The sequence below is a fragment of the Chenopodium quinoa genome, unplaced genomic scaffold (assembly GCF_001683475.1).
Source record: "Chenopodium quinoa cultivar QQ74 unplaced genomic scaffold, ASM168347v1, whole genome shotgun sequence".
Classification (NCBI taxonomy): domain Eukaryota; kingdom Viridiplantae; phylum Streptophyta; class Magnoliopsida; order Caryophyllales; family Amaranthaceae; genus Chenopodium; species Chenopodium quinoa.
The window spans coordinates 1,406,664-1,550,842 of record NW_018744092.1 but is presented as its reverse complement, the minus strand read 5'-3'; the positions used below and the strand labels follow the sequence as shown (position 1 = coordinate 1,550,842).

At 37.1% G+C, this 144,179-nt stretch overlaps 10 protein-coding genes and 1 pseudogene across 10 annotated transcripts; 7 read left to right on the top strand and 4 right to left on the bottom strand.

Annotated features, from left to right (window-relative positions):
• Positions 1-5,743: 5,743 nt before the first annotated feature.
• On the top strand, positions 5,744-10,048 carry LOC110691700 (annotated as a pseudogene).
• A 1,802-nt stretch (positions 10,049-11,850) lies between these two features.
• On the top strand, positions 11,851-16,256 carry LOC110691784 (glucan endo-1,3-beta-glucosidase 12-like). Its single transcript, XM_021868732.1, has 4 exons — positions 11,851-12,605; positions 14,225-14,680; positions 15,594-15,624; positions 15,716-16,256. Exons 1-4 carry the CDS (start codon positions 12,533-12,535, stop codon positions 15,876-15,878), a joined length of 723 nt encoding a protein of 240 aa, XP_021724424.1. The 5' UTR covers positions 11,851-12,532; the 3' UTR covers positions 15,879-16,256.
• A 9,935-nt stretch (positions 16,257-26,191) lies between these two features.
• On the top strand, positions 26,192-29,418 carry LOC110691783 (glycerol-3-phosphate acyltransferase 1-like). Its single transcript, XM_021868731.1, has 2 exons — positions 26,192-27,122; positions 28,107-29,418. Exons 1-2 carry the CDS (start codon positions 26,364-26,366, stop codon positions 28,998-29,000), a joined length of 1,653 nt encoding a protein of 550 aa, XP_021724423.1. The 5' UTR covers positions 26,192-26,363; the 3' UTR covers positions 29,001-29,418.
• A 10,362-nt stretch (positions 29,419-39,780) lies between these two features.
• On the top strand, positions 39,781-41,019 carry LOC110691699. The gene is made up of 3 exons (XM_021868635.1): positions 39,781-39,903; positions 40,527-40,713; positions 40,805-41,019. Exons 1-3 carry the CDS (start codon positions 39,781-39,783, stop codon positions 41,017-41,019), a joined length of 525 nt encoding a protein of 174 aa, XP_021724327.1.
• A 6,829-nt stretch (positions 41,020-47,848) lies between these two features.
• On the top strand, positions 47,849-49,718 carry LOC110691782 (protein SENSITIVE TO PROTON RHIZOTOXICITY 2-like). The gene has a single exon (XM_021868730.1). The coding sequence runs from the start codon at positions 48,193-48,195 to the stop codon at positions 49,489-49,491; it is 1,299 nt and encodes a 432-aa protein (XP_021724422.1). The 5' UTR covers positions 47,849-48,192; the 3' UTR covers positions 49,492-49,718.
• A 2,570-nt stretch (positions 49,719-52,288) lies between these two features.
• LOC110691781 (protein SENSITIVE TO PROTON RHIZOTOXICITY 2-like) lies at positions 52,289-54,055 on the top strand. Its single transcript, XM_021868729.1, has one exon. It carries the CDS (start codon positions 52,744-52,746, stop codon positions 53,530-53,532), a length of 789 nt encoding a protein of 262 aa, XP_021724421.1. The 5' UTR covers positions 52,289-52,743; the 3' UTR covers positions 53,533-54,055.
• Positions 54,056-57,354: 3,299 nt separating this feature from the next.
• On the bottom strand, positions 57,355-62,405 carry LOC110691780. Its single transcript, XM_021868728.1, has 7 exons — positions 61,958-62,405; positions 60,999-61,078; positions 59,926-60,046; positions 59,544-59,739; positions 58,753-58,970; positions 57,754-57,988; positions 57,355-57,671 (listed from the first exon to the last, which is right to left on the bottom strand). The coding sequence occupies exons 1-7, from the start codon at positions 62,171-62,173 to the stop codon at positions 57,535-57,537; spliced, it is 1,203 nt and encodes a 400-aa protein (XP_021724420.1). The 5' UTR covers positions 62,174-62,405; the 3' UTR covers positions 57,355-57,534.
• A 3,010-nt stretch (positions 62,406-65,415) lies between these two features.
• LOC110691698 lies at positions 65,416-66,309 on the bottom strand. Its single transcript, XM_021868634.1, has 2 exons — positions 66,286-66,309; positions 65,416-65,907 (listed from the first exon to the last, which is right to left on the bottom strand). The coding sequence occupies exons 1-2, from the start codon at positions 66,307-66,309 to the stop codon at positions 65,416-65,418; spliced, it is 516 nt and encodes a 171-aa protein (XP_021724326.1).
• A 3,757-nt stretch (positions 66,310-70,066) lies between these two features.
• Positions 70,067-70,669, bottom strand: LOC110691697. Its single transcript, XM_021868633.1, has one exon. The coding sequence runs from the start codon at positions 70,667-70,669 to the stop codon at positions 70,067-70,069; it is 603 nt and encodes a 200-aa protein (XP_021724325.1).
• Positions 70,670-93,363: 22,694 nt separating this feature from the next.
• On the bottom strand, positions 93,364-109,639 carry LOC110691779 (mitoferrin-like). Its single transcript, XM_021868727.1, has 3 exons — positions 109,102-109,639; positions 108,070-108,985; positions 93,364-94,055 (listed from the first exon to the last, which is right to left on the bottom strand). Exons 2-3 carry the CDS (start codon positions 108,892-108,894, stop codon positions 93,840-93,842), a joined length of 1,041 nt encoding a protein of 346 aa, XP_021724419.1. The 5' UTR covers positions 108,895-108,985; positions 109,102-109,639; the 3' UTR covers positions 93,364-93,839.
• Positions 109,640-126,710: 17,071 nt separating this feature from the next.
• Positions 126,711-132,678, top strand: LOC110691778 (pheophorbide a oxygenase, chloroplastic-like). Its single transcript, XM_021868726.1, has 7 exons — positions 126,711-127,458; positions 127,641-127,876; positions 128,118-128,244; positions 129,102-129,238; positions 130,000-130,159; positions 130,642-130,914; positions 132,261-132,678. The coding sequence occupies exons 1-7, from the start codon at positions 127,033-127,035 to the stop codon at positions 132,513-132,515; spliced, it is 1,614 nt and encodes a 537-aa protein (XP_021724418.1). The 5' UTR covers positions 126,711-127,032; the 3' UTR covers positions 132,516-132,678.
• The last annotated feature ends 11,501 nt before the right edge of the window (positions 132,679-144,179 follow it).

Below are 144,179 nucleotides of genomic sequence, written 5' to 3'. Positions count from 1 at the left end.
TGGTCGACCTTTCTTTTCTTGCCGCCTGCTGGTGGTGCAGACTCAGGGTCCTTGACATCGTCAAGTTCTATCAGCTCCATGTCCCGGCCAATAGCCGTGGGCTTGACGTCTGAGAAGTAGAACTCTCTAACCGTCTTCTGATCTCCGTTCAAGGAGCCGACAGAGCCATCATCCTTCTCAAATTTCAGCAGCATGAGGAAGGGGATAATGATGGCCTTTGATTCGTTTAGAGTCGGACGACCCAAGATGAGATTATAGGCGGTCAGCTCTTCAACTACTAAGAACTAGACGACCATGTGCCGCCCCTCTCCCTTCTGTCCCAACCGGATAGGTAGATCAATACGACCGACTGGGTGCACAACTCCACCCCCAAAACCAACCAGGGGATGAGAGACCTTACGCATGCTGTCTGGCTTGTACCTCACTTTGATAAACATTGTCAACTGATTATGTCAGACAAATTTTCGGTATCAATGAGGATTCGACCAACCTTTTGGTTAGCCACCTTGCATTCAATAACTATTGGGTCGTCATGCGGCCAGCGAACCTTGCCCTGGTCCTTTTTAGAGATGACGACCTCAGGAAATGTGTCGGCAGACGTCTGGCCTTCGTCAACTGAGTTGACCATTTTTCTGACATGATCCTTGGTGCCTCTGATAGTTGGGCCGCCTGAAGCAAAATCGCCTGCAATTGTGCAGGTCATGTCCGGATCAGTGTCCGAACCACTTTCAGCTTTGGCTGTTTTCTTTGACGGTTGCTTGGGGTCCGTCTGCAGGGTCACCTTGGACTTGAGAATATAGGACTTCAACAATCTCTTCCCAACCAACCTATCCAACAACTGCGTGAGGCTATAGCAGTCGTTGATGTCGTGGCCTATGTCCTCATGGAAATTGCAGTATTTGCTCTTGTCACGGTTCTTGGCTGGACCTTTCATTGTCGAGGGCTTTTCAAAGCTCACCCGGTCTTTGATTTCCATGAGGATGGAATAGCAATCCTTGTTAAACTCGTACTTAGGGACGTACGGCTTAACCTCTTTCTTTTTCTTTTTGGACGGTTGACTGGAGTCGTCAACCGCCCAGACATCTTTTCTCTTTTTGCTCTCTTCGTTTTTCTGAGCCGACTGATCTTGTCGACTCCCCTTCTGTTTGTCAAACCTCTTTGAGTTCGACTGCTTGCTTGAGGAGCAGAGTTCTTGCGCCTGTATATAGGCCTCTACCTCCCTTAACGCCTCTAGAAGAGTGAAGATTCTCTTCCAAAAGAGGTCAAACTTGAATTGTGACCCGTCCTTCAGACCTTTGAAGAAGTCTGTAAAGCAACTTCGTCAAACAGCCCTTGAATCTGGATTCTCACCAGATTGAACCGCCTGACGTAAGAACGAAGCCTTTCACAGTCTCCCTAAACAATTGTACCCAGGTCGATGCTAGTCTTCTTGGCCGGTATGTTCATTGAGAAGTTAGAGGCAAACAGGAACGCAAGCGTCTTGAAACTATTGATGCACCCAGACGGCAAGTTGTCGAACCGCTGTTGGGCAATGCCATTCAGTGTAGCAAGGAAGCACCTGCACCATGTGGCGTCATCCAACCCCTGTAGATACATAAGGTTGGTGTATGCCATTAAATTAGGTGGTCTTCAGAGTTGGTGGTGCCGTCATAGGCACCAACCAAAACATTTTTAACCTTGGCCGGCTGTGCCGCCTCGGTTATTTCCTTGGAGAACGCAATGGGTTCTTCTCCAAGTTTAAGGAGACGGAGCTACCAGTCCAAGGGTTGGATTTGATATGCCGTCTGTCCTCTAAAGAGTGCAGGCTGAGGAAATTGTTGGGAAAACGGCCCGTATGATTGATGGGGTACATACGGCACCGAGCCTATCTCATTGGGACCTGTATGAACGGACTGGCCGCCTGACAGATGCTCTTGTGCTGATTGGGAATACCTCAGTGAGGTATTCTTGAAGTTGTCTAGCATTGTCGGCGTGGATGCCGTGTGAAATAGCTGGTTGTTTCTTCTGTGCTCAATAATCTGCCGAGCATCAATGAAAGTCTTCTTACTTCCATCCGGTTGTACTTGCCAGATGGGCTTCCTCTTCATCGTCTCTGAGAGACGGAATTTTGTCCAATCAATCAAGGGTCGATCCACCTCCTTTTGCTTGGGATGTGGAGTGGGTTGTTTGTCCTTGACCGTCTTGGCCTTCCCGGAGTGAGAAGGCTTCTTGGCCGACTGTCCTTTGCTTGGACCAACCGCCTGACTCTTGATGGGATCTTTCATCTTACATTTGAAGTTCGTCATAAACTTCACAAACTCTTCACGAGTGATGTGAGGCTTGCCGGCTGACTTGCTTGCACCCGCCTGATTTTCACCCCGCTCCTTTTTCTCTTTTTGGTGGATGCGTTTAGAGATAAGGGATCCATCTTCGGTTGTATGTACTTCGACCTCTGGATACGACTCAGTATCATGGTTCGAATGGACCTCTGCTGACGGACGTTTGTCCTCATAAGTTGGTACAGGTTCTCTAGATACCATCTTAGAGAAACTCTCCTCACAGACGGCGCCAAATGTTTCGAGGGTTTTTATGTGTTCTACGAGAGACTTACGTCACCAAGACTGGATCATCTTCGCCTATACCTACAAGAAAACGGAAGCTCTGGTTGTACAGAGTTTCGCCTTCGACGATCAAGTTAGTAAGAGTCGAAGTAGATTAAAATGCGGAAAGTAAAGTGAATCTTCTCGGATCCCGAGATCAGGGGATTTCTTTGTTGTAAGAGAATAGTAAATAATGTAATAAATGAACGTGTCCCCAAAATGGGGTAAATGTCCCTATTTATAGGGCATTGGGCATAGTGCCCTTACGTAGGTCATTAGACCAAGATTTGGTGGGCTGCGTTGTTTTACGGCGCTTTGGGAATTGGGCCCTTGAGGGCCTCCATTTTTCTTCAATATCAGCGTGCCACGTGTCATATCCTGATTGGCCCGTTTTGGACATTTTCGGAGGTGACACGTGTCACATTCTGGTTCGTCCACGTGGCTTGGGTATTTTTACCAAAATCCCCTCCATATTAATCTTCTCTAAAGTGGCTTGTACCTCTTTCTGCCAAGGACCCATGCTGACAGTATGAGAATTCTAATGTAAGACGCTGTACTCAGGTAGCCTACCAAACTTTTCAGTCATCCTGCTATCTTGCACCACTTCAAGTTCCAGCCCATCCCCCACCAATTCCTCACTGGAATGCTTCCCATAAGGTAAAAAAGGAGAACTGAATTGCTATTTACGAGCAGCTTTCGGCGGTCCAAGCTTAACAAAGTTCGGATCATCATAACTTAATCTGGAGACACTAGCCTTCTCCTTCAATTTGCTGAGCATCATCTTTTCTTTTTCACGGACTGCAGCAAAGGATTTCATCCTCTTTAATGGTGATCCTCGCAAGAAAGGACCATATTTGTACACTACCTCCGCCTTGGAGGCATCTTCCTCACTGAAGAATTGACAATCCTTTTCTACATGATTGAAGCGACCACAATAATAACAAAATTCCGTCAATCATTCATACTTCAAACCCACCCACTTCGACGAATTTTGTACCATAACAATTCTGATTCCCCTGCGCAAGGGTTTGTTCAGGTCCAGTAGAAATTTCACTCACATAGTATTTCCCCAACCCAGAGGGTCAGAGTTGTCATATTCTAGGAATCCTCCCATACAGTCACCTAGCACCTTAGCCATCGAGCCATTCCTCTAATTGAAAGGTATGTCTTCCAATTGAATCCAAAAGGGGAAGTGGGAAAATACGATCTTAGAGGGTTGTTCATCGCCCTCTATTTCTTTGAGAACCAAGAGTCTATCATCAAAAAAACCAAGGGCTGCCTTCCATAACCCGTTTCCTCACTGTTTCACAAACAAATTGGAAGATAAACAGGTTTGATTCGACCATTCTTATCACTACATTATCCTTGGCTCTCCAAATTGAAATTAGGGTTCTTTTAAAAGCTTCGAAATTGAAAGATTTCGAAGTCAATAACATACCCACAAAAGACATGGAAATTTTTGTATTTGTTTCATCATTGTTGCAATTTTCTAGATCGCCTCCAATTACCACCGTACCGATACATCATCCGTCAACTTAAACTTCTCAATTCTTTCACCAAGTCAGACTCCATCGGAAACCTCACACCAGAGACGAATTGAAATCACGCTAGCCAAGGGATCAATCAAAGAACAAAAAACCCCAAACGCGGACAAGCAACCGGGGCGACGAGGAACCCTAAATCGAGGGGCAAAATGTGTTTTTCTGGAACCTAGTTAGTATTTTCCATGTTTTAGTTTACCGGATTTCAATCTCTCTATCAATGTTACTCCACAAAAAGGGTAATGTTATTTTTAATAGGGTTGTTTATAAATTTCCTATGAGGTTAGCCAATTTTTTTATTTTTATTTTTTATTTTTATTTTAAAAAAATGAACACTTATGAATTAGTAATCCTGGTTGGAGTTCGCATGTAGTAAAATTGATAATGTCAACTATAATTAATTACGAAGTTCTCAGCAATCCTTGCAAATCCAACCAATATCATCATAATAAGTTTCATTAAAATAATCAAATTAACATAAAAGGAAAAAAAGATGACTACATGATTGAAATAGATGATCATTTGGAGGGAGATCTCTTGGTGTAGTGGCACAAGAGGTTGCCTCGTATACTTGAAGTGCGAGGTTCGATCCTCACTGCATTTTTATTATATTTAGTTTTTTTTTTCTTTTTAATTTCCTATATTATCGTTGTAATATATCTTTATCTTGCATAGCACAGTTTTTATAAAGGGTATTTTGGGCAAACGAAAATTCCCAAAAAAAAAAAATGGGATTTTACTTTAAAGAGTAACATAGATAACATAGATTTTTGCTTCTTAATGGATGTCTTAATTAATTTATTTATTTTTTTATTATTATTTTGTTTTTAAGATGGGGGGTTACCAAAATATTTTATAATCAATATAGCACTCAATTTTACTAAATTTCTTTATTTTACAATCATAAATATTTAAATGATATTTAAACAGGGAAATTTATTTTTTATATTCAAGTATGCATAATATATAGATATAAATATGTCAAGTAATTAGAGGATCGGAGCAAGCCAAAAAATCACCGTGCATGCATTGCGTGCGCCTCTAAGCTTGTCAGCTTTAAATTGAAGAAAGAAAAAAAAGAAAAAAAAGAAAAAAAAAAAAAGGAAGAGAGAGGTTGAGAAGTGAAAACGTGAGAAGACCAAGTCGCTGCTTGTCGCCGGTAAGCGTCGGTGCGGTAAGTAAGAGTAAAGAGAGCTTTTTCATTTTTAAGGGTCTTGCTTTATTTGGGTTCGGTACGTCAAAATTAGGTTGAAACGTCGTTAATTCTTCAGTCAATCATACCTAAAAATCGCCGCTATACCCAAAACCAAGGGGACATATTTGGGCTATACCCGTCCCCTGACCTTGTACCCGTGCATCACAGTGCGGAATCCTAGACAAAAAAAATAACGAAAATGCCACTATATTAACGTATACTCAGTAGTATTTGTAATTGGGTCTGGCTCCTTGATTATTGAATAGTACTTCGTATTGATTATTCCTCGAGTCCTCAAGCCATTGTTAGGAAAAATATAGATGTAATGAAAGTATAAGGAGTTGAAACAATGTGACAATTCAGTTTAATAACGATTCATTAGGTGACTTGCTTTGCAAATTGCATAAATTCCAAATTCCCCTGAAAGCACTATAGATTAAAGTGTGCTCTTTTCTACTTGACTGACCACTCCATTTTGCAACAGCGCCACTCTTTTCTATTCCTTGACTAGAGAAGAGAATATAAGCATATAACTAAAGCAGAAGACTGAAAATCCCCAGCAAACCCAAGAGAAAACAATGGAGAAACCCAACAAGAAGCAAGTGTTGCTCTTTTACTGTGTAGAAGCTGAAGAACTTGCTCGTAAAAATGCTGCTCAATCTGATCTTATCAATCTTCAATCCATCAATTGGAGGTATCTTTCTATTACTCTGCTTCAATTTATTTTTTTTTCGAAATTTTTCTGAAATTTCTTGTACCCATTACCCGGAATTTGTTTAATTTGAATTTTCATTGATGATTCTGACTCATGAGTTTAATTTGGAATTTTATGTTTGTGTAATTTTGTGGTTACTGTAACAATACCCTTTTAATATTTTAAATTACTTGGATTTGGATACGTGTTCAAGTGTCCAAGTTGGCTTTTTTATGAACAATTTCATAATTTCAGCCCAGAATTAAATGCAGAAAATACAAGAGAAGAGTCTATAACCTTGTTGGAGTGTTGAGGATCCGACATGGGTACAAAATGAAATGGAGTATCTAAGAAACATAAATAATTTGTATGTTTTTTTTTCTCCCTTTGTTCGATATATTGTATGTTACAAGTATTTTGTAGCATGTTGTACACAATTTGGCTGCGAATTATATTATTGTTTGTTGGACATGTTACAAGTTCCATTTGCCTGCCTTGAAGTCTAGGCATTTCCTGCTAGGTTTTATCTTGCAAATAGATTAATCTACAAAGTGAGATGTATGGTACATTGCTGCATATTTGAAAATGCAACCTTCATCCTTCGATTGTTGTCTATTGAGCTCGAAAATTATGCACGACTTTGTTAGATTTTCTTTGATAAGGGAAAAAAGACGGTTCTTCATTTGTGGTAGCCTAGTGGGCTTGCTGGTTTATCTTGTTTGTAGACAAATATTGAAGCTGTGTTACACTCCGAAATATACAGCATGTTTACCTCTATAATTCAGTGTTCTATTAGAGATCTGATTTATTATATCATGTATCAGGAGCTTTGATGATAGTTTTCCAAATCTTTTCATAAATAATGCACAAGATATAAGAGGCCAACATTGGCTGCTTTTAGCTCACCAGCAGTCATATTTGAGCAACTGTCTGTTATATTTGCTCTTCCGCGGCTATTTGTTGCATCCTTCACATTGGTCTTACCATTTTTTCCAACTGGATCCTTTGAGAGAATGGAAGAGGAAGGAGATGTTGCCACAGCTTTTACAATGGCAAGGATATTATCCAACATTCCAATATCAAGGGGTGGACCAACTAGTGTGGTCATATATGACATACATGCTTTGCAGGTGAGTTTTATAATCAATTAGAAGCTGGAATAGATGTGTTCTCTATTCTGGTTCCTTATTGTCAATTTGTCATAATACTTTAGTATTGGAATTTCTTTTACATGCTTCGTGATTATATTTGTGTGTATTGAGTATTATGAGGGGGTCTTGTTGAAATTCTGTTACATTTGTGCTTTCTTTTTAGATTTTAAATTTCATATATAACATCGTTAAATGGGATAAAGTGAGTCAATTAAGAATTTTGCCAATAAATATGTGGGTTGACATTCATATAGTCATATTAAAATGAAGGTCTTTGAAATGAAATTTTTTTATTTTTTTGTATGAAAAGAAATATGCTATCAACATACTCTAAAGAGATTGAAATGGGCTGATGGTCACTATGATTAGATTTGTGACAAACTTTAGTTCAACCTCCGCTTCAATGTAATGGTTACATTACAAGTTCAAGTTAAATGATCAATGTGACTATTGATTCCAGCCATAGGAGATATTTTATGTATGAATATGAGTTCACCATTTCCAAGTTAATTGTGTAAACCTAAAAATGTCAAAGTGTTGATGTTGGAGATGGGAGTGAATTGCATTGGTAATTTTTTTTTGTAAGAACTAGTCTTTTGGAAGAGTAGCACTTTGAGTTATTGTTGTAAACAAACAGAAAGTAAGAATGTTACCGTTAAAGTAACTAAGACCAACTTGTCAAAAGTCAGCCTAATAAGTTTTGTAGAAACTAGAAAAGGGTAGTGTATCTCTGTTGAATGTTGTTCATTTCTGTTGCTAATAGAATGAGTTGGAGGTGGGTGCTAGCTTTCTAAATTCTTGTTGTAGGACAACATTCATCATCTGATAATTTTTCATTATATTCCCTGCTCTCCTCTACTACACCTGAAAGTTTGAATTGAAGTGACTGAGTTGCATGATTTTACTCAGCATACTTCGTGCAATTGATTTGGGATTGATTGCCCTATGAAAGTGTGAATGGTCTGAATTGTGGTAATGAATTGAGTCGTCAAACTCTAATTTGTTGGATGAACAGGCCTTGGTCCTCTTGGACAATTATCTGTTCTGAGGTTGTAGTTCCTAGTAGCTGGTGAAGTGCTTGCTCTTTCTCTATTCTCTTCTAAATAAAAAGTGGGGAAACAGGAAAAGATGTAGTATTATCCGTGTAACAAGAGGCTGTAACTTCTAGATAATGTGTGATTGTTGATGGTTGAGGACCAATGTTGTAATATAATAATATATGAAGCAGCTTCAATAGAAGATATATTATTGAGAAACTAGACACATATAGGGCCTGAGAAGTGTTTGGTGGAAATATTAGGACATGACCTTTGTTTTCTATATAATTTAGATGTGTTTGTTCAGTGATTACCATAGCCCATAGGCGGACTGTGGAAAGTTGATAAAGAATTTTTGGGATATATAGGTTACTCTGAGCTCCTAATTTTTGGGTGTGGGGATTTAGTTCCTATTTACTGTTTGGTTTGCCTTTGTCAGGTATTGGCTATAGTGATATGGGTTTGGGTTTGAGTGACAGGGGGTTTTGGATATTAGGGGATCATAAAATATGGGTATTTTGTGATAGTGTCGTGTTCAGAGAGTTTGAAAATTTTCGATATCAGAGGTATTAATATCGTGTAATGAATTCTGGAGAGGTGGCTATTACTTGGATAATTACATTATTGGTTGTTATGGAGCCTGATGTAAGTCATGTAACTACTATAAGTAGGATTAGGATGTGATTATAAACTTTATAAAGAGAAGTTTAAAAAATAAAAAAATCATAGAAAATTTAATGCTAGATATATTTACTAATTGCTTCGAGAACCACTATACTAACTCCTTGGTTACTATGACTATTATCTTATAAACCAGCTGTTTTCAATCATGGGTATTCAAACCGTTTGTTATGTGTTTAACTTGGGTATTGGAAAATGAAAAGTTATCATAGCTTACTATTCTAGAGAGTATTGATAGGAGCATTTTCTTTGGAGTGCAAATTTCTGAAATGTTATCAATAATGCCTGACCTTGGTGAAAGAAGTGATATCATGATATGCCTATTTTGGATTCATCACAAATTTGTGAATTACTTTGTCTGTTCCCTTTATTATTTAAGCGAAATTAGGTTCCCAACTTCCGGCTTGATTATTTATAATTTCTATCATACTTCTTTTGATACTTTAAGATATTCTTATTTGCATTTTGTACGGTCTCCAATGTACACCTTTGACCATTAATACCTTTAAAATTGTTAAAAAGTCAATATTATGACACATTGAAAAGAAATTAACAAGATCTTGCATGATAGTGTTTTTCTTATATACTTCATATAAATTACCAAAGGCCGCCTAGGTTTTCAAAGTTTGACTACATAAAATTCAAATGCGAAGCTTTCTTCCCGGTTCTGTCTACTAACTACTGTCTATCTTCTGTAATACTTGCCTCCATTTTTTTTTAGTTGACATGTATTCTTTTTTAGGAAGTTTTTTTTAGTTAACACGTTTCCTTTTCGGGTAAGACTTATACTTTGCATTTACTAGCTACCCCACTTGCTTTATCATTCTCTTTCACTCTCTCTCTCCTCTTCTTAATATGTGTGCCTAAATTGAACGTGTCAACTAAATAGAAACAGAGGAACATTGTTTTTTTCACGTGTTTGACACTTTATTTTTTGCTGTTTTGCAGGAAAGGTTTTAATTTAGTGACAATGTACTACCATTGTTTGAAACTGGCATCCCCCTGTTGAAGCAGCGCCTTGATCAACTCCCAGATGCTGAAAAGGTTACTATAATATGTTTTCCTTTCTCCACTGGCCATTATGTTAATTCCGCAAAGAATTTTCAACTGTCTTTACAGCTGTATGTTAATGATTGCCCCTTACTCCACAACATTGTTCCAGATAGTAGTTGCATTTCAAGATGAAGGAGTATGGAAGCGATTCCACAAGCAGCTAGATCATTTTCCTACGGTCTGTGTATTTTTATGTCATGTGTGATTATTAAAACTGTTCTGACCAATTCAATCCTGCATATTCCATCGCAATTAAAATTTTCATGTCATCCAATACCAGGTGGTTTGTGCAAAGGTTCGTGAAGGTGATAAACGGATAGTGAGGCTTAAGGAAGGCAACCCTGCTGGCTGTCACGTTGTCATTGTTGATGACTTAGTACAATCTGGTGGCACTCTTATTGAGAGAAAGCAATCATGTCTGTATTACATAAACTTTCATTTAGTCGTGTACATATGCAATACCTCGTTCCTTTTTTAACAAGAGCAGACTTGCTGCTTTCCTTACACAATAACTTTGGCTAGGAACTCAAGAATTCATAAAAATTTGGTCTTTGTGTTTTCTAAGTTCCACTCATCTTTTTAAGTTGAATCTTACTTTTATATTATTATTCATGTTTACCAATCAAATCTGTATGTTTTTCAAGGGTACTTGTACTAGTATATGACTTGGTTCTTGAAACTGCAGAAAGTATTGGCTGCGCATGGTGCAGTGAAGGTTAGTGCTTATGTGACCCATGCTGTATTTCCAAAGGCTTCATATGAGCGTTTCACGCATGAAAATGACCATCGTTAATAATTTATCACATAATTGCAACATAATATCTGATGATTCTTGATTGCAAAGTCCGTAACTAATGATGACTCAAAATATCTTTGTTTATACCTTCTCCCAGGTTCAGAGAAAGCATTTAGTTACTTTTGGATCACGGATTCTTGCCCTCGTACTGTAAAGGCAATTGCAAATAGAGCTCCTTTCGAAGTTCTGAGCCTTGCTGGGTCGATTGCTGATGCTCTTCAAATATGAAAAAGATACAGAGCTATTTGACCGGAATAAGTGATTATGTAAGGTTATGTGAGTTTGTATTATGTCATGGTTACATCAAGGAGATATACTCATTTGAAAAACAGATTTATGAGGCAGAGTTGCTTTGCAACCTCCTTTTCGGCTTCGATTTCATAGGTTCAGTATCGGTATTAATCGTAGCTAGATCAGTTATTGTTAAGACAGGTGAACACTTCATAACTCTGAAGGTGCTATTACTCAGTTATTATTTCCTAGTTGTTGGGTATAAGATGAAAAAAGTATCAAGATAATTTTATTGCTTTACAAATAAAAATAGATACTTTAGTGATCAAATCAAATGCCTTTTATAATCCAAATATATGTTTATCATCATGTCTTTAGATACTCTAAAATTCTGTAATGCAAAATTTCAAAAGTAATGAAATAAAACACAAAAAAGGAATAGAACTTTTGACTAATTTCCCCCTATTTCTTGGACTTTGGGCTTCTAGCAACCTAAGACTGCGGCACCGGCTGTTCAACTTTTTTGGTGTTTTTTTTTAACCATTAATTTACCGACTTTAACTTGGCTAAGATCTCAAATACGAGTAGTAACAAATTAATAATCCAAGCACAAAGCACAGTTTCTATTCACTCTTTTCCAAAAAAATTTCCTTGTGTTTTTTAATACTCATTATGTCCCAAATTTAAGGCTACGTTTAGACTTCTAAATTCTCTTTAACACAATTTTTTATGTTATTTATTATTTTTCTATCATTAATACACTTTCAATTTTTATTCCGTAATAATATTAATATTAATTTAAATTTTTTTTGACGATACATAATGCTACAAAGCTAACATGATTGAGATTGAACAAATGAATGGATATAGAGCAAACGAAAGAATATGAGAATAAATATGATTTTGAATTCACTATCCATGTACTCTGCATTACTCATTCACTTAAGACTAGTGGAGTATGACTTTTGATATCCATACCTCCCCATTAGATCATTTACACTCGTTTCAACTAAGACGTATATGATGCAAAATTATGTACCCACGTGTCATCCCTTAAACGTCACCAAATATCATACTCTACACCTCTACAGTTACTGAATACCAAAGATGAAGACTTTGAAGAGGAAGAAAAGAAAAAGGAGAAACCTGAAAAAGAAGAAGAAAATGGGCACTAATTAAGGTCATCATTACTATCATCACTTAATATTACAAACAATTCTTGCTTTTCTTCTTCTCTCTCTCTTTTCCCCCATTGTTTGCTCCTTCCTTTCATCTTATTTTCTACCACCCACAAATCCCACAATGTCTCCACCACTCTCAACCTTCCCTTTTACTCTTCTCTCTCCTTCTTCTTCTTCTTTGTCTTTTGAATTTCAAACCTTAGCTTCTACAAATATTCAGCTGTCCTATATTTTATCCTATTTCTCTAATCTACCCCTATTTCATTTTCCCTTTTGAATATATTACAAAAAGATAAGGTCAGAAAACTATGGCAGCTTTTTTGTTCTCTTACATTTGGGTAATCAATCACTTATAATTGTTATTGAGGCTTTAATTTCTTTGAAATACTTGAAATGGGTAAAAGGGTATTTTTGTTTCACTTCTCTGCTTCATTCTTCATCATTCTTTCTCTTTTCTTCTCTTCAGGTGATTTTTCTCTGCTTTATTGGTCCACTTTTTGTTTTCATTGTTTTTAGCTATCTTTGTTTTCATCATTATTTGTTTTTACTTGGTCCTAAATTTGGAATTGCCTAGTCTTGTTTTGAGGTTATGCTATATCGTGGCAATTGACAATGATGTAGATGAAATTTGATTCATAAGCTAGTCCTTTGAAAATGCAAAGTCCTGTTTTCGTGAATTGTTGTACAGCCAGGTGGTCATTTAAGACAATGATATAGACGAGATTTGATTTTTAAGTTAGACGTGCATATACCATCGTACCTGATTCATGTTGGGTTTCTACAATTTTTTTGTTCATAGTTTGATTCATGTTGGGTTTGAGTTAAATTTGACTGGAAGAAACCCAGAAAGGTAAAAAAGAAAGTCTGTAAATAGTGTTTTCCTCTGTTTTTATTTTCTAGCTGAACTTAGGATTGAGAGGTGTAATTAATATTTTAGCTATTTTTTTTTTTTTTTGGGATAGTTTGTCGTATTATTAAGATTCTCATGGTCAGAAGTTGCATTTGATTTCCTAATTATTGTGGTCAAATATTCTAGTAATTGGCTAAACTAGGAAGTAAAGCATTTATCTGCTTTGTGATTCGATTTGTTGGTCATTTTTTATGTTATGTTTGTCATCATGTACACTAGAGAACTAAGCATTTGTTAAGTGTACGTCATCATAGAATTGGTCAATTGGTTTTGTACACCTTGTTTCGGTTTATTCGAGTTTAGGCTAAAGCATTTTTAGTCCAATTTTCGCCGAGGAACTCTTGACCAATCTCCGAGACTGGATCATTCGATCTAATCTCAAGTAATCCGAAAAGTGCTCCCCGTTTAATAGGAAAACCACTACATGTCCTTAGATGTACACATCATTTTTTAAAATTAATGAAACTATGATAGTTCAATCTCGAGGATAGATTTATCATTGCTTACGTTGTATATTCCTAAGAAAAAATATGTTAGTTTTCATGTTTTGTTTCCCACTTACTTTTGATCACATGGACTTCTTGAAGAATTTTAGGATTTATACCTGGAATGTACTTGTATAGCTGTACCTAATTGATGAACTGAAGAGTTTGTTCTATTGTACACATCAGAATATATTCTTATGTCATTTGTTATATATGTACCTTAAAGTGAGTTTCCAATCTGCTTCTCGATCTTCTTCCTCCCACCCTTTAGTAGACGCCGAAGTGTTACATTTATATACTTCATATCTAACTAAGGGCAGAATGATAATATTATTTAAACTTCAATTGATCACTTTAAATAAAACTTATTCTTTGAAGTGGGCATAGCGACAGAGGTTTTCATAATACAATATGATGCATTAGATAAATAGCCTACCTCTTTTCACCTATTGTTTCTTCCTTGATGTTTAGCAAAATCATCATAGATTGAACTTACAGTATATAAAGAAACACAGACATTACAGTTGTGTATGCCTTTCTTAGGGATTGAGAAAATCATGAAGTATATATTTAGTTTGCTGCATAATTCCAAGCATTTCATTTGCATATTTCTCATCAATAAAGGCTGTGATTTTACAAGTAAGGCACTATCTACTATCCTCTCATCAGTTTTTGTTTTTGGTTTGTCAGTTTCATGCGCTATAATATGGGGAGGAGTTGGACCTGGTGAGGTTCCTACTGAAGCAACTATCCAAAAGGACATCACATCCCCTCTTACAACTGTACCAACCATAAATTTCACAGGCGCGTCATCTGCTCCCGTATTGAATCCAAACTCAATCCCTGAAGACCCGCCTAAGTGGGTTCCATTTGCTACCCCAACCACATCCTCACCTGTTAACTCAGGTGCTAGCTGGTGTGTTGCCAGCCAAACTGCTGCTCGGTTAGCATTGCAGATGGCTTTAGACTATGCGTGTGGCCATGGTGGTGCTGATTGCACTGCAATTCAATCTGGCGGGAGTTGCTATTACCCAAATACACTCCATGATCACGCTTCTTATGCATTCAACACGTACTACCAGAAGAACCCAATTCCAAATAGCTGTAACTTTGGAGGGACTGCTGTTGTCACTAACACTAATCCAAGTATGATCAACAATTCTTTTTCTCCTATTTTCACTTGTGCTTTTCTTCTTTTGTGCAGCGTATATTTTGTTTGTTCTTTATGTCTGTTTTTTTTATTGATCTGGGACATGTTGAATATAATCTATGTGAAACTAATTGGGCTGTTCATGAAGTAGGATACACGTCAATCAGATTTCCCACAGAAAGTGCATTAGGCATATGTTGCAAATGGAGAAATAATGTGCAATTTTTATTTAGTAACACTAAAACATTGATGATTTCGTCTAGAAATGATTAAGTTATTTGTATTGTTAATACATTTTAGCTGTACAGAAAGTATATGATCATAGTGGGAATTCAATGAACCACGAGAAGGGAGAAGTTAACTAGTCATTTAAAGGAAAGGTTTACCCCAAGTTTCCTCGAGATTTCAACTTGAAAGGTTTCTAAAACAGGATCTGTGGCCTTCGAGACTTCATACTCATCATAGTTTATTGTGAATTGTGATGCAATGTGATTGCACTTAGTGAATAATGGTGCTGCAAAGTGCAAATTTGCTCTCCATGTGCCTGATTTTGACTTCCACTTATCTGAGACCTTAGCCACTAATTATTCTAATCACCCGTGGTACCTTTTAAGTACATTTTTAATAAAGCTGGATTAATTATAGACTCCGCTAACTTTCACTAGAGATAAAGTAGTAAACAACGTTACAACAGTCGGTTACTTTTGGCTAACTTTTGTATATGTTCATTAATTAAATTTACGAATGGAAACTTATCTTTATTGCATAAAATGTTACATCATTTCTGGATGCATTTCTCTGGAATCAAGATTGTTATTATTTCTTATGAATTGTTGTACTACCTTTAATAGTCAGACTTCATATTCGCTCTGTACTGATGTCACAATATACTTCTTGATCATATTTCAGGTACTGAAACATGCCAGTATCCCTCTACAAGGTGAAAATGCATATGTTTTAGTGTATTCTCTTTTCCTTGTTTTATTTTGTCCGAATCAGTTATTAACTGTAACTTGTTTCTATGAGTACAGCACGAGTTCATCTGTGCTAGACACAACAAATCAAAACGTCTCAACAGTTTTTGGCGTGGGACCACCTGGACCGTCTATTTCAGCAGCAGCCCTTGATAGCAAGGTTTCATATTATTCAAGATCCTTATGTTTCATGGTTCTTCTGCTAAGATATGGTCACTAGACATTGTTAATCGTAAAGGAGTAGTTCAAGAAGCTCGGTCACTGTTATCATTCTGTAGAAAATTTAGTTATGAAGATGTTTAGCCGTGTAGGATATGTTTTTCCTTGTATTAGCAATCTGAGGGGCAGCTATAATCGTGTAAGTCAGGTTATGTATTTACTTGTTTCCGGCTGAAGTGCGCTGTTTGATTCTTAGTCCTGTGAAAGCAGGGGCAGGGTGTAGGTTATAATTTTTGAGTTTATAACCACCATTTAGGTTGTGCTTTGTGCCTTTGTGGAATGTATTTATGTGGTAGCTTTGCTTGTAAGTTTGACTGATCAAGAACGAAACATTTTAACCAATTGTTGTAAAAAGGCACCAAAATTGAGTCATGCTAAATTGCTATTTCGGAAGATATGAGATGTGACTTGTAAATTATAAGATGAAATAAGGTGTTTTCTGTAAGTTTTTGCCTTAGAAGTTACAAGTACAGGTATAGAAAGAGTAGTGCAGATGAGACTAGGAGATGGAAGCACTCCTCTTGGGCCTTTGGTATCTAGAGATTAGGGATCGGATCATTGGAGGCCAGGTTTCGACTTTAATTACGCAAATTTTAAGGTGCACCATGGTGCACCTAGAAATAGATGCACCATACCTATACTTTTGAAAATTTAGTGAAAAAATATGAACAATTGCAAATTTTGAACATTTAGTAAAAAAAATCTGAACATCGCAAATTTTGAACATTTAGTAAAAAAAATCTGAACATTCGCAATGCATCACGTCTGTAATTTTGAACATTTAGTAAAAAAATCTGAACAATCGCAACGCACCACGTCTTTACTTTTGAATATTTAGTAAAAAAAATCTGAACAATCGCAATGCACCATGCCTATACTTTTGAACATTTAGTAAAAAAAAAAATCTGAACAATTGCAAATTTTGAACATTTAGTAAAAAAATCTGAACAATCACAAATTTTGAAATGTACTATATTAAATACAACACTATATAATAAACATCAATTTTTTGAAAGATATTTGTCTGACTCGTAATAATTCAATAGTTTTGTAATATAAACTGAACATTTACAGCACATAAAGTGAATTTTACTTTATAAAATATGAACATATAAACTTGCATGTTTATGTTCAGTTTTTGTGACGTGTTCATATTTTTTTACTAAATGTTCATTTTTTGTAAAGTGTTCAAATTTTTTTTACTAAATATTCAAAAGTGTAGAAGTGGTGTACTATTTCTAGGTGCACCATGGTCCATATAATAATTGTTGCTTTAATTAACACAGTTTCATTCAAAAGCTAGGGCCTTGGTCTAGGCCCATGATATCACCATCCAAAACAATAGAAGTAAAAAGGATGGTTGATTATTTAAAAAAGAATAGTACTTGTATATACGAAGTATTTTTAACAATGTGTGTTGGATATAGAGGTGTCAAAACTGAATCGACCCGAAAAAATCATCCGTTTTGAACTGTCACCGATTCGATTTGATTTGAGAAATTCAAGACTCAAACCCAATCTATAACTGAACTGAAATCAACCCGAATCCGATTTGACCCGATTTGAACTTAACCCGACACTGATTTGACCCAATATTGAACTCAACTCGAAACAGATTTGATCCGACTTGAACTCAAACCGAACAAGTTTGATCCGACCTAACTCAATTCGAACCGAAATTGACCCGAAAAATACCCGATTCAATCCAAACTGTTTTCGATCTGAACTGATATTAACCCGACCCGATTTTGATCAAGCTTAATTTTGACTTGACATGATTTCAAACCAACCATAATTTTAAACCCAATCTATTATTTACCTTTTTTTCTTTTACTTAAACATATATTAATGACACAATATGAAAAGATGACACATGAATGACTTAATATCGACCAAAAATAAAAAAAAAATAAAAAAATAAAAAAAAAACTCAATATTACTCCAATTTTAAAAATGTACTTATTTGAATATTAAATTTGGTCAACCCAAACAAAATTCAACCAAACACGAAAAGTATCATAATTAGAATTGACCGAATATTGAATCAACCTTAGTAAGCAAACCGAGCATAACATAACCAAAATCAACCGAACCGAAACCAACCCGATCCAAAGTCGACGCGAAGTTAATCCGGTCAAACCCATATTGAACCCGAGCCGAATTATCCGAACCGAATATGAACTGATCTGAAGTTGATCCGACCCAAACCTGATCTAGACCTGAAAGATCTTGACCTAAATTTGACCCAACCCGAAAGTGATCCGATCCGACTCGAGGTGGGTTAACAGGGTAATTTTGAACCGAATAGATCCGACCCGTCATGGATCAACCCAAACTTCATCCGGTTATCCGAATTGACACCTCTAGTTGGATATAGACATATACCCCCTTTGTCTTTATTTTTGCCTCATTGGACTTTACACGGTCTCTAAGACACGTTTTGCAACGTTTATAACTTTATTTTTATACGCGTAAAAATTATAAAAACTACTTCCTCCGTTTCTTTTTAGTTGACACGTTTCTTTAGTCATGTTTGCCAATGCACAAATTCAATCATTAATATCTTTAATTACCGATAAACAAAAATTATGAAAAGTTGATATTTTGAAAATATATATCGTGACGAATCTAACAAGATCTCACATGACTATATTTTTCATTATGTATAAAGCACAATACACGGTCAAAGGGGAGTGTGCGAATAGTGCTAAAATCAAAACGTGTTAACTAAAAAAAACGGAGGTAGTACTTGATATTAATAAAATACATAATGAGACGAATCCAATAAAACCCCTGACTTCTTATTAATTAATGAAAATTTATGGTCAAAATTTTTGAGATTTGACCCAATTATTTGCAATGGGACAAAAAAATAGGAATATAGGGAGTAGTATAGTATGGTGTTCTTGAAGAATGAATGGAGCATACGGCTAGCATGAAGCAGATGAATGTTGGTTGCTTAGCTTCTGGCTCGAAGGCATGCTGCATTAGATAAATGTTATGCTGTTGAAAGAAGTTTTATGTTTTGATTGTTAAGTCCTTGGGAAGGTCATTAGAAAAATGTTGTAGACTTTCAACACTATGAGTTGAGACTTTGAGAGCAAATATGTTGCAATTAGGGGTTTCTATTTCCAAATTGTTTGAAACAAATCGGACTTTATTTATCCTACTCTTTATAATAGTATAATCTCTCTGTTTCAGATTAGATGTAACAGGTTGACCTTTTTACTATTTATATGTCTTCTTTTGACTGTAAATTTTTACCTAACATATAAAAACAAATGTTAGGATATAATATTGTATATGTTTTCAGATGTATCGCAATGTATATTTTTAAAATATTACTCTTTGTAATTTTTACTCATTTATAATTAGAGATATCGATAGTCTAATTTGTGCTTTAACAAGTGTGTCAACCAAAGTATTGCAATTAACTTAAACGAGATGATGTATGTAAAAACTACAATATTTGATTCAGTCTCTTTTTCATATATAGTGTGCTCCAAAACAGAGCCTACCCAAATCCAACAACATATGATACCTTTCTTTATGTGTGATCCAACTTGAACAGTAGATGAATGTCGAATAATAATTAGAGTATGTAAAGTTTAAAATGAAAAGTGATGGTCACGCAAAGTAGCTTTGAAATAAATTTGTGCATGCATGAGATGAGAGTATGCAGCAGCAGCAAATGTGTGTGAAACATCAAATTTATGATGTCATTTCTTCCAGCTAAATTAAACAGATTTGTTTGTTCACTTTCTACACTGTTTCAACACCCACTAGCATTTGCATCAAATGATTGCTTGTTCTTCACCAAATTATTAACAGAAAATGTGTGACCACGGTAATTACAGTACATTTTACATATACTTTTTTTTTTTTTTTTTTTAATTTATTATGTACAGTATGTAGTCTATTATTAAGTGGAAAATAATTGAGGGGCTCTGAACATCATAAAGATTGTGGATCATAATTTAAAGTTTAATAATTAATAATATCAAACGATGTTTCATTCTAAGTTGTAAGTAGATGAGTATGTTTTTCGTTACGTATATATTCTTCTATCTGCTTAAGAAAGTGGGTAATATATATAAGAGATATAATAAATTATTGTGAATCACCCTTAGAATCTATATGAATAAGAACATGTAAGATATGTGAGATACCTGAAGATTGCAGTGTGAAAAGAGATGGTGAATTTTCGTATAGGGGTATTAAGTTGCGAGAGCTAAGTAATATACTGATCAAGTTGGGTGATTATCAATTGGTAGGATTTTTTAGAAGTTTAGAGTTCGAATAATGTTATTGAGGGTGTATGTTTAGAGGTATAGTTTTCCATGCTTTATTCCTTACTTTCAAGTGTCTGTCTGGTCTATAATGCCTGTAAATATTGGACTAAAACAACAATAAGGGTTGAGCTTTGGCTTATAATCCCTCTAATTTTCTTTCAAAAAAAAAAAGGGCTCATCTCATTACATTGCTCTCATCACTCACATGATCATTTTCTAGATTAATCCATACGTACAATAAATCATAACTTGAGTTTGTATTTTACTTTATTTGGTAATTCATATATACATTTGAGGTAACTATTTGACTATAATTAAGCTTTTCTCATGACTCATACTTTGTGTTATAATCACTCCAATAAACTTCTACAAGTGTACGGACGACGTCTACCGCAACAACACATACATACATACTAGAACACAGAAAGGTTTACAACAATACAAGAGTTAATGAATCACCAACTAAGGTTCGTATAATTTAAGCAATTCTAGCATGAATACTTTAGTGATAATTTGTGACATATAATTCAGAAGAAGACAGTGATTATCACAATTTATGTGTGAACCAACTACTTTCTTGTTTCTTCTCTATAAAGCTCACTACATCCATATATTGCATGCATGGCTCAAATTCAATTATACTTTATTAAAGTTATGCTAATATATTAATAAATTTTCCATCTCTCTTAATAAAAGGGAACAGAAAAAGATACATACTCTCATATTAGTTTAAGATTAAAAAGGTAACTGTTGCCTAATTAAGGATGGAATATCACATGACATAGTACTATGTAGTACATTGCTTTATTACATTGTCAACTGTGACAAACTATTCCTTCAAATTCAATTAGTTAGTCCATATATATTTATTACATCAACCAACTAGATTTGGAGTAAATGTATATCTATATTCTATAAAGTTGTATATAATTTCTTTTTTTTTTTTTTTTTTTTTGACTTGCAATAATTTTATAATATTCCACTTAGTCTAGGTATTATAATATTCTTGTTCATAAAATAGAGAAGAATTCATACAGCTATACAATTTACTGTCTAGACTCTAGTAATTGCATCGGCCCATTTTTTATTCTACGATTTCTACATCATGTGTTCATGCATGAATGCATTTAACTTGGGCACCTCGCTCCCATACTTCTAGGAAGGTTTGGTAGTATTACTATTAATTACAACATAAGAGATTTAATAGAAGTAAAAAGGTAAAATGTCACATGTCATACCGTCTTACTGATTGTTTTTAGTTGGACTTAGCTTGGACTAGTAATAAACTTTTTTAGTTTTTACCATTATATTTGATTTTTGTGTAACTTTTTCTTAATAATATGCAGATTCATTTTGAATGCTAGCTTATTTTATTTTTTATTTAGTTTTTAATATTTTTGTTCTATTTATTTTGATTTGATCAAATGGATCTTGCCAATATACTTTGTATATTTTTATTATATGCTAGAATTTTACAAAATAAAGCATTATGTAAGCTAGCCTTGAAAATCATATACAAGTATCTTCAAGACAAGATTCAAATTTATTAAATAATTTTGAGAATTCATCACAAATATTATTATATCACTAAATTTCTTTTGCATCTAGCATACATACAAACAATATTACAAGAAGCTATAGAGAAAATTAAAGTTTTATGAATGAAGTAGTGTACGTACTTCGTACAATGTCAACCTACACATATATGATACATTTCTTTCATATCCATCCCTCTTACATTTAGAACAATAATGTGGTCACAACACTATAAGTTTTGTACCAAAATATCTATATATTGATCGACATATACATATATGATATATGATACTTTTCTTTCATATCCATCCCTCTTACATTCAGAACAATGTGGTCACAACACTAAAGTTTTGTACAAAAAATATCTAATATATTGATCGATATATACACCTACATTTGTAGTACTCGAATAGATTCGAATGAATTAAGACTTATAATACCTTATCAACAACACCCAACATTGGCTTAAATTAAAATGTATATCACGTGTCATATTGTCTTACAAAATGTATTTAGTTAAATAGCCTAAACTTTGGAAAAGGGCTACATAAAACATTACCCTAAACTTTTGAAAATGATATACATACTCTTTAGGGCTACATATAATTTTATAAAGAGCCAAAATGGAAAAAAAATAAACAAATGAAAATATTATTAATTGCACTGATTTGCGCATGATTTTATCATGTATTTCGAAATTAATACCAAATTAGAAAAGATCTTAAATGCTAATTCATAGCCATAGCCCTAACCCTAGCCCTAAGTAGAGCTTCATATAACATTACCCTTAAACTTTTTACCATTATGTTTAATTTTTTGTGTAATATTTTTTTTGTATTTTTTTTTTTTGTATTTTTTTTGTAACATGTAGTTTATTTGAAATGCTAACTTTATTTTTATCTAGTTTTGTAATATTTTTGTTCTGCTATTTATTTTGATTTGATCAAATGGACCTTGTCAATATACATTGTATATTTTTTATTATTATATGCAAGAATTTTTACAAAAGCATTATACATGTAAGCTAGCCTTAAAATCATATATACTAGTACAAGTATCTTCTAACTTCTAAGTTAAGATTCAAATTTATTAAATAATGTCGATAAATCACAAATATTCTTATCACCAAGGGTATATGCTCTACTCACCTAATTTTCATTTATCTAAACTTATCTTATTTTTCTGAAATTACCTAAATTTATCATAATTTTATAAAACTTATATTAGTTGCAATTTGTACTTGGTAACTCTTTTTAGAACTTATTTTTCCTAAACTGAACTTATTAGAACTTATTGCACCTAAATAAGTGAAAATAAGGTGAACATGATAGGCCCTAAAACCTCTTCATCATTGCATCTAGCATACATACAAACAAACAATCAATTAATCAATCAAAGCCTTAATCCCATAAATGGGATCGGCTACATGAACCAAAAGTGATTATTCCGCATAGTCATCCACAAAAATCTTCTCATCCATCCTTTACGATGAAATGCCTTATTTTCAGATCATGCAAATTCATATGCTTCATATCCTTCCTAACTCATTCCAATCAAATCATTTCGGTCTCCCTCTACCTCACCTAACCTCTCCATGAACTTATAAGAAAGATAGAGAGAAAAGTTGTAAAAATGTAATGTACGTACCTACGTATGTAACAATGTCAATTTCCACGTATACAACACTTTTCTTTCATATCCCTTTTACAATTAGAACAATGGGGTCACAATTCCAAACTTTAGTGCCAAAATATCTAAATATTGATCGATCTATACCAACATTTGTAGTACTCGTATGAATTAAGACCTATAATACCTTATCAACAACACCCAACTTAAAATCATGACAACAACACGGTTAGTTGGTAATAATAAGTGAAAGATAGCGTAGACTTTTAGTAGGATGGCCTCGGAAATACAGCCGCGCCGGTGGTATATTGAATTTTGTAGTCAGCTCCTTTCTCACACGCAAACTAACACAAGCATGTCAACGGGTGCAAGTCTTTATCATCTCTACACCTCTCTTTATTATGTTGCCTCCACTTGGTATCACCTATAACACACATTCCAAGGATAACATTATTTCTTCACGCTATTTTGTCATTAAATTTACTCTCTCCGTCCAATAATACTCTATTTGTCTTCACAAAAATTCTTCGTGTTTGAATTTATTTTTGGACGGTGGTAAGCATCATACAAAATATAACGAATTGAAGTCAAATCAACACGTTACAAAAATTATTCATGTTTCGGTTTTATGTTTGGACAATGTTAGAAGACCAACTCAACGATGTAGCATGCCCCCCCTACCCAGCGTTTAATATTCCACTTTGTAAGGAGGGGTGAATGAGATTCGAACTCGTGACCTTTATGCCACGCTGGATTTGATATCATGTTAGAAGACCAACTCAACCAAAAGCTTAACCTGATGGTTGAATCCCGTAAATGTGTTTTATACTTTATCAAACGATTATCGTCATGCTGAATAAAATTCAAATCAGGAAAAACGTTACAAAGATTATTCATGTTTGGATTTTATGTTTGGACGATGATCATCATGCAAAATAGAAGTCAAATTAGGAAGAACGACTTTCAAAAATGGAGATCAAATATGTGATCATTCGCTAAGTTTGTTTAATTTTATTCGAAAAAAAATGTAAGCTCGTGACAACTAATTCAAGTCATAAGAACCACTCCATTAATTTTTTAAAAATGAACCTTTGCGGCTCTTTTCATGATCTCAATTATACTTCTTCCACGAGGAATGGCAATTCCTGACAATATGATCCTACAATTTTGACAGAATTTATATGCAAATCTACGCGTATCACACATAAAACTCTGATCTTATGCAAACTACTATTTTGCCAACTTATATACTTCATATTTGTGGTGTTGCAACATTGCATGTTATCACACTGCATTATTTTTTGATACTATATATGATCATATGAGTAATAATGTTATATAGGAAATTGAAGAACACTTCGTCTTATAGTGTTTGCATGTTACTTTTTTTTGGAATGTACCAAATTATTCTTATGATTCTTTGTTTCATCAAATAATGTAGTGGGGTATACATCTTTATTTTTAGTAAATTCATCTCATTGTTTCATCAAATAATGTTTATCATAGTTGAAAGCATCATGAATTCATCATACAATCGATTCTTGTTAGTTATTACCTTCTAGAAGGGTAAGGTAGAGCCGAAGAGAAGTTCACACAAAATTAGATGCTTATTAGGCCAAAAGAACTATGCCATATATTAGAAGGATTATTATCATACAACTTGTTTGGGTCCAATTTAGTCCAATTGGGCCTAGGCATTAAATGATCCAATTAAAAGTCCAAGGTCAAGGTTCATCTCTCCAATTGTGCTAAAGTCAAAGATCAGTCCTCAAGGCAAGCCAATTGGGCTAAGGCCCAAATTCTCCATATATGCAAAGGTATAAAAGCCATCAATATTACATTTGTACATTCATTCAAGCAAAGCCTCAAGCAATTAATTCTCTTGCATAGTGTTCTCTTTCTACACACTGTACCGACTTTAGCATCGGAGGGGCCTTCCTCGGCAACACCTCCGAGGCTAGTTTACGTGTGTTTACTGTGCAGGAAACCTTCGGCCCAACATTACTTGGATCGAATCTAGTCTTCTCCACTTCATCGGACCTTCGATAAGGTCCCATTGTTTTCACCCGAAACACAACTTAAGCAAACCATATATGAACTCGATTGAACGTTCTAAGCAAATCCTTGACTAGGATTCAGTATAATCGCCACTACAGAGTTTTAGTAATCGGGTTATTTTGATTTATTTTTTTTAAAAAAAATATATATATATGTAAGGCAATTTATAACCAAGATTTCCATGTTGTCAATTGGTGACAAGAATAAATACATTATCTAGCTAACAAGATGCCGCATCTATAAGCCTTCACATATAATATACTCGTAATGTTTAATGGCTCCTTCATATAATAAGTTTGATATGTGGAATACACCAAGAGGATAAAAGCACAAAAACCTCCATTTAAACGGAGGAGTTTTTTTTTTGCAATTTTCGCCTTTCTTTTTGGAATATTATATTTTTGTCTTTCTTAAAATACAACACTATATAACAGTAATAACACTGAATCGAAATAAAAAATTCTAAAGGGAGTGTTGTAAATTAAAGAAACTAATCCCTCCTATTCAACGATGCTTTTTAACACTCGGATTTTTACGTTTTTTAACTTATAGTTATATAATCATTCATACATGTATTATAATATTATTACACTTTAATTTTAAAAATTCCCATATGCCAAGATTACTTTGCCTAGATTAGTTTATATTATCAATCTTATGATAAATATCCATAGCCTTTAGAATTAATTTAAGTAGCTAGCGTTACCCAAAAACCCCTTAAAACAACAAAAGGTAAACATTGAAGAAAAGAGATTTTAAAACGCAATTAATGCATGCGGTGTGGCTAACCAAATGTTGCATTTTTTCAGTCAACTTGAGTTTTTATTCTCTATAAATTGTCTTCCTTACCATATCCCTCGTTAGTTTCCTTCTCACACATCACACAATAATCTCTCTCTTCACTTTCTCTCTCTAAAATTCACTTCTAAGAATTTTGAAAAACACAACAACAACAAAACAACTCAACAACCATGTTGTTCCCAGCAGTTGTTTCTAGAGTTGTAGAATGGCTTGTTTATCAACTCTTTGGCAACTCTTGTTTTCCCGTTGCTAGAAAAATCAGAAACTATAGTTTCCATCTTTTGAAAAACCCGTCTTTTAAGTCCACAATCCACCAACACCAACAACAACCATCTTTAGCGTCGTACCAAAGTTTATCGAAACACTTAAATAAAATAATGGACCGACATTTTAATACTATGGTTTGTGATTTTAATGGAACATTATTAAGATCACAATCTTTCTTCCCATTTTTCATGTTGGTTGCTTTTGAAGGTGGTAGTTTAATAAGATCATTTCTTTTGCTCTTATCATACCCCTTTACTTATTTTTTAGACTATGATTTTCAACTTAGGGTTATGATTTTTATAACATTTTGTGGGCTTAAGGTAAAAAATATGGCTTGTGTTGAAAGGACCGTTTTACCCAAATTTTACCTTGAGGAGGTAAATTATCATGTTTATCAAGCTTTAACTAGGACAAATTATAAGGTTATTTTTACACGTGTCCCAAGGGTAATGGTTGAAGGGTTTCTTAAGGATTATTTGAAGGTTGATCAAGTTTTTGGGACTGAGTTAAACGTAATTGGAAATTACTATTCTGGCCTTTTATCAGATGAAGGTTTGCTTGTTAAGTATAGGTCAATTAAGGAATGTTTTTCAGATGAAAGACCTGATTTTTGCATTGGAAATTCAACCTTTCTTGATCACTTCTTCATGCAATTTTGCAAGGTAAATATTTATTTACTTACTTTCTTTTTTTTAAAAATTAATTTATGCATCAATTATCTTTATTTATTGATAATTTGTTTAATTTTTTAATATTTTTGTATGTATGTTTGTTTTTAAGAATACATATTTAGGAAAAACAAACCATAGATAGTATAGTCAAAGTTAGGTAATGTCACAGTACAAGTACAAAACAAACAACAACAATTGTAGTGATTGCTAATTAAAGTAGGTGTCCTTATAGTAACATCAATAATGCATGAAAACAAAAAGAGAAATGAGTTAATTCACTACATTATTTATGCTTCTTGGATTTTCCAATTATTTAATTTATTAATATTATAAATAATATAGTACTAAATTTTGATTTTCCCTAACCTTAAAAATAAGAGAAAAATAAATAAAGTTGTTTATTTTAAGGTTTTATTATGTATCTACTTTATTTTTGTGTCTACTCCATTCATATCGTTGTAAATGTGATGTGATACTTACCAAATAATTAGTTTAACTCGTCAAAATAAAATTAAGAATAATTACTTTACTCTTTTTACTTAAAATACATGGAACAATCTTTGTGCTAGAGATCTTTCATGTAATTTATAAGATTTATATTATAGCTAGTCATGCATGCCACTGAGTTTTTATGAGTTTCCTATGTATTTTTCATTTTTACCCCTATTTACAATAAATAAGCATCAAAAGGCCACTCTTTACTTACGAGGCGGTATAGTAATAAATTTAAATTATCATTATTATATATGTTGTGTTGGTGTTCAATTGTTCATGAGGCAACAAATCATGCATCTAGTAATTCAGGCTCTTGACATGTTTCATGATTTCAGTTTTGACCAAGAAAAGAAATAATAATTGATTTAAAAGAAGATAAATATCATTGTCACACACATAGCATTTAATGATATCATAAATATATATAGTGTATGATAAATATTATAGTAATGTAATTAGATTTTTAAACTTATGTTGCAGGAAGCATATGTTGTGGACCTACAAGAAGATGACAAAATCTGCAAAAATGAGGAAGTAACATCATCAAAAATACTGCCAAGGGACAAATATCCTAAGCCCTTAATATTTCATGATGGAAGATTAGCTTTTCTTCCTACACCATCAGCTACTTTTTGCATGTTCATGTGGCTTCCCTTAGGGATTCTTCTTGCCATTTTTAGGGTTGTTGTGGGTGTTTACTTGCCTTTTAAGCTGTCCAATCTATTAGGGCAATTAAGCGGCATACGCCTACGAATCAAGGGAACATCCCTTAATTTAAACCCTAGTGACGGCCACAAAGGTGTCCTATACGTGTGCACGCATAGGACACTTTTGGACCCTGTCATCCTTAGTGTGTGTCTTAAGAAACCCTTGACTGCGGTCACTTATAGTCTGAGTAAAACATCAGAAATCATCGCACCGATTAAAACCGTCCGGTTAACACGTGATCGGAAAATTGATGGCGAAACAATGGAGAGGCTCTTAAGTGAAGGTGACCTAGTGGTGTGCCCCGAGGGAACCACATGTAGGGAACCCTACTTGTTACGATTTAGCTCATTGTTCGCAGAATTAGCAGATGATATTGTACCGGTCGCCTTAGAGACAAAGGTGACCATGTTCTATGGGACGACCGCGAGTGGGCTAAAATGTTTGGACCCAATATTCTTTTTAATGAACCCAAGTCCTATTTACTACCTAGATGTGCTAGGGAAGGTGCCAAAAGAAATGACTTGTGCTGGTGGCAAATCATGTTTTGAAGTGGCTAACAATTTGCAAAGACAATTGGCTAATGCCTTGGATTTCGAGTGTACATCCCTTACTAGGAAGGACAAGTACTTAATGTTGGCTGGAAATGAAGGAAATGTCGGTCCATGATCGTTTAGTATTTCTTTATTTTTATTTCGATGTTTATCCAATTTTTGGATGAATTTTAGGATATTAGAAATATTAGTTATTATAAATAGTAGGAGAATTTTTTTTTTTTTTTTTTTTTCCTCCTTTGGATCATGTGTGTATCCCAACCTCATTTTTTTTTTGGCTATATTCCAATGTACTAACACAGACGAAAATGCACTATTATTATTGTAGTAGGTGGGATTTTATTATTTGGATGTGTAATATTCTTTTATTTAATATATTTTAATTTCATAATGGAGTATTTTATGTCAAAGAATTGACTTATAACTGTAAGTGAACAGACAGTTTTATCATAAAGTTCTTATTCTTCTCGATGTAATGCTGTTTCCATTCTCAATACTCAGTCATCTCATTATATATTAATTAATTATTATTTTTTGATATTAGGTTAGAATACTTGGTAAATATAAAGTACTTTTTTTTCGTTTTTTTTTTTTTGGTGTTTAGAGAGCCACAAGAATGGGGGTGAGAATCAATCTCAGGATCTCTTGAAACCGGGAGGAAAGCTCTAACCACTTGAGCTATCCCTCACTCTCAATCCGTAAAAATTTATTTGAATCAGTAAAAACATGATTTAACAATAAATTTTTTTAAAAAATACGTATGCACTAATGAATTAGTAAGGAAATTAATTTAAGTGAAAATAAATATTGATAAGTTTTCAAAAAAGAAATGAAACAATTAGTTTTCTTTTATTCACTTTTTCATTTTTTGTATTTCTATTAAAAAAAAAATAACTTATCAAATGCAGAAACAATACTACATTAGGTCCAAAATGACTTGGTGTGAGTTTGAGAGGTCTGGTCTAAATCCAATCCTAGCATTATTGTCTAGTCTCCAAGTCTTGAATTTCAAATTTCAATAATCATTCCGATCTAATTTTGTCCAGTTCACCAATGAACACCTTAGTTTGAGGACTCATTGTGTACGGATTTTTTTTTCTTCTTTAATTTAAGTGAATGCCTAGCTAAGTAGCTATTCAATGTAATTTAAAAAACCACAAAAACACCAAAGATGAAACTTTTCGAATATTGTAATTTCAAATGCTAAGTCATCCCCATAAACGTAAAAAAGGATTTAGTCATGAATTTACGTATAATTGTTGATTTCATGTAATGAGTCCAAGCTGTTCTAACTTTAATTTCGTGTAGTACTAACATTTAAGCTAGTGTAGTGTGTACCCAAGAGAAATTATATTGAGTCAATTATCTTTATTATCAGGAGATAAACTGTGGCTTATTGGGCTAGGCACATAATTAGTTAAGAAAGCCAATAAGCATGCAACAATCTTAATTAATGGGCTTCAGTAAGACAGCCATTTGGTGATTTTATTGAAATTAATTAAACATTATACAAACTTTGCTCTTTATTGTTCTATTGCCCCACCTAACTCTGATACTCTATTATTCATATACACTGATACTAATGAAGTTTTCCTGTTACGTTGTTTTGCCGCATTCTTTTCATCTATCTTCTGGATACAAATTAATTGTGTTTTTTAATCTTCAATTAAAAAAAAAAGAAAAAAGAAATGGTTATAGAACTCCATTCTGTTTTGTTGTACTTAATGAGTTGACTTTTGTTTGTTATGATGGGTTGACTTTCACATCTTTTATTTCGGAGGAGTATGTTTTTTCTTAAGAGAATGTCGTCAAAATAATCTAGGTAAAGTAGGTGAATAGTGCAATAATAAAAAAAAACAAGCAACTTAAAAAGGATTTTTTTACCAAAATGAGCTAATTTGGCAAAATATTTACCAAATTGGTCTCGTGGCAAAAGTATTTCCCAAACTAAGCTTTTGGGGTGAAACGCTGTCTCGAACAACGTTTTACACCCAGATTTTTTTAAAAAAAATTCAAGAAGTAAAACGCTGTCTCAGACAGCGTTTTACCTTGTTTGACTTTTTTTGGCCAAACTTCGTATTTCATAATTTATTTAAAAAAAAACCCCAATACTGTAAAACGCTGTCGGTACAGGAATAAAACACAGCCTGAAACAGCGTTTTATTTCTGAACAATAAACGCTGCCTGAGGCAGCGTTTCTTGCGGGGCATAAACCCAGTTTCTGGGCGTTTTTCACATTCTCACAACCAAATTTTACACTCTTTCTCTCACTAAAGCAACCCTCATTCTCACAAACACCGAAACCACCTCCGCTGCCGCCGCCCCTTCCGCCGCCGCCCCTGCAACTCTCATTCTCACTCTCTCACTCACTCACTCACTCACTCTCTAATTCCAAGTAAACCCTAAATTGGTAGTATAATTTTACATTGAATATTTGGTAGTTTTTGTATGTTGTAGCAAAATGTGATGTAGATTGTATTAATTTGTTGCTAATTAGTAATGAAAATGTGAGAAATTGTTGATAATTGTTGATGATAATATAGTACATTATTGAAGAACAATGTAGACGAAATTGTTGATTGCAATGTGATAGTTGGTGATGAAAATAGTTTGTTGATAGTTGTATGCAGTACTAAGAGTTAATGAAATTGGTGATGAAAATGTTGATAGTGAGAATGGGCTTGTCTCGTTGTTGTCATATTAGCTAAACATGTAGGTTCTTGAAATTTGATATAACTTTCCATTATCAAAGCTATGTATGCTGTGCATTGTTAAATTAGGGGTTTTTTACGTTGTTTTAGCATTCGATTATCCTTAAATGTGTTATGGTTGTTATGTAAAATATGGCTACACAAAATGTAGTGTTGTTATGCCGGTGGGGAGGTGAAATTATGTGCGATGGATCAAATGTTGAGTACAGTGGAGGGAATATGGAACTTATAACAATTGAACCGAACATGACTGTGAATGATCTGATGAATGAGGTTCACGGTAGTATTGGCTCAAACCCAATGAATGTTGAACTGAACCTTAAAATGAGGTGTGAGACTGGCCATGGGGTTCAAGTGTTACCTGTCTCCATAAACAAACATTTAAAAGCTTTGAGAAGCATTGTTGCAATGAAGGTTGTTCCCAATGAGATATATGTAGAAACGGTGCCTATATGTACCCAACAAAGTACTTGGGCAGAACAACATCCTACATATGTCTCTGATTACAACACCGCTTCCTTCCAAGGCCCCTCAATCCACATTCCATCGAATGAATATGGGATGGGAACGTTCAGTCGCTTGCTGCATGACGATCAATTTCATATGCCGTTTAGTCCTCATATAGCATAACCTGCACATGCGGGGGGCTGTGTGACAATGTTCGGCCAATCCGGTCCTTCGACATCACACACCGTGGCTCCATCACCGATGCGAGATGAGGTGCAAGCATCACCGTATCAAGAAGAGCCAAGTAATTTTGATAATATTGTGAATAACGAATTATCGGTGTACGATGTGTATGCGAATACAGATGATGAGGACGATAATGGGGAGGAGGATGATGGACTTGATGACATGGATCTTGAAGCCAGGTAGATGGAAATCGATGAGCCCTTGGTTAGAACTGCAGTACCCTGGTTTAGTCAGATAAATGAGAATTATGAAGTTGATGAGTATTGGGCCGCTTCGGGTAGTCATACATCATTTGTTCCAGGGGGAGAATCGAGAAGGGAATGTACTTTGACAGTAAGAAAACGCTTCAAGAAATGGTGAAGATGTATTCTATACAGAAAAATCAATTCTACACCACAGTGACCTCAAATGAGAGTGTCCTTCATCTGCGTTGCAAGAAGAAATGTGGATGGTCTCTAAGGGGTACCAGGACAAGTGAGCACTTGCGTGGCTTCACCATAGTCACATACAAAGGCCCGCACCGGGAGAACTGTGTTACCGAAGTACTATGTACTGATCACCGACACTTGGATTCGTCCATAATATCTGAGTATGTGAAGTCCTTTGTGCAGAAAGATCCGACTCTAAAAGTTGAATTCATACAGGAACTCATCTCTAAGCAATTCCATTTTTAAGTTCCGTATAAACGAGCATGGTATGCCAAGGACAAAGCCATCACTCAAATTTTTGGGGATTGGGAGAGTTCTTATAGCAGACTTCCTCAGTTCATGCAAGCAGTGCAACAGTCAAACTAGGGAACCGTGGTCATATGGAAACACAAAACTCTAGTGGAGGGTATGTATACCAGCAACATGGAAGTGTTTGAACGACTGTTTTGGGCATTTGGTCCTTGTATCGATGGTTTCAAACATTGTATGCCTGTTATCTGTATCGATGGGACACACTTGTACGGGAAGTACAAAGGAACACTTTTAATTGCTACAAGTGTGGATGCAAACTTTCAAGTATTTCCACTAGCTTTTGCGTTGGTTGAGGGGGAAAACATTTCCAGCTGGTCTTGGTTTATGAGCTGCCTTCGGGAAAGAGTTACGCAACGAGATGGCTTATGTGTTATATCTGATCGACATGCAGGGATCATTGCAGCAATGAATGATCCTAACATTGGATTCACTCAGCCCAGAGCCTATCACAGGTTTTGTGTTCGTCACTTGGCTTCAAACTTGAAATCTCACGTGCGAAGCACAATCACGAGAGATACGTTCAAGGCTATTGCGTACCAAAGGCAAGAAAGAAAACTGCAAGATGATTTGTATTCGATTGGTCAGGCATGTACCAAATCGTCACAATATATTGCCCAAGTGTCGTTTCCTATGTGGTCTTTGTTTCACGACGCTGGTCGCAGACATGGGATATGTACAACAAACTTCTCTGAGACATTTAACAATGTTTTGAAAGGTGCTCGGTTCATGCTAGTTATGTCCCTTGTTGAGTTAACTTTTCACAGAGTTAACAGGTACTTCACCTTGAGAAGAGAATCTGCTGAATCCAGCGCCGAACATGGACTTACATATCCCCCAAAGGTCACTTCTATTTTGGAAAAGAACACAACAAAAGAAAGATACCACAAGGTGGATCCCTATAACCGTCGGCTGCACATTTACCAAGTGACGACACATAGGTGGGAGCGAGTTGGTAGAAAGGGAGACCATAGACACACTGTCAACTTCCAGTTGAGAACCTGTACATGCAACAAACCCCTAATATTCCACATTCCATGCTCTCATGTTCTAGCAGTGTGTGCGACTTATTCACTGTCAGAGAGGCCGTGGGTGGACCCTTTCCTGCAATCGGATGCGTATATGAACACGTATGCACCACAGTTCTGGCCTATTCCATGTCAGACCACTTGGACACAGTACACATGACCTAGACTCATCCCGGACGGCAGCATGGTAAGAGGAAAAGGTCGGCCAAAGTCAAAGCGCATACGCAATGAAATGGATGAGAGTAGCCGACCTAGGACTAAATGCAGCCGCTGTCACCAACAAGGTCACAACCGCAAAACGTGCCCAGCTAGATCAACCGAAACATAAGCTTGTAATAGTTTTTAGCTGTAGTAGTAGAACAGTAGATTCATGTAGAAGATGATTGTTGACGTTATGTAACATTTGTAACGCTTGGATCATGTGTAAGTTAAATTTCAGTTTGGTGACCTATTTTTCGACTTTGCCTTTTACCTGTGTTAGTCATGTCAATTTCATAATATAGTAATTCTGTTTTTTAATTGGTTTGGTCATATTGTTTTAAATGAACAGATATCATGGCCGGACACGACCGGATACCTGGAGCACTTGACCCTTCTGTCCTTACACTGCAGGATAGTCATTGGAGTGTTGACATATGGGAGCAGATGGTAATTTCTCACGTGCCATTTCGTGTACAGATTTGTCTTGTTTTGATGTATACTTGACCCTTATTTACGGTTTTTACATAAATTACCAGGTGGACATAGCGGAAATGTTGGGGTGCAAGCACTTGAGGTCCGGCTGGGCAGTCCATCCACGCGTTCTTCAATACGTCGACTGGGCTGGCTTCGGTGGTATTCATCGCGTGGGCTACAGAGAAATAGATTGAGGGCTTATCACTGCATTAGCTGAGAGATGGAGACAGGAAACACACTCCTTCCATCTTCCTGTGGGGGAGGCGACTGTCACGCTGCGGGACGTCGCGATACTCACACGTTTTCCCATACATGGGAATGCGGTGACAGGGGGTGTGGTGGTTGACCCCGCAGGTTTAGTAGGTCGGGTTTTAGGGGTTCAGCCAGAGCCAAACGAGATCAGGGGCAGCGCGCTGAGGATCGGTTGGCTACCCGACACTTTTGGACATTTACCTCAGGACGCTGACGACGCCACAGTGCAGAGATACGCCCGAGCTTACTTGTTCCTGCTCATCTCGGGCGTGCTCTTTGGAAATAAGAGCGGAAGCCATCTTCAGATTATTTGCCTGCAGCTGTTAGACCACGACTGGGATGAGATCCGTGGATACAGTTGGGGTAGTGCTTGTTTGGCGGTCTTGTATCGCCATCTGTGTAGAGCATCACAGCGTGGAGCACAGCTGATCGTAGGTCCTTTGGTTGTGCTACAGGTAAACCTCATCATTATCCTTAAGCCTAGTTTGATAATGACTTGACGTTATTTATGCTTTACCTTTTTATTTTATTTTTAAAACAGCTATGGGCTTGGGAGCACATCCATGTAGGGAGACCAGGTAGGCCTGTTGTACACCGTCCGGGGCAGCTGGACCAGGACGATCAGTACGCAGCATACGATGCTCCCCCGCTCCCTGAACCCGATCAGGCATACGGTTGTAGGTTCGTAACATTACACTTGTGTTGCCGCATTTTGTTATAATTAGCTAGTACAACTTCTTAAATAATTTGTTGCCACAGGTGGGTGGTTCCCAGACTGACACATGCGCATACAGCGAGAGGTCTTCTCTACTACCGTGACGCCCTCGACCGAGTCACGGATGAACAGGTGGAATCTTGCAATAAATTTGTAATCGTTTGTTTACTCTTTATACTGTTTATTGGCATTACCCTAACCTATTTACGATATTTCCTTATTGCAGATGACATGGGATCCCTATTCTGTTGTGTTGGTAGAGGCCATGCCGGAACACTTGCTCGAGCATCGTGCTGAGTGGCTTGCCAGGACCCCCATGATCTGTTTCGAGGTCGTGGAGAGCCACCTACCGGACCGAGTGTTGCGACAGTTCGGACTTCACCAGCCTATCCCCATGCCCTGTGACACTAATATTCGCCTCCACGACATTGACCGTCGTGGAAAGTTGGAGACAAACTGGGCACTAGAGCATCATCAATTCATTGAGCTTTGGGACCAGCGGTTGGAGTCCGTCGTTGACGGTCACCTATTTCAGGGTGTTATGGATCCGCGTGATCCTTACATGGTATGGTACAGGCAGATTACACGCCTTTTCATCAACCCTGCCTACACTCCACCGTCCACGCACTACCATCCAGCTTATGATGTTATCAGCGGACTTGTAAGTTTATTTCATTTTCTTGTTTTCCAAAATTATTTGAAATTCTATATCATATTACTAAGTCATGGATGATTACTGCAGGCGGGGGATATGGGTGCGATGGTTGATGCACTTTCAGATGCCTTAGCAGCCGTGCCCACCAGAGCCCAGGTTGAGCGGGTGCGAGATATGGGCATACATAGCTTGCAGAGATATGGCCATGGTCATCTCGTCCACCCCAGGGACGATCATGACCCCAACTCCTTCCATTCACAGTTCGACTTCGGACAGAGTAGTGGTGGAGGTCATACTTCGAGCTCTACGCAGGCAGAGGATTACTTCATCCATAACACCGCTCCCGGCCACAGCCATGATGACTCATCCTCTCGCCAGGTGACTCCTCCACCGTCCCGAGACCCATTCACCACCATTCAGCATTACACGAGGCGTCCGAGGCGTGTTCGTAGACGGACAAAGGACACACAGGATGAAGATCAGTTAACTCCAATACATGAGTCTGGATAGTATTAGTTAGTTGATCTTTTTATGGTACTCAGATATTTAACAATGTTATATATAATGCTTACATTATTAATACAAGATATGTTTTTTAAATGACTCTCTGTACAATTTGAAGTTTATTTCCCTTATTTGTCCGAATTTGACTTTTGTCAGTGAAACTATATCTTTTATCGCCGTTATATATATCAAGCAGCATATATTTGCATTTTATATGGGTGGTCGAGAGTGGCGGCCGGTGGTGGTGGGGGAGGTGGTTGATGGTGGTGGGGGTGGTGGTTGATGGTGGGGGTGGTGGGAATGCTCTTGCGTTGTTTAGGGTGTTTTGCATTGCATATGGGTGGTCGAGAGTGGCGGTCGGTGGTGGTGGGGGAGGTGGTTGATGGTGGTGGGGGTGGTGGTTGATGGTGGGGGTGGTAGGAATGCTCTTGCGTTGTTTAGGGTGATTTGCATTGCATAGGGGTCGTCGAGAGTGGCGGCCGGTGGTGGTGGGGGAGGTGGTTGGTGGTGGGGGTGGTGGTTGATGGTGAGGCTGAGGCTAAGGCTGCTGGGTGAGGATGATGTGTAGGGGCAGCAGCATATGGACAGGAACAGCAGCTGGCTGCTGGTGATGCAGTCAAGCAGAACATTAAACGCTGCCTGAGGCAGCGTTTTATGCTATAACATTAAACGCTGCCTCAGGCAGCGTTTTATGCTTTAACATAAAACGCTGCCTCAGGCAGCGTTTTAAAGCCCATATACATATTCCAGTATAATTTGGCAAAATATACTAGTATATTTTGCCAAAATACATACCAATAGGTCAACACCATAAAACGCTGTCTGAGACAGCGTTTTACTTCTTGATTTTTTTAAAAAAAAATCTGGGTGTAAAACGCTGTCCGAGACAACGTTTCACCCCAGAAGCTTAGTTTGGGAAATACTTTTGCCACGAGACCAATTTGGTAAATAATTTCCCAATAAAGCTCAATTTGGGAAAAAATCCACTTAAAAATGTGAAGGAAGCATATGTGTTTATACGAAGTACGGAGTAATTATTTGAAGGAAGTTTGTCCGTAGTAGTTTGTATGCTTCTTCTATTTTACAATACAAGGTTAATTTACGCCATTAATGCATACAAAGTCTTTAATCACAATTTATTGCTAACGCATGAATATAAATAATTTTCAATATTTTAATTGTTCATTGTTGGGTTAATCTCGAATTATATCTTTAACATATCTTCACGGTAAGAATTGTAGGTTAACATGCATAAAATTACATGTATAATTAAGTATGGAAAAACAAAAGTAAATTTTGTCCGATCTATAAATATTGCAATGTTTGAACTTTTATTTTACATTATTTACTCCTGACCATAAATAATCGAGGAAGGTTTTTTTTTTTTTTTTTTTTTTGAGAGAGAGAGAGGTGGTTGGGGGGTTTCATATGACGTGAGACGTTCTTTACGAGGAATCCCCAGTTGCTCACATTGAAGGATAAATATGTAATTTGGTTTTTACCTGAGTTAACTTTATGAACTCTAGTTAACTTCAATCACTCACACCGTATCAATCTCCTTCTTCCTCCTCCTTGCTCCTTGCTCCTTGCTCCTTGCTCCTCCTTCCTCCTCCATTGAAGCTCACATCGAAGACAACACCATTGAAGACCACCGGAGATGACCCCATCCGGCGCCGACATAAACAAAAAACCCTAGAAAAAAGGGTGAAATTAAGGGCATGGTCAACCCCTAAGGGTAAGGGTGACCATGTCCTCCATTAAAACTAAACTGCTCAACAATGGTCATAATAACGGTGCTCGACGCTTACTTGTTCGATGATAAAATTAAAGATTTTAAACCACCGTTAAGGCTCCGATCGCCAAAGAACAATAGCTCCAACCGGCGGTAACAACAGCAGCGCAGAGCCTTCAATAGATGAAAACATGATACAAATAAACGGACTTGGTTTAGCTCTTAATCATGGTTACCGTGAGTTACTAGCCAGGTGTCTAGTAGAAAATTTTTAATTGTTTTTTTCGTTTTCCAAGGCAACTTATTTACACAAATTAGTTTCACATCATTGGCCCTATTTGGTTTAGCTGAAAACCTTTTTCAGAAAAACTATTTTTCTTATTTTACATTGTTTGGTTTGGGCCGGATATGAAAAGGAAAATTTAGACTGAAAAACTATTTGACACTGAACAATCCTCCAGAAAATGAACGGGAGTTATTCAACCTTCGACACTCTTCAATTAGAATGGTTGTGGAGAGGGCGTTTGGAATTCTAAAGACGAGGTTTCGTGTCTTGGATGCTGAGCCTTTTTGGTCATTTAAAACCCAGGTTGATGTGGTTTTAGCATATTGTGTGATACACAACTTCCTTAAGGGTGTGGATCCTAATGACTCGATAACTAGAGAGGTAGACTTGGAGATGGATTCACTAGATACAAGAACATTGCTTACTCGAAGGGAAATGCGAGAAGAAACAAATGAGTGTGTTTTAAAAAAGAAATGCCATAGCATCCGCCATGTGGACTGCATACAAGAAGCCTCGAACAACCTGAAGTCTTTCTATTTTCTTATGTTGTAATGGGTTACACTAATGATTTGAACTAGAAATTGCAAAGATGTTTATATTCTCCTTAACTACATGAACTTTTATTTTGGTGATTGTATCTGAAATGATGAGATTTTCTTGATAATTCATGTGATTTGCATATGACAAGCATGTGTATCTACCATTGCAGGCGAAGAATGAGGGAAAAAAAAGGGGAATTTTCGTTGGTCAAAATAAATGTCCAAGGAGTTGCTAGTATTTCTTGCAGAAGAAGTGAGAAAGGGAAATAGGCCAAATAACACTTTCAGAACAAGCTCTTTTGTTAAAAAAGAAAAAAAAATCAGAAAAATTTAGAACTTCCTGCACAGCTGACCATGTTGAGAACCACATGAGGACAGTGAGAGCTAATTGGGGAATCACATCGAAAGTTCGTGGTAACTCTGGATTTGGGTGGAATGACACAGTGAAGATGGTAACAACATCTCCTAATGCTTACAATAATTATATTCAGGTATCATTCTAGCTTAATTTTACGTGTTTTGATCTCTAGTACTCTCCTTCTTCTTAAATATAAGTTTGACTAGGATTAAGAATTACAAAAAGCTCACTGGTAGTAAATTGGTAGATTAATTAGCCTCTCAGTGTTGAGTCTATAAATAGGTCAGTAAATAAGGCATTATTTCCTATTTTAGCAGTTGTAATTGTTTTATTTGGTATAGCTTCTTTTTGGGTGGTTTGAATTTTTTTTTTTTTTTTTTTTTTTTTTTTTTTGTGAAATACACATTAGGTGTTGTCATCTCTGTGTAGCAAATTTTATCCATAATGAGTATGCTGACATATGGAAAATCGGATATGTTATGGATAAGAATAAATGAAATTAAAAGATTGATGTACTTCTAATCATTTGCATGGGAATATATGGTAAATGATTTTCTTGGTTTTGCTAACCTTTTGCATGAGGGCAGTGAATGTTAAACAACAGTCAAATGTTTGTATTGGTGTCTGACTTTGAACTTTAAGTATTTCATTGATATACTTTTGTATGAGGGCAGTGAATGTTACATACAGCAGTCATGTTTCAACTCAAGTATGCTTCAAGTATTTCTCTGATATTTTTTTTCCTTTGGTATACAGGAAAATCCTTCTCATGAGAAATATCTCAACCGAAAAATTGACATGTATGAAGAAATAGCAATCGTGGTTGGTAAAGACATGGCTCGTGGTGACTTTTCTAAGAGTTTTGCTGATATTGAACTTAGCAATGAGAGTGGACAAGGGCAGCCTACAAGTATGACAGAAAATGGACCATCGAAATCAGATAGTACCACTTCTTCAGAGCCAAGACAAACATTGTAAGAGGACTAGAGGTGAAGATGACACTTGTGACTTGCAACAAATATCTAATCAACTAGGAGAAGTGGTTAGTGCCCTGAAGAAATTCTCAAACAACCAAATTGATGTGGAGAAACTTTATGAAGAGATAATGAAAATGGATGATTTTGAAGAAGCAGTTCGTGATGCCGCATTTGACCACTTGGTTGAGCGCGAGATGCTTGCCAAAGCTTTTTTTGACAAAGAGCAAACCTCTTCAAAGAGTTTGGATCCAAAACTTTATAAATTCCCTTAATCGTTAAAATTAGAATGAGTATGTTTTTATTGTTTGTCTACAACTACTTACTACAAATGTCTACTACTATGAGTACGTAGAAAGTAAAGTATTCTGTAATGTCTTGGTATTTGAGTTGTTGCTGCTACTTTGTACTAGTCTACAACATTTTATCTTACTAATATGATTTAATTATGCTAGTTTTTATCCTTTTATGTTCTAAATTGTATTTAATATTTACAAAAACAAATTCAAAGTTAGCTTAGAAAAAGTTCAAGGATTATTATTATTAGTAGTAGTACGATATGAAAAAAAAACTGATAATATCTTCCTTAAAATTATAGGATAGACAAAGAATAAAAAAATAAAAAAATAATTAAAAAAAAAAGGTGTTGATTTTCTATTGAACCAAACGACGGAAAATGCTTAAAAAGTAAAATCAGTTTACATGTAACCAAACAAGGGAAAATGTGTAGGAAATTACATTTTCTAATGGAAAAAGTTTTTCATGAAAAATTATTTTCCATTGAAAACATTTTACACCCAACTAAACAAGGCCATTGTTATAAACTTGAATTTGCTCGTTCTTTACCTTCAAAGCTTGGAGTGTTAGACAATCTTTTAGCAAAAATGCCTTAATCACCAACCACAAAATATAATTCTAGAGTCTAGACTTCCTTTTATTATTGACAAGTGTATATTTGCCCGTGTATAAACATGTAGAAGGGGGAAAAACATAGGTAAAGTTTACAAATGCCAACAAAAGCCAACTTTATCAAGCATAAAATCAATAATTAGTTGATGGCTATATATGTTAAATATTATATGGTACAAACAAGTGGAACTTTCTATTTCATTAGATTCTGGTACAGTCACGCCCATATATTACGAGTATTAAGTTAATATTTGATTGAGAGAAACATAAAATTTACGGTTTTTTCACCATATATCACTGAGTTTTAACTTCAGTCACCGTATACCACTAAAAACTTTTTAATTCACCATGTACCACTGAGTTTAACATAAATGTCACAACATGCCATTTTCAGTTAGTTCGGTTAGTTATTAATGTTAACTATGACATGTGGCAGCATTTGAGTGGTTCTTATTTAAATTAAATAATTAATTAAAAAAATATTTAAAAAAACTAAAAAAAAAAAAACCCACCACCCCAAGCCCAGCCAGTCAACCACCCTCCCCGCCCCCAACTTGCCTTCCACCCTGTCGTCGGCGCCCAAACTCCCCTTCCCCTACGCCGGCGCCGCCCCTCACCCTAGCCACGACCCTTGAAAACCACCACCACTCCCGAAAATCCATCCACAACCCCCACCACAACAATTGAAAACCACCCACAACCTCTAAAACCAACCACCACTCCCGAAAATCTACCTACAACCCCTGAAACCCTTTCAACCACACCAAAACCCACCCACGAGAAGAATGGACCTGGTTGGAGGAGTGAAAAGTACAAAAAATCGGGTTTTTTGTTGGAGCTAGGGAGTGATTTCGTGAATTAGGGTTTGACTAGTGGCACGATGGGGGAAGGGAGAGGGTCGAGGTAAGGATTAAAGGTAGGGGGTGGGTCGGCCGGCGTTGGAGGGCCTGTATGGCTGGTCGCCGGGGTGGGGAAGGCACTGCTGATAGGTGAGAGGGTGGTTGGGAGGTAAACTGGTGGTGGGGTTGTGGAAATCGGGGAAAGGATCGGGGGGAAAGGAGAGGGTTGGGGGCGGGGGTTGTCGCCGGTGGGGGAAGGGTGATGGACGCCGACCACCTAGGCGCCGGCCAGGGCTGGGCTGGGCTGGAGGGCAGCGGTGGCTAGGTTGGTGGTGGTTTATTTATTTAATTTTTTTTAAAGTTTTTTTAATTCTTTATTTAAGTAATTAATTAAATAATATTAATAAGAGCCAATAAGTGACAGCCACGTGGCACAATTAACCTTAATTACTAATGGAGTTAACGACGTTAGTCATTAAGGGCATGTTGTGACATTTATGTTAAACTCAATGGTACATGGTGTGTTAGAAAGTTTTTGGTGGTATATGGTGAATTAAGTTAAAACTCAGTGGTATATGGTGAAAAATCCGTAAAATTTAACTTGAATTTGAATAATAATCTAATGCCAAATTTGGAGAGTCTAAAGAATACCTAACGAGTTATTTTCATTCTTATCCGCCCTTTTAGACTTAGGATCTATTTGCTTCATCTTATTTTAACTTATTTTATCGTATTTTAAACATATTAAATTTAAACTAAATAAGTTTTTAAAAAATGTGTTGAGATTAATTAGTTTAAACAAAATAAGTTTAGATATTTTCAATTCTTATACATTAGATTTAGAAAAAAAAATAAGTTCAAACAAAATAAGTTAGTTAAATTAAGTTTAGAAACAAAGTTCAAGATGAGTAGGTTTAGGCCTTGTTCACTTCACCTTATTTTTGCTGAATTGAAATTATTTTTACTAAACTAAATATATTTTTGCTGAGCTTAAACTATTTTTACTAAATTGAAATTATTTTTATTGAACTGAATTTTTACTGATTCTCTATTATATTTGTTCTTTAAAGTTTCTGATTTTTACTGAACCGATATTATTTTTTATTGAACTAAACTTATTTTTACTGAATTAAAATTATTTTTACTAAATATTTTTGTAAGGTGAAGTAAATAGGGCCTTAGACATAATAAATTTCTTCCTTGATAATTTCAAACAATATTTTTTAACGGTCTAATCAATCCATTAATATAAAGTTTGATATTAACAAAAGAAATTTGAATTTACAAAATACATAACTTATTGAATCAAATAAAGATTTCCTGCATAAAACCACAATCACCAAGTAATTTGTACATGGTGGAACATTTCTTGGTTATATCGCTGATAGATAATACAACCCTTTTAACTTTGTAGTCCCTAAAATGACTTTCGTTTTTTTTTAGTAGCTAATTTAGCTACAATGACTTTCATTTGATTCATCTTATTTTATTCGAAAATTTGATCAATAACTTTTACAATCCCAAACAAACTAAACAATTTTCAAAGCAAATCATTAGATCTAAAATCCTAAATATTAATATAAGAAAAGTCTTTTTTGAAAAGAGAAGAAGAAAAATTCTAGCTTTCGAGACAGATTGAAACACCTTGTCTTTTAAAGGAGCTGAAATATAATAAATAAATTAAATCATGTCTTTTGAGGGAGAAAAGCTCATCTCAAAAGGATGAAGTGTTATTATAAACCTAAAAAATAAGTAAAAGCGAAAAAATATCCAAACAAGTAAGATTGGGGATTTTCATTGGTAAAAACCGATGGAAGTCCTTTCCAAATAAAACAATAGAGGTTAGGGTTAAGGAGAGAGCGAGAATAGAGAGCTAGCTTAGAGGTTTTTTTTTTTTTAATTTTTTAATTTTTTTTAATATTCTTTAATTTTATAAGTTTATTTTAATTTATAGTTCAGACAAAACAATATATTTGCAATTAAAATAATACAACTTCCCTTAAAAAATAATAATAATAATAATAATAATAATACAACTTCAGACAAATTATACTTGTATAAGGTAAGTGATAGAGTATATAAAGCTAATATAATTTCAGACAAAATCAAATGAAACAAACAACCCTTAGGAATTAAATATTACCACTTAGTGTTTGTTTGTGATATGAGAATTGTAGGAATTAAATTAGTATCTTAAGAAATCAAATATTATATATGGAGTTGTTTGGTCGGAAAAAAAAACACCAAAATCCACATTTTTTTTTTACTAAAAAGTCTCCCTTATAAGTGGATTTTTTTTTAAAAATGAACAAATATGCTTTCTAAGTTTAACCAAACAACATATTTCCAGGAAAAACTTATTCTTGGAAATTTTTGTATCTTTATTTTAGATGTATCATGAGTCGATGACCACTCATTTATGTTTTCATTCCTTGTTTAACCTAATGCATTAATAACCTTAGCTTCTCAATTCATATCCTTAAATTAGCCTTTTCCCTCTAGCTTAAGTGCTTAACTATGAAAATGTATGGTACCGTGGGCTAGTAATATTTATTCCTAGCTCATATGTGTAATATGAATAATGTATTATATAAATCTCAAGTCAACTTTAATTTTATTAATTGGCATGTAAATGAGGGATGAACTTGTCACGATCCAAATTGTAATTGCATCAAGTTAATTACATAAGCCTTAAAAACACGATCTTGACGATGCCTACTTAATCCAGCATAGTCTAGTCAAATCACTTAGGTTGGTTGTCCTATCAATAGAAAGATGCTCATCTTCTTATAGAATTCATAATGAACTTAATTAATTTTATTTTATGTCATTCTATGTTCGATAATTAACCTTACATACGTTATGCTAAATAAAACAATAATTAGTCAATCACACGGTGTGGATTTAAGAGACTGTAGTGATTTTGTATTACGGGGGATTTGAACTTATGACTCAATGTCCTGAGCCAAATTGCAGACCTAACTGAATTAGTAATGTGGTCCGGTTTTTTTTTGTTAATATGATTTAGTACGGTTTGAGAAATAAAAAAGTTGCGGTTTGCAGTTTGGTTTCGGTTTTAGAATTCGAAGAACCGAAAATCAAACCAAAATATAGGCCCATATCCAAATTACAGCCCATTTCTGATTTTCAGTCCTACTATATAAGGCCAAAAACAAGTCATGTTGAATCAGGCCCAAAAAGTTACAAATCAAAGCTCAAACACTAGGCTCAAAAAATTGTGGTGCGGTTTAGTTTTTCTTTTTCTTGGAAAACCGAATTAAAAACGGTTTGTTTTTTTGTGGACCGTATAATAATATGGTGCGATGCGGTTTTAAAAATTCCAAACCGAATTAATATAAGTTGGTTTCGGTTTGAGCTATAAACACACCGCAAAGTGAAGTTTCACCTCTACACTAATTAAGCTAAGTATTCATTAATGTTTTTTTTTAACTATAAATCTTTGATGATAGTAGCTAATTTAGTATTATGTGTGTTAAATACTTCTATATGTCATCATAATTCGAAAGTCATAAGACAAGCTATAAGATCCAAATAAAATGAGGAATACAATTGCCACGTTGCTTAAAGAAATAGTTCAACTTCGACTTAGCCTTTATTATTGTCGGACTGAAAGTGGAAATGTGCTCAGCAGTTCTGGTCACAATCATATTTATGTGAGCAACAATAATAAAGCATGGGTGTGCATGCTTTCTTAATGTATTATTAGATTGTTTTAAATACAAAGCATACATGTATGTCAACTAGCTACTTTGTCATCTCTTCTATGACGAACTAGTTGAACTTGTTATATATTAAACCTATTTCATATATACGTGAGAGATGACGCTTATTTACCTCCTCAGTTCTAATTCTATATTAGTGAAGTTTTATGAAAGAGACATTTGAAGATGATAGACAACGACTTTAATAATTAATACGAATCCAAAACCGTATTAATACATATATTACTCTTTTTTATTGTATTGTATTCCTTTTTAAAAAGTCGTGTGAGAAATTATCGGGATAAATCGACTCTAGTCTCATGGGAGTCAGTGATCATATTGAGATGAGAAGATAATCAACCTTAGCCCTTTATGATTATAAAATAATCAAAACACTTACCTTGCAATAAAAAGAGAAAATTATTATTCCAATTGACCATCTTTCTTCAAGTTTTAGATTTTGCAAAAGGAGCGAATGCATTCTCTCTATCCCAAATTAGGGTTTAATGTTTGTTTACCGAGTGTTTTTTCTATTTATCCCACAATAATTTGAGAGGAAAAAACAAAAAACTACATTATTATTTTACTCCTTCCATTTCTATACAAGTTCATCAAATTAACTTTATGGACTATATATCATATACTCCCTCCGTTTCATGATTAAAAGCCTATTTCTAACATTTATTACTCACATAATAAAGAAATAGGCTTCGAATTATGAAACGGAGGGATTACTAGATTTGACTTTTTTTTTTTTTTTACTAAATTATAAAAATAATAATTATTCCGTTATTTTTAATTAATATGCATGGTGTTGGATTAGTCACAATAAATAATCTATATTATCATAATATTGATTTTATTATTACACTTTAATTAGTAATGTAAATTAAAATATATCAATAGTCAAATTTATGTGTTCCTTGCAGATGCATTTCTTTAGAAACAAACCGCGTAATATATCTTCTTGGCAATGAAGGAAATTATAAGGTCAGAATATGATCTGAGGGGTATAATAATATGCTTGTCTTATTTTTTGAAGTTAAGATAATTTGCCCCTAAATCGAAACCATGCATCGGTCAACTCGATTCAAGTTAGCAAATTAGACACTTCAATAGTAAGGAAAAAGAGTAATTAACATTCTCCTACCTAAAGTGTTTCTATTAGAGATTAAATCCTCAATATAACATGTACTACCTTTGTTTTATATTTTTTACAACTTTGGAATATTTTATATTTCATAAATAGTATCCCAAAATTACAAAAAATATGAAATGGAGATAGTACTATTCTTACAACCTGATCAAATTTATCTTGGTAAAGTGCTCGAGGTATATAATGTTCACCATGTATGAAGGGCATACTCTTGATTAAACTAATACAAATACAATTCTTAAGCTTTAGACAATGAAACAGCTTCACGAAACAGCTCGTTTCATTAACTCTTAAACAAATCAATTGTCATACTGGCAATCAAATAGAGATATCTGAGGAAGGTGGCATTTAGGGATGGGCTTAACCAAATAATCTATTTTGTAACAATATTCTAATATAGTTGACTTATACAAATAAATGAATATTGTATATATAGCCTAACGTGTGTTCTCAACGGTCTGAATTTGAGATCATTTCATCAAATATACATAACAAGCCACCATAGTACATACACCAAGAGAAAGAGTGATCTTGAAAAGATTTAACCAAATTCTAGCACGTCACATTAATAATGTTGTAGGAATTAGAGCCAAATCGATAAATTATCGACAAACAAACATGTTTTAAGGGTGATATTGTTTAAACACGAAGGTAGAGAGAAACTCGAGTTAAAAGTTTTATCAGGTATTTTTATTCGGAAAACACCCTCTTATACAGGAAGAAAATTTCAAAAAGGTTTTTACCATTTATACCCTTGGATTAGACAAGAAAGTCATCTAGTCCTTGAAAAATTTATAGTTACACAAAAGATAGATCCTTCAAATGATAACAGAATTACCCCCTTGTTTTCCTAGCACATCCGAGCCCGAAGGCGGTATACACCACCCTAGCCAACAATTGTACCATGATGTAATAGAGGCTAGCTTTGGTGGTGGTGGTGGTGGTGGAGTTGGAGGGTCAGAGACTCAGCTTAAATCTCTTCTCTGCAGCCTATCAATTCTGAAGCAGAAACTTCACGAGGTCGAATCATTGGTAAACCTCTTCCTCCCCCAAGAAAGCCATCATCATCATCAAAGTCAACCAGTCACGACGTTGTCAACCTCTCCGGTGCCTTTTGCAAACATTGGCACTCTGATACAAGAAGTCGTCGTGACAGCATCATCTATGATGTTCAACTGTCAACAAATGACCCTTGGTTCGACGCAAACTGCAGGTAATAACAGCAACAGCATTAGTCGCGATTATATGCAGACTGCAGACGGTCAGCACCATATTAAACAGCAAAGGCCTGATGATGGACTGCAGCAATTTGTTAGCTGTGATGTTAGTAAGAATAACAATATGTTCGTAGATGGAGATAACATCTACAATTGGTACAATGATACTAGTACTGCAGCCTGCAACAATTACATCAGTACGCGAGCTGACAGTTGCTCAAGAACTACGACGACTGCCAGCATAACCACAACAACAGTAGTGAAAGGGGAGAAATCGAAGTATGTTAAGGCTCAGACAAGCAGTAAACTGGCCCGAGATAGGAAGTCGTTGACTGAGGCATACGATCTTGTAGAGCCAGATGCAGCAGATCTGTTAGCAAAGTATACTCATTACTGTCAAGTATGTGGTAAAGGGTTTAAGCGCGATGCCAACCTTAGGATGCATATGCGAGCACATGGAGACGAGTATAAGTCTACTGCAGCCCTCAGCAACCCTTTAAAGAAAGAAGCAGAGGATCAAAACAGCGCGATCAGGACACCGAGGAAGTACTCCTGCCCACAGATGGGGTGCAGGTGGAACAAAAACCATGCTAAATTCCAACCTCTTAAGTCCATTATATGTGTTAAAAACCATTACAAAAGAAGTCATTGCCCTAAGATGTATGTGTGTAAAAGATGCAACAGAAAACAGTTTTCGGTGCTTTCGGATTTGAGGACTCATGAAAAGCACTGTGGTGATCGGAAATGGCAGTGCTCCTGTGGAACCACCTTCTCTAGGAAGGATAAGCTCATGGGCCACGTCGCGCTATTCGTTGGTCATCACCCTCTAGTTATTCCACTTGTTGATAACAAGCTTGATAACCATGGAGAACTACAGATTCATTTTGAAGACAGAGAAATTTAAAGTGTGATAATCATCCTATTAGATTTTGTTCTTCAACTCTTTTTTGTTTTTTGAATGGGAGATTGTACAATTTATTTTTTACTCCTATGACTGATCAATCTAAAACTTGTAGAAACTTGATCAATTAAATTTTGTGTAACAGGCCTTGAATATGATAAAATGTATAATTAATCCTTGAATATATGATTGATTAAATGTATAAATAAACTCGTTCAATTAAACTCTAATCCTGTATTCACATAGGTATCTAATTAAAGTCCAGGGGAAAGTGGAAATCACATTCAATTGCAAACTAAAATTTATGTTGACTATATTAAACAATTGTTGAAACTAAATTTTTGTTGACTAGACTTTTTTTTTTTTCGGCCTAAACTACGTTCAATTGCAAACTTCGGTTTTTTTTACATAGTAATGATATGCACCTATTGTGTTAATTTTGTTTCCACATATTTCAGAAAAATAAGCTTAAATAAAGCTCATATAAGAGTTAATAAGTGTTACTTAATTTTAGTTTACAACTAAAATAAGCTCTATAAAAATTTAATAAGTTTAAGTATTGTCTAATAAGGTTTAACAAGTATAAGTAAGCTCTAAGTTTAGTTAAGTTCATCAGATGAACTAAATGAATAGAAAACACACCCGAGTTTATCAAAACGTTTGATTGTTATTGGCCGGGTTCACAAACCACCAAGACCAACCCCGTCAATGGATGGTCATAAGTCCTCACAAACTGGCACTAATCTTGCACATTCCGGCTTTCAAGGTGGGTGGGTTGCAAATCAACATTTTGATCCACGACCCAAGCAAAAACCCAGCCCAAGGCATGAATCGCTTGAACCAACCCACACGACCACACGTGACTCTATGAACCCCTGACCAAACCAAATGTGGTTCAATCTCATTCAACCCGTGAACATTCACTCCAACCCACCACCAACCCGAAAATGGAATTTATTATTCTGTATGTATGAATGTTTGTCCCACATAAAAGAAAGAAGATAAGATTGTCTTGTTATAACTCAATATGTGCTATTGTGCTAATGTACATTGAATTAGATTGGGCTCTATTTATGGTCTCACTCAATATAATGTAATTTATTTCTTATTTATCTTTGAACCGGAAAGATTCATTTTTTTTGGGTGTTTTTTTTTTTGTTTGTTTGTTTGTTTTGAGTTTATTTTAAATTTTGCTTTTTTTTTTTAGTTGGAAAATTTAAAGGCCAGTAATTTTGTACGTAGTATATGGCCTTTAAATTTCGGTTTGCCCACATTTCCTGTTTTTTGGGTTAATTTAAAATTTTGTTTTTTTATTTATTTTATTATTATTTTGGTTTTTTTTTTTGGAAAATTTTAAGTTTAAAATATCCATTAATTTGGGAAATAACATTCAACATAATATATTTGCAATAATTCTCAATTTATTTATAAAGTTACCCAAAATAAAAAATCACTCAAAAAATTGTTCCAAACTTCCAATTAACAAAAATTAGCCGACATTAGCAGAGAGCATACAATTAGCGAACATGAAAAAGATGAACAATACTTTAAAATCCCTTATCGTCGTATAAATTTGCGGTTGTGTTGATAGAACAATACTACTTCAAATTCCAATTTTTTTGTGATACGCTCAAGACAAAGAATTGGGTTTTTTTTTATCTTGAAATTAGGGTTCTTATGAACGACTTTACGTATATCTGTATATAGCTTTAAAACTTTCCAACTAAAATAAACCCAAAAAATAAAATAAAAAAAAAACCCAAAAAACAAAAGAAAAAAAAAAATCCAAAAAAGTGAACCAAACTAGTTCAAAGGAAAACAAGAAATAAATAATTTTCTTCCAAGTCAAACATTATTTTAGCTAGTTTTGGAATTAAAATTTACAAGTAGCCGTTTTGGTAAATACTTTTATGAAATTAGCCATTTTGATAAAAAATCTTGCACAACTTTTATTTAATAAGCTAAGGGAAATTAAATTTGGAGTACTTCTTGCATCAATTTACACCTTATTCATTCTTATCTACAACAAAATAAAGTCTAGCCGGACATAGATATTTCACATACAAATTAACCTTTTAATTTAGAAATACGATAGTATACAATTAAAGAATGTAACAATCGCAAATTATATATATATATATATATATATATATATATATATATATATATATATATATATATATATATATATATATATATATATATATATATATATATATATATATATAGTCCATTACCAGCTAATACTTGATCTAGTGATAAATGCGTGGATCAGGGTGGGGTCAAACCCTTTTCAGTGCACGTTGTAGTAAAGATTCTTTTTAGTCTTTTTCTTATATTCAAAGAATCTTGTTATCTGTTATATATAAAGCCGGGATGAATCATGCAGTTTGCCTAGACACAATTACTAAAAAAATTTACACTTATAACAATATAGAAACTTGTCTATTATTCTATTCTACATATCTCTAGAGGACCACCAAATTGAAACCAATCAAAAAATATAAATTAGAAGTGATACGTTAGAGATGACGATAACATGCATTTCAAATAAACATTACCATAAAGTTCTTGAATGAGGCAAATGCGTGGATAATGACAACTACATATCGAGAAATTGTTTAATTATCTAATGACAATTATCTGTAGTTTTTGTTGGAATAATACAAATTACAACATACTAAATTGTAACATCGTACTATTAAAATAGCCTTTTATATAAGAATGATACAGTGAATGAACTTAGTAAACGAATCCCTCGTACAAGTTAAAATTTTTTCAGTGACACATCCAAGGGAGGTTGTATTCAACATAAACTAATTAAATTCCATGTATAACATTAGTGAAGTTGTTCATTGACTTCCTATAATCTTTCTTCTTTTGCAACAAAATAAACATTAAGTAGTCCTTTTGTGCAATACTTGTGAGATGATTCAAGGGGAAGCTCTTTGTTTTAGCAACGGAGATGATGCCGGAGGCATGCACCATGGTCATCCTAGCAACTTGTACAATGATGTGGTAGAGACGAGCTTTAATGCTAGTATCGAGGGCATACACCATACACAGTCGATTAGGTCCATTCTTTTTTGCTTATCAATCTTGAAAGAGAAGATCCACGAAGTTGATTCATTTGTGAGCATTTTTCTTACCCAAGAAAACCAATATCATGCTCATAGTACAATTAATCACTTGACCTCTTCGATGGCATTTTCAAGCATGGCTAACCTAATACAAGAAATCTGAACCACCTCATTGATGATGCTCAGCTGCGAACGGATGACCCTTGGACCAACACATGTACAAACAGGTAACACTAACAACAATATCAATAATAGTACTAGTCATGTACATGTAGATCAAGAGCCACATACAATGCAAAAGGCTAATAATGGCCAATTTAGTGTAGACGAGGTTATAGTTGATAGCAATAGTCAAGGATTTTTGGATGGAATTAAGTTCAACAATCACCAAGCAATCAACAAGAAAACGTACCAAGAGTTAGAGGTGTCGATGGAGGCTTATGACTTGGTGGAGGTAGACGCGGCTGATCTACTGGCAAAGTACACCCACTATTGTCAAGTTTGTGGTAGAGGGTTCAAGCGAGAGGCAAACCTAAGGATGCACATGCGAGCTCATGGGGACAAGTACAAGTCAAGCCTCATGAGTGACCCCCTTAAGAAAAAGAACAGCGAAGAAAACAACACGACGACAAAACCTCCTAGGAAGTACTCGTGTCCACAAAAAGGATGTAGGTGGAACAAGAACCATGTCAAGTTTCAACCTCTAAAGTCGATGGTGTGTGTACGAAATCACTACAAGAGAAGCCATTGCCCCAAGATGTTTGTGTGTAATAGGTGTAATACTAAGGAATTCTCGGTCCTTTCGGATTTGAAGACGCATGAGAAGCATTGTGGAGATGTCAAATGGTATTGTTCTTGTGGAACTACTTTCTCTAAGAAAGATAAGCTCATGGATCATGTTGCTTTGTTTGTTGGTCATACGCCTTTGATTTACCCATTGATTACGCTTTCGGATAATAGGTAATGAAATTGTTTTAAACCCTTTGTTTCTTTGTCTACTATCTTTTGCATGAATGTGAAACCAATTGCTTTTATTCCCCCCTAACAAATGAACTGTTTTATTCTAGTTAATCAAGGTTACCTTTTTTATTTTATTTTTTTCTTGGCAATGGGTTTCTTTTCTATTGAACAATTTTAGTTTTAGTTTGGTTTCAGATCATTTGAATTTGATATAGGTTTGTGGTATATATGTTACAAATCTTTACAACAATGTAGCCATTAAGGGCAGAGCTAGCCAGTGGCGGATCCAGGATTTAAATAATAGGTTGTCTCATCCCATCATCGTCCACCGACCGCATAAAATATCAAAAAATAATCAAAGCTTGAATAATGGACAAAAAAAAATACATAAAAAAGTTCATTTCATAAAGTAATTCAAATTCATATTACAACTAAAAAAGTACTAATTTTATTACAATTGCTCTCGACGAGTTTTCATATTTTGATAACGATGTACAATATCATCCATGCTTGAAATAATGTGACAAGAGTAGGCACTTTTTCAGTAAAAAAAACTTGAAATATCTCGAGATGTTTTTATTTTCATTCTGAAATTGAAGTTAAAGGTTGAATTAGATAAATCATACAAGTAGGGTTCTCTCAAGGTTATTAAAACTAATAATATCATCAAAAAAACGCCCATTGACCTCAATTTCAGTCCACCAAACCCCAAATCTCCAAATTAGCAATCACCATTCTCAATAGCTAATAAGCAAGTTGGACAACTATTATCATTTATCAATTAAACAGAAATAATACTATCCTCAGGTTTTATTGGCAAAGAAATTAGAATTCGGAGTCAGAATGGGAATACGAAGCTCATAAGCAATATTGGTCACTTTCTTCTTGTCACATTCTCACTCTTCTATAGCATTTTTTGGAGGGAGAATGGACGGAATGACTACTTACTACCTGAGCATCATCGAGTTCAAGCTTAGTCACGGAAAATTCATACAAAGGAGGTTGACAAAAATCCCCCCAAAACCGTCTTACATCTTATGCTAAGTAAGATATTGAGCAACCAAAAATTAAAGAGTTGTTGCAAATTTCATGAAAAGTAACTCACACGGAAATTGCAGCAATAAACCTGAAGAACCCTGAAGTATGCAGCTATAGATCCTAATACTATATCAAGCACTAATCAAATCAAGAAATTTCAACCAAAAAAAAAAACTAAAAAAAAACTCATACACTGATATTAAATATACTGATAATTTTGATAATTAAACATTTAAATTGATGATTTCATATAGAATCTAATCAATTTATAATCTTATTGCAATGTAATTATAAATTAAAAGTTTAAAACTAACTTAAAAAAATAGAATTTGGGGAGCCACTACACGAGCACGACGCTACGACAACCTCACAGACGGATTGACGGACGCCTCACGCCTAACGGAGAAGCACGAAAAGGTTGTCGGTGATACGGTGAACGGCGACGGGGACACTGGGACGGGGCTGCTGCGGATTTCAATTTGGGTGACTTTGAAGTTTAGGGTTTCAATTTGTGAGTAACGGGATTCAAACCCATATCTCGTATGTGGTAGGATGGGGAAAAAACCACTAGGCTGCAAGCTAAAGCTCTTGATACTTAGGTTTTTTTTTATATAAAATAATAGGTGTCCGCGGACCCACTATGACTACACATGGGTCCGCCACTGGAGCTAGCTAGTATCCTCTCATGTAAAGATTGCACTAATCAAGTCAGGTCGTCCCATGCCATTGCACGTTTTAGCATGAAAAAAGTGTGGCATACCACAAACACGAGATATGCATGGCATGATATTAATTGTATTGTGTGTATGTGGTTGTATGCCAACATAAGTCTAGACCACAAATATTTTAGAGAAGCAAGAAACAACCTGATCCAGCCCGACATGACTAAAAATGCTAAAATAAATTACATTTGCCATATATATGCAAGCACGATACATTACAATGACACCTGGCATGCCTGAGTCGCAATTTTGAAAATTAGGCACAACACATGGAGAGTAGGATCGATGATGGCCAGGCCTAGCCAAGCCCATGGGCACATCCCAACATGGGCCAAAATCATCTTTACTCTCATTATTATGGTATATTCTTAACTTTTGGGATTTTTTAAAAAAGAATAATAAACTTTTTTATTTTAACTTTTATGGAGATTGATAGAAGGCTAAAGTACCTCTCCCTCAATTATTTGTCTCTGTTTTTTGGATTAACCCAATTTGCTTGACTATTTTATTATTTAAAAAATCTTCTAGTTTTACGTGTAAGTTGGGTCTCACATTCACCTATTCATTTCATCCGTTCTACTTTTTCACTTGCATAAAACCATGTGCAAATGACCTAAGACAAGTAAATTGAGAAAAAGCGAGTGAGAATTTCACTCGATCTTACTTTATTTAAATATTTTGTGTAATTTGTTTAACTAACACTCCTACTACCTCCGTTTAATAAGAGATGCATTGTTTTGACCCTTTCACTTTCTAATACTCTTCTTTGACCATTAATTATTGTATACATTATCTAGTTAAAAAAAAATTATGATTATATTTTTAAAAAATACGTTAAAGACCAATCCAATAATATATACAAGTATATTATAAGTTAGTCTCCCCTTTTTCTTCATGTATTAATAGTTTTGCATACTGGACTTGTGAGACTTATGAGTTAGTCACTCTCCCCCTTTTTCTTCATTGCGGGGTTTTAAAATTTTCATCCACCTGTGTTATTTTTAGGGGTGTTCAAAAAAATCCGACCCGATTGTCCTTTCCTATTACCCGATGACCCGCAAAAAATCCGATGAAAAATTAACATATTTTTCTGTTTTTTTCGGGTCGGGTACCCGTCCCGTGAAAATAACAGTTTTGTGGGCCGGGACATAGGACAGACTTTGCTAAACTCGGGTACCCGGATACCCGCTTAAAAAAAAAAAAAAAAGTTTCCGTTAACCAGCCCAGTCTGAAATGAATCAGGTTTAGATCCAAGCTTCATAAAGTTCATCTTTACCCAGAATTAAACAGCACCCACCAACTAAAATCAACTAAAATCAAAAACCCAGAAACAGAAATCCGGGTGAATTGCGAATAGAGGTGGGTGAGAATCCGCCTCTTCACCTTCGGTTGCTAAATGGCTACGCAGAGATATATGGTACAGAAATTCCTCCAGAAATTTGGCTCAATTTTCCTCCACGCCTTAAATTTGCGGTATATTACAAGTCTTTGATTTTTAATTTTTGAGTTGTAAAATCAAAATTGAATCCTCTTCTGTCAACATGTGTGTGCTTATTTTGATAATTGTTGGATACTCGAATGGATTTACAAGAAATTATAAATTATAACATCTTAAGCAAGGAGTAGAAACCACAGGAATGGCAATATGACATATTTCAACGAGGAGTTGTTTTTGCCAAACATGTTTATCTGCATGTTGGTTAATTAATGGACAGAATGCTGAGTAGATGCAAGATTTTGAATCCGAAATTATGTTACCCAGACTAATGTAGGCGTAAGCATGGAAGGAAGAGCAGGAAATTTCCACCCACATTATGCCTCTTGTAATACTTGAGACAGTGGAAAATTGGAAACCATTCACCATCTGTTAAGTTTACGATTTGCTTAAAAAAAAATAAAAAAAAAATCCGGCACAGAACACGGGCCAACTTATCAACTACTCGAAAATCCGGATACCCGAATTTTCGGGTACCCGGATCTGAACACCCCTAGTTTCTTCACCAAATAAGCTTTTTTTCAATAAGCTCATTTAATATTAAGTTAAAATTAAATTTGTACTCCAAATCTTATCTCAAATTATCAACTACTTGCCCCACAATTAGCTTATTTGTAGTTTTACTCAAATAACTTTAGGTAATCAAATATTTACCAAACACTTTCATACGAGTATACGACCAATTAATACAATTAGTCGAATCCACTAATACAATCATTAAGTCAAATCACTAATACGTCTATTTAACTCTCTAATAGATACCAAGACCAATGTTCATAAAATCAGAACCAATAAATTCATCTCCTGCTACAATACAGTAACCATCTTTTGGACCAGGATGCTTTACTCTTCCATAGCATAATCCGCAAGTTCTACCCCAAGGATTTCCTGCATGACATTTTCCAACTTAACCAATATTTGAAATGAAATATCAAATTAAAATTCTAAAATATAATGTCAAAATAATTACCAGAATCAAGCAGCTTCAACTGACAACACCCTTTCACCTGAATAAAACTCTTCTTGTAATCTTCCCAGCGGGAAGATACTTCAATTTCGAACAATGGAATGGACAACTCAGCAAAAAACAACACTTCTTTTTGCTTGAAACTCGACTTGCCCTTGAAATTGATATGGATAATCCTTTTGACATCAGATACGCGAGAAGCCCCACCAATCATTTCCACAAACTTGAACTTGGCATCCTGAAACAATACCCAAAATTGATGCTATTATTTTAGACTTTGAAGGTACATAACACTATAAAATGAGGTAGAAGATATTTAAAGTTGTTAATATTCTACATCACCTCAGTAATTCAGTATGGTTCCTATTATCTCATACTTCATTTCTCCAATGTACCTTTTTTCCCCAGCTGTAAATTTTATTGGTTTAACAGTTATCAATTGAGGATCACGAGTATTTATTGACATCCATAAAACAGACTAAGCTTCAGGATAAATGCTGAAAGGAAAAGGCTTTACAACTAGGTTATTGAGCCGAACTGCTAAAAGTATAGCGTGTAGATTTAAACTTGATTTGTATATCAATGCTTCTCACTAAAAGAGTAGGATAACTAAGTTTATATAAGAGGAACTTTTACTTTCTAATTTAGAAAGAGCAACTGTAAATTATGTGTTATAGGCTCAATGAAATTCATTTAAGCCTGATAAGATTTATGTATTCTGGAGTATTTAATGTCGTAAAACATAAAAACACTATAACGCATAATTTTGATTATAAACATATTATAGCATATTTAGCCCATTTTTACAATATTTAAAGTAATTTCATAAATGTTACTCCGTAACAACTCAAGTAATTATGCTGAATAATTATAATTTTTTTTATTATAAACATTGATAAAATTATTTTAGCTAAATCGTGCATTATGAGTACTAACCAATATAATTATTTTTTAAAAAAAAGTGTTAAAAATTGCAAGATAACAATAGACAAGCGAGCAAACCTGATGAAAGTTGTAGTGATCAATGGCTTTCATAGCACAATCATGGAACATTTGATAATGTGTAGTGAGCTCTGAATACTGGCTAACTGCTTCAAATGCATATGGATGATAGTCCCAAAATTTGTAATCCTTAAAAGGATCTCCAGAAATAATACGAAATCCATCTCTAGGTCCTGGATGAATTACTCCCCCACAGCATATCCTACCAAGTGGGTTTCCTGCATCATATGAGTTTTACCCATCAATGAAGTTATGTAAATTTTACGAAAGACGAACATGAAGATAAAAAGTGAGTTTAGAGCCAAAGACATTTGAGTTGTTGATAATAGAATGGTGTCAAAAGTAACATCAAGTTAATAGCTAAAATTGACAAATCAAAATTTAGAATTCACATAATGGTGCATTTGTTTGAAAGGAATTGACATATCAGAGTTTAGAATTCACATCAATAGTGCATTTGTTTGAAAGGAATTAAGCTTTGGGAGTGTGAGTTTAAATCTCAAACTCAACAATTTCCAACGATTGTTTCATGGGTAATAAACTTCCAATCCCTCGTACCCTAACTCCCCCATTTTATTACCTAAGGGGGTAGGGGAGGTGAGAAAAGACTAAATTGTAGAGAGGAGGAAGGAGAAGTGAATAACAAAAATTTAATGACATATTAGAATCTAGAACAACCAATTATCAATCCCTATCCCATTCTCAAAATCCACAAACTCACATTTCCACGTACCAAACACCCCAAAGCTCAACAATATTTCTCAAACAACTGAACATGTCAAGAAACATACCCAAATCAATTTTTTCCAACACACAACACCCTTCCACTTCGAGCGTATCACAATCGTTTTCTTTTGCATTAGAGTATTTTAATTCAGCAAAAAGTAGTTTCTCCGAAGCATCATCTGAACTGCCATGGAAATTGATATGCACGTAGTCACCATTCTCAGCGGCAACACATACTCCCACAAACTTTAGATTTTTGTGCTGAAAAATAAAAACAGCTTCAATAAATGAGTTACATACAAGTTGAAAAAAAAAAGATAACAAATTAATGATTGACTGAAAAAATTTTGTATTAGTTTTTTGTTACACTTTCTTTTTGTGTTGTCATCATATGTGGCTTAATTGATTTGGTTTGTGTAAACAACAAAAAAAAAAGGGAACATATACCTCCTTAGAATTGTAGTATTCTAAAGCTTTGACCGCCAATGGAATATACTTCTTTGAATGCTTAGAAGTTCTCTCCCTGGGACTTAAATGAGTCAAAGCAGAAAGCGGCGTACGCTTTAGGCTGTGACACAAAATACACAAACCAAATACACATGTTAACGACAACACATAAAGAAAATGCAACAAAAAAACTAGTACACAATTAGTAGTGTTGATCTACAAAGAAATGAGACACTAAGAATCAACAAAAGACAAAGCACAAACCATATACAACTGAACAAAAAAAAGCATAAAATAGTTGAGATCATGCAAACAATTACGAGAGAATTAGAGACTAGAAGCACCCGTGAGACTATAGAGACACGTAATCCATATTACATATTTTAAAAGGCGCATCAAGAGCCCTGCTAACATCAGGAATGTATGCCCTAAGAGGGGAGAGATGCAAAATGAACTAAGGACTTTGGCAGTAAAAGGTGGCACCCTTATCAGTTATCACCCCGCCCAAGATCTCAAGTAAAAGGTGGCAAAATGAACTAAGGACTTGGGTATGTAGCTTTTGTGCTGAAGTAACTAAGGGAGGGCCATATTGCTTGAAGCAACACTTGATTGGAGGATTTAGAAACACAGCCAAATGCCCTACCCTAATTCTCCCGAGCATGCATGGGAGGAAGTAAAGTCGTTTATGCTTAAAAAAAGCACAAACAATATCAATTAGTCAAATGATGCCAAACATACCACAATATGATTTTGTTGATGATGGTGGTGATGAGGAAGAGGTGGATTGTGAGATATTGAACATAAATGAAGGTAGCTTAGGTAAAAGAGGCCAAAAGACAGCATCTTTTTGTATTGGATATCTTCTTTCCTTATTTTTAATAATAATTAATAGCTTTTGCTTTGTTTTGCAACTTTCTAGGAAAATCAAGAAAATTACTTAGGCCAAAAGAATATAAACAAGTTCAAATAAAATTATAAAATAAAGTTTAGAATGCATTATGCCTAGAGTAAAACAAGTTCAAATATAATAATAATATTGAAGTATAGAATATAAATTTAAGATAGCAACAAACCTTCCATAATGCAGCTCCAGCATTGAGTCAATCAGATCTATTTGATCATGCCCATGAAAAGTAACTGAAGAAGACTCTATCTGCAAATTAGAGGAGTATGATCACAGCAAAATAACAGAATACAGAGAACTACAGAAACTAAAAGCAGCCACATGCTCAAAATACAAAAGCATATTATACATAACTTTAACTCCCAAGTAAGAAGGGATCACAAGGGATGACATATCGGGAAAATTCACAATATTATAAGTTCATTCAATTAATCCAGCATCATAGATAGCAGAACACCCTGCTGACAGCCTGACAGACGATCTGCTGCCTAGGCATTATCGGTCTAAATGCGGCATAGCTAACAAGAATAAGTTAAAAGTGAGACCAGCTAACCACATTATTTGTGAACAAGCACATAAAAATATGTGAAAGAAAAGACTCCATTACCAATCAAATATTCAACAAAAGAAACTCAAAAGGAATATGGACATGATTGCAAGTACCATAATATATATAGACATGATTGCAAATACCATAATATTTGCAAAGACTAATATGCAAGAAAAAATCGATCAATCACATATTCTCTACACCACAAACTTCGGTGGCTAACATATCATTCAAACCTCGCCATTCAATGTCAGATTAACAAACAGGAAATTCTTTTTTTTTTATTTTAACATCAAAATACCATGAATTATTTATCCCGATACAAACAATCCATAACATTACGATTACTTCCAAATAAATTTGTTTAAAAAAAAAATAAACCCCTTAATATAAAAAATCCAGCCCTCTTATTCAGTTCAAGCAAACCCCAAAATAGACCTCAATTAACTAACATTAGTAAACTCAAAAAAATCCTTCTAAAGCTCCCTTCTTATGATCAACAGCAAAAACAGAATTTCATATACTAATAAACAAAGGAATAAGAAATTCGGCACGAAACAGATCGAAAATCAACTTACCCCAACATCTCTTGACATAGGATGCGAGCAAAGAATACAGGTACAATTCCGATCAGAAATCACCATATCCCCAGCTGCTTCAGTAACCTTATCAACACTTTGAGCTGCCGCCTTCGATGAGGCAGGCGCTTTACCTCCTCTTTTCGCCGCCACAGCTGCCTTCTTCTGAGCAGCCTTCTTCTGAGCAGCCTTCTTCTTGCTAGCGTCTGACACCATTCAAACTACAAAACCACACACAATCAATCAAAACTACAAAATCAAACATCAGGCCCGTCCCTGAGGCAGGGCAGGAGGGGCGGCCGCCCTAGGCCCAGGGAAAAGAGATTTAATTTCATATTGAATTTTCTCGAAAAAATACATAATTTTAGGGATATTTGATTCAATAATCAAATTACGCTCAAAATTTTCTTTTCTTTTGGATATGATGTTTCATAATCTAAGAATTTACGAACCCTAAACTTAAAGCACTGATAATTAAATTAGATTAGATCAAATATAAACCCTAGATTGTGAAATTGTTGTGATGATAACAACAACAAACAACTTCCCTTAGAAGCTGCTTCAATGGGGGATACAAGAATTAGATTCAACGGAGAACGCTTCAATGGAGAACGTTGAGTGCGGTTCAATGAAATAACTCAGAGGTAGGAAATAGGAATGGAGGCCTTTAAAAGCCATGACCCGTCATAGTTATAATATGGGTTAGATCCGTTTGATAAATAAATGGGGCGGGTCTTTATATGATCGTCTAATTATGAGACAGGTGGACTTTATAAAGGTTTTAAGTAAACATGTTTTAAATATCAATAATAATAATAATAATAATTAAATATCTCGGTAGGACCTCATTTTGTATTTTTGTGCGACAGGATGGGTGTTCCATTGTTCTCTATCTCGATGTCGTGCTCTGCTTGTTCTCGGGTTTTTATTGGGGATATTTTCGGTGATCACGCGGTGTCGTGTGCTGGTATTGTGGGTATTAAACATCGACATAATGTTGTCCGGGATACCCTTGTTGATATCTGTTACAGATCTGGGATTTTAGCAAGAAAGGAGGTTGACATAGGGTTGTCTGGAGGGAATGACGGGGCCCTCAGACCTGCTGATGTGTTACTTTATTCCTGGGATCGTGGTCGCGATGTTTGTGTGGACTTAACAGGGTCTTCTCCTTTGACACAGACAGGGCTATCTGACTTTGTTCCCGGGCAGGTTGTGGCTAATGCGGCTAATCGAAAGCGGGTGAAGTATGAGGCTAGTTGTCGGCTGATTGGATACGGTTTCATTCCCTTCTCCTTTTCTTCACTTGGGGAATTAGAGAAGGAGGCAGTTGCGTTGATGAAGCGGGTTCAGAGGTTCTTGACAACGCAAGACATTGGGGCTCGTGCTGCAGCTTATATCTTCACTAGGGTAGGCTTTGCTATAGCTAGAGGAGTGGGGGCCTAAATTGTATCTCGGCTTCCCACTAATTTATTGTAGGTTGTATGACTTTGTTTGTTTATTATTATTGTAACAATAATAATAATTAATATATAATAATAATAATAATAATAATAATAATCTAATATATTTATTGTAGGTTGAAGGGCAAGGCAAAAAAGGCCGAAGAAGCTGAGTGCCGAGCTCAGCTTGCTGAGCTGAAGAGCCACAAAGCTGAAGAAGAATCTGAGGCATGCCGAGCTCAAATGGACGAGATGGCTACCAGCTTCCGTAACTTTTGCCAAGAAATAGAATAGTCCATATTTCCCTGGATAGACGAGGGTCAGGCCCTAATCTAGGAGTATAGGGCTGCGGATATCCCGAGCTTCAAGGCTCGGATCGAGTAGAAGATGTAAAAAGAAGCTGAGGCTCGGCAGAAGCTGGGCAAGGATTTTAATGAAAAGGCTGTTCTGATCCAGGCTGAAGTCAAGCAGAGGCAGTCTGAGCTGGAGGCTGAGGTTAAGTGACTAAGGGATCAGCTGGAAGCTAAAGAGGCAGAACTTTCCAAGGCCCAAGCCAAGCTAGATGGCGTCAAGATCCAGTTGAAAGTGCAGACTAATGGGGCTACTAGGGCTCAAGCTGATCTTGAGGCTGCCTAGAAGCTGTTGCAAGTCAGAATCTATACCCAAGATCAATATGACGAGGGTTTTGACAATGGCTTTAAGGTAGCTCGGCGCCTAGCTTTTCATGCTGATCCGAGCATCAACTGGGATACAGCTGAAGAGTGGTCGATGAATCCCAGCCACCCAAATCTGCACATAGCCCACGATGCTGAGGTTGCTTTCCTCACTCGTTAGGCCGAAGCCAAGGCTCAGGCTGAGAGGGAAGCTAAAGAAGCTAAAAAGAAAGAACCTCATCCTGCTTCCTCTTCAGCCGGTGCTGGATGTTCCAAGGGCCCAACTGCTCAACCTGATTCTTTTGATGCTGAAGCATAGGGATTCGGGCAGTCGTCTTCAGAGTCATGCGGATCCACTTAGGCTTAACTGCTATTTCTGTCGCATCTGTTTTTGCCTTGATTTTTGCTTCAGCTTGCCTTGTACAAACTCTTATTTATTTTTTTGCTTTGAGTAGTTGTACTAAGTTCGGCACCCGTGTTTTCTACTTGTGGGCGGCTGCCGATTTAGATTGTTTCTCTGTATTTGGTCTGAAACTTTTAACTTGAACGTGTCTCGAGCACATTTGAATTATTACTGCTTTGCTTTCATTTCCTATGTCTTGCTCTTTTTCTTACTTTGTCTTCTTGCTTTTTTGCAAAAATTTCCTAAGTACTGAGCTTGGGCTTGGATTTGTCTAGCTGAGTGCTTCTTGCCCCCCTTAGAAATCTAAAGTTGAGATCTTCAGGTTTTTTAGGTGCTTGCTTCAACTTTTTTGCTTCAAGTTTATGCTCTTTTTCTTTTCTCTTCTACTTTATTTTATGAAGGATCTGATTTAGTTGTTCTGAAATCTTAGACTCCGAGAACAATATCCTCCTGATCCTTATAATTCATTCGAGGTGATGACTATCTAAAACACAATGCCAAGGAACTGATTCATCCGAAGAACATTGCCGCTGGTGGGCGATACTTCGGGGGTGCAATCATTGTTCCTATTTTTTAGGCAATGTTTCAGATTCGTCCACGGCCTCTTTGCCCGAAGGAACTGATTCATCCGAAGTACAGTGCCGCTTGGGGGCAATACTTCGGGGGTGAAATCATTTATCCTCATCTCGACAGGTTTGACGGCTTGCCGAAGTACAATGCTGCTGGTGAGCAATACTTCGTACAACACCGAAGGGAAACCTTGAATTTTTTTCAAAAAACATCGAAGACAGAAAAATAGAAACTTGCTAAATTTAAAGAAATGGTGGCTCAAAGGCCTTTCATTAATCAGAGAGATGCACTTACATAGATTGTTCTCCCCCGAAGGATCTATACATGGTATTTTTTCAGTACATCAGCATTCTAGTGATTTTTCAACTCTGTTCCATCCAACTGCCGAAGTCGTTATGCTCCAGGCTGAAGCTCATCATAAATTTCATAGGGTCGCTCCCAAGTGGTTGAGAGTTTCCCATCATGAATGCGGCCTTTTTGCACAGTTGCAGCATTCCAAAGGACAAGATCCCTAATTTTGAGAAGTCTTGCGTAGACTCTTCGGTTGTAAAATTTGCTGATTCTTTGCTTATATGCAGCCATTCTGTCTCGGGCCGAATCTCTGACCTCGTCTAGAAAGTACAGGGATTCTTTCATGAGCTGCTTGTTTTCTTCGGCCGAGAAGAGATTTACCCGCAAACTTTTTGTGTCGATTTCCACTGGAAGAACGGCTTCGAATCCATACACCAACTCAAAAGGTGAATGTCCCGTTGCCTCATTTTCAGTCGTCCGAAGTGACCAGAGGGTTCCTAGAATTTCCTCTATCCACTTAGACTTTTGATCTTCAACTCTCTTCTTGAGAGCGTTGAGAATCTGCTTGTTTGCGGCTTCGGCTTGACCATTACTCTACGGATGACACACTATAGAATATGCCAACTTGATGCCGAACTGATCAGTATACCGCCTTAGTGGAAAATTATCAGACTGTCTCCCATGATCGAAGACAAAGACCATCGGAATTCCGAAGCGAGTGATAATATTCTGCCAGATGAATTTCCTGACAGTTTGCTCTGTGATATTCGAGGCTGCTTCGGCCTCGATCCATTTGCTGAAATAGTCAATGCCGACTATCAGCCATCTTTTCTGATACGGAACATCGAGAAATGGCCCCAAAATATCCAGCCTCCATTGAGCAAATGGAAGCGGGTTCAAGATCGACTAAAGATCTCGGGCTGGCTGATGGATGACTGGTGCGAATTTTTGACATTTTTCGCATTTTCTTACCAGCTCCTTAGCATCTAGAATCATGGTTGGCCAATAATATCCAGCCCTTAATGCCTTGTGGGCTAAAGTCCTACCCCCGATGTGATTTCCACATATGCCGAGGTGGATCTCCCGAAAGATGTAGTCAGCATTTGTTGGTCCCACGCATTTCAGTAATGGGGCTGAGAAGGATTTTTTTCAGCATCTCTCCTCTGAAGATGATGAACCTTGAGCTGATTCTCTTCAGTTTGGAGGCTAAGTTCCGGTCTTCGAGAATTTCTCCTCGAAGCTTGTATGCTAGGATGGGGTCCATCCAACTCGGCTCTTGTGTGACGGAGCAAATCTCAGGCGGTCCACACTTCTTTCTCAACACACCTCCACATATAAAGATCGGTTCAGCTCAGTTAAAGTTGAACTTGTAAGTTTGGAGAGTGCATCGGCCTGTGCGTTCTGACCCCTTGGGATCATCTCGATTTCAAGAGTTCTCAGCTTTGCAATAACTGTTTTGATCTTTGCAAGATAAGCTATCTTTGAGGGCTCTTTGGCCTCATATTCACCTCGGATCTGATTTGAAACGAGCTAAGAGTCTGTCTTTAAACAGACATGCTCGGCTTCCAATGCTATGCACAGCTCTAAGCTAGTAGTTGCTGCTTCATACTCGGCTTCATTATTTGAAGCTTTAAATGAGAATTTCAGTGCATATTCAAAGGACTTGCCTTCGGGCGAGGTTATGACTATCCCGGCCCCCGAACCATTTACGGTGGAGGATCCATCCGTGAAAATAGTCCACACTTTCTTTTTCTCGTCTAGTGTCTCTTAATAAGAACACTCGGCAAGGTAGTCAGCCAAGGCCTGAGCCTTGATGGCTGCTCTCGGCTGGTAGATGATGCTGAACTCATCAATTGCTGCTTCATACTCGGCTTCATTATTTGAAGCTTTAAATGAGAGTTTCAATGCATATTCAAAGGACTTGCCTTCGAGTGAGGTTATGACTACCCCTGCCCCTAAACCATTTACAGTGGAGGATTCATACCTGAAAATAGTCCACACATTCTTTTTCTCGTCTAGTGTTTCTTGATAAGAACACTTGGCCAGGAAGTCCGCCAAGGCCTGAGCCTTGATGGTTGCTCTCGGCTGGTAGCTGATGCTGAACTCAGTGAGCTCAAAGGCCCACTTCGCAAGCCTACCAGATTTCTCGACTTTGCCGAGGACTTTTTCCAACAGCTGATCCGTTAGGACCAGTATTTGATGGCAATCAAATAGGGCCTTGGCTTCCAAGCGGCTACCACTACTGCATAGGAACCTTTTTCGAGTAGGTGGTAGCGAGTCTCGGCATCTGTTAGAGTGTGACTGACGAAGTATATCGGCTGCTGAACTTTTTCTTCTTCCCTCAACAAAACCGCGCTTATAGTGGCCGGGCTAACTGCCACATATAAGTATAAAGTTTCTCCTTCGGCTGGGCGTGCCAGCGTCAGGAGTTGAGCCAGATGTTCACGGAGTTGCTTAAAGGCTTCTTTTTGCTCGTCTTCCCAAATGAGCTCTTTAGTTTTTGGAAGTTTCAGCGCCTTGAAGAAGGGTAACCCTTTGTCCGAGGCTCTAGAGATGAACCTGGACAGGGCAGCCATTCTTCCGGTGAGACGCTGAACGTCCCTCTTTGTTCTTGGTTCGGGAAGATCAAGTGCTGCCTGCACGTTGGCGGGATTGGCATCAATCCCCCTTTTGTTGACCATGAAGCCGAGGAACTTGCCTGACATCACGCCGAAGACACAGTTCTTCGGATTCAGCTTCATTTGATGCTTTCTAAGGGTGGTGAAGGTTTTAGCCAGGTCCGTGACATGGTCTTTGTCCTTTTTGCTTTTGACGATAGAATCGTCAACATAGACTTCCATGTTACCGTCTTTTTGCTCGGCGAATACCTGATCAACTAGCCTTTGATATGTGCCCCCAAATTTTTCAATCCGAAGGGCATCATTTTATAATTATACACCTCGACGCTTGTAACGAAGGTCGTTTTTGCTCGATCGTTGGGATGCATGAAGATCTGATGATATCCTGAGAATACGTCCATGAAAAGCAAGGCGTGCCCACTTGTCGAGTCGACTAACAGATTGATCCTCAGCAAGGGATAAAAGTCCTTTGGACAGGCCCTATTTAGGTCCGTGAAGTCAACGCACATACTACAGGTGTCATTTGCCTTTTAAACCATCACCACATTGGCCAACCATTCCGGATATTGACAAGGTTCAATGAAACCTGCATCCAGGAGTTTTTTTTACGTTGGCTGCAATGTCTTGGTTCTTATTTTCGGAGTAATTCTGCTTCTTTTGCATAACTGGTCCACATGTGGGCCAACATTAAGCTTGTGAGAGATGAGGTTCGGGTCAATCTCGGGCATGTCTGCTGCCGAGAAAGTGAACACATCTTTGTTGTCCCGAAGGAGTTGGATAAGTTCAACGCGGACGCTCGGATCAAGTCCGAGCCCGATATTGACACATTTTTCAGTATCCCCTTCGGTCAAATCTATTGATTCAGTCTGATGGTCCAGTTCCATAGCTTTGGCACTAGACTCTTCACAATCTGGCCTGTTGTCCATATCAGCAGGCTTCCCAGACTTCGGCTGGCGGAGTATTTCAGCTTAGATGAGGAACCAACTTTTTCTTTCCCCAAAGATTTTTCTTGTGTTGGGGTGCCTTGGGCCGAAGCACTTAACCCTTTAGGATTCTTTGTGCATCGATCCTTTTCTCTTTCTTCCTCATCATCCTTGTCGTCGCAGCGACTTTTGGATGGCTTGAGGTAGTTACATCTTCGGGCCTCCTTTTGGCTAACCTGAATTCCTTCAGAGTGTCCCTTATCCGAGACATATATCATCATCTGATGGTAAGTCGAGACGAATCCTTGGATCTCGTGAATTATGGGTCTCCCCATAATCACGTTGTACATAGACGGAACATCCACGACTAAAAACTCGGCCATAATATTCTGGGCTGCTTACCTTTGCCGATGGTGACATGAAGAGAAACTTTCCCATCAGGGTATGTTGAAGAACCATTGAACCCAGATACCGGGTAGGGTACTAGAGTCAGGTGCTTGGTTTCCAACTTCAGCTGGTCGAATGCCTCCCGAGAGAAGATATACGCATCACTTCCACCGTCGACGAAAGTTCGCCAGACGTTGTGGTTCGCGATGCCCGTAACAATTACCAGCGGGTCATCATGGGGGTATGCCACCCCCTGGCAGTCTTCGGCTGTGAACGTGATGTTCGGCACCGTAGACTGGGGTGCTCGGATGTCAGCATAATTTACTTGATGGGTCAAGCCCCTCAGGTGGCGTTTTAATGCATTAGGAGAGTATATTCCTCCAGAAATTACAAGGATATCAGGATTGTCTTTGCCTTGCGGCTTGTCCTTTTTCTGGGGGAAATCCAATTCTTGCCGAGAATCTTTCTCGGCTTTTTTCTCTTCGCGGCGATCCGCGAGAAATTTTTTCAAGTAATCTTTGCAGACCATATCCTCAATCTGATCCCTCAGTAGATACAATCCTTAGTGTGATGCCCAGGAGATTCGTGGAATTCACACCATCGGTCCTTGTTTTTCTGCTGATGCCACGATGGGAGTGGCCTTGGCTTCTTGTACCTCCCCTCGTCCTTATTTATGCTGTAGATTTTAGCACGTGAAGGAGCGAGAGGAGTGTACGATTCATATCTCCCCATGAATGGGGTTTTTTCTTTCTTCGACTCAGGAGCCGAGGACGGTTCTGAGGCTTTTGCTTTCCCTTTCCTCGAGTCTTGGCCTTCGGACTGCTGTCATTTTGCCTTCCCAGCCTCGGATTGAGACTGGGATTTGCTTTGGATCATGGTTTTGTTCCATTCTTCGGCCCGGTTGTATTTGTCCGAGGCATTTAGAGCTTCCTCCAAGGTCTGCGATGGATGCATGACCATGAAGTCAAGGGACTTTCCAGCTTGCAGGCCGTTCCGCAGTGCGAAAACGGCTAGCCCTTGGTCCAGACTTGTAATTTTGGACGACTCGTTGCTGAAACGAGTCAGATAGTCTTGGAGGCTCTCATCCTCCCCTTGCTGCAGACCCATCAATTCTGCAGTCGTTTTCTCTCGACGATTTGCCGTAGAAAACTTGCTTTTGAATTTGTTGGAAAGGTCTTTCCAACCAGTTATTAAGCCTTCCTTTACTCCCTTGGTGATCCGCACTGGTGCAACACCCTTGAGAGTGGTTGGGAAGTACTTGCACCAGGTTGCCTCGGACCTAAGGTTAAGGTACATGTGCCTCTCGTAAGAGGCAATGCGGTCCTTCGGTTCCGAAGTACCATCATAAGTTATGTGTGCCGGAATTTTCACCGTTGGCACAGGTTCTTCCAAAATCCAGCTTTGGAAGGGTGAGCTAGTGGGAACCATCACGACCTTTCCCTTACGCCTAGCCGACGGGACCTCGCTCCTCCCTCCCAAAAAGGTTGAAGTGGTTTTCGTCCTCGGCTGGGACGATTCGGGATAAGGCTCGGTTCCTTCGGGGTAGGTGAGGTGACTATGCACACTCACCTCCCTTAAGCCAAGACATTCATGAACGTTAAGGCGAGCAGGCTCTTTCCACGCGGAGGTGGTATTACTGCTTTTGAAGCTCCGGAGTCCCGGGTCCCGGAATTTTCAAAGAACTGAGGGTTCTTCTTCCTTTCCCGTTCATTCCTCCAAGTGTCCTCCTCCCACTTATCCCCGAGCTCCTTAAAGGATGGAGCCCGTCCACTTTCCTCTTGGCCGGTCCTTTTTTTAAGGTTTCTTGGCGGAAGAGGTGAGTGATCACGAGGTGTTGGTAGAAAGTTGCCTCCTTGGGCCTTCATGAAGTCCATGAAGACCGCTACGGCTCTCGCCACTTCCTCCATAGAGAGCCCCGTTTGAGGAGTTATTCTCGGTTGAGACCGAGAATGGAAGCTTCGAGGAGGACTCTTCGCATTGGATTGACTCGGCCGACATGAGCTAGTTGGCTAGTATGATGGGATGGTGACCTCTCCGACGCTACCCTTTCCGGGGAAGAGGGAGCTTTCGAAGAAGACAAAGAAGGTTCCGGTGATGTGGAATAGGTGGATTCCTTCTCACCGTAATTGGACCTTTCCTCGAAGAGGAAGGATCATTCTTCTTAGTACTCTTTTCACTCTTAGTCATTTTTGCTAAGGGTGATTGATTTTTGGCTTGCTTTTTTATGGTTTCCCCATAGATGGCGCCAAATTGTTTCGGTTGAAAACAATAGGACCTTCGGCTGGTCCTTTTCGGTGACTAATCTCGGTCCAAGTGATGACTGGGCTGAGGATTTTCTGCACAGCAAACACACGTAAACTAGCCTCGGGGGTTGTACCGAGGAAGACCCCTTCGATGCTAAAGTCAGTACAATGTTTTGAGAGAAAGCTATGCAAGAGAGTTAATTGCTTGAGGCTTAATGTGGATGAATGTAAAGAAAGATAATTGAAGGCTTTTATACCTTGCTTGATGGATGAATGGGCCTTGAGATCAAGTGGGCTTGCCACGTTGACTGGACCATTGACTGACTTGGCATTTGAACTGGAGAGTTGAACCTTGCTTGGGCTTTTGTAATTAAAACATTTGGACCCAAACAATTATTAAGCCACTTATCACTTGATCAACCTCACATTTCTTTTCTTTGACTTATATACTTGTTAAATCATTTGTACAAATTATGTAACTACATTAAAGTTTTGTATTACGTTATGAACGCACATAAGAGTTTGTTTGGGGTGATTAATAATTAGAACAATATCATTAATAATTAGCCATACAACATTTACAAGTATAATATAGATTTTAAAATTTGTAAGCCACATATTTAGAGAAATAACATAATATATATATATATATATCGTTAAAAAACTTTGTTACACTAGTTTCGGTTTCATTTGCTTAAGAAGAAAGTTTTATGATAATGGAAAATAAAAACAAACTAATCTATTTATTCGTATGCATAGAATTAAATCCTCGAAGGTTGAGGCTCAACAACGAACTGGCTGAGGTGATGAGGGTTTTAATATTTCATTGAAACTTATTAGATTCATGTGATTTGTATCACTAGATATGACATATAAGTGTAATTTTTTAATAAACTAATTATTAACAATTATATATATATATATATTAATTTAATAACTCATTTGTACCCTTGTAAACATTTATGTAATATCCCGTAGTTCATGAATAATCATCCAAAATAAGTGTGTTACTCATATATTCAAGCTCTATTTTTTTTTTTTTTTTGTTTTTTCTTTTGTAATGTAGAGATTTTCGAAGATACCTATTCAGTTCCTTTTATGATGTCAATCATAGTTTGATCGATCGCAAACCCCAGTTTGTTTATGATCACGAACTTACTCATACAACATTAACGGATACTCTCAATCGTACGTGGGTTATTAAAGAAGAATACCGTTGGATTAATTTACATGTGCCTTTGAGTGATTCATATTTAGAGGATGTTGGTAATTTCCTACCTTTATATTTAAAATAATACTCAATAATTACTTTCACGAGTCATCAAGTAATTCTATTTTTTTTTTGTTTGTATATATTTTTTTGGACAGACTGCCGATTTCTTGCAACTACGGATGTAATACGAGGTAAAACTCAAATGGCTGAAAGTTCAAATCCTGGAAACTACATATATGGGGTTGTGGGACATTCTTTGTCTGCCAAACATCTCACTCAAATATCTAGTGATGATCACGATACGGGTAAAGATTTATTTCGACTATTAGAGTGTACTCCGATCACTACTAAATTGGAGTATGCTATAAAACGTCGAACAAATGATCGTTATAATTATTTGGTGAGGGACATGACGGGAACTACTACACATAAAATTTGGTCTTACACCACCATTAAAGGAGATTTTCAGAATGATATTAAAAATGTAGGTGTGAGAGTAAGTTTTGACCTACCAAAATAGAAAATATTTCCAAAAATTGAACAAATTAACCATAGCACAAAAAAAGAATTAAGTAGTCTTATGCGTGTTAGAGGTCCATTTTATGGTGCCATATATGGTTTTCGTAGGCTAACACCTATCTTTGGAGAGAGGGGGTGTATTATACTCGAGGGGAGAGAGACGTGAGGCATCGAAGCATGCACGCTTCTACGGTTGTGGGATGGGGAGAATGTCAGTTAATGCATCAAACACAAATATGTGAGCCTTATTGGATAATTCAAAACAACTAGGCGTAGCCGTTTCTAATATTTTGGTGGCCCGAGGCATAATGATAATACTTTTGTTGAATAAATCATTTGTTTTTATAATTATAAATATTTATGTAATTTGTTAATTCATAAATAATTTTATGTATTTTGTTAATTACTTCGTCCGTTATTGTAACTGCTGAGGTGATGAGGGTTAGTGGTAAGCAATGGTTTAATTTTTCATTGAAACATATTAGATTCATGTGATTTGTATCACTAGATATGACATATAAGTGTAATTTTTTAATAAACTAATTATTAACAATTATATATATATATATATTATATATATATATATATATATATATATATATATATATATATATAATTTAATAACTCATTTGTACCCTTATAATCATTTGTGTAATATCCCGTAGTTCATGAATAAAATAAGTGAGCTACTCATATTATCAAGCTCTATTTTTTAATTTTTTTTTTTTGTGCTCTGCTTTTACTTTTTTTTTTCTTTTGTAATGCAGAGATGTCCGAAGATACCTATTCGGTTCCTTTTTATGATGTCAAGCATAGTTTGATCGATCGCAAACCCCAGTCTGTTTATGATCACGAACTTACTCATACAACATTGACGGATACTCTCAACCGTACGTGGGTTATTAAAGAAGAATACCGTTGGATTAATTTACATGTGCCTTTGAGTGATTCATATTTAGAGGATGTTGGTAATTTCCTACCTTTATATTTAAAATAATACTCAGTAATTACTTTCACGAGTCATCAAGTAATTTTAATTGTTTTGTTGTTTGTATATATTTTTTTGGACAGACTGTCGATTTCTTGCAACTACGGATGGAATACGAGGTAAAAGTTCAAATCCTGGAAACTACATATATGGGGTTGTGGGACATTCTTTGTCTGCCAAACGTCTCGCTCAAATATCTAGTGATGATCACGATACGGGTAAAGATTTATTTCGACTATTAGATTGTACTCCGATCACTACTAAATTGGAGTATGCTATAAAGCGTCGAATAAATGATCGTTATAATTATTTGGCGAGGGACATGTTCACACAAAATTTGGTCTTACACCACCGTTGAAGGAGATTTTCAGAATGATATCAAAAATGTAGGAGTGAGAGTAAGTTTTGACCTATTAAATAGTCTTATGCGTGTCAGAGGTCCATTTTATGGTGCCATATATGGTTTTCGTAGGCTAGCACCTACCTTAGAGAGAGAGGGGATGTATTATACTCGAGAGGAGAGAAACATGTGGCATCAAAGCATGCACGCTTCTATGGTTGTGGGATGGGAGAATGCCAGCTACTGCATCAAACACAAATTTGTGGGCCTTATTGGGTAATTCAAAACAACTGGGCGTAACCGTTTCTACTATTTTGGTGGCACGAGGCAAAATGATAATATTTTTGTTGAATAAATCATTTGTTTTTATTATTATAAATATTTATGTAATTTGTTAATTCATAAATAATTTTATGTAATTTATTAATTACTTCGTCCGTTATTGTAACCGCTGAGGTGATGAGGGTTAGTGGTAAGCAATGGTTTAATTTATCATTGAAACCTATTAGATTCATGTGATTTGTATCACTAGATATGACGTATAAGTGTAATTTTTTAATAAACTAATTATTAACAATTATATATATATATATATATATATATAATTAAATAACTCATTTGTACCCTTATAATCATTTACGTAATATCCCGTAGTTCATGAATAAAATAAGTGAGCTACTCATATTATCAAGCTCTATTTTTTTAATTTTTTTTTTTGTGCTCTGCTTTTACTTTTTTTTTTTTCTTTTGTAATGCAGAGATTTCCGAAGATATCTATTCGGTTCCTTTTTAAGATGTCAAGCATAGTTTGATCGATCGCAAACCCCAGTCTGTTATGATCACGAACTTACTCATACAACATTGACGGATACCCTCAACCGTACGTGGGTTATTAAAGAAGAATACCATTGGATTAATTTACATGTGCCTTTAAGTGATTTATATTTAGAGGATGTTGGTAATTTCCTACCTTTATATTTAAAATAATACTCAGTAATTACTTTCACGAGTCATCAAGTAATTTTAATTGTTTTGTTGTTTGTATATATTTTTTTGGACAGACTGCCGATTTCTTGCAACTACGGATGGAATACGAGGTAAAAGTCAAATAGCTAAAAGTTCAAATCCTGGAAACTACATATATGGGGTTGTGGGACATTCTTTGTCTGCCAAACGTCTCGCTCAAATATCTAGTGATGATCACGATACGGGTAAAGATTTATTTCGACTATTAGATTGTACTCCGATCACTACTAAATTGGAGTATGCTATAAAGCGTCGAATAAATGATCGTTATAATTATTTGGCGAGGGACATGTTCACACAAAATTTGGTCTTACACCACCATTGAAGGAGATTTTCAGAATGATATCAAAAATGTAGGAGTGAGAGTAAGTTTTGACCTATTAAATAGTCTTATGCGTGTCAGAGGTCCATTTTATGGTGCCATATATGGTTTTCGTAGGCTAGCACCTACCTTAGAGAGAGAGGGGATGTATTATACTCGAGAGGAGAGAAACATGTGGCATCAAAGCATGCACGCTTCTATGGTTGTGGGATGGGAGAATGTCAGCTACTGCATCAAACACAAATTTGCGGGCCTTATTGGGTAATTCAAAACAACTGGCCGAACTGGGGATCAAATCGTTCGATACATGGTAGGATGAGTAACGAATGTCTTCGTTATGGCATTTTGCCATATGTTAGATGAGTCGGTGATCAAAACCAGTCCAGGTAGCTTTGCCTATGTAATTATTTAGTTTTGTTTTTCTTATTATAATTCAAAAAATTTGTTAAATGGTGTTTTTCTTGTTATAATTCAAAGATCATCAAACTTCCTACTAAAGTTTTCTAAATGGTGTTTATTGGTTGAGTTGCATACCAGACTTATTCACTTATGAGTTTTTCTGACCACAAGCAAGTGTATATCGTGCCCCCCAATTTTGTGTAGTTGAAACTCAATGAATGTTGCGATAATATTGATGTTTACATGTTCTGAGTGTGAAAAAGCAATTATACTAAACTAAGCATGTCCGTAAAAAAAAATAAGACCAAGCTAATCTGGAGAATTGCATCCCATCAATTCACAGAATTGAGTCAAATACTATAAATTTAGGTAAAAGCAAAACAGAAATTACTACATTGGAAATCAAATTAACACTACCAAATTCCTCAAGCAAATATAAAATATTCTATAATTAACAATACTTTTCTTATGCAAACCTAAGGCATTGTAGATAGGAGAGGTGAGATGGTTTATAAAACCAAAATTTCCGTGGAAAGTTCGAATTTCGCCTACCAAACAAAAAAAGGTATTCAATAAATAAACTTTCTAATTGAAATTCTCATAAGTATATCTTCAGAATTTTTTTCAAACTAATGAAGCCAAAAAAAAAAATAACTTGATTTATGCAACAATTTTCAATTAAACATGATAATGGTACCCAAAAATATTGATACCATAAACTGGTATCTATGTTCCTGTTAAAACCCCCAAAAGATTATCGTTACAGCAGTGGCTAAAATTTACATTAGTAGAAGTAGCATAGCTTTGTTGCTGACAAAAGGCGGTACATATATACTGCTGGTTGTAGTTCTGCTCGCTGTAGTATGTAGAATCAGAAAAAGAGAGCAGCAGCTATTCACATTAGAAGCGAGGTGTAACCCTTCAAGGCTTATCGAGTGGAGCCGAACTTGAGTCTTCCTTGACTGTGTCTTCTACAGTGAAAGGTAGTTGTGATAGCAGTAGGAGCATTAGGTGCAACAACAAGAGCAGTCTGATCCTTGTTTCCTTGAATAGTGAGAGCCTTTTCTGTGCCAAGGCTGGCTTCAGTGAACAAGGCTGTTGGCAGCTTCTTTCGAGGTCTAGTTTCCAGCCCTGCAAATTCAAGTGATTCTGGATCCTCGTAGCACAATGCAGCTACTTCTTTGTTCTTGGAGTGTTTGTTGACAACGCATTTTGAGCATGGAGACCAAGTACTTCTGTTTGAGGATGAGAGTCATGCAGAGGAACTTGAAAGTCTGGTCCTTCTGAATCAGGCTCTAACTGAACAGCCTTCAATTGCCACTGTAACACATTGTTCATAGACAGTGAAATTGATGGGCCAACTTTTGCGAGGAATGGCTTGGTGGTCAGTAGATTTTGTATCTGGCGGAATGCCTCGTGCAGATACACAATGAATTGCTAAATGTGAAGGGAATATATGACAGAACTAAACGAAATGAAATTTAAAATTTTTGGAAGGAGCAAATTATTAATTGTTGACGTGTGTTAAAAAGTAGGGTCAATATTAAAAAATATGAAGTGCGAATTTGTAGAATCGATAATAATATGCAAACATTATCTGCTTAACTTCCAAGGAATTCAATAACCGAGGAAGTACCCTTGAATTCTTTCCAAGCTTTGGCCGCTTCCATTCATCAATTGCTTACCAATGGAAGTAACACATTTACGCCCCCTCAAGCATAGAGCCCATAGCCAACAGTTACTACAAAACTTGGCATCACACACCAAACAGGCCTCTTTTGTTTCCCAATTTCCCTTTCCACATCGACAACAAACCTTTGCATTTTTTTTTTTTCTTTTCGGTAGAAAAATCCAACATACTCGGGATAAACTGGAAAGCATATTAACAGTTCTTTAAATTTGTTTAGCTTAGTCTTTTTTATTAAGAAATTTAATGTACAGAATATTTAATCTAAGCACATTGCATAAATTAATCACCAAAAGATTATAGTATAAATACATGTTTTCATATTTGAAAAGTAAAGTCTGATACCGCACTCCTTTGGTATTGGATGTTATTGGCCTTCCCTTTTTAAACAATTATAACCTTGACAGCATACGGTTTCTTCGTGGCATTCAGTTCATCTAAGTACACGTAGTCTGCCTTCATTTTTTGTAGGTATTATGTTACAAGCTACAAAGCATAGCATTATTATTTAGTAAACTATAAGATCAGACCTTTCACATATATATACCAAATTTAAAAAAGTAGAGTGCAATGAATTCTGACCTTTTTTCACAATAATACAAGTGTTCCTTCGTTAACGATGCATATATATAGAACTAAGAGAGTGCACAAAATTTGACAGATCTACCTGCACCTATGAATTTGGTTGTCCTCAGGCAAATCCATGATTCACACCAGAAAGGGCAATGGATCAAGGTCTAATTAGCAACTGAAATGCTGAATCTTCAATCGCCGATATGAACAGTTTGATATAGGCATTTGACATTGTTCAGGGGATCATTCATTTCCTTGTTAGTTGCATTGATTACCCTCAGTTTCTGTAAAATAGCCTGTAAATAGCCTTATTTTTTTGAAGACTTGGTTAAACATAAGGAACCAGTAAAAGCAAGTATTGCATAGGAACAAGCTCATAGTGTATAAGTTTATTCGACTGCACCCCACAAGAGTCAACAAAAAAGGCAGTAGTATTGTACAGTTTACCACAGGTTTACAAAGCTACAAAATATTTAGAAAGGTATAACCGAAGTCTTCTCTGAGCGCGTGTAGTTGGAGGGCTGCCTGCGTGGTACATGACAATAGAAACGTAAGAACATATTTGTGCTAGTGTTTTAGCTAAGCTACCTTGCCTAACTCTTAAACAGGAAACATTAAACTGAGGTAATGTACCTGCTGTAACTATTATTCATGTACCTGTTTCCTGTACCATAACCTACGGATCATGATACAAAAAGAAAACCAAATACCATCTGATGTGCACGAAAAAGGCTCCGATATAGCTAAAAGAAAACACACTTTCCAACATTAATAATTGTAGAGGAGCTGAAAAGGAAACGAAAATGATGCAAAGGATACATTACCTTTAACACTGCCTGGGGTCTTGACCAATGCCTGCAAGTTTCAGGACTTTATATGAGACTATGTTTTTGACATAGTTGGTAGGTTACTGTACTAGAGGTAAAGTGTAGAAAACTAAAACTTTGCTTAGCCTTTTTTGCGCGCGAACGTGCAACATACAACTGCCCTTGAGAGAAACATGGGCGAGGAAGATGAACTGAAACCTAATCTAGTGTTTGTCCTTGAGATTTGTCAATCGTCATTGCAAAGCTTAGCTTGATAGGAAACTGCCTTCTTTGTAACTGGAAAGGTTAATTAGTCGAGCAGATGGTCGCAAATCAATTCGAGGTATAAAGACATGCTCACCCTTGAAGTGGCCAACGACAATAACATATTCAATGACATTTGAAAAGAACCTCTTACATATAAGACGTGTGCCATTGCAAAGTCCAGACAAAGGCAACAAATTTCGCAGTAGTATAGCTGGGTAATTTTCCTTAAGTACCAATTCATGAGAACTGATTCCTCCAGTACAGAGCTTATTAATTGCATGTATCATTAAGGATAATGTCAAAGCTTTTGCAGGTAACAGAAGCACTTGGGAATTTATCAATTAAGAATGAGTTTATACAATCTGCATCGTTATTCATTGGTGTTAGAGTAGCCCTCTGTGTGAAGATGTCATAAGGAAGCTTATCTGCACCGATCTCAGGGAATGTCTCCGCTATAAGCTGGGAGATAGAATCCTTGTCAGAACCAATCGGCTTTCCAATTTACTGTGTAGCCCTACATAATCAGTTTTTTGTAATAAATGTAATGTTCGGATAAAAATATATGCTTTCAAACTTCCGCCGGGAGTTTGTTAAGATCAACCTAAATTAAAGTTATACAACTGTTTCGGATGAAAACAATCGAATCTCGGAAGATCCTTTTATCTTGAGGGAACTTGGTCTCGGTCCGAACGACGCAGGAGCCGAGGGTTTCCTGCACAACAAATACACGTAAACTAGCCTCGGGGGGGGGACGCCGAGGAAGGCCCCTCCGATGCTTAAGTCAGTATATTAGAGAGAGAAAGCTGTGCAAGAGTTTAGTTGCTTGAGGCTTTATTGTCTTACCAAGAATTGACCAAATTGTTGGCTTTTATACCTTGGCTAATGAAGGAGGCGGATTGGGCCCGGAAGTCAGTTGGGCTGGGCCAAGCTGATTGGGCCGTTGACTGACCTTGACATGGCTTTGAGGATGTTGATTTTTGACTTTAGCACATTTGGAGAGTTGAACCTTAACCTTGGGCTTTTAATTGGATCATTCAGTGACCAGGCCCAATTGGACTAAATTGGACCCAAACAACTTGCCCCCCAGACCCGATTTGGAAGGATGACGGGTCGGGTTTGATTTAATCAGAAAAGGAGGGAAGTGAATGATTTGTTAATCCAAAAATGTGAATTTAAACCATAATTAACCCATGATTAATGAGATAACAACAGTTAATGTGGATAATTGCGGAAGTTGGACGGGTAGTGGGCGATTTAACTGCAAGGTCGTGTGTTTAACGGTTACTTAGTGGGGTGCTTGAGAGAAATTGAAACGCAGACTCCTTGAATTCCCATTTCTGGAGATATAAATAGAGGCGCGTCTTCTCTCCCCACTCATTCATCAACACAAACCCAGAATTCTCAAGAACGCTCAAGAGCCCGCATCAAAACTTCGCAAATTCCCCGAGCATTAAGCTTAGAAGCTGAGACTTGTCACTACCAATTCGTAAATCGGCGACTTTTGCTTCAGATCAAGGTAAATTCCTTTGATTTTATTTCATTTTTCTTCGACTTTGCACTCTTTCCCCTTTTTCGACTTTTTCCTTCGAAATTCGTCAATGGTGAGGGGAGTTAGAGGTGGAGCCCGTGCTCCAAGAAGAGCAAGGCTAATCCCCGATCCCAGGGACAGGATTGGGACCTGGAATGGACGAAGGACAGAGTCTGACCCTGCTGAAGGGGTTAGGGCGACTCCCATTTCTTCGGCTCCTCCTCAGAGGGCTGAGGGGGTGAGCGCTTCAGGACGGGATGATGAAGTTCCCGCTGTCCTTTGGGATATCCTCCCAGGGTTTTCAGAGTGGGAGGATGCCGAAGTAGCTTCGGCCATGATAAAGAACCGCCCCTACTCATGGTGGGTGGAGAATGCTGATCAGTACCGGTTTGCCGAGCAAATTGAGTTGCATTACGGCATCCTTGAAGCCGATGGGTATTGGTGCCGAATGCCCACGGCCTCCGATAGAATCCACCGTCCACCCCCGGGGTATGTGGGGGTGTACACAAGACAACTCCAGTACGGGCTGAGGTTCCCTTTGGACGTATTCGTCCGAGACTTGCTGATCCATTACAACATTTCCCTGTGCCAGCTGACCCCCACCAGCATCCGAAGGGTAATGACGTACTTATGGGTCTGCAAATTCTTCAGGTACGTGCCGAACCTGCATTGCTTCAAAAGGCTCCATCGGCTAGTGCCAAACATTCAAAGTGGGCACGGATGCCATGGCTCTGGGTGGTATCGGATTGAGTCTCGGCCCCCGTTCCTAACCATGTGGCCGAACGACTCTTCAGACAAGGACTGGAGAGGTCAATGGATTTGGGTTAGGGCACCCACGGAGCCGAGCCACCCTTACGTTTTCAGCGCTCCCCGGTATCTTGCCGAGCCGGATCCTGACATGGGAAGTTTAGGTCCTCCCGAAGATAGCGGGCCAGACCCGAACCTTAATCAGCAGAACATCTTCGGCAAGCTGCCGAACCGGGGAGGCAGCGGCCGAATGCAGCATATCCCGGAGACTTGGCTCCCCGATACGCACTATGTTTTCCAAGAGAACATGCTGGCAGCTGTCGGCCTCAGCCGAAAGTTTAGGGATGGTAATCTTCTTCGGCTGGGGCCGAGGCCTTTTAATTATCTCTTTTCTTCTTTCATTTTGCTTTCTTGTGATGTGCCGAACTAACTGAATTGACTTCTCCCCTTTTCTTTTTCAGAACGGGACGAGACCAACGTCGGCATTGATTACGCTCGCCTTGGCGTCAACCGAGAACGAGTCGTAACTGATCGGGCTCCCCCTATCACTGAACCAAGGCGCCGAGAGGTTCACCTAGACTCTTCCCACTTCCAAATTGAGGCTGTTGCTCTGTATCAGAGGCAGAAGCCTTGGTGGAAGAAGAGAGATCCCTTGTTTCAGCTGCTGGAAGAAGAAGCTGAAGCTGCCCGTACAGCCGAAGAGGTTGCACGGGTTATTGAAGCTTGTGAAGGTGGAGAAGGGTCCTCCAGAGTTGCTGAAGAAGCTGCGGCTAGGGCAGCTGAAGAAGACGAGGCTTTGCTGAAGACCTCGGTGAGCCTTTAGACTTAACTTTGTCTTTCTTCTTTTTTTTTTTTTTTTTTTACTCACATTCTTCCCCCTGCCTGCCCTTTACAGTCTGAAGAGAGCAGCAGACACAGGGAAGGGAAAGCCCCTGTTCGTCCCGAAGACCAAGTACAAGAAGAGTCTTCAGACTCGGGTATGGACGAGCAGCCGCTTCAGAAGAGGCGCCGAAGAATGGCCATCATCGGCCCGCATGACTTTCAGCGGAGGCCGATGACCATCGGCGTTGAAATAAGGGAACCCGAGGAAGGCAATGGATCGCCGAGGGTTCCCCGGCCACCGCCTCAATCACCCCCAAGGGCCTCTCCGCCACCCCCCGAGATGGAGGTGGATCAGAGAACTCCCAAACCTAAGGGAGAGGTTCTGGAAGAAGCTCGAGAGAGTGCCGCCGAGGACAAGGATGGAGACGCCGTGATGCCCAGTGCTGAGGGTTTCACGGCGGACATTGCCAGAGAGGTTGGGGCCTTCGTCCTCACACCTGAAGAAGAAGAGGTCACAATAATTGACTCTTCTGAGAAGGAGGAGGACGTTGAGCCACCCAAAGCTAAAGAGGCTCCATCGTCATCCTTCCCTTCCTTCCAGACGCTGCAGTCTGGAGAAATGGGTTTCTCGGCCCCCCGAATTCCAGTCCCAGACCACATCTGGGACCTCATATGGGGTCAGAACCGAGAAGGTGCTGCAGCCTACTTCGGCGATTTTGCTGGCCTGTCCGAAGTAGATAGGGCAAGGATTTGGTCGCTGAAGGCCACTGCTGGGATGGGCGAATCCAGCAGATCAGTTCCTGACCCTGCCAGGTCCAACCAACTGCTGATGATGCAGGTAATTCTCCTTGCCTTGATTTCTTTCTGAACTCAACCTTTCAGCTATTATTTTTTACTTTTTTAACTTGTGCCCCTGTTTTCAGTTCGTGCACAATCAGACTCTCACTGTAGAGCTGATAGATTCCCTACAAGATAGGGTGGACGCTGCCGAGCACGATCAAAGGGTAGCCGAGGAAGAGCTAAAGCTTGCTAAGCTGAAGCAGGCAGCAGCTGAAGAGAAGCAGCAGAAGGCTGAGGAGTACGAGAAAAAGGCTGCTGAAGCCCTCCAGACCTTCTGCGACGCTATGGAGAAGGAAGTTTTTCCCCCACTGATGGAAGGGGAAAAATTCCTCCAAGAGCACCTGGGGGTGGACATCTCCAAGTTCAAGGCTGCTATCGAGAGCCGAATCCAAGAAGGAGCTGCTGCACAAGCTGAAGTGCAGCATCAGCTAGAATCTCTTGAAGCCAGCAGAATGGCTGCTGAAGAGATGCTCCAAGCTATGGATGTCCAACTCTCAAGGGCTGCTGCTGCTGCTGAAGCTCAAAGAGCTAAGCTACAAGAGGCTGAGGATCAGCTCACTGCCAAGAAGGAAGAAATGGTCCAAGTTCAGGCCGAGGCTTCCCGGGTTCAGCAAGAGTTTACCGAGCTGAAAGGCTCCTCCTCCAAGCTCGTCGATGAGCTGAAGAGATCCGAGGAAGACTTGGAGGAGACGAAGAAGAAGTTGGCCGATGCTGAGGCTCTACTCAAAGTCCGTATCTATACCCAAGAAGAGTATGAAATGGGTTTTAGAAACGGGTTCAGAGTGTGCCGAAGGGTCTGCCTTCATGCTGAGCCGAAGCTGGACTGGTCCAAATGTGCTGAATGGGTCCAAGATCCCGAAGACCCTCACATGAAGTATGCCACTCCAATCGAAGCTGAAATCCTTAAGGCTGAGGAAGCCGAGGAAGAAGCTGAGAGGATGGAGTTGGAGGCTGAGCAGAGGGAAAGGGAGGCTCGGCAGAGTGCAAAGCCTGCTTCTTCTGCTGCTGGAGCTGAGACCACCATTGGGCCCAATGAAGCTGATCAGTCTGATCCTCAGGCTGAAGCATAGGAACTCGGGCAGTCGTCTTCAGAATCTTGCGGTTCATCATGCGCTCAACTTTAGACTTGCCGCTTTCTGAATTTTTGCCTTTTGTTTTTTTTTTGCTTCAGCTTGCCTTATCGTACAACAGCTTATTATATTTTTATTTTGCCTGTACGTATTTCGGCAGCTGTTACTTTCCGCTTGTGGGCGGCTGCCGACTATTTTTGTAATTCAACATTTTTATTTCAAAGAAGTTCACTTTCTCAGCTTTCTTGTGTATTTTTTTTTTCTTCGCTTTACCAGTCTTCGCACTTTACTGCTTTCTTTGAATGATCTTTCAAATATTTGCTAAGTGCAGAACTTCGGCTAGCGAGAATCATTTCTGCTGAGACTTCTTTTTGCCGTTTGTACTCGGATGTTTTCAACTTGTGAAAAAACTGACATAAGTATCAAACTTCGGCTGAGCTGAAGGGTATTAGATCAGTTGTGCCATTTCTCTATTTCCCTCTGCCCCCCAGAAATCTGAAGATGAGGTCTTCTGAATTCTGGAATGGCTGATAATTTTTCTCGGCTAAGCCGAGGATCTTTGAACACTTTGCTTTATTTTCTACATCTGTTTTTAAAGTACTGATTTCCCACCTGAGAGTTTTCACTCTAGAGATGGTACTCTTGTGACACTTTCTTCAATTCATCCAAGGGAACAACTATCCGAAACACCATGCCGGGGCAGCAGTTTATCTGAAGTACGAGGCATCATCATGCAATACTTCAGAGTTGCAACTACCACCCGGAACTGATTCATCCGAAGTACAAGGCATCACTATGCAATACTTCGGGGCTTTATCAGTTCCTATTTTTTAGGCTATGTTTCGGATAAGTCTATGGCCTTTTTGCCCAAAGGAACAGATTCTCCGAAGTACAAGGCATCACTATGCAATACTTCGGGCTTGTATCTTTTTTTGGCAGGTTTTACGGCTTGCCGAGGTACAAGGCATCATTATGCAATACCCCGGACAGCGCCGAATGAAACCTTGAATTTTTGAAAAACCGTAGAAAGCATAAAGACTTAAAGAATACACGCAATCTGAATGAATACTGGCTCGATGGCCTTTTTATAAACAAAATCAGTGTACTTACATAGATTGTACTATCCGAAGGATTTACACATAGTATTTTTTGAGCACATCGGCATTCCAATGGTTTTTCAGCTCGGTGCCATCCATTTGTTTGAGTCTGAAGGTACCGGGCTGAAGCTCTTGATAAATTTCATAAGGTCCCTCCCAAGATGCTGAGAGTTTGCCATGAATGCGACTTTTTTGAACAGCTGCAGCATTCCTCAAAACTAAATCCCCAACTCTGAGAGGTCGTTGATAGACTCTTCGGTTGTAGGACTTGCTCATTCTGAGCTTGTGTGCAGCCATCCTTTCTCGGGCTAGATCTCTAATCTCGTCAAGGAAGTCGAGGGACTCTTTCATGAGCTGCTCATTTTCCTCAGCTGAGAAGAGATTCACTCGTAGGCTTTCTGAGCCCACTTCCACTGGAAGCACTGCTTCGGATCCATACACCAGCTGAAAAGGTGAATGCCCCGTTGCCTCCTTCTCGGTTGTCCGGAGTGACCAGAGGGTTCCCGGAAGTTCCTCTACCCACTTGGACTTTTGATCCTCTACTCTTTTTCTGAGAGCGTTAAGGATCTGTTTATTTGCGGCTTCGGCTTGGCCATTACTCTGAGGGTGGCAAACCGCGGAGTAAGCCAATTTTATCCCGAATTGATCAGTGAATCGGCGCAAGGGCAGGTTGTCAAACTGTCTGCCGTGGTCGAACACAAAAACTTTTGGGATGCCGAACCGAGTTATTATGTTCTGCCAGATGAACTGTCTGACAGTTTGCTCAGATATGCTTGAAGCAGCTTCCGCTTCAATCCATTTGCTGAAATAGTCGATTCCGACTATCAGCCACTTTCTTTTGTATGGGGCCTCGGGAAAGGGTCCCAGAATATCCAACCCCCATTGTGCAAATGGAAGAGGATTAAGAATTGGCTGGAGATCTAGGCATGGCCGATGGATTACCGGTGCAAATTTTTGGCATTTCTCGCATTTTCTGACCATGTTCTTTGCATCCGAGATCATTGTAGGCCAAAAATACCCTGCCCTGAGAGCTTTGTGGGCTAAGGTTCTCCCTCCTATGTGGTTTCCGCAGATGCCGAGGTGAATCTCTCGGAGAATATAGTCGGCATCCGTTGGACCCACGCATTTCAACAATGGAGCGGAGAAGGATTTTCTGAGGAGTTGGCCGCCGAAGACGAGGAATCGTGAACTGATCCGCTTTATCTTGGAGGCCGAATTCCTATCCTCGGGGAGCTCGTCCCTGAGTTTATAAGCCAGGATGTCATCCATCCAGCTCGGCTCGAGTGCAGCGCAGCAGATTGATATTGCTTCGGCTACACTCTTTTCTCGGCGCACCTCCACATAGACAGAACGGCTTAACTCAGTCAGAGTTGAGCTTGCAAGTTTGGAGAGTGCGTCCGCTTGAGCATTTTGACCCCTTGGGATCAGCTCTACTTCGAAAGATCTCAGCTTCGCAATTGTCGATTTGATCCTTGTGAGGTAAGCTGCCATTGAAGGCTCTTTAGCCTCATACTCCCCCCGGATCTGATTGGCGACCAGCTGAGAATCTGTCTTGAGGTAGACATGCTCGGCTTCCAACGATATGCACAGGTCTAAGCCAGCAATGGCTGCTTCATATTCGGCCTCGTTGTTAGAGGCTTTGAATGAAAATTTTAGTGCATACTCGAAGGTTTTGCCTTCGGGAGAGGTAATGACGACCCCTGCCCCCGAACCGTTCACGGTGGAGGACCCATCCGTGAAGACGGTCCAGATTTTCCTCCTTGCATCCAGAGTCTCCTGATAGGAGCACTCGGCCAAGAAGTCTGCCAAGGCTTGCGCCTTGATGGCTGTTCTCGGCTGATAACCGATACTGAACTCGGTGAGCTCGAAAGCCCACTTTGCTAGTCTACCGGATTTTTCAACCTTGCCGAGGACTTTCTCTAACGGCTGATCAGTTAGAACCGCTATTTGATGAGAATCAAAATAGGGTCGCAACTTCCGAGCAGCCACCACCACTGCATAAGCCACTTTTTCTAACAATGGGTAGCGCGTCTCGGCATCCGTCAGGGTGTGGCTGACGAAATAGATCGGCTGTTGAACTTTTTCTTCTTCCCTTAGCAGCACCGCGCTTACCGTGGCTGGACTGACCGCCACGTATAAGTATAGGATGTCTCCTACGACTGGCCTTGCCAGTGTTGGGAGTTGAGCCAGGTGTTCACGGAGCTGCTGAAAGGCTGACTTTTGTTCGTCTCCCCATTCAATGCCTTTTGAATTTTGGAGCTTCAGCGCCTTGAAGAAAGGGAGCCCTTTGTCTGAGGCTCGTGAGATGAACCTGGACAAGGCAGCCATTCTCCCGGCTAGACGCTGAATATCCCTTTTTGTCTTCGGCTCGGGGAGGTCTAAAGCAGCTTGTACTTTGGCGGGGTTTGCATCAATCCCCCTCTTGCTGACCATGAAGCCGAGGAACTTGCCTGACTTCACGCCGAGGACACATTTCTTCGGATTCAGCTTCATTTTGTATTTTCTGAGGGTGGCGAAGGTTTCGGCTAGGTCCGTGACATGATCTTTTTCTTTTATGCTTTTGACGATTGAGTCGTCAACATAAACCTCCATGTTTCGGCCTTTTTGCTCGGCGAAAACCTGATCAACCAACCTCTGATATGTTGCCCCCGCATTTTTCAATCCGAAGGGCATCATTCTGTAATTGTACAACCCGGAACTTGTTATGAACGCTGTTTTAGCTCGGTCCTCGGGGTGCATGAAGATCTGATGGTATCCCGAGAATGCGTCCATGAAACTGAGCAGAGCATGCCCGCTTGTCGAGTCGACCAGTTGGTCGATCCTCGGCAGCGGATAGGAGTCCTTGGGACATGCCCTATTCAGGTCCGTGAAGTCAACGCACATCCTCCAGTTACCATTTGCCTTCTGAACCATTACAACATTGGCCAGCCACTCCGGATACTGACAGGGTTCAATGAACCCAGCATCTAGGAGCTTATCGACCTCAGCTGCGATGTTCTGGTTCTTTTCGGCGGAGTAGTTCCGCTTTTTCTGCTTAATGGGTCGACTGGAGGGGTCGACATTAAGCCTATGGGAGACGAAGTCCGGATCAATCCCGGGCATTTCTGCGGCTGAGAAGGCGAACACGTCTCCACTGGCCCGTAGGAGTTGGACGAGTGCCGCACGGGTGTTTGGCTCCAGTGACGACCCGATGCTAACACATCTGTTCGGATCTCCTACGGTCAGTTCTATTGACTCGGTCAGGTCATCCGTCTCCATGCTCTTAGAGTTGGATTCCTCGAATTCCGGCCTGCTATCAATATTAGCAGACTTTCCTGACCGCGGCTGGCCATCAGAGTCGTTCGGCTCTGAGGCGGAGTCAGCCTTTTGGCCCCCATCAGATTTCTCGTTGTCTGGGGCTTCATTAGCCGAAACGTCTGAGCCTCTCGGCTTTTTGGCGTTTCGGTCCCGGTGCTTTTCCTCCCCATCGCCACGGTCGCCTCGGCGAGACGTGGATGGCTTGAGGTGATTGCATCGGCGGGCTTCTTTTTGACTGCCCTTTATTTTCTCGGAGCGTCCCTCGTCTGAAACGTATATCATGATTTGATGATACGTGGAGACGACTCCTTGAATGCCGTGAATGAGGGGTCTCCCCATGATCACGTTGTATGCAGATGGAGCATCTACGACCAAAAATTCGGCCATGATATTCCTAGCTGCTCGGCCTTCGCCGATGGTGACAGGAAGTGTAATCTTCCCGTCAGGATACGATGAAGAGCCGTTGAATCCAGACACCGGGTAGGGTGCGGGGGCCAGGTGCTCGGCTCCCATCCTCAGCTGGTCGAACGCTCCTCGGAAGAGGATGTTCGCCCCGCTACCGCCGTCGACGAGGGTCCGCCAGACGTTGCGGTTGGCGATGCCCAGAATGATTACTAGTGGGTCATCGTGGGGGTATACCACCCCCTCACAGTCTTCGGCTGTGAACAGGATGTTCGGCGCCGGTGACTGGGACTGCCGAAGCTCAGCCTGATGAATCTGATGGGTTAGACCCCTCAGTTGGCGTTTGGCTGTGCCTCGCGAGATTCCCCCGGAAATAACTAGGATGTCGAGGGACTCCTTGCCCTGAGGTCCCTTATCCTTCTTCCGAGCGAAGTTGAGGTCCTGCCGAGAATCTTTTTCAGCTTTTTTCTCCTCGCGCCTGTCCGCGAGGTATTGGCTCAGGTACCCCTTGCGGACCAGATCCTCAATCTGGTCCTTCAGCTGAACGCAGTCCTCGGTGCGATGTCCGGGTGAGTCATGGAACTCGCACCACTGGTCCTTTCCCCTCGTCTGATGCCAGGGAGGCAACGGACGAGGTTTTTTGAATCTCCCCTCGTCCTTCGTCGTGCTGAAAATCTTAGCACGGGGAAGGGAGAGTGGAGTGTATGAATCGTACCTTCCCGTGTAGGGAAAGTGTCTTTCCTTCTTCGGCTCGGCAGCAGAGGACGGTTCTGAGGCCTTAGCCTTCCCTTTCCTCTGCGCCGAGACTTCGGGCTGCTGCCCTTTCGGCTTCTCAATTCTCGGACGAGACTGAGACCTGGATCTGTTCCACTCCTCGGCTCGGATGAACCTATCCGATGCTTCCAAGGCTTCCTCCAGGGTCTGCGGGGGATGCATGACCATGAAGTCCAGGAACTTTCCAGCTTGGAGGCCGTTCCGTAGCGCGAACACGGCCAGGCCTTGATCCAGGCTTGTGATTCCGGATGACTCGTTGCTGAAGCGAGTCAGATAGTCGCGGAGGCTCTCGTCCTCCGCCTGCTGCAGACTCATTAGCTCTGCAGTGGTCTTCTCTCGGCGGTTGGCCGTAGAGAATTTGCTCTTGAACTTGTTGGAGAGGTCGTTCCAACCGGTTATGGAGCCTTCCTTGAGCCCTTTGGTGATCCAGGATTGGGCAACACCTTTGAGGGTCGTAGGAAAGTATTTACACCAGGTAGCCTCAGACCTCGGGTTCAGATACATGTGCCCCTCGTAAGAGGCAATGTGATCCTTAGGATCTGAGGTACCATCGTAAGTAATATGTGCCGGGATTTTGACCGTTGGCACATGCTCTTCCAGAATCCACTTCTGGAAGGGCGAGTTCGATGGAACCATGACCGCCTTCCCCTTGTACCCAGCCTCAGGGACCTCGCTCCCTCCTCTCTCAGAGGTGGAAGTGGTTTTCGTCCCCGGCTGAGACAAGGTTGGGTGGGGTCCGGTATCCTCTGGGAAGGTGAGGCGGCTATGCACACTCACCTCCCTCGAACCCAAGCGTTCGTGAACGCTTTGGCGGGCGAATTCCGGGTCCTTGGAGGGCCCCATGGAATTCTGAGCTTCGGAGTGGTCAGAGGGTTGAGGGTTCCTCCTCCTCTCCTTACTGGAGTTTCGGGTGTCCCCTCGCCACCTCTGGCCGAGCTCTCTATGTGGTGGAACTTGTCCACCATCATCCTGACCGATCCTCCTTTTCAGGTTTCTCGGCTGGTGATCATCAGGCATCTGGATTGGAGCCCCTTGAGCTTTAAGGAACTCCATGCAGATGGCCACTGCTCTGGCCACTTCCTCGGTGGAGGGTCCGGAGGGAGGAGTCTCCCGCGGATGTGACCTGGATTGCACGCTATGGCGCGGCGGGGAGTTCCTCGCACCTGAGCCACTCGGTCTCGGGGATGGCCCCGGCTGCCGAGTGTGGTGCGAGGTGTTCTCCTCCTGGAGGCTAGGACCTCTTGAGGCTTCCCTTTCCGGAGAAATGGGGGCCTCCGATTCGGAAGAGGCTTGCTCCGGGGAGGGATAAACCGGCTGGCGTTCCCTCACCGTAATCTGGCCTCCTCCCTTCTTAGCCTTCTTGGAACTCTTTCCACTCTTAGTCATGGCGACTGCCGGAGTGTTTGATGACTGACGCGAAATTTAGTAGCGTTCCCCACAGACGGCGCCAAATTGTTTCGGATGAAAACAATCGAATCTCGGAAGATCCTTTTATCTTGAGGGAACTTGGTCTCGGTCCGAACGACGCAGGAGCCGAGGGTTTCCTGCACAACAAATACACGTAAACTAGCCTCGGGGGGGGGACGCCGAGGAAGGCCCCTCCGATGCTTAAGTCAGTATATTAGAGAGAGAAAGCTGTGCAAGAGTTTAGTTGCTTGAGGCTTTATTGTCTTACCAAGAATTGACCAAATTGTTGGCTTTTATACCTTGGCTAATGAAGGAGGCGGATTGGGCCCGGAAGTCAGTTGGGCTGGGCCAAGCTGATTGGGCCGTTGACTGACCTTGACATGGCTTTGAGGATGTTGATTTTTGACTTTAGCACATTTGGAGAGTTGAACCTTAACCTTGGGCTTTTAATTGGATCATTCAGTGACCAGGCCCAATTGGACTAAATTGGACCCAAACAACAACTAATCCAAAATTACAAAGCAACCAACTTAAACACTTCTCTTTTGAAAAAAAACACATAAACAATGAAAAAAGTACGATGTTACAAATAAGCAAGCAAAAAAACAACGATGATGTATACCATGTGAGCATCCAAAATCATCAACATTCTTTTTATAAGAACATCATCAACATTATTAATAAAGAAACAAACAATTATAGTTTTTTTAATAAGAAAATTATAAAACGGGCAAACGGATCTGGATCCAGGTCTAACCAGACCGGATCCAGATCCGTTTTTTCCAGCAGGACCCGAATCCGACCCGGATCCGTCGGGTTCAAAATTTGAAGATCCATATTCGTGAAAATCGGATCTGGATCCACGGATCCGGGTCGAGTCCAGATCCACTGTCATCCCTAGTTATAGCCCTTGGACTTCATTATGTTTACGCTTTGATTAATTGTGGAGTCTCACACAAACTTCAATACATTTGATGACTTCCATTGGACCACATTTCACCTCTTTATCAATGATCTGAAGAGAATTGTACTAATAAAATACACCTGTTCCCAACTTTTCACTAATGAGCAACTAACAATATTTATGGTTAAAGTTTTGCATTGGCAAATAAGTACAATCAAAATAGGAAGAACATTTACAGATGAAGGGAGTATAAACACACTTGGCCGATTTTAAGTCACTACAATTTTAATCCTACAACCAACTGGTAATAGGTTGAGTTTGCATACTAGTCTTATAAGTTAGTCTTAGTCTTTGTCTTAGTCACTCCCCCCTTTTCTCTTCACTGCAGAGTTTGCAACTGGTAAGGTCTCACCTCTTTATGCTTTGATGGGTATCGTGGATGAATTTAAACTGTTTCTACTAATAATTCTATACAATATCCAGCTTTGTTCTAACAAATTTAAAAAGCATTTCAGGCTATCCAAATGCTCAATTTATACTAACAGAATATTAGACTATCATAGATGTTGGCCGAGTCATAGTTGAATGATGCACGCTTAACCCCCTTCTCATCCTTTTTGGCCATAACACTTGCTTATTATATATTCGTATATGACATGTAATTTGTAGCGAATATGAAGTTGAGTCCAAACCTTGTGCAAGTGTGAATGTCTAATATTTGCCCCAAAATTGCATCGTCCACCAAGTAGGGGATGCTTAACACTGGACAAAAGTTCAAGCTATTCAACTCCAAGCTTAGCTACTCAGCCGTGGATATATTGAGTATCATAAACACGAATGCATGACAAAGATGATGTTAATGCAGGATTAATCAAACTATTACAGCAAAATTGTCAACCAAGAGTAACTGCCAAAATACAAAAATGTTCTGTGAAAAAAAAAGTACTTATTCATACAAATCTTTGCAACTTGGGCCTTTTTCTAACTATATCCAGCACCTTAAAATTCTTGTATTCACCAAGATATTAATTGGCTCCCGGTGATTTATAAATTCCTTTTCCACAGATCTGATGTTGTACCAGCTATTACTCAGAATTGGAACAAAATGAAAAACACTTCAAGTTATTTGAAATTATCAAAATTTTGAACATAATGATACAATACAGTCTGACATTCTAACTAGCCTGAAGCTGCTCCTCAATTAGAACTACGAACCTGAAGAATGCATGTATATGTGTATGATGCCACGTTTATCATTAAATATCTGTACCTTTCACAGCAATGCACTCACATATAAGTGGGGAAAAAATGAGTAGCTCGACATAAATTAGGTCACACTGCTGCTATTTTTTTGGTCATTCAAATCCTGGAAGAAGGTCTTTGCGGCTTCATATGTAGACCAACAAATCGCTGCAGCAGGAGCATGGAACATCATTCTAGGAGACCATCCCCTCATGAGCCCCCTGTATCCATCCTTTTTAACTATGGTTTTAATAACATCCCTTATTGAACCACTAGTGAATCTATCACATCCACAAACGCCCTGCAACAAGAGTCAACACTTGCAGTGTTAGGAAGGCATAAGAGGTATTGGTAAAATATACTCCATAGATGACAAATAAATGATACTCCCTCACAAATTACTATCAATACTTAACTTTTCATATGATTAATTAGTACATATATTACATCTAATTTCAATGAAATAAAACCTCACTATCTCCTCACATCTACATTATCAAAAAAATAATAAATGATAATTAAACAGGATATCACCTAAAGCTATGTGTCATTATAAGTGTCAAAACTAAACTGAAACAAAGGGAGTACAGTGCAACAAACAATCACAAGAAATTTCAGAGGATGATAATTGACAATAACATGGATATACTTTATACTTGCAGGTGACAAGGCTTAGACTATCACTATTAGCATCCCTTGTAAAATCTAAAGATTCGCTCATCCACATTTCAAAGAGATTCATTAATGGTAAATGAGAACTGAAGCATCTTAATGGAAACATTGCACAACATTATTAAAGCAAACAAAAATATAAAATATATTTGATGTTTAGAGTTGTTAGGGATAGAGTGGTCATACTCACACCCTAGGAGCTAGGGAGGTGTGGCTTGCTCTATTGTTTTTGTCAATTTTTAAGGATGCCCTGTTTTAAAAACACATGGTTGGATACTTAATCTTTAAGTTGAAAAGTTTTGTTTAAGCTGTAAGTAAATCTGATATTTCAATCTAACTTCAGAAGAAAGGTTGTGTGAAGTGCTTCATGTCATTTTACACAATCAAGAAAAATGAGCACCATTAAAGCATATCAGCAATGATGATTCAAATAAAATAATGATGTATACAACCCTTAAGGAGTTAAGGCTGTTGCATATAAGAAACAAAAGGAAGAAATTTTGAGCTAAATCAAATACTAATAGCGTGTCATGCATTCCTAAATTACTATCAATTTAAGAGTTATTAAATGCTTATTTGCAATCCTAAACACCGCATATATCATTAGCCAATGATGAGTAATATATATAACTTTCCAAGAAAAATGAAACTAAGTCTCTGCGATAGGAAAACATCCTAAAAAGAAAATCTTTAGACGATTCAATAATTCACTCTACCATAAAAACAAAAAAAAAACAAAAAAATAAAATAAAATAAAGGGTCCGTTTCTTTAGCTTTAAATACATCAGACCTACATAAACTCGAAGCATAAAATTACATTTGCATTGGTTTAAAAATAGGAACCAGAGCAACGGATAGTTGGATAAATTTGGCAAGTGGTATTACAATTACATTGGGCCTATTTAATACGGAAGAGAATGAACACGAATTTGGCCAGGTTGGCCAAAGAAATTTCACCAAAGTGGTACTTAAAATGACATAACGCAGCATGGGGAAGCTGTAAGCACTTTAGCATATATTCCTCCGTGTTTATTTTTTTTAATTGCACCATTTGGTATGGGCACCGGATTTGAGAACAAGTATAAAAGATGGAACATGTCAAAAGTGCCCGTGTGATAAAAACAAATGTGAGAGAAAAAAGGTGGGGGTAATGAGGCCATAAGGGTAGTTAGCACATGTGAACAGGGGGTAAATATGGCATTCTGCGTGTGATCACAACAAAAAAAAAAAAAAATAATGCAATTAATATGCAATTTCCCAAAAAGGAAAATGGTGCAATTAGGTTAAGAACATTGGCCGTTCAATTCGAAGTTTTCTGAGGAAGTATAAGATTATGCTGATTCTTTGCAAATAAAATAGCTAGCTCTGCTTCTCATTTTTCCTGAGTCAGCATGCAACTTTTAGGCCTGTCCCGTCAGTCTAAGCTATGTACCTGGCAAGATTGAATATAGAATTGTGCTGATGGTGATAAAGATTTAGTTTAACAGCAGAATTTTTGCTCTTGAACATGGAGATTCTGATGAAGAAAGGTCTTACTAAAGTGTTTTGCATCAGTAGTTTTGTTTTTTCTAGAACAAGATCTCACTCTTGATCTCAGATTTGTCTAATAAAATACAAACCTGCAATCAGAATGCTAATTTAGATCAGGAAAACCATGTTGTGTTGTTGTGCTATAGCTATTAATTATTGAGCTTCAAAATGAACTTCAACTTTAAATTTTCTAATATGACTCACATATGCCTATCACTAATGTAGTTTGGCTAAAAAAAAACACTGAATTTGGATCTGAATATAGCTGGACTCAACCCTTTTAAATCAAGATCCAATCAAATTGTACAAGGAGAAAGGTAGCTTCTGGTTATTTCAACATTGATACATGCTTACCTCCTCTCTACCTCTCATATCTACTTGGCTATTATTTCTTAATATATTTTTTTTATTTGTGAGATACATGTTATAAGTGAAACAACAGCTATATCTTGACATTTAAGCCATCTTATATCAGTACAATCAATCAATCAAAGCCTTAATCCCATAAGTGGGGTTGGCTACAACAGCTGCATCATTTTATAACACAAACATCTTAATATGTTAAGTGTTGGGAGTGTTGATAGAGAAGTTTAATGCATAAATTTTTGGAAAGGTAATTCAAAAGTAGTAATAATGTAATATTGAAGAGTTTAATAAGTAGTTGAAAACTGAAGGCAAAAGAAAATTCAATATTTCAATCTAAGAAAGGGGGTTCTTTCAAAGTAGAAAATGAGAGGCTTATATAATGTTGGAGAAGAAGGCAATGTATATACAGACTTGAAAAATAGCTTAATTTCAAAAGGTGCAATGCGCACCAATACACAAGCCCTTAGAGCCTAAGCGCAAGGCGAAAAGCATGTGCCTTTTGTAAGTGAGGCATACAAGAATTCTGAAAAAAGATAAAGGGTTTATGTAACCAATAGCCAAGGTTTTTCAAATGAAATTTGGGGAGATGCGACATATATCTCCTCTAATGATAAAAATGGTTTTCTTATAAAAAAAATTAAATTATGATGTCTTACACCATAAGGCGCAAAGATCTCAACATACGATCGGTGCGCACCTTTTGTAGGTCTTTACGTCTACAAAAGCTAAGGCACAACCCAAGCACGCGTGCTTTTGATTTTAAACTAAAATAAAGCGTATGCAATATTGTACTTGGGGTGCTTTAGCTTTTAGACACTTAAATTCTAAACTAGGATAAATTGAACACCAAAGAGACATATTAGGGAGAATGAAACACTAGTTAAAACACATTTTGGATGTCAAATAATAACAAAAAAATAAATGAATAAATAAAAATAAAAATAAAAAAATTAATATTTAAAAATTAACATAGTATAAAAATTGTGGGATGTATAAAAAAAAAAGTATTGTATCGCCCTTTATATATCTAATTTATAATATGTCATGTACTAATTTAAAAATCAAATCTTTTTTATTAATAAATTCTCTCTATCTCTTCTATCACATCTTTCAAACAAATATTTAAGAAACCGTATTTTTTTGTAAATGATGCAAAAACAAATAAGTATATTTTTCCAAAATAATTATCCATAAATAAAAAAAAAATATCGAATTTTTTCAGTTATAAATTAAAAGATAAATGAAAATATTTTATCGGTTTAAGTTTCAACCAAAACATCTCACTAATACTCAGGTTTCTCACATAAAAAATAAAGAACTTGCATTACGATAAATAGGGCCATCATCACTTGGTCTCTTTACTTCTTCTTCCATTATTGTTTTGTATATTCCAAATACTTTATTTTCCGACTACTTTATTTTTTTCTTTAATTTGTTACAAACTACTTTATTTTCTTCATTAATTTGTTACATTTTAGGGTTTATAAAATTAAAAAATTTAGGGGAAGATTAAAGGATTGAATAAGGGTAAAGAGGCATCAAATCGAAGGTAGAGAACATAACAAACCAATGGTAACGTAAGATTTAAAGTTGTAATTTTTTCAAATCAATGACATATTATTAGGTTTAATAATGCAACAATTCATGAGTATATCGTTTTGCATGTACAAGATTTTTTTTTATCAATTATTTTATATCTTTTAAGAAAAATTAATTTTAATAATCCCACCTTTGGCAGATTCGCTGTTAATAATCCCACCTTTAGATTATTATTTAATAATCCCACCTTTATAAGGCATCTTCTTTTATTGGTCTCTTATGACCGGTAACCTGTATATTAGGTAAACTTTTCTTTTTTTTAAATTTGAGTGACACGTGTCACTAGATAATTGGTCAAAAAGAAAAACCTTAAAAAAAAAAAAAAAATTTGTTAAAAAAAATATTTTAAAAAAAAAACCAGCCAACCCCAACGACCACCCCGACCTCCGCCAACCCCTCCTCCCCATCCCCACCGCCGGAACCCCATCCCCACCGCCGAAATGTCGGAACCCCTATTCCCACCCTCACGCAGCAAAAACCGGCCCTTAATTTCAATGAATTAAGGAAAAAAAAAGAAAAAAAAAAAGAAAAACCTTCAAGAGCAGAAGGGATGGCTTGAGCTTGAATTTGGGTAGGAGTTTCGGAGGTTTCCGGCGGTTAGAGGGGCTTTTCGGCGGTTTTTGGCGATGAGAGGAGGTTTTCGGCGTTTTTCAAGGTGGTGGTTATGGTGGTTTCGGGGTTTGGACTTGGGTTAAGGGTGATTTCGGGGGTGGCTTTTGGTCGGCGGGGTGGTTTTTGGTATTGGGGGGGTTCCGACGGGCCGTTTTCGGGGGTTTAGGGTGGCGGCCGGCCGGTTTTGGTGGGGCTAGGATGAGGGTTAGGGTTTCACGATGGGTAGGGGTGGCTGGTGGGTTTTTTTCTTTCTTTTTTTAGTTTTTAATTTTTTAATTATTCAACCAATTACAAAATGACACGTGACATATTAACTTATCAAAACTGGTTACCAACACGTTGGGGACCAATAGAAGAACATCCCCTATAAAGATGGGATTATTAAATAATAATCTAAAGGTGGGATTATTGACAGCGAACCGGCTAAAGGTGGGATTATTAGAATCAATTTTTCCTATCTTTTATTACACTAAACTATAACAAGTAACATATGTCAATTTAACATTAATATATCATTTACATTATTTTATGACATTCAAATTTACGTTAAATTTGAAGATGTGAAAGTGAGTTAAAAGCTTTAACTAATGACAAGAAGAGAACAAGTGATTTATTTGAGTGGTCATATTCCGTGAATTGGGTGATCATTATAACGATCAAGGGTATTATGAGTTTATGGTTTGAGTTTTTTTTTATGGTGGTAGTGACTAGTGAGACAACATCTACAATTCACAACAACGAAATTATTCTAAAAATTAAGACAATTGATAAAATAAAATTTTGACTATCCTTAGAAATTATCTTGAATCTAATAAAACTACCATAAAACTATTCTACAAGCCTCGAGTCAAGCTTTCTAACACTTGATCTTGTGTCAACAAAAATGCTCTTATACAAAAACCTTTAAGTGTTAAGCAATGCCCCTAAAGTGAATGCAGCATATCCCTATGTAGAAATGAGCCAAATAGCCTATATAGGCCTCTCAAGTCCCTAGCCTAGGATCTTCCATTATCTCCTTACTAGGAGATTTATACACAACTCCCTAGACCACTCAACATACATTTCTTTAGTATATACTATATACAACTATACAAGTATATTCTGGTATATTCCTATCTAATATATTCTAAAAGCTCCTTGTGGTACTAACATACCTATTAATATGGAAGATTGTACCCCTAATTTAGCCCCGAATTCTTTGCCTATCACTTGCATGGTCTGGAACGTGCCAAGGAGCAGGAAGTCGTGCCTTTGTTAGCACTCTGAAAGAAGTAGTTCATACTCACCAACCTAATGTTATAGCTCTTGTTGAGACTCACATGGGTGGTCACCAGGCAGAAAATATAGCGCAAATCCTTGGCTATGCAGGTCATACAAGAGTTGATGTGCAACGTTTTAGCGGTGGAATATGGATTTATTGGAAACCCAAGTTAGTTATAATTGATCCAATAATTAAGCATGGGTAACATGTAACCATGGAAATCAAACGTGTAGGAAGTGAGCCATGGTACTTTTCAGCAATCTACGCTAGCCCGGATCCCGTTAAACGGGCTGATTTATGGAAAGAATTACAGGACTTTGCTGCTAGTCACAATAAGCCATGGATGCTGGCGGGTGACTTTAATGATACTCGTTTCAATCATGAACGAAGCACTAGTTGTGCTGAAACCTCTCGTAGATCTGCCCGTATCAATGAATGGGTAGAGGACATGGGCCTCTTGGAGGTTGAATTTAGTGGCCCAAGCCACACTTGGGCTCGAGGCAACTCAGTCAGTACAAGAACTAGCGCCAGACTTGATAGGGCCCTATGTAATGGAGATTGGAGCCTTAGATTCGCTAATGCAAGCTCAAAGAATTTACCAGCGGTTCAATCGGACCATTGCCCTGTTCTAGTTTCTCCCAATGGTTTCGCTCCCCTGTCCTCAATCAACAAGCCTTTTAAATTCCAGGCAGCTTGGCTTACACGCGAAAATTTTCGTGAGTTTATCGAAAGCAAATGGGACAAGCAAGCGCCCTTAATCCCCCTCTTGAATAATTTATCTACTGATCTCCAAGATTGAAATAAAAATATTTTTCACAATATTTTTAAGAAGAAAAGAGTCCTTATGGTGCGTATAGCTAGAGTGCAAAAGCATCTCGCACTTCAAAAATCTCGTGATCTGATTAAACTTGAAGCGAAATTGAGGCATGAATTGGATGAAGTTCTCGAGCAAGAGGAGATTTTATGGTATCAAAAATCACGGGTTGAATGGATTCGAGATGGAGATCGTAATACCTCATTTTTTCACTTGAGTACGATTGCTCGTAGATGGCGCAACAAGATTGCAGCAACCAAAGAAAGCAGTGAGGGTGACTGGATTCATGGATTCATGACACGGATGCAGTGAAGGATCATATTGTGAATTACTTCAAGACCCTGTTCTCGAACAATACTAAAGGTAATCTTTCCAGCTTGCCGTTTGGGATTTTTCCATAATTATCAAATAGAGACTGGACTTATTTATCTCGACCTTTTGCTTGTTGCGAAATTGAGAAAGTTGTTCAAGAAATGGGCTCTCTTAAAGCCCCTAGTCCCCACAGATATCAAGCCCTCTTCTACCAGAAACATTGGGATTTGGTGGCAGAGAATGTCTATAAAGTAGCCCTTAATGTGCTTTCTTGCAAGTCTTAATGACACATTTATAGTGCTCATACCCAAGGTTGATTGTCCGGAATTAGCCTCGCACTTCAAGCCCATAAGTCTTTGTAATGTGGCTTATAAAATAATTACAAAGACAATTGTTAACAGGATTAAACCCATGATACCCCATTTGACAACTTTGATCCTAAAAGACAGATTACAGACAACATAGTCATAGTTCACGAAGTTATCCATACAATGAGACAAAAAAAGGGGGGTAAAGGTATGATGGCCATTAAAATTGATTTTGAGAAGGCGTATCATCAGTTGAGGTGGGATTTTATCCGAGACACACTTCAAGAAATTGGCTTTCATGTTCTTCTCATAGAGGTTATTATGGAGTGTGTCACTTCCTCTTTTATGCGTGTGTTGTGGAATGGTGAGCCGACGCAAGTTTTTAGCCCCGGGAGAGGGGTAAGACAAGGTGACCCACTTTCTCCCTATATTTTTGTCTTGTGTATGGAAAGACTCAACCATATAATTGAAGAGTCCATCATTAACAATCAATGGAAACCGAATTATGCAAGTCGAAACGGACCTAAGCTCTCAAACTTAGCTTTCGCTGATGATGTAATACTTTTTGTTGATGCTAGCATTGAGCAAGCTAATGATATGCAGCAAGAGGCATCGGGACAAAAAATAATTCTTGCTAAGTCCTGGGTATATTTCTCACAAAACATGGGGCTTGAGGAGATTCATAGTATTAGTCAGATGGATCGTCGTTTGACTGGCTAGAAATCAAAGCATCTATCTTTAGCTGAGCTGGACGTATCACCTTAGCAAAGTCCACGCTTTCCACTATGAGTTCCTACGCTACGCAAACAGCAAAACTCCCTAAACTATTTGTGATGAGCTTGACAAACGTACTAGAAGATTTATTTAGGGTGGAAATGAGGAGAAAAGAAGGATCCACCTTCTTTCGTGGGAATTATTACAGCTACTAAGAGATCAAGGGGGATTAAGCTTACGCTCTTCAAGACAATCAAACGCAGCATTCTTGACGAAGCTTGGATGGCGTGTCTTGGCTAAACCAAACGCTCTATGGTCTAGAGTCCTTCGTGCCAAATACTACAAGGGTAGATGCGATGTTGATATGTTCGTACCAAAAACTAACATGTCCAATGTATGGAGAGGAATTTCTAAAATGCGCAAATCATCTCGAAAGGTGCGAGCGTGGCTGTCAATAATGGTGCTTCAACCTTATTCTGGGATCATAATTGGGCCACCCTAACCCCCCTTCGTGAGGCTGCTACAGGTCCAATTCCAGAGGAGTTGAATGGTGCTAAGGTTGAGGAGTTATGGGCCGGAAGTGGGATCTTTTTGCGGACATATTGCCTGCAAATATTTTCCAAATCATTGATGCTCATATCTTAAGGAAAGATCCTACCAAAGGTGACCTTGTGTACTGGGGAGGAGCCTCGTCAGGGAAGTTCTCCATCAAGTCAGCAATGACAATCATCAAGGGTGATCAACCAAGCTTAAACGATGGAAGTTGGGATCTTATCCGGAAGTTGCGTGTTCAGCAAAGAGTTAAGGTTTTCCTCTGGCTTGTTATGCATGATCGTATAATGACAAATGCGAATAGGGTCAAGAGGAGTCTCACACATGATCCTTGGTGCAAAAATTGTGAAGAACATGAAGAAACTTCTCTCCATGTTCTTAGAGATTACAAGGCTGCTAGAGAAGTATGGAAACAAGTGGGAGGACCGGCTGCAAATCCCAACTTTAGACAAGGAAGCTTACAACAATGGATTGTTCGTAATATAAAGGTACAACATAGAAATGAACTCTCACCAGAAATTTGGCCTACCTACTTTGCTATTGTTGTTTGGTGGTTGTGGAGATGGAGGAATAATGTTGTGTTTAATAGCACTCACCAAATTCCTATAGATGTCAAGACGTTCTAATTAGCCAGATTTAAGGAAGTTTGGCGTGTGTTAGGCAAGGACGTTTTGGAGACAAACAAACCTGCTGGGCAGAGGAAGGAAGCTTATATTAGGTGGCTAGCACCACCTTATGGATGGCTGGCATTGAACACAGATGGTGCGGTGAAGGGTGCACCTGGTCCAGCTGGAAGGGGACGTTTAATTTGAGACTATTCTGGCAAAATGATCTCTGGTTTCTCACTTAAACTTGGAGCCTGCAATGCCTTCATAGCTGAGTTGCGTGCAATTGAGTATGGGTTGGAGCTTGCTGGGAGAATGGATGCTGCTTTATTGCAAGTTCAAGTTTGACAACCACACAGTGGTGAGGGCTCTTAATAGTGAGGCAGACACTCATGTTGGAGAAGGGACTCACATTATTTCAAGATGCAAGCGCATGCTAGAGGATACCAAGTGGAAAGTGGAGGTTCCCCATATTTACCGAGAGGCAAATCGAGCTGCGAATTGGCTAGCCAATCAAGGTGTTAATCAGAACAACAAATCCGAGTTGATTCAATTCCCTCCTTTATCTTTAGGACGTATTTTGTATGATGATGTTGTAGGGGTGGCCTTGCCACGTTTGATTCCGCCTTAGTTCTTTTTGTTGTTTTTTCTCGGGGCCTTGCCCCTCGTTTGCACCAAAAAAAAAAAAATATATATATATATATATATATATATATATATATATATATTCTCTAAAAGCTTACATAATATGTACATGAGTATACCAAAGGATTTCTAGAACCTCCTTTATACTTCCATCAAGAGTCTTCTAGAAAACATGTGAGAAGTTTACTATATAAACTATATACCACCCCATTTGGACTCTATTAAAGGCCTTCATGCTTCTCAAGTTAGGCCAATGTAGCCCCTAGGCTCGCATACTTGCAACATCTATCATTAAAATAATTATTATCATCATCAAACTTATCGATCATACCAATGCTCCCTACACCCAAACCCTAATATGATAGCATTCATAAAAATTAAACCTAATAGTGATAATGAAGTCTTCCCAAATTATTATCTTTGTTTTTCACTATGATAAGTTGTCTATGTTTATTTAACTATGTCCACTATCACAGCAAACATTCATACTCTAACCTTAGTTTTAAAGGGCGCAAGGCGCACCAAGGCACAAACGTAGTCCTTGGAGCCTAGGTGCAAGGCAAAGGCGCGCGCCTTTTGTAGGTGAGGCGCACTTTATTCATATAGAAAAGAAATAATAATTTCCATTAAATAAGTGTTACATTAGAATTATGTGAAAAGGTGAAAGGGCCATGTGATCAATAGCTAGGGTTCTTCAAATCGAATTGGGGGATATGGGATTTCTCTCTCCTCTAGAAATGAATTAACATGCACGTCACAAAGTGCAATAGTGTTTTATAAAAAAGAATAACTTACACAATAGCTATTAATGCCTTACAACATAAGGCGCAAAGGCGTAAGAAGCAGCCTAGAAAAAAGTGCAAAGGGGTGCACTTTTTATAGGTCTTTGCTCCCAAAGCTAAGGTGCCAACTCTTGCGCCTCACTATGCCTTGCGCCTAGACGCGCCTTAGGCGCGCTTTTTAAAACTAAGATTCTAACACATTCGATTGGACAGATTTTACACTAATTACACAAGAAAGCAAAGTAACTTAGGTAAAGTTAAGATTAGGGTAAAGCTAGGGAATCAGGTTAAGACTAACAACATTTCTCTCATTGCCTAACAAAGATCAAGCACAAATCAAATGTCTAAGTATGTGTCCTAACAATCTATAGGACTAATCCCAAAGTAACTGGACCAAAAACCGATACACAAAGGGAGTGATTTAGCAAAATAGCAAGAATTAATTAACCCAATCTGAACCTGAACCGCACACTCAATTTGATAGCTCTAACCTATCTATTTTCCTCTAACAAAAGATACTTGGCATCAAACTTTGACAAACAAGATATCGCAGACTTGGTCATTTGCAATGGCAAAATAAAATTCAAAATTAAAATTAATTATCCAAACAATCTATTGTTCGTCCTAACCATCAATCATTCGCTCCGTTGACAAATATATAACTGTAACTATAATTAAAACATTGATTAGTGATGTCATAGCCGTACAATTTTCATCTTCTTGAGCAATTTTTCCCAGCAGATTCTTTTTCTTTTATTTTAAAAGTTCTAATCCCATTTACTATACACAAAACCTAAAGACTTATGATGGCTTTGTTCTAATAGGTAAACAATAATCATCATGGCTGTCTCATTTGAAGATTCATACAAAAAACTACTTTATAATTAGCTGCTTCCACAGCCACTTCATCTACTTCAATGGCCTTTGATCTATATATCCGACAGTAATTACATTTTTTCGCAGCATTTGGTTCTCTCAGGGAAGTTGATACAATTTTTTAAAAGACCCTTTGTAATCATAACTTCATCAAGTTCAGTTATAATTCCCTATTGTTTGAAAAATATTTCAAAGATCCAAAAAAAAGCCCACACATAATCTAAGCAAAAACCCGCCCTAGCTACACCTTAGCCTAGTCTAAGCAATGATTGGAGGGTTTATGGTTGCACTTGAAGTAATATGAATCATTGTCCCTCTCATCCACAACCTCTAGAGCAGGGATAACCATGATAATCCTCTTTCTTCCTCAAAAGACTCCTCTAAAAAGATTTCCCTTTTCCTTCCACTCTTGTTAGGGAGAGGAGGAGGAAGAAGAGTCAAACAAGGTATTGGATGCTATCTTCTAGAATAGGGCCCTCTCCAATTCACACTCTTGGGCAAAGAAAGTGGGAAGTTCCTCCTAAGGTAGTTGATATAGGGCAATCGCATACTTCTTTGGTGCTTAAAAAGTGGAGATGATGCAATTGATGATTTATTTGTTACTCTCCCTATCTTCATATCATTTAAATTAAAAAATAACTAAAACACTAGACTAAACACTTAAATTCCCCTCTCCATCTCCCCCTTGATTTTTCTAGATGAGGGACTGCATAACCTAACGAAATTCTAGGATTGATAAAGTCGCAGATTTAACATATAGGAATTTAACTTGCCAAATCAGATAAGAATATCCCACAAACTTCAGTTGATAAACATTTGGATTATTTGGTAAATTTTGACTTTCTGATGGATTTCCGTAAAATGGTAAAAGCAAGCTTAGATGTTCTACCTGCATGTATATACTAGGATTGCTTCATGCACTGTATGGAAATAGCAATAGAAATCAAAATACTATAATTTTATGGTAAATTGGTAATGTCAAGCCCATTAGTCAAATCATATTGTTCAGGATTGTTTTATGTGCACTAGCTGTAACATCCTGGGAGATAGATCACTATCAAAAATAGTGTTGGTGTTCAGATTAGCTGTATATTACGAGTAAAGGAAAGTTGATAAATCTTTAGTGTATCTTGTATTTGTTCTTGATTATAGTAGCTATAGAGTAAAGTTTTCGAAATTATGAGACTAATGCTAATCTGGCATTTTCATGCCTATAGCCTTCTATCCCAGCCTTGCTCATTTGTTGAATCGCTGATTTATGTTTTATATTGTCCCCAATTCTTCATCTCAAGTTTGACGCAATTTTAGCCCCATCTTCAGCCTATTTTTCCCTTATAGAAAACTTAAAAATTAAAACATTTACTGGGTATAATTTTTACATTTGTAACTATGTCAATAAATAAACATAAACCTTCCACTAAGAATGAAAAAAAAATATGCAATGTATAAATCATGCTTATAAAGAAAATTGCAAGCTTGGGGTAAAAATACTACTCAGATGATAATGTGATTGGTTTAATGAACACGGTGTATTAAAAAGTTGTCTGCTATTAAATCTTTGAAGTCTCAGGCAGACTGAGGAAAATATGAAATTATTCAACCATTTTCATCTGTTGAAATTTGGTTTAGTTCTTAATGGTTTACTTTTTCTGGAAACAAAAAAGATGAATTGGAGAAAAGTACACATAGTAAACAAAAACAGAGCAATGGTTGAAGTAAACAAGAACACACAGACATGGTTGAAGTTCAGAAAGAAGGAGAGCTGCTCAAATTGTCATTACTTACCTAATAGCTTATTAGTTATGATGATGTTGTTTTAGTGGAAGGAGCATATAACTTTATCAAATGAAGTAGAAGATATAACAGGAAAACTTTGGGATTCAAATTTCAAGTTTTCAACATATTTTTCATCAGCTTATGTTTCCCTTTTTTCTCATACTCAAACTTCATCCCTCCAAAGTAGCTAATATTTATCAGCATTTAAATAATAACATACAAGAATCTATGCTGAAAGGAAGAGGCTTTACAGCCATGCTATGAAGCTGTAAGCATTATGGGAGTATTTATGCACCCAAATGTAGGATGGAGACTTAGACTTAATTTGTGTATCGATGCTGAAAGGAAAAGGCTTTACAACCAGGTTATAACTTATAAGGAGCCAAAAGCAAATACATCGGTATCAGTCCACCCAATTGTAGGAGAGTAGGATGGAAGACGGACAGCATGTAGACTTAGACTTAATTTGTATATTGATCCTTCACTCTAAAAGAGTAAAATAGATATGTTTTATTAATGGAACTTTTCCTTTCTCATTTTAAAATAATGGTTTCGATTACTTTCTACCAAATCATCTGATTCAACATAGACTCAATAAACTTTTTTCTGAGGTCTGAAAAGGTTAATGTGTAACTATTTACCATTTATGTTTTGAATTAAAACACTTATACATATTCTTATTACAGGCATTTTATAGCATTATTAGCCCATTTTAAATTTCTTTAAAGCATTCCATAGCTATAAGTAACTCATCAGTTACTTTAACCACAAAGTTCAAACCAAGCATTCACCAACACTAACCAATTAAGTCCACAATAACATCGAACAAAAAATCAAACATTATAAATCAATCACCACCAAGAACAAATCAAAAACAGAATAAACACTCACCTGGCATTGCAACTGCGTCTTCACAACATCCAACGGCGTAGTAATCACAGCAGCAAGCGCCCCAGCAGCTGCCCCAGCCGTAGCATGAACAATCAACCCCTCATCATCATCATCCTCAGTATGATGAGGAGAAACCTCCTTCAAACCCTTCTTAGCAGCCTCATAAGTAGCGAAATGCACCGCAGTAAACGGTGCATTCATGATCACAGTAGTCCTATACGATGCGTAAAAAGCCCCAAACCCTTCCTTCTTAAAAACCAACTTAACACAATCCCAAACCCCTCTATAAGCCCCACCATTACCCCCACTAAGCTGCAACCTCTGCTTCACCATATCCATTGGAGTCAATACCGCATCACTCATCACCGTAGCACAAACCCCAGATGCAGCATGTGCTACATGATTATCAGGGTTTCCACCTGAAAATTTTTTCTTACAAAACTCATACATCGAAAAGTAAACGGCGTGAGCCGGGCCAGCACCCAGCCCCATTGCAGCAATACCCCGGTAAAGCCCGGCAGTCCCATCGGACTGTAGAATGGACCGAAGAGCGGTCCGAACACCAACAGTTTTAATTGGGCAAGAACCGAGAGCTTGCATTCGGGTTTTAATTGTGTCAACGGGGAACATAGCCATGTGTTCGGCGCACCCGGCGATTGAACCCGCCACCATGAATTGCCAAAAGAGAAGACCGTCGTGGTGCGTGTGCGACGGCGAAGGATCCATTGTTAACTGCTGTTTCTGCGGCGACGGCGGCGGAGGGTGGTCAGGGAGTGGGCGGAGCTCGTGGTTGTGGAATTTAGGGCTGACGTCAGTTGTAGCCATGGATTTTGAAGAGAGAAAGTGGAAATCTACAAATCTGGGTAGATTAATTTGGGTTTCTACAAAATTGGAGGAATTTCAACCTACTACAACTCTGCAAAAATTATAAAATTTACATTATGAAAATGCAAAAAAGAAAAGGAAATTAATAAGTTGAATTTGAAAGGAAAAGAGACAAACTTTAAGTAATTAATTAACAAATTGAGTTACCTAAGAGCGAAAAAACTGGAAATTGAAAAAAATTTCCAGAAAAGTTGGAAGAGTCGTAGAGCAGAAATCTTTTGTTGGTGTTAAAATTGCGGGAGAAAGGAGAAAGACGACCTTTTTAGGGGTTTTACGACGAATAAAACCCCTAAATTTGGCGAAGAGTTGTCCAATTTCTGAATATTAAATGCTTATTGTGGAGAATCTATCCATTGGTAGTGCGACAGTGCCATCAGAAATTTAGAACTTGATACCAAAACCTTTTTTTTTTTTCTCATGTCTTTTGTGGTAATTGCAAATTAAATAAATTTTGTAGATTTTTAGATAAAATAAATTAATGGTCAAATTTCTGCAATTGTGATGGTAAAAAAACAACGGAAATTTCACCATATACCACTGAGTTTAAGCTTAATTCACCGTATACCACCAAAAACTTTCTAATACACCATATAACCTTCAGTTTTATGGAAATGTCACAACATGCCATTAATGACTAACGGAGGTTAACACCGTTAGTCATTAAGGTTAATAATGCCACGTGGCAGCTTGTGATTTGTTCCCTTCTAAATAATTTAATTTTAAAATAATTATTAGATTAATTATTAAAAAAAATAAAAAAAATAAAAAGAAAAAAAATCAACCACCACCAACGTTCCCCCAGCCATCCACCACCAACGACACCCCCTGCCAGCCACCGCCAACGAACTCCCTCGCCGGTGCGGAATCCGACCAGGACCTCCGCCGGCGCTCCTCCCCTTCCCCTGAACTATCGTGCCTCCCTCGAAAACCCCATTGAATCACCTCAAAAACCCCCCTACCTCCCTCGAAAAACCATCCCCTAAACGTCGGCCGACGTCGAAACCCCCCTCCCTCGCGTCGGCAAACGAATTCGCCCTGTCCCGATGAAATCTCCACCCCATTGAACCACCACGTATGCCGAAACCCTAAAACCAAAATCTAGGGTTTCAATTTTGGTGTTTTGGGGTTTCGTGGTGGTTGTTTTCGGCAAGTTTCGTTGTGAAGGTTAGAGGGGTTAATCGGGGATGGGATGGAGGTTTTCGGCCTTTTTGCGAAGGTTAGAGGGGTTAATCGGGGCTTGGATGGAGGTTTTCGGTGATTTGCGAAGGTTAGAGGGGTTTTTCGAGGCTCGATGGTGTTTTAAGGGTGGTGGTTATGGTGGTTTCGGGGGTAAAATCACCCCTTGACCCAAATCCTACCCCCGGCTAGATTTAGGGAGGAGCGCCGGCGGAGGTCCTGGTCGGATTCCGCACCGGCGAGGGAGTTCGTTGGCGGTGGCTGGCAGGGGGTGTCGTTGGTGGTGGATGGCTAGGGGAACGTTGGTGGTGGTTGATTTTTTTTTCTTTTTTTTTTAATTTTTTCAATAATTAATCTAATAATTATTTTAAAATTAAATTATTTAGAAGGGAACAAATCACAAGCTGCCACGTGGCATTATTAACCTTAATGACTAACGGTGTTAACCTCCGTTAGTCATTAATGGCATGTTGTGACATTTCCATAAAACTGAAGGTTATATGGTGTATTAGAAAGTTTTTGGTGGTATACGGTGAATTAAGCTTAAACTCAGTGGTATATGGTGAAATTTTCGAAAAAACAATATAGTGTTGTTCTGAAATAATTAGGATGTTAGTTGAGCATGTCAGCATTATGTTAGTAGACACTTGTCTCGCATTTGTCTTGTATATTCATCATATGTAGTAAGACTAGTGTAGATTTTAAGGTATTCTTGCTCTACCATCATACACATTCACTTTTAATTCAATTGGTTAGTGTTTTTCTTGTGGACATATGCTTAACCAACGACGTTCCCTCTGTTTCTAAATAAATGACCCACATTGATTGACATATTTCCCAATGCAACTTTGACTAATAATATATTCAATTATGAATAAGTAAAAATTATAAAAAAATTGATATTCCAAAAGTATACATTGAGACGGTTATAACAAGTACCTACATAGGTATATTGTACAAATAATTATAAGCGGAAGTCAAAGTGATATATGTAAATAGTACCAAAAATGAGACATTTATTTTGAAATGAATTGGAGTATTACATATCAAGATTGAAGTTTGGTATACCATTAAATTGAGCTTCATTTTCTTTTACAAACAACATGAAAATTAAATAAAACTTAAAATCCTCATCTTCAAGAGGTTTTAGCTACGTGAACACTTCAACCTTTGACTGTACAGTACGAGAACATAAAAAATCTTTAATTCTAGTAAACAGTTTATTTACAAAAGTAGAGGTTAGGAGGATTTATCTATTACAATTGCTTCGTTGGCATATAAAAGGGAGGGTAACTTGTAAACTTTGGGATTGGTAACAAGAAGGAAGTTGTGGAATCAATGAATCGTCATGGTTAAAATGTGTAGGGTACCCTAAATTGATATTCTTTGTTTCTTCTCAAAGGAAGAAACTCTAGTTGGCGCGTTATGAACCTTTAACATTTTCATTTGGGGAGTCGTTTTTGAAATATCTAATAATGGTGGTTATGGAGTTGTTTCAACAAAGGTATAAGGGGAACAAACATATGGGGAGAAAAAAGTGAGCATAAGTACATTATTGATGTAAGATAGAGCATCAATGTAGCAAAAGAGATAAAGTAATTAAAATATCTACTTAATAGAGTTTGAGTTTGTTAACTTGAAGGGTAATGGTTGATCTTTGTTTAAAACTTAGTGAAATTTGGTGAAAGTTCAAAGTTATAGAGGTAAATTGTGAATTTTTTTCAAATCACAAAGATATCTCATGGAAAATCTTTGAATTGAAAAGTTCTCTATGTTTTAGAATATTAGCAACATGTTGACTTTCATACTATTAATTGATGTATAACTTTTAAAAAATAGTGTACATTTTTAATATTTATAGGTAAAAAATATATACCAAAGTTAGTTACAAATAGTGCCAAAGTCATTTATTGCGATCACTATGAAACAAAGAAGAGTATTAGATAATTGTTTGTCTGAGTCGACAAATAACATGTTAACTTTTATTGAATATAATAGAATTTTAATGAGATTTTTGTGCTTTGGTATATAATACTTCCTCCATTTTTTTATTGCACCATTATGAGTGATTTCACGCTTTCCAATGCATTAATTTGGCTATTAATATCTTTAATTATAGTTTTATAAAAAGGGATTTTCGAAATGGTACCACCAAACTTTTGGCTTTTATTTCCAAATGGTACCCTTATTTTTTTATTTTTTTTTCCAACTAATACCATTGAAGTATTAATCTAATAGCTAGAGTAAACTCACTGTTAATTAGACTTAAAGTTTAGTTAGTTCGTTAAATAGAAGAGTATGTTTAACTCTCCCACCCACCAACATAAAAGAATATAGTAAACTCACTACTATTAAAACAGAATAAGAAGTAAATAGAAAGTAAGCTCACTATTAATTGCACACTCCCTTATGGAGAAAATACAAGTTTCTCAACATGAGAAACTTGTATTTTCTCAAAAGGGTATGAGCGTCATTTTGTGTGGAAAATAATGGGGTGTTTTTGTCCATCAAGAATTCTGGATGGAAACGTTGAATTGCAATGTTTGATGGCGTTAACTCAATAGTATTAACTTTGTTGAAGTCTGAAGGCTGAAGCTACCCAAATCCCTCCAAGTTTGAGCTTCACCTAAATCCCTCTAGGGTCAAGCTCCGCCCAACTCCGCTTGCTACCACCCAGCTTCGCCTAGCTCCAGTTGCTACCACCCCTCAATCTCACTAATGGAACTTGAAGAATTCTGCAACAATGGAGTTCGAGAAATTCAATGGGGAAGGGAAGCTAACAAGCAAACGACAAAACACCTACCCTTTGGGGTTCACCATACCATTAATTTATATATTTTTCGTAGGGTTTTTTCGTTAAAATCGGCGGCTTAAATGGTGGTGTTGGGATTGGGGGTTTTGTTGTGGTGTTGGTATTGGTGAGGATGGTGCTTGTTGTGGTGTTTAGCGGAATCCACCATTGTTGTTTGTTGAGGAAGGAAGAAGAAGGAAGGGAGGAAGAAGATAACAAGCTCACGAAGTTAATTAACTGTGCATGAATTACATCTACTTTCTCACATACAGTCAGCAATGGGGTCCACTACAATGTCTAAATAATTGCAAAACTGCCATTTGAGAAACAACCAACGTTTCTCAATTAAGAAATTTAGTTGGGTTCCTTTGGATGTCATTAAGCATGTCTTTCTTGAGCTAGCTGAAGAACTTGAGTACTTCTCTTGCAAATATTCTTACTATACTTCTGCTTTCTCTTTATTTTTCATTTTTTTTTGGGTCAGAGTGAATCAATTAAGGTAATTGGTATAGAATTAGAAGAGAGAAGAGTGGGTTGAGGTTGGTTGGGGTTTACGGTGGTGGATAGGTGGGAGCTAGGTTGGGGAGATTGGAGGTTGGGTTTCATGGTGGTGGGAGGGCGGGAGCTGGATTGAGGAATCTCTTCATCTCTGCCAAAAGTTAAATGGTACTCTAATCTGAATGTAATTGCAAGCGTATCTATAGTTTCGCCATCTCCAAGTCCACCATATCGTGAGATCAAACATTGTCGTCCACCAGCTCGTGTTTTAGGAGCTTTAATTTGACACTGTAAATTAAATAATACTTTTAATGTAATGCCACAAATGTTGTTGGTTAAAAAAATTTGTGGTTATTGCATAATTCACTTCATATTTTTTAATTCATGTTTCTTTGGCTTACGAATCAAATTGATACTCGTAATTAAAACCGAGTCATTCTAATTTAATCAAATTATGGTTTCAAAAGAATACGAGAATCATGAATGGAAGAAAGAGGAAAAACAGAGTCTCAAATGGAAATTTAATCCGTTTTTTTTAAAAAAAAAAAAGAAGCAGTAAATGGAGGTTTACTTGGTGGGTAGGGAGTTAAATATATTCTTTAATCAACAAATTGATTAAACTCTAAACCTAATTAACATCTAATAAACAATGGGTTTACTATAGCTACTAGATTAATATTTCAATTGTATTAGTTGGAAATAAGATAAAATTTGGGTACTATTTAGAAAAGCCAAAATTTTAGTGGTACCATTTGGAAAATCCCTTATAAGAATTAGAAAAAGTTTATATTTGAAAAGTAGATTTTGGGATGAATCTAACTAGATCCCACATGACTATGTTTTTCTTAACGGATATATCACAAAAGATGATCAAGAAAGATTACATGAATAGTGTAAAAGTCTTTATGGTGCAATAAAAGAAAAACGGATGAATTATATAATTCTCTCCTTCACTCACTTACAAGTGAATATGTCCTTTTGATTTATATTGATTAAAAGTATATTCATGGTGTTAGTTTTATCCTTTTTTTTTTATTTATTTTTATTTTTTTATTTTCCTTTGTAACAAAGCGGGATATGTATTTATAGAAAATTCAAACATTATTGGATAGAAACAAGCTCCTTCAACTACGCCAAAGCGCCAAACTTTAACACTAAACGACAGGGTAGGTAAAGCAATTCACCTAACATACGTTGTGCAACTGATAAGTCATGATTTGGATATTGTTTCCTTTACATATATGTCGATATACAATACAAACATCGTTTGAATTATTGATGTAAGGGGTAGTTATTTCTCGAGTGTTTATGTGTGGCTTGGACACCACTTGAATTATTGAGATACGAACTAGATAAGTATCATCAAAATTGTTTTTGTTGACATGCAATCGTAACATTGCCTACTTTTGAACTAACAAATCTGAATATCGTCCCATAGACATATTGGCATAACACCTGACTTTTGCCTACTTTAACGGTTAAATTTGTTAAAAACCTTTAAATCTATCTGCTAGCTCTCAAACTGAATTGGTCTAATTCGGTGCTTCAAAAGTTGTTAATTCCATAATGTTAGATGAAGATAATGAAAATGTTTGCTACTGCTTTCCTCAAACTTAAAATCATACTCTTGGTTAGTTCTGGTCTAATTCTATCCCTTAGCACCTAGTGTTGGCTTGTCTTTGTTACTTATGTCATCTAAATCCAAGCGAAAAGTTGATGCGTTGATGTTAAGCTATATGTGTAAGTGTGTGATAAGTAGAGTATGTGTACATGCTGCTACGTTACATGCAATGTTATGCGTACAAAAGGGTGTTATAGGCAAAGACTAATGTCATAAATGTGTGAAGATCCTAGTATAATGCATGATGAGCTAGACAATGATCACAATATACCAAAAAGTAAGCCATTGGTACACTTATTTTCTCTCTTCCTCCCTCATTTCTCCTACTAAGGGGTTGTTTCTCTCTCCGAGGCCTTGGGTCAATGCGACAACTTCCATGAGAATGCAACAACAAAATTGAGGCTTGAGGGTTTGTCTAAGGTGACAAAGGTCGATAAAGGGAAGAAACAAAATGTATTTTCTGGTCCCCCTGAGTTGGGGGTATGTGCTTGTACGGAAGGTGTGCCACGACAAAACAAGGGAATGAAATGCCGCTTTGCATTAGATGCTTTTTATCCAAACTTTTTTGTATTGAAGACACTACTAGAAAAAAGGGAAGAGAATTCGTTGGGGGAAAAGGAAGTCAAACTAATAATAAGAATCTTTCATATGGAAACCCAAAATATCCAATACATAGTTTAACCCACATCGAAATGGACAAATCATTTTGAAAAATTAAAATGAAATATAAGATCTCAAATTAGAAACAAATTAATTAAATTAAAGCTTATAAAATATGACAAGTGTCAATGACCTTGTAATTATAAAAAGGAAGGAATATGAGTAAAGTATGGTGAAGATGCCAAATTTTGAACTCAAAGTGATAGTATGCCCCCACAAAATAGTTTTTTTAGGGGCAAACTTCTAGAAAACTTCCATCCGATTGGATGTTAATTCATACAAAAATCAAATTAATTTGTCCTAAACTAATTTGAAAAATTCAAATTAGCTCTTGTGAAGATACCGCAATATACTCTTAATATTAGCTAATTTATATCCTAAACTAATTCGATCCGATCATTGAAAGATTTTCATCAAGTATCACTTAATAATATAAAACCTATGACCAGCTATTGAACTTAAATGGAACTCTTTGAATCTAAGTGTATCTGATTGAAATATATTGGACCTGATCAAAATTTAGTTGACATGAATTTAATTTTTTAGAAGGTGAAAAAAGTGCATACTAACAATTACTAAAATCAACTACTATGTTCAATAGTATGTGGTTTAAAATTATTTTATTTTCTTCGACAACATATTACAATAACAAAGGAGTTAAACCTGGTGATCACTGCTCAATAGATTGATTAATTGTTGTGTTGTCTATCAATCAAGAAAGAAATGCAATTACCTCCAACATTATTTCTACTCTTTCTTTTTAAAAAAAAAATGGAAAACTTATTACGGGGGACTAAGTCAAATCATAATTTAAAGAAGCTACAAGTATAATGGAGTATTTGGAGTGTTGGAATAATGGATCTATGAGAATGAATTGTAAATAGCCTTATACAATTGACACTAGTGGCCAGAGGGGGCACATATTACATATACTCAACAAATCGATATTTGTAAAACGTAAATGAATCTAAAAATGAATTTAATTTGACCACACTAAAAAAGTTTAACTGAATTATCTAAATTATATTGATTGCACAAAAAGAAATTTGACAAAAAAAAAAAAGATACAACGAGCTAATATAAAATTAAAGTAATACTTGATTAAATTACTTTCTAAAAATTGAATTTCAATAGAGAAATTTTTGTGAGAAGAATGGAATAGCACTCAATATAATTGGTGCAACTTATGCTATAAGAAAAATATAACGAGATAGACAACCAATTGAAAATAAAATAAAATTTAAGGAATGCAAGTACAGAAGCTTCATAAAGTTTGTGGAGTTATACTAATTTAACTAGACTAGGATTCTCAATCTTGATGGTATAAAACTTGAGAAAAGATATTTTGATGTTATTGTTGCATATGCATTTGCTTAGGTTAGTATAGAGCATTCACAATAGTAAGCAACAATCACTTGTAGCTTTGTTTGTCATATCCACAATAGTATAGAGCATCCAATGCAAAATTACAACCTTTATAGATTTTGTAGGTCCCACATGTCAACTAATAAAAAAAAAGCAACAACTTTAGCTTTTATAGGTCCCACATGCCAACTAAATTTGTTGCTAACTTATCCTCGATCTTCTTGAGGCTATGTAGTTCACAAAATTACAAGCCTCCTTGCTCCACAATGGTTAAGCATGATGCTCCATCTATGTAGTGGTGATAAAAAAATTTGGGTCGAGCCTTAACATCATATCTCGTGCCCAACCCGCAAAAAAGTAGCGGGCTTGTCGGGCCAAATTAGGTTTTTTGGGCCGAGATTGAGATTAAACCTAAAAATGCATTTTTAGGCTTGCCTTACCCACCCTAAAATCGGGCTAGATCAGGTCGGGCCATAGTTGATCACATTTACATCTATTTTATACGAAGTAATTGAAGCCTGGTCCTACAATCACTATAGATGCTTTTAGTAATTTTTTTCCCCCTCTATAGTAAACCTATATAGTCATAGTAATCGTGTGCTAAAATTAGATAAACAATGTGCTATTTCTTAATCCCTTGCACATGAATTCAACATTTAAGATATGTAGTTTGAAATGTCTTTTTACGCTAGGTACATGTAGAGGAAGTTGTACCTAGTTGTTGGGTTCTACCAATTGGATTAAAGGTTTTTTCTCAATTATGTAAGATTGATATTTGGTTCATTTGGACTTCTTGGAATTAATATGGTAAATTAAGGGTGCTTGTTCACCTTATTTTTAACAAGCTAAGAGGTACACGCTATGCGGGTACAATATAAGAAATTAAAAGGGAAAAAAAAAAAAATTAATCGACGCCCGCCATCAACCTAGAATCACCCCCCAAAAAAAAAAATCAAGCCATGTGTATTAGGAGTTGTGAATTTGAGAACACAAATGAAATATTTACTAAAAGCATCAGAAACAAAGAGGATTAAAAAAAAAAAAAAAAAACCATAACTGAGCAAAATTTGGAGGAGTCCCCCCCCCCACCAAAAAAAATAGAACAGTTTCATTTTTTATGGGGAGTGAGAACAATTGAAGATATAAATTTATGTGGAAGAAATGGAGCAGTTATTAGATAAGAGAGGTAATTTTGCAAATTGAGAGGGGTGATTTGGGGATAGTGAAATTTATCACCCAAAAAGCCCTTTCACTTTATTTATAGGATATATGAATTTATGTAAACTTATTAGACCTAATAAGAATTTATTATGGTTGTAGATGTAATCAAGAATAGCCCTTATTAATCATTATCACAACTTTTTTCTTCCTCTTGAATTTCTTCTTCTTTACTTGGGTTTTTTTTTTTTTCCTTCTTTTGTCATTTCTCATTCCACAACTAGCTCCTTTTTCTTAGCCATCTCTTTGTTTTCTATATATATATATTTTTTTTCATTTTATCCTCATCTCTGGCATTCTCTTTATTTCTTTCCATGGTTTTTTTTTTTGCTGGTTTATAGTTTCCATTATTTGTTTTCACAATTATAACACACATTAAATATCATTATATTTCTGTCACAGCGAACCAATGGGCATGCCTCAAGACAAGACCTAAAAGACGTCTAATTTAAATGATTTATTTTCTAATAGTTGTGCATGTTATTGGATTAATTTCAAATCATATATATTATGGTACATTGCTCTTCAAAGGGCTTTACAATTCTATCTCTACAAATATATACCAAACATATTTATTATGTAGCTCTTAAGAGCATATGCATTAGGTATCTTGGAAGAGTTCTCCAAGTGTTTCATGGAGGAGAAGGAAATTGAAGACTTAGTTTTATCCTAAGAAAAGACACTTTGAGAGCATGTTTATTGGGATTCTTGTAGTAGCTTTCCAAGTGACTCTCTAAGGAGCAAGAAATGAAGAGGTAACTCTATACCAAGTTTGCAATAGTGAGAATATTAAGCAGCTCTTCGTGGATGACCCTTATTCAAGAGCCACTTCATTGTTTTTGGAGAGTTAGGTCTATCTCTAATTATATGACATGCGTTGTAATACCCTGAAAATTTCCTTCTTTTAAAATACATTTTTTCCTCTAAAATAAAACATAAACTTAGGAAATTTCCAAAAGTTTACCGCCACCGTGATAACGGCTAAGGCTTTTCAAAGTCACACAACAGAAGACCAACTTTTAAAAACTCAAATAAAATAAAGCTTAATAAAACAAACGCAAACTTCAAAATCAACTTATATGAAACGAATAACTTGGAACCATTAAATGCCCTTTAAAACCAAACCAAAATATTTAATCAATAACTATATGTTAGTGTCAACAATTAAATAAACAATCCAATACAATAAGAAACAAAGCAAAGAAACATATAACCCTATTCGCTCAATCTCATCATGCTTGATATGCTCCTTCTACCTGTACTTCTCTTTATTTCAACCTCACTACTCGCCATATAAAATGGGTCATAGTAGGGCCAATACAAAGAAAAGTCAAACACAAACAACAAAGTACGAATCAGCAAAAGCTGAGTACGTATGCACCAATAGGAACAATCACACTAACATGAATACCCCAGCAATAGACAATAAATAAATAAAATATGCTTGCCATAAAACACAAGTCAACTTACCTTTGAATCATGGCTCTATTTTATTTATTAATAAATAGATTTGGATAATGCATTGAACGAGCTTCCTTCCTTACCTAACCCTTTATAATATTGGGCTTTCCAACTAGGGATTTACCCAACTTGGCACCTACTATGTCACAAAAGTGACGGAATTCCAGCGCAATAATAAAAGAAAGTACATCATCCTGTATTCATGTAGAAGATATGGTTAAATATAAAACCCCATAACTCCCCCCCATTTGTTCATACAATTAGTAGAAAAATATAAATGAGCACTGGTTCAAAATCGGTTTTTCGCACCAGTTTTGAACCAATTGAGATTTGAGGGGTGCAAATAATTGATTTTATTTGCACCGAGTCAAAACCGGTGGTAATATTATTTAATAGCAGCGGTTAACCGGTGCACATTTGTTGTTATTAGCACCGGTTAACCGGTGCCCATTATGCCCATTATTTAGTCACCTTAACGTGGTAATGGGTACCACAACGGACTAGCAACATTTTCATATCAGCCCGTCACATTTAAGATGATGAACAACTCAAACTTCTCTAGCCCAACCCTTGCATACTAAAGCAGCATTTGCCTTGTCATTGTCTTCTTCAAGCTTAGGCAAGATGTGATTTCTGAGAAGATCAGCATCTGAACCGACAGTAAAAGCATTGGCGATGATAGGCCTGCAGGGTCTCTAAAAATCACTAGTCGATCACCCCATCTTTTGTTAACTCTTTTATTAAGCATTACTCTCTTCCTCTTTCTGTAGTTTTGAACCCATTTAGAATATCTATCGACTGCTAAATGGTGATTGGGGCAGACACTAAGATGCTTCAAGGAACCATTTTTCTCCATAAGATATTTGACACTATTCCTTGGTACAAAAACTGGCCATGGTGCAACCACTTTGCTTTGTACCTGATCTTGATCTTCTTGTAACTCCTCATTTTCTTGTGGAATTTCTTCTGGAATTATTTTTTCTGCCATTGAAATTTTCTTATGTGAGTCTTTCGAGAAAGGGAACAGCTCTGATAGATTAAATTTTTAGAGAGAGAAACAAAACTGACTTAGTGAAAAAGGAAGATTTTGAGTGAAGTGACTACTCATATTTATAATTAGTTTTGCGTCACTCCTTTGACGGTTAAAATCCTCTGTTACTTCAAGTCATCGTGGGGAAACCATGTAACTCTTCAACTTCTTGAAAGTAGTTTATCCAAAAATCACATTAAGGGGAGTGAATTTGGAACTAAACCGTCATGGATTTTGCATTTTAAATCCCACTTTCAAGAATTTTACTGATCATTTAATTTTTATTGGGAAATTAGAAGTGTCTTTTCACTTAAATGTCAATAAATACGGTTGTCTGTCACTTGGTAAGTCGTGAAATTAATTATAATTACAACCCATATATTTCAATTTGAGAAAATTAAAAATATATTTGTGTGGGTATAATCATAGTAATCCAATTGTATCGCTTGATCAAAGAACAAATCATTCTTAATTTATATTGATCATATAATTTGAAGAAGCCCAAAATTAGACATAAACAGAAGTTAAAATCTTCAAAGAGTCAAGACATGATCAAAAACATGCTTAAGTACTTAGTTTCAAAAGAACTAAGGACATGCAATAAATCATATTTGAGTACTTAACTCTTTGGCCTAACGTTAGTTCAATTTGGACAAAAAAGAAATCGAACTATGCAAACCCTAGCCTTTGATCAATCTGAAGTGTAATTGGGGTTTCTAAGATACTTGTGTGTTGGTTCATACATATCGGAGGACAAATTGGAGCTGTCTCCTTGTTCAATTATCATTATCCTTCCCAAGCTTCTTGACGGAGACTTCTTAGCCCTTCTTTGTCTCCTCTTCCTTTAAGGCTCACCTTCAGCCCTTCTGCGCTTATGGCTTTTCTTCCTCCTTATGGGCTAATTTCCTAACGTTAGATCAGGGTTAAAGCCAAAACATGCATTTCCAAACACAACTTGGCGATGAAACTCAGCATCTTCTGCCTTTTTGATATCTTTCTCCAAAGTTAGCACCTTTAGCTATTGGATGTCCTCCTCCGAGCAAAACTTCTCTTTCTCAAGGAATTCAATTGATAGTTCATCTATATTTAGATCAACTTTTACTGTCTTTCCCTTGGGATGAGACTCGGCTGTGTTAGAGGTTGGACTCTCCATAACTTAGGTGAAAGAAGGATTTTTAGGAAGATTTTGAAGTAAATTTTCAGACAAAAGATCTTTGTGAAGAGAGAAGACGCACCTTGCGTGCTTTAAGTAAAAGTGATTTAATGATCTCAACCTATATTTATAAGTTGTCATAAATGCTCAGATCACTTTTAAATTATATAATTTTCGAAAATTACTTATCAATTACCCTATAAAAGCTATCAACAGTGTTATTTGATAAGCTTTGTCGAAGGGTAATTTAGTAATTCCTTACTTTCATCGCTGGATTTCCAATTAATAATTGAGCCCTAAAACGCTGCGTTTAAGGTTGTGCAACTCAATTTTAATTGGGAATCGATTTATGTGAAAACAAACTCTGCTAAACCACTCGAATCGTTTTGTGTCTGAACGAAATCAAATGGTATAATTTAACTAACTCTCAAACTCTTGGAAAAAACCATATAAACCTTCGAAGTTTCCTTCACCCAACCTCATCACCAATATATACTAATATATACTAATATATTTTTAAAGTGACTCAAAAGGATTTTATCAAACGAAAATGATTGGTTAAAATTATGATTTACAAAAGATTTTGATATGCAAGCCGGGAATTCAATAGCCGAAAATCAGATTTTCCACTTTGTGTGCATCTTTCTCCAAGTCAATCAACATAAATACCAAAGTCAATTATTCTTCTATAAGCATGACCAAAGTCTATTTCTTTTCTTTGAGTTTGACCAAAGTGAACTTGGTCACCAAGTTTTGACATCACACTTGACCACCAAGTCAGTCAATGGAGTTTCTCAAACTCTATAAATAGCACCCAAACTTCAACCATTTTAATCTAAAAGTTTCATCTTGCTCTCAAAGCTCCATCCTTCTTTTCTTCTTTCTTTCTTCTTTTACCTCTCATTTTCGTAATAGTTCAGCCCGTATATGTTCCAAGCCATTTTTTGATCCCTTATGATCATTTTTAGCCTTCTACTGTATGAGACAAGTTGTTCTTCTCAAAAAATCCTTGAGGTTAGGCTCAAGAATCACCCAATTCGGAATTATATACTATGCGATATGACCTCTGGAAGATCTACCTCCTTCTTTCCAACATGAACCTTCCCGTGAGTTTTGCTACTTTAAATTGTTTTGCGGTTAGTTTTCTAAAATTAATATCTATTTTCAATTTATGATTTTTATAAGTTTTCATATTTGATGCTTATTTAAAAATACTCTATATAATGTTTATTTAGGAGATAGTTCGTGGTTGTAAATCTAGGTGGAATAGTTGTAAAGATCTAGGTACTTACTTGTGGCTAGATCTTTAAATATGTGATTTTATACAAATGTGTTTTGTGTTTTGAATGATGAACTATGTTTGAATGTTGAACAAGGATTTATGAATGTTTATAAAATTAATTCTATAAGCATGTTTCAATAAAAACGATTGTTTAATCTTAAATATTTAAACGCTATATAAGCTTGTTTGTAAACTTACTTTGTTTACCAAATTGTTTAAGAAGGAAATGTTATCATTTTAATCATCCCATACATGGGAATTAGAAGGTTGATTTATCAAAGATATTTATCGGATTTTTATGACCCCCACTATGCGGAGATAAATAATAAGGCTATGAACTATGTATGATCTAGGCTTTTCGATCCCCTCGTATAGCACTATGTAAGGAGTTACTAGCTTGGGGGGTGTACACACTTAGGTTGGGAAAATGGTTTACGAAAACGTTGATCTTTCATTTCTATTGGAATCTATTTTTGAAAAGTCGTTGGCTTTGAAATGATAATAATTTTTGGAATGTTTCTAAACATTTCTAAATGTGAAATTTCTATTTATAGAATGTTTTGAATAAATATTATTTATAAATGTTCAATCTTACGAAGGCATGTTTAACTAACTAAATTGATTTTACATATCTAACATTGGTATGTACTTAGTGTTTTTGCTAATCCATACTTCTCTTTTGTTGGCTTTGCCCTACTTATCATTCATTGATGAGTAGTTAGGTGTTTTCAAGTGTTGATGCTAGTTGTTGCATTGGGGACCTTTAGGAAGTAATCACCTAGATTAGGGTTTTCACTATTGTGGTATCTTGTTGAAGTACTCCACTATATATATACTAGTCATTTTCCATTCGATATTATTATTCATATTATTAATACAAAAAAAAAGGTTAAGTATGTATTTCTTTCGCTGCAAGCCTCTGTTTTGAAAAGTCTAACGTAATCACGTGGCGGCAATATCCCTAAGTTACTTTCTAAATCCTGTTTATAATAATTATTATTGGAGAGTAATTTGGGGGTGTTACATATACTCTTTAATCATCAAAAACATAATTATAAAACATACTAATCATATTTCAATAATTAAAATCAAAGCCCAAAACATATAATTATATAAACAATTGATTAAAACAAGGAGGAGAGAAAGAGAGAGAGAAAGGTGGCTCATGGTGGCTGGTTGGGCGGACTTCCGGCGGGCGGCAGCCCACCTGGTGTCAGCTGGTGCGAGGCGGTGATTAGAGCTCGAGGTGGCAGCCGGCGCAACGTGTGGCAGCAAGTGGGTTGAGCATGGCGATCCATGCGTGAAAACACATGCATGAAAGGAGGAAAAAAATAAGGGAAAGAAGAAAGAAAGAAAAGAAAAGAAAAAGTAAGAAAAGGAAAAGAAAATAGAGAAAAGGAATACTTACTTTGCAAATTCTGATTTTGAGCCTCTTTGTGTGACAAATTTTTAGGGTTTTGGGGATATTTATAGAGTAGAGAATAGAGAGTAGGTTTGGGCTCTACAATTTAGTGGGCTTAAGTTAAGAAATATTTGACCCATAAGGCTCAAATAAAGAAATTGGGCCTATTTAAATTAAGTGGGGTAGGTCCAATAAGGATATGTAGGAATAGTTTACATACATATGATTATTTAAACGAGTCAAAATAAATTATAAACGTTTAATCCAAAATAAAATTTACTTTTATAAAACTCAATAATTAAAATACTTTAGCCCTTTACATATTTAATTAAAATCATTGAGCCCTTAAAATAATAAATAATTAAATAATTTATAGAATACATAAAAAAATACTGGGTATTACATGCGTTGACATAGGTTATATCTCTCTAATTTGTTTTTATCCCACATATACAGGTGAATCATGTAGAGGCACCCACCATTGCTTGGAATACATTTGGATATGTATTTGAAGGGTGTCTTGTGAATTGAAAAGATAACGACAAAGACAGAGAGAGAGAGAGAGAGAGAGAGAGAGAGAGAGAGAGAAGGATGTGATGGATCATTTGGAGAGTCATGTACCAATGTACACACACTCATCTTCTACAGAGAGAGAGAGAGAGAGAGAGAGAGAGTTGGCTTTATCCTTTATGTATGTCTCTCCAATTTTTTTGGCCAAAATTGGGTGGATTTACATAAACAGACACTAAGTCCCCCCCCCCTGGAATATGTATGTTAATGACATCTTGTAAGTGATTTTAGAGCAACTCTAACGGTGCAAATCGGAGAGTTGCTTGCAAAGTGGAGTTAATAGCCAACCATTGGAGGGAATTGTGAAGCTATAGTTGGGCCAAGCTATTCGCTCAACCAAACTAATTAACTTAAGAAATTGAAGAAGCCAAATAATACTCTTTGCTTGAGCGTGAAGCCCACTACAACAAAGGAAAACAGAGATTGATGTTCAAGTGCAATAGATGAACTAGCTTCAAGTGTTTTGTTGATTGGCAAGTAGGACCCATATAAAAAGGAAAAGTTATAGCTAACCATTGGAGTATATTGTAGCTGGAAATGGGTGTAGCTTAAGAATTTGATGTGGCATATCAAGCAATAAGGTAAATTAGCCAACTACTAGAGTTGCTCTTATAAGGAAAGAGAAAGAGAAAAGTAAGAGCCAGCTCCACCTTTACAATGAAGATCTTGAGTGGCTATTATGTACGTATCTTCTATATAGAGCCACATGAGGATAACTTTTGACTGAGAGCCACTAAAACTATTTTTGAAGAGTTAGCTTAATTTCTAATTATGTAACATGGGTCAAAGACGAATCATAACCTCTTCCACTTATATTAATCCCTCGCATTGGCCATATCTCCATGGAAAAACACTTTGCCATTATTGAGTAAATATTTTGACGATGAGATATTGGCAGAGATCGTGGGGGATTAACCATTTGAAAAGTCACATACAAAATTACAAATAGAGTTGGGTATGGGCCGGATCAGCCAGCGGGCGGCACGGGCACGACACGCTAGCGGCCCGGCATGACCTTGCTAGCAGTCTTGCACGACACGAGGAACGAGGGGTGGGCCGTGTTGTGAACAAAAAAAATGGCAAGAAATTTTGGCCCGCCAGCACGGCGCATAATAGTAAAAATAATAAAAATTACTATAAATAATAAAAAGAACTATAATAAATTAATAATAAAAATAAAAATAAAAATAATAAAAAGAACCATAATAATATAAAGAACTATAAATAATAAAAATAAAAATAATAAAATTATTTAATTAATAATAAATAATAAAAAAAATAATGAATTGGCATGCGGCCAGACACAGCTGCCAGGCACGTTGGCCGTGCTGTGAGCTAGGGTGTGTAATTCAACGGCCCAACCCGGCTTCATCTCACCCCGCCCCTTCCTCCGGCCCAAGCTGGCACAACCCACGGCGGCACAGACCGGCCCGAATTCAAGACCAACTCAAGTGCTTATTGTTGGAGTAGAATTTGCTTTCAAATTACTCCATTATGGAAGACTAATAGCAAAAACCAACTTGAAAATTACAAATATATACACAAACCCAATTTTTCAAACACCCAATCAAACTAGTGTCTGAAAACACCATTCTTCAGTCCCACCACCTGCAATCAAATCCCCACAACTGGAAATTTGACGAAACAAATGAAAAACATGTGGTTGTAATCCTCCATTGTCGTCTTCTCGAATTCCCTGTTCTTTTGGAACTTCTTCACGACTGTTCTTTCTTTCTCATACTTGCACGCAAACTCCTCTTTCTCTCTTTTTCTCCATAATTCAGAACTTAATCATTTTCATAAAATCTTACTGAAACTTCATCTTCCATTACAGCTAAAACAACCCCAACAATGGCGTTTTCTCTCTCTACCACTACACCAACTCCAACTTCACTCACTAAATTCTCCTCTCTCCCCTTTCGCTCTCCTCACCATCGCAAATCCCAGATCATTTCTTCTTCTAGAAGGTTCTCGAATTTTCCAGTATTACGTGTTACTGCTCCTTCAATCAGCTCTCCTGAAGAAAAGCAAGGAGAAGAAGAAGTACCCATTGATTCAGACGACATCGTTTTACCTGGGAGTGAAGAAACAGAGCAATCGTCAAAATTTACATGGCGAGATCATTGGTACCCTGTCTCTCTTATTGAAGATCTCGATTCTCGTGTTCCTACCCCTTTTCAGCTCCTTGGACGCGACGTCGTTTTGTGGTTTGATAAGTTGAATAATCAATGGGTTGCTTTCGATGACAAATGCCCACATCGTCTTGCTCCTCTGTCTGTAAGAATTTCGATAATTTTTTGATTAAATTCATGGTTTTTGTTTGATTTAATGAAGTGGGTTTCTTGTTGTTTGATTGATTTGATGAATTGGGTCCTTTTGAATTCTTCAATTTGGTTGATTTTGGTGGAATTGATTTGATATTTATATATTATGTTGTGATGATTTGGATGATTTGTTAGGAAGGGAGGATAGATGAAAATGGGGATTTGCAATGCTCGTATCATGGTTGGTCTTTTAATGGTTGTGGGTCATGTACTCGGATACCCCAAGCCCGATCGGAGGGACCGGAAGCTCGAGCCGTGAAGTCACCTAGAGCCTGTGCCACAAGGTTTCCGACTATGGTGTCTCAAGGCTTGCTCTTTGTTTGGCCTGATGAGAATGGGTGGGAGAGAGCTAATGTAACTAAACCTCCTAGGTAACTTATCCTAAACTCTTAGAAATGTGAATTGGTTGGTGATTAAATAATGATTATGCTTTGGCTTTCATGTATTTTATATTGAATATATAGTTGATTAGTACTTGGAAGTTAGGTGTAAGATGATTGTTTATTAGCTAGTTATTATATTCAATTTTATTTAATGTTTGTGGTGTGTTATAAGTAGGAAAATGTTTGAATTATTAATTGCTGATTTGGGGTTGTGTTGTTTATTGGCTAGGTTGCCAGATGACTTTGATAAGCCTGAATTTGCCACAGTATCGATCCAGCGTGATTTGTTTTATGGCTACGATACTTTGATGGAGAATGTCTCGGATCCCTCTCACATAGACTTTGCTCATCACAAGGTCTACTTCAATCTTGGAGCATTGCGTTTGTAGTTGACCTTATTATGTATTTGTGATGTGGTTTAGACTAAGGTTCTTGCCTCAGGGTGCACCCAGTTTAGAAATTTTGGTTGCCATTTGATCAAAGCAATTTGCCACTAAGCTTCTTCTCTTTAGGTTAATTTGATTTCAATCTAAAATGAGATTCCAAAGATAAAACCTTAAAAGTACATGTTGAAATCTTTAAAATTCGTTAGTTTAAAAGTTATCTCAATAAGACTTGAGCTTCTAAATATCACAACGTGACAATAAGTATGCTTTTTTACATTAGCCCTGCCAACTGTTAAATTACCAATGTCACTCACTAGGATTTAAAGACATACCCTAACAGTTTCCAAGTCAAGTCATTACTCAAAGCTTCTAAGCCTATTAAAAGGCATAATGGCATTTTATTTTATTTTTTGGTTAAAATAGTAGCTGGCCATTTGAATGCTGACATGCTAATTGGGTGACTAGTGTAAACACTCATCTTATGCAAGTAATGCTACATCTGTCATAACCCAGTGAATCCCTTCTTTGAAATGAAACTCTATGGCAGCTTTTATTAGTTGGATGTAATATAACTCTAAGTGCTTCTACTTACTGCATACCTTCCATAACTTATTCACTCAATCCTCATATAATGGCATGGCATGCTGGAAGTTGATCTATTTTTTGCTTTGATTATTGGAGACTCTGTAGGACGTGTTATATTCATAGGCCAAGTAGGCATTGAAGTTTCTGTGTATAAGGAACCTCATATTAAAGATGTTCCTTAAGAGCTGAATACTCTTTGCTGTAGCTGACTCCATCCCTATATACTTTTTTCACCAATCCAGGTTACAGGAAGGAGGGACAGGGCCAAGCCTTTGCCATTCAAGGTTGAATCCAGTGGTCCTTGGGGCTTTGCTGGAGCCAATGATGACAACCCAAAAATAAGTGCTGAATTTATTGCACCTTGTTACTATATGAATAAGTAAGTTTGAGATTGTCTGTTATGTTATAAGCTAATTATGCATAATAGTTGGGGTTTGTGTATTGGAATTGGTCTGACAAATTTTGTTATTGCACTTCAATCTCGGATGCAAAACAGTCATAATGAAGGAATTGTCAGTATGCCTTGTCTAGAGCCTGGCAGAAAACCATTTTCTAATGTTTGAGTGGATAATTTCTGTTATTTCGGTTCGGTTAGTCATTACAAATTTATGGGATGTTTTACAGTCTTGTAGCATGCAACTCTTTTTGTTCTACAAATTGACAGTGTAAAGTAGATAGCTATAGTTGGGAGACAGCAAATAGAGTGAAACAGTTTTATTTATGATGAAGGCAGTCTTTGTATGTAGCCACAGCAAATAGAGCGAATCAATTTTATTTATGTGAAGGCAGTCTTTGTATGTAGACTGGAGCACGACTTCCATCTTTCAAATGTGTTTTTTTTTTTCTCTGTTAACGTGGGAATGGAAGGTGGTTTTATTTAAAGAGTAGTATAATATTGGCGATAACTGTAGTTCTTTCAAACTGGTAAGGTGAGAAGTATTGTGTGATTACGAGGTCAATGATTCTTCATTTGTAGAGTCATAACCCTTTTGTTATATTCTAGGAAAATGGTGTAGTGCTTCAAAAAGGGCTTTATACAATTCCCTTCTCCTGAAGAATGATAAGTTTTGTTGGACTATAAGATGATTGATTGAACTAGTTGTTTCCACAAATGTGATGATTTTCTTTTTCTTGGCTCAGGATAGAGATAGATGCAAAGCTTCCTGTTGTAGGTGACCAGAAGTGGACAATATGGATATGTTCCTTCAACATACCAATGGCACCTGGCAAGACACGTTCAATTGTTTGCAGTGCTCGTAACTTTTTCCAGTTGACAGTGCCGGGTCCTTCTTGGTGGCAGGTGAGAGCTTGGAATTCGCACTGTTGAAATAATGATGCCATCCTCTGTCACATACTTGAAAATATGCAATTTTTTTGTGTTTGTTTTCTTAGTCTCCCGAGGTATCTTTAATTGTCTGAACTTCTTTCCCTCTCTTGCTGCGATATTTAGACACATGCTATAAATGATTCAGGATAGAGAAGGAAGGGTGAAGACATAATATATGCTAATTTGATTCATATTGTCTCAGGATATTCTATTAATAATAATTAGCATATCTTTTCACCTTTCCCTTCTGTACAAATTAATCATTAAGGTTTCTGTTTCTTTTTCTCTTCTCTTAATCCACTAACTGTTATATACAAGCTTTTTAATACTTTTGAGTGATAAACTATCTGCAAGAATCTTAAGCACTATCCTCGTGAAGGGCTGGAGCTCAAGGAACATCATTTGTGATTTATAATACATCTGTTCTTATTTGTTGTTGCTTCTGATTGTTTCAGGTGGTTCCAAGATGGCATGAACATTGGACGTCAAACAAAGTGTATGATGGAGATATGATTGTGCTTCAGGGTCAAGAAAAATTCTTTCATTCTAAAACAACAGATGAAGATATTAATGCGCAATACACAAAAATTACTTTCACACCAACACAGTCAGATCGGTTTGTTTTGGCGTTTCGTAACTGGCTGAGACGGCATGGTGACGGGCAACCTGAATGGTTTGGTGATGTAAAGCAACAGCCTTTACCATCAACAGTTTTGTCCAAACGTCAGGTAAGCGTTGTGCTATACCCTGTGATACTAAGCAAGGGGATGCTTTTGACTCTTTTGAGATGTTTACGTTCTTGTTTCTTCTCTCCACTAATCCTCCAGACATGAAAATAGCCAAATAGTAAAAATGACAAACCAATTATAAAGTAGAAACTTGTAAAACTGATGATTAATGTCTGTGCAATAATTATCCTGGGTATTTGCGCTTGGGGGGATTTGTGCTGTGGACTAGAGTGTTGGGCAAATGATTAGTAATCCACTGCCAAGTCAAATCTACTAGCCTGTGTGCAACCTCTTGCTAATATCCTGGGGGAGGGGGGTTCCCGTGTCTCAGATGTTCAGAACCTTTCAATGGTTGCCCCTGCACTTGCAAAATGTCAATTTCTGTATATTCTAAATTGATAGTTATATGGAACTCCTTTCCTCCAGATGTAATAGTCACATCCATATACTATTAAAAAATGTTTGGACTAAGTTGTCACGTCCTAAAAATGTAATGGTTAATGAATATTTTAATATGAAGTAAATGATTGGGAGAGGAATATAGGGTATATCTGTTATATCATGTCTGAACTTTGATTGTGAAATCTTCAAACAATGTGCCAACTAGTTCTGGATAGATGGAGTAGTTCATTCTAATCCATAAAGATGTAGATTGACTAGATTCTATCCCCAGTTATGTTATATTACAGTATGTGATGGTCTTATTGAATGAATCCACTTACCATTTGGCCCATTGACCAAGTTGAGTTTAACATAAGCACTGCACTGAGAATAAGTTTGCTGACAACTTATAGCCTTCTTTGTTGTTTATAGAATTTCGGTCCAGATTCACTGTACTCTCCTCCTGTTATGATTTCTCCCTACAGAGAAGGGGGGGGGGGGGGTTGGTAAAATACGTTGAAAGTTACCATTAATATATTCAACGTGTGAAATATTAAAAAAAAAAGAAAAAAAATTAATAAAAAAAAAATTAATTTACATTAATATGAATCTAATATGATTACCCATGCTAAACTTATCTTTTTTTTTTTTTTTTTATAAATCATAAAATACGGTCAAATATATTTTATTTTGACCACACGAATTCTCAAATACGGAGTATTAATTAAGTCAAACTTTAAAGAACGAAGGTAGTATTAATTCTAAATTATTTATATCTAGGTTACTAGTGTTCACCGTACACTTTTTCTATATATTTGTGCACTGCATTACCTCCCTAATCACAGGACAATTCCATAATCTAGCCTTTAATAATTCATAATGTTTCTTGTATTAGTTGGTGTGCGTAAATCAATCGATTATGCCAAATAAAACGTCTTATGCTGTGTAATGTCTATCATATGCAGATGCTGGATAGATTTGAGCAGCACACCCTGAAGTGTTCTTCGTGTAAAGGAGCCTACGAGGGTTTTCAGATGTGGCAGAAATTACTGATAGGTGCAACAATAATTTTTGCTGCTACAGCCGGCATTCCATCAGCATTGCAGTTACGGTTAATTTTAAGTGGGCTTTCGATTGTTAGTGCTGCAGTTGCTTATGTATTGTATGACCTTCAGAAGAACTTTGTGTTTGTTGATTATGTACACGCTGACATTGAATAGGATGTGAAACCAGGAGAGAGTCACATATGTGTATAGCCATTAAAAAACTCACAGTTAGGTTTATCAAAATATTCTTTGACATAGTTTACAGTATGTGTCAGATAATTTTGCCATTGTTATACTGTTAAATTTGCTTGAGAGGTAGAAGTCTCAAAATTTTGTACTGAATTTCTGTACACTATAGTCTACAGCACAAATATCATAAAAATAAAAATAACAAAACAATAAATAAACATTGAATTTCATTGCAATCAAAAGTTCACACACAAAGTTCATACATTACATTACACTATTCAGAATGCAGCTAATCTGTGCCACAAGTTAATTCTATGCTCATATAGCTGCTCCCATCCAACAACACTTGACTCACGAAAACGAAACCAAAAGTCAGCAATAGGGGGGATAGGATGGTCACGCTCAAGCTCTAAATGAATAAAATGTGACCCACCTACGATAGCAATCACGAACTCTGACTTGGGCGCAGTTGCTGTGTCAGGGGCTCGCAACGGTAACACTGTGCAGCATGGGTAGACGTCGTTTCGAGTAAACCTGATCCCATAAAAAATTACCGTTGCGTTGAAAAGCGTAGCAATAGGAAACAAATCCTGAATGACTTCCATCCAGTGAATTTCCTCACACGAGCCGCTGTTCCATCTAATGCGCCAGAGTTCATAATCCAACCCACACGGCTTATTGTAAATCTTGCTATACAACCCGGAATAAGCTGCAATCTCATTGGCAATTGTTTGTCGAATTAGTCTCCATTTATCTTGATCACCCATGAAGAAGTCGGCCACACAACGAAAACCGCAATTTCCATCACTAGTAACATCATTCCACCCAACTAAGTAAGGCAAAATGATTGCTGGAAGCAAGTGGACATATCTACAACCATTGATGCTGAAGTAATTAGTATGTACCTTGCCAATAATGGATTGTGCTACGTATTCGGTTGTGAACTCAGGCATGTCAACACATGTATTGATGCTAAGACTCTTCCAAAATGGATGAATTTGGTCTAAGTAGTACTTTGTCTTTGTAACAATCAAAGTATGTATCCGACAAGCACATGGTATCCCATGGGTAACCCGGAGTGAACAACCGCAACGTTGATGCACCTCTCCATTCAACTCCCTCATCCTCACCGTCTCAGCATCCAAAATGGATAAACAATGGCTGGAAACCTTTCCATTAAGGTGTTGTAACGGCACATGGTGTTTGTATTTTGAGATCATACCCGATTCTACTCTGCATACATACAAACTAGAACTAATTCCTGAGATATGAGCTGTAATCTGCTTATGTACCTCAGTCCATATCGTATCCAAATCTCCAGTAGCCGAGTCAAGAAAGTACTTTAACGGCGAATGTCGGCTCTCAACCCTACAATTATTGACATTACCAACGTGCAGTACTTGGTCTGTCCAACACTTGACAAATTTCTCTTTATGCACTAGCCAAGTGCCCTCAATGTAATCAATTACCTTCGGCCATCTTCCCCATGTAGTCTTCAATCTCTCGAGAGCTTGCTCATACTCCGCTTCGGATGCAGCATCCATGACATGTTTCCATCTCTCACTTGTAAAATTAAAACCCATTAACATGTTTTTGCATAATACAGTCACGTAAGCCTTAACTTCCTTGTTAATATGCCATCGACAAAACAAATGTGTTGTGTTGGGAAACACACTCCTTAGCGCCGCACATAAGCCAAGCTCACCGTCACTCAAATATACTGATGGCTCTCTTTCATAACCTATCGTCACCCTCAATTTCTCCAGCACCCAACGATAATTCTCTTCGGTCTCTGATCGCATAAACCCATATTAACAAGAAAGTTTCGATTTGTCGGTGTAACCCCAACAATCTCAAAAAACGGCGTGCCATATTTATTCTTCTTGCACGTATAATCCATACCAATCACGTAAGGATATGTGCGTAACAACTTCATTGTGTCCGGGTGTGCCATGAATGCTTGCAATATAGCATTATTAGTATCAGCCATAACCCAGGTAACGTATTTGCTCTCTCTAGCCAAATGAAGGACCTGCTGAACAAACTCTCTCTCCTCAGATCGCTCCATTTTGATGTCACTCCTATGGTTGTATACGTGCCTGATGTTCGGATGATCATTGGGATATTTTTCCATTCTGATGTCACTCCTATAGTTGTATACGTGCCTGATGTTTGGATGATCATTGGGATATTTTTCCAAAAGAGTTGCCATAATATTATGAGGCGGCATGTTTGCATTTGTCATATCACGCACCATCTGTTTCGCACCTGGACTGAGACCACTGATTTGACGATAACCCTCCGGATATACAGTGAAAGGATGATTGTGTGTGCCAGTAATATCATTTTTACAAAAGATCTTCCAACCCTTTGTGATTCTCTCATACTCAACCTTTATGTAAAAGGGGCAACTATTTGCCTTGCTTTTCGTATTCTTACGTATCGCGCTCTCCAAATTTCTTTCCGTCCTCTTCTTCCCACGATTACAAGCCAAATATCGAATGGGACGACCATCATGGGAGCTTTTATAAGATGATTTCGTGAATAGAAATCCAATTGGTCGTGCAATTCCATTCGCCCATTCAACAGCATCATCAAAACTCGTAAATACCGTGTCTGTTTGAAAATGTCCGTCATAGTTCACACCATCGCCACCGTCCTCCGGCTCCAATTCCTTTATATCAAAACAGAATACAGTATATATATATAAGAACCCGGCCACATAGCAACATATATAAACAATACTCCACTACTACTACAACTGAACAATTAAGCTAAAGCATGAGAAAAAAAATCCAAAACGCTTAATCCCAAGAGTTTCCAATCCACCATTATTTAAATTCAACTTTCAGCTATACTCTAAATATTATGAAGTACTCGTATCAATTATTTGACTATGTATAAAAACATCAATCAAATCTATATTAATAATAGAAACTATTAAATCTATAGTAACGATTTCTAAACATGATATTAACGATTGTAACCACGTAATAACAATTTCTAAACCATAATAACAATCAACAATTAAATCCATAAATATTACGAGTATAAACAATTGAAAGCGAATTTAAATGAGTTAAATAAATAACTAGTTTGGTCCATTTGACAAACGAAATTTTTAGGTGTTTCATGCAACCCAGATATGAGTTAAACAAATAACTTGTTAAATGACTTTTATACATATATAATTACTTCTACGTACACTAATTATTTTGCTTTTTCATTCTTAAAAAAAAAAACAAAAATATAAAAAAAGTTCGTTTTCCAATGGAGATACGAGATTTTTAGGCGTTCCATTTAACCCAAATACCCAATTAATGATTAAATACAGTAAAAAAATAAAAAAATGATGTACTTACTTGTACTAAGGCGGCGGTGTTATTCCCTGACATTACAACGGTGGCGAAGGCGGCAGATTGTCGTCGGTGGTGGTGAAAGATCTTCGCGGTTACCGTGCCGGGAAACAAAGTGAAAGAGAGAGACGGTGGTGAATGTTCGGGAGAGGTGGGGGACTTACGGCGGTTGTTGGACAGCGTCAGGGGACCACGGTGATGGATTTTGAGAAGAGAGAGAAAGTAAGAGGGAAAGAGTGGTGGAGTACGGTAAAGAGGGAAGGGGTTGGGGGTTTTGTACAAGGGTATGAAGGTTAAATGTGGACAAAGGTGAATTCGTTTTCAAATCGACTTCAATCTACTCATTATGATTCGAACCGTTTACAATCCAATTAATCAGGAACCGTCCCTAATAGAAACTGTAAATAAAATAAAATAAAATAAATTAAACCGACTTGATAATTTTTAACACCGACCCGCTAGTAATTTGAACTCGTTATAATATGAAACTGATAAACCTAAATTTGAAACCTAAAATTGACACCCCTAAGTGTATATAATGTGTTGACCTTTTTGGAATTGACCTCCTAGTAGACTTTGACTAGATAAAATTGACTTAGATGTCTCATACAAAATTGTATTTATTGAAAATTTTCAAAAGAAGTGTACTTATTTTTATGTTTAAGGTCGTTTTAGCTTGTTACGCCATTGATGTGATTTAATTACCCTTGTTGGAATTTTACATTTCATGTTCATCTGACCTTACAGTATTTTAGATCAAATATTCACAGTAGTCACTAATCAGTCATGTCATATTCCTGAAATGCCTGAGTTATTATATTCTACATGATATGGGCTTATGTTGTTATCTATTTAATTAGATCAAATTCCATCTGTTAAGTCTAATTTTGTAGCTAATAACCTTTTTTTATCTCAAAAAGAAATTGAGGCAATAGGCTTAAGAGAACAATACTAGATGAAAAAAATCACAAAAAGAAATTGAGGCAATAGGCAATAAGCAAATAAACTGTATTTTTATTATTATTATTATTCATTATTTATAAAACTCTCTTTTATAATTGATGAAACCAACAACGAATAGTTAGACAATCATTATCTATATCATAAAAGGTTTTGCAATCAACAAATTGACTTGCATCACGATTTAGGCAAAAGTAGAGCTCCAATATAAACCTTCCTCTCCAATCGCAATGAATGAACGGTTCTTTTATGTGATCCATTCCACTAAAAGCTGCTCTTACTCTACTCGCAGTTAAACGCCTATCTCCCGGGCTAATTCCTGAAATTAATCATCAATGTATACGTTAAACCATATTTAATGTTAGACAAATTATGTGACGAAGATTAAAACTAAACATAAATATTTGTACATAGAGTAACACATATGATGCATATCATGAACTCGAGTTTTGTTATCTAACCTGCATTCCTTAGCATTCCTACGATATCAAGACCATTAATAATATCCGCAGTGATAGAAGTACTGCGTTTGGTTGAACATGGGCTCGGTACATGTTCCATGCTTATCCCATTCGTATTTCCAAAAAGAGAAGTATGTAGTTGGATCCATAGTGGTAAGATCAGGCCAAAAATGCTTTAGAATGTTGTAACGTGGCGCGATGGCATTTGGATCGAATTGTGGCGTAGGGCTACATTCTATTAGAGACGAGTGCCCTGGAAGTCTATGTGCCCCCGGTGGGAACGCCTTTTGCGGCCATAAGCCATGAACCGTGAAATAGTTCGGGAGAACCACACCCGGTGGCCTAGTGTCTGGTTGTAAGGCAAAAGTTGGTAGGCCATGGCAATGCTAAGATGAAGTGGTCGATACTGTCGCTTGGGCTACTTGGCTCCGAATCCTCCGATGATCCTATTTTGTGTCATTGTATGCATACATATTGATCAGTATTAAAGATTTAGTGGATTTTGGTAAAAAGTTTGAAAATTAACATTCTTATTTATACATTGATGAGTTCATGAATAAATATTTTGATTACACCTACGTAGAAAAATCTCAAAATTTATTTTACATATCATAAAAAAGCCATGACGAGAAAAAACAACCAAATTCTAGAGATTGAGCAATCGTTGCATTGGAATTTGCTGCTTCCTAGATGAATGATGATTTATTAGGCTTGCTTGTTTAAATGTTTAGCTGTTAACTAATTCAGTAGGATTGTTTAATCATGCAACTACATAAAAATTCTATGGTAGTCATCCTTAAATTAACTACCATTACTAATTTTTTATTGGCTGATTTTTTATTTTTTTATATCAAAATTAATTATAATTTTTTTTTATATTTTAAAATTTATTTTTATAATTTTTATTTTTTAAATATTTTTTTAATTAATTATGAATTATTTTTTAATTTTAGTAATGAAAAAAAATGAATTTGGAAAATTATAAAAAATTCAAAAGATTTCAAAATTAATAAATGAATTATAAAATTAGATAAATGATTTATAATTAACTTTGACATTAAAAAATAAATCAAAATCATTCAATAAAAAATTAGTATAATGATAGTCATTTTAACGATGATTATCATAGAATCATCCAGTGTTTCATGTTATTGATTGTTTGATTTAGCTAGAAGTTATACTTGTTTATATAAATATTTGGTAAATTAGTAAAACTTGGTCATAGCATATAAAAAATTTACCTGGTGAAACGATTATTAAGATGATGACCAAGCTTGCTATAAGATAATTGATCTCCATGTTAATTTTGTGAAATCTAAGGCAAAAACACCAAGTCAATAATACAATAGATTACTTAATTAATAGGTGGAGAGTCCCAACAGTATATATTTCTGTATTTTTTTTATTCTACTTCGAATATATCTACTACTCCCTCTATCCCCAAAAGTTCGACCCTTATTGCCAACATTTAGTCCCAAAATGATCATCTCATTTGTGTTAAAATACTCTCTAATTTGCAGCAATATTTGTGCAAAATTAGCTTGTCAATGTAAATTTTGCTTTTTCATGTTTTTTTTATTACTTTCTCTCTCTACTTTTTGCAAACCCCATATAAATTTATCTTTTCAATGTACTTTTACTACTTCTTATTTAACTTTTTAATACCCCTGGAAATTTACCATAAGGGTCGAACTTTTAGGAACGGAGGGAGTATTTTCCCGAAAGAACGACCCTTTTGGGTTGATTTCGCGGGTATTAAGAAAGTTAAATTGGAAGTATAAGTGTATGGAGAAGCTAAGAAAAGTACATTGAAAAGAGAATTTTATATTGGAATTGCAAAAAAGTAGAGAGAGAAAGTAATAAAAGTATATAGAAAAAACAAAATTTGCATGGGGAAGCTAATTTTGCACAAATATTATTGCAAATTAGTGGGTATTAAAATGCAAATGGGATGAATATTTTGGGACTAAAATTAGGCCAAAAGGGTCAAACTTTTAGGGACGGAGGGAGTAGAATAAATGACATTTGGTTTTCAAAAAAGAATAAATTACATTTACGTGGAAAATAATAATGTGAAATGACACTGATGACAAGAAAATATAGCCAATCTTTGTTTATATATTTAATTACACCATCTTTGTTTTTATGTTAAAGTATCGTGTGTTTTGACAATAAATTTCTACTGCAATATTATTTATGTGACTTTATTATATTTGTCACGTATAAATAGTAAATAAGTTTTTTGAAATATAAAAAAAAAATACATAAAGTATAGTTTAGAGATTTTGTAAAACAAACCAATTGCAAGCTTTTCCATTTCATAAAATACACAATAAACCTTATGTAAATGAAAAATAGACCAAGAATGTGATTATTAATCTTAAATGAAAATATTAACATGTAAACATAGTAGAACTTTTTTTTTTTTGAAAGATGTAAACATAGTAGAATTGAACTGCATTTAAAATAAAGACATCTAATGAAAAATAAAGGTGTATGGAGAGTACCTCTAGCTTCAATTCTAGCTGTTGTATCCAATAAAAATCTACCATTTAATAAAGCTTAAACAATTTATAATGAGATTAGTCAAAAAATCTGTCAATGATATCTCTTTATTAAGAAATTATCTTGGGAATATCTGTGTACATATCTAATACTTCCTCCGTTATTTTTTTATCGCATCACTTACTACTTTAGGAAGTTTACTTATTATTGCATCATTTCCTTTTTAGGATAAAAAATATCTATGTTCACACTGTAAATACCCAACATACCCTTACTTTTTCACACTTATTTTTTATTTTATCTTATATTACATGAACAATTTTATATTTTTACGTTTCTCTCTCTTACTTTTTCCCACTACCAAATTTTGCCTCCAAAATCCCTATGATGCAATAAAAAAAAAACGGAGGAAGTATTGATTTTCAACATAATCAAATTAAATACTTTCCCATTTGAACTTACATTTGTGGAAATATATTTCAAGGATTTAAGGATCTTAAAATCCATTGAAATATTGGATACAATGACTATGATCAACGTGATCTTAAAAAGTTTGGATGTATCCTAAACTTGGCTTCTAGAAATATAAATCATGAAAAAAGCAATGCTAGTAAGTAGTAACACCATTATAAGGTCAATATTTATAATGTTGAAACTGTGGAAAAGGATTATGTGGATACTTTTATTTTGTGATGTCCTGTTATGATTAGCCTGGTTATTAGGTAATAAGGTAGTCTAATGATGATAGGGTCAAGGTCAAGTTTAAAGGGCTTTTAATGGACAGGATCTTGAATGGACAGGGTCCTTATTGAATAGGGTCAAAATGTTTTTCCAATTTGATAGTTAAAGAAAATATATAATGTAAAAATTATGCCATAGATAAATTTGTATTCATTGTCCAATATTTATTTAAATTGATATTTTATTGGCCAACCCATTATCAATCTTATATTGACCGGTAACCCGCAATAGCCCGACCCGCAATTAACCCTATAAAATGTGACTCTCGTTGACCCGACATGCAATCGACCCGCACCGACCGTCCGACCCTAACTCGACCCGCTCAATAACTACGTCTAGTTATGATAGATAGTATAGATGGTCAATAATTTTTTTACTACAAAAAACAAAATGGTCAATACATGTAATATACATATTTATTTGAATTGACAAAACATATTTTTCCACAAATTTTCATAGGAACTATGAATTTGACAATAGACATAATTTCTAATTTAGCTTTCACAAATTTAATATCATTATTATTGATTATGTGTCTCACTCTTATTAATGGTAAATGACTAAATGGATATAAAAATATAGTTTTACTTTTTTTTTTTAGTGGCTATACAGATATAGTCACCATCGTGTTGTTTGGTACAATGCATTTCAAATTCCCTCTTGAGACTTTGAGAGGACTAACAATAATAGCAAATAGTGTACATTTGCCGAGTACTCGTGAGACGAAAGTAATGGTTGATTGCAAATTAAATCGCAATTTTAGATTGTAATATAACTGAACAATATTTATTTATTTGTATTATTTTAATGGAGTTTAAAATTTTAACGGGATATTTAGTTATTTGCGCTTTTAATGTTATTTTTAGTTGTTTGCAAATCTATGTTAAAATTAAACAACATGATGAAACAGACTAATAACATCGAATTTTATTTTCATGTAAAAAAAAAAAGAAAAAAAAAAACATCGAATTTCATTACAGTAAATCAAAAGATACATTACATTACACTTCTCAAAATGCAGTTAATTTGTGCCACAAGTTGATTCTGTGCTAATATTGCTGCTCCCATCCAACAATACTCGACTCACGTAAACCATACCAAAAGTTTGCAATGGGAGGGATTGGGTGGTCATGGTCAAAGCTTCAAATGAATGTAATGTGACCCGCCAACAAAAGCAATCACTAACTCCGAATAGGGTGTAGTTACCATGTCAAAGGCCCGCAATGGTAACACTGTGCAACATGGGTAGACGTCATTTGGAGTAAACTCAATCCCATAACAAAATACTGTTGTGTTGTAGAAAGTAGCAATAGGAAACAGATCTTGAATAACCACCATCCAGTGATTTTCCTCACTCGACTCGTTGTTCCATCTAATGCGCCGAAGTTCATAATCCAACCCGGACGGCTCATAGTAAATCTTGCTATACAATCCGGGATAAGCCGCAATCTCATTCGCATTCGTTGAATTATTTTACATTCCTCTTGATTACCCATGAAGAAGTCAATCACATAATTCCGAAAGCCACAATTCCCATCACCAATAACGTCTTTCCACCCAACTATGTGATGCAGAATGATTTTCGGGAGCAAATGAGCATATTTGCAATCGTCAATGTTGAAATGACTAGCATACACTTTATTAACTTGGGAACAAAAATGTGTTGTGTCTTCGGCTGTCTCGTCATCAATCTCAGGCATGTCAACCCCTTCACTAATGATAAGACTCTTCCAAAATGGATGAATTTGGTTCAAGCACAACCCCTTTTTTGTAATTATTGAAGCATGTATCTGGCAAGCACATGGTATCCCATGGGTAATTCGGAGTGCGCAACCGCATCGCTGATACACCTCTTTACTCAACTTACTCATCCTCACCATTTCATCAAGTAAAATGGACAAACAATGATGGGAAATCTATCCATTAAGTTGTTGCACTGACATATGCTTATACTTCTTACTTAAATTTGCCCTACATGCATCCAAACCATAACGAATCTCTAAAATCTGGTTCGTAATCTGGGATTGTACAAGAGCCCATCGTTTTCATAACCCCACTTGTTGAGTTATTCAAACATTTCACCACTGAATGTTGGCTCTCAACCCTACATGTACAGACATTACCAAAGTGTAGTACTTGGTCCGTCCAACACTTCACAAATTTCTTTTTATGCACAAGCAAGGTGCCCTCAACGTAATCAATAACCTTTGGCCACCTTCCCCAACTAGTTTTCAATTTTTAGAGGGCTTGCTCTTACTCCGCCTCAGATGAAGTATCCATGACACATTTCCATATCCCATTTTTGAACTTGGCACCCATTAACTTGTCTTTGAACAATGAAGACATGTAAGCCTCCACATACTTGTTGATTTTCCACCGACAAAGCACATGTGTTGTGTTGGGAAACTCATTCCTTAGTGTTGCACATAAGCTGAATTCACAGTAGGTTAAAATTACCAATGGCTCTTATTGGTATCCGATCAAGACCCTTAATTTCTCCAACACCCACTGATAACTAGCTTCTGTTTTTGAGCGGCTGAGTGCATGAACGCATAAGCAACAAGGAATTTTTTATTTGTGGGTGTAACACCAACAATTTCCAAAAATTGCGTGTCGTATTTGTTTATGTATATAGAATCCACACCAATCACGTAAGGATAAGTGCGTAAGAACTCCAACGTGGCCGGGTGTGCCATGTGTTTAGGGTAAAAATACACCTGACACGTGGTCCAATCCTATAGAAACACGTGGCCCAATAATAGGGCGACACGTGTCCCAATAGGAAGATGACATGTGGCAAACAAGAGAGCACCTGAATGAGAGAAAGGCCTCCTTACATCACGAGGAACAAATCTCGAGAAAGACGCTAAAACGGCGCCCCCAAAGGACACTTGTCCTTACCTGATTGCGCCGCCAATCAGAGCACTCCATTCTAGGTCACCAAACCCTAGATGACACACACTCCCACCCCTATAAATACCCCAATCATTTATGATGGGAGGGGTGGATTGAGACATATAATTCAAGAGTATTAAATTGCTCCAACTTCTCTCTACTTTCTCTCTCTAAAATTACTTCGTTTTTCGATCACTAACTTGACCGTCGGAGGCGAATATTCCGTCAAACGGAATATTCGTTATTTTGCAGGTGTCCACAACCATCTGGCTATATTCAAAACCTGTATCCCGAGGGATTCCAAAAAACTCCGAAACATTTGGTGCTGTTTGTGGGGATACACGTCTGAAATGGCTAAAGATGGTCAGACACCCGGTCTTGGTCAGGACGGCTATGTAGAAAACATAGTCGCTACAATTAACACCAGTGATCTTTTGATTGTCTCATTCCATGAGGCCGAGGACCCCCCAGTAATAATCGGCTCCTTGCAGGCTGCCTTGAACAAGCTTCGAAAAGAGATTGAGGGTAAGATACCTTCTTCTTCTAGACATTCATCTAGAAGAGATGAAGAGGGCATTAGGAAAAAACCCCAAAACAAGACGGCCAGCACTGAAGATGCAGGAAATACCCCGTTCAGAAGACATAAGAGGCCCCCAAGGGTGCCTTGGATGAACTGGTCCAGACTACTTGGGAAAACGCAGTCGGCTGGGGGATAGACCAAGCAATCTCTG

Coding starts and splice junctions, on each gene's coding strand:
- LOC110691783 (XM_021868731.1), top strand. CDS start 26,364: ATGTTGTTCCCAGCAGTTGTTTCTAGAGTTGTAGAATGGCTTGTTTAT. Junction 27,123..28,106: donor TCTTCATGCAATTTTGCAAG/GTAAATATTTAT, acceptor CTTATGTTGCAG/GAAGCATATGTTGTGGACCT.
- LOC110691780 (XM_021868728.1), bottom strand. CDS start 62,173: ATGGTGTCAGACGCTAGCAAGAAGAAGGCTGCTCAGAAGAAGGCTGCT. Junction 59,740..59,925: donor AATACTACAATTCTAAGGAG/GTATATGTTCCC, acceptor TTTATTTTTCAG/CACAAAAATCTAAAGTTTGT. Junction 57,672..57,753: donor GTTGAAGCTGCTTGATTCTG/GTAATTATTTTG, acceptor AATGTCATGCAG/GAAATCCTTGGGGTAGAACT.
- LOC110691778 (XM_021868726.1), top strand. CDS start 127,033: ATGGCGTTTTCTCTCTCTACCACTACACCAACTCCAACTTCACTCACT. Junction 127,877..128,117: donor AATGTAACTAAACCTCCTAG/GTAACTTATCCT, acceptor TTTATTGGCTAG/GTTGCCAGATGACTTTGATA. Junction 130,915..132,260: donor CAGTTTTGTCCAAACGTCAG/GTAAGCGTTGTG, acceptor TATCATATGCAG/ATGCTGGATAGATTTGAGCA.
- LOC110691779 (XM_021868727.1), bottom strand. CDS start 108,894: ATGGCTACAACTGACGTCAGCCCTAAATTCCACAACCACGAGCTCCGC. Junction 94,056..108,069: donor AGACGCAGTTGCAATGCCAG/GTGAGTGTTTAT, acceptor CTCTTGTTGCAG/GGCGTTTGTGGATGTGATAG.
- LOC110691781 (XM_021868729.1), top strand. CDS start 52,744: ATGATGCTCAGCTGCGAACGGATGACCCTTGGACCAACACATGTACAA.
- LOC110691697 (XM_021868633.1), bottom strand. CDS start 70,669: ATGGTTCCCACTAGCTCACCCTTCCAAAGCTGGATTTTGGAAGAACCT.
- LOC110691782 (XM_021868730.1), top strand. CDS start 48,193: ATGATAACAGAATTACCCCCTTGTTTTCCTAGCACATCCGAGCCCGAA.
- LOC110691784 (XM_021868732.1), top strand. CDS start 12,533: ATGGGTAAAAGGGTATTTTTGTTTCACTTCTCTGCTTCATTCTTCATC. Junction 14,681..15,593: donor TGTCACTAACACTAATCCAA/GTATGATCAACA, acceptor ATCATATTTCAG/GTACTGAAACATGCCAGTAT. Junction 15,625..15,715: donor TGCCAGTATCCCTCTACAAG/GTGAAAATGCAT, acceptor CTATGAGTACAG/CACGAGTTCATCTGTGCTAG.
- LOC110691698 (XM_021868634.1), bottom strand. CDS start 66,309: ATGATTCTAGATGCTAAGGAGCTG. Junction 65,908..66,285: donor TTCTAGATGCTAAGGAGCTG/GTAAGAAAATGC, acceptor TGTCATCCGTAG/AGTAATGGTCAAGCCGAAGC.
- LOC110691699 (XM_021868635.1), top strand. CDS start 39,781: ATGAGGACAGTGAGAGCTAATTGGGGAATCACATCGAAAGTTCGTGGT. Junction 39,904..40,526: donor CTTACAATAATTATATTCAG/GTATCATTCTAG, acceptor TTTGGTATACAG/GAAAATCCTTCTCATGAGAA. Junction 40,714..40,804: donor TGGACCATCGAAATCAGATA/GTACCACTTCTT, acceptor CTAATCAACTAG/GAGAAGTGGTTAGTGCCCTG.